This window comes from Euleptes europaea, chromosome 2, assembly GCF_029931775.1.
Source record: "Euleptes europaea isolate rEulEur1 chromosome 2, rEulEur1.hap1, whole genome shotgun sequence".
Classification (NCBI taxonomy): Eukaryota; Metazoa; Chordata; class Lepidosauria; order Squamata; family Sphaerodactylidae; genus Euleptes; species Euleptes europaea.
Genome location: NC_079313.1, coordinates 12128446 through 12271868, shown reverse-complemented (window position 1 = coordinate 12271868; position 143423 = coordinate 12128446). Strand labels below are relative to the sequence as shown.

Below are 143423 nucleotides of genomic sequence, written 5' to 3'. Positions count from 1 at the left end.
CCTGAAACACCTCCAGACAAAGACAACATTCAACAATAGCCATACAGATTAGTTTTTGGATTACACACATTAACAGATCACTTCAGGATACAATGGTTCCATATTAACATACCATACCCTCATTAGCACATTATCTTGATACTTACAGGACAATACTCATGGGATGTTCAGAAAGTCTCCAACTCCCGAAGGGGAAGTGGCCTACGATTAAAAGCTGCAGATAGGACTTCCGGCTTTTGAGGAAGTCGGTTGCAAGATTTTTCACTCCGTTGGAGATAAGTTTTAACGTTGTTTTAAACCTTTTAAACTTTTAAAATTGCTCTTTTAAACGGTTGTTTTATTTTGTGAGCTTTTATCATTTCCTAATTTTAAGTTGTTACTCTTCTGGATAAGAAGAAGGATTGAAATTGAAACGGCTGGCCGCTAAACAACCTACTCCCTGTACGATTGCTTGATTGTTTAATTGCCCGGTGTTTGGGTCTGCGAAGTTTGACTGTTTGCCAAGATAGAATTATAACATCTCTAACATTCCAAGCCGGACATTCTGTGATTTTAATGTCGAGTTGGTGCTGCATGAGTGAAGCAGGAGCTCTGGAATAGAAGAGTGCGAAAGGCAAAGGAAACTCAAAGGAGCTGAGTTATACGTTGGGATATGGGCCCTAAAAGAGCTTACCCTTTTGAAGAGGACTGTAAAACGCCTGTGTGTAAACAGTCAAGGTTGGAGGACTTTTTTGCCCCATTTCAGCATGCAAATAGATTTGAGTGCCTGGCTGTGGAAGAAAGTGTCTGCCTCTTGGAACAAACAATTAACTCTGATAATGGAGCAGCTACTCAAGATTTGTGTTCCCCATCTCCACAGCAGCAGGCTAGCAGAGCTGATGAAATGAGTCTGCTAGCAACTCAGTCCCAATTAATTGCGGAGTCTCTACACAATATTTATGAGAAACTTGATAAGATAATAGTCTTACTTTCTGAAAAGGAATCCAGCAATCCATTTAAAAATGAGCCGCAAGATTTCAAAGAGAAGCAGACGAAGACCAGAAGTATGGACAAAGGCAGAGTTTTGGAATTGAGACCTAACCAACAAATGTACTTGGAAGGCCTGGATAGAAAGTCAGAAGGCCCTGGGTCACTAATTTATGATTCTAAATGTGTTGTTGTTAATGTCTTCCCTTATCAAGGAAGACATATAAATTGGTCGACAAGGCGATGGGCCACAAATCATCTGGCATTTCTCCTCAAAACTAACCCATCTGCATTAGATCTTATTAAGGTAGAACGGATTTTTGGGTCCCTGCGACATGAACGTTTTCTTTTGTACTTTCGATCCAGCAGCATTCCATCCCAGGTGCTTGCTCACGGATATGAATTTATTAAATATGGGGTCAGGTTTCAGAGACATTTTAAAAATCCTACAATCCAACCTTTAGTAAAATTGAATCCCCAAGCACCATGTCAAAATTTGGGTAGAAATAAATTAAATAATAAAACAATTCAAAGAAAAGACAGTCCAGAGGGATCAGAAAATTTAATGCAAGTTGTCCATTTGCATTCTCCTAGTAAGGTAGTGAACTTGCAAACTCCTATAACTCCTGAAATTATACTCCCTGCTATATCTGAATCAAAGGAGGTATTGATAAACTTGGAAACTTCTGGAACAGTTGAGGACATGGAGTCTGCTCTTTTATCATCTTTTGGTGCTCTCCCTCCTAGCGAACAAGATGAGTTGATAAACCGACTTAAAGTCTTAGTGATTTCGCTCGATGATATTAGGAAGGGCAGTTTGGTACAAACAGATCCAAAAATAGAACACCCCCAAGTTCATGTATTCCCTCCTAAAGTTAGTGATGAACTCCCTCAAATAACAGATCCTCTGATCCAAACGACAAACCACATCCCCTTAGAACCAGTAGTTTTAATCAATAATAGAAATACTAAGTCCAATTCAGCTCCCTGTCAGGGAACTATGGGATCTGCCCCTCTATCAGACTGACTGTTTTCGCCACCACCTCCCTATATTAAAATTTTATCATGGAACATTACAGGTTGGTGTAACAGGTTGAGAGATCCTGGTGTCAGGACCTATTTGTTGGATTTTCATATTATTCTGGTACAAGAAACTTGGGCTAGGGATACTATTGATGTACCTGGGTATGTTGTTTATACTGTAGATGCCGTTTCTGGTCCAACCCGGGGTCGTCCCAAATCGGGGTTGGCTTGCTTGGTTTCTTCAATTTTAAATTGCACAAGTATAACTTTGATCCCTTCTTTTAATTCTGTAATTGTTTTATTGCTGAAGTTCCCAGGGTTCTCTTTTATAATTATTACAAGCTACTTCCCTCCACTAAACTCAAGAAATGACATTAGGATTCTTTGGGACAAATTGGGATCCCTTTTGGATAAGATTACTGTGCGATATCCCAGAATTCCATTATTGGTAGCAGGTGATTTTAACGCTCGTATTGGCACCAATGATGAAGCTGGGTTAGTTTGGCCCACGACGGAGCTGCCCCCCCCACATTTGTGTGAGAGATTCTCAAAAGATTCTAAGGTTAATTTTGCAGGAAAACAATTGTTTGAGTGCGCTGTGAATCAAGGTTTGGTAATTTTAAATGGGCACAGGCAGTTTGATCCCACAGGAGATTTTACTTGTGTAACGTTCAAAGGGGCCAGTGTGATTGATTACATGTTAGTATCAGAAGGTTTGCTACCGCGAATTCACGATTTTAAGATAGGAGAGTATTATGGAGGGGACCATCTTCCCTTACAATTAACTCTTTCATTGTCTCCTGATTGTTTTTTATTCCCCGGTTTATCAACAAACCTATTACAAGGACGAAAGGCCTTGAGGCCCGTTAGATGGTCACCTGAGTTAACTCCTATTGTAGTGAATATTATGCATTCAAATCAATGTCGGTCCGCCCTTACTGAATTTTTTAAACAGAGGGATACGGTGCAGATGATAGAATCGTTAACTAATATTTTAAACCTTTTTAAACCAATCTATTCAAAACCATCATCGTCCCGAGGATTCCAACGTAAAAATAGCTGGTTTGATGGTGAGTGTAGAGAAAGTATTAAAAAAATAAGATCTCTTCACCGCTTATATAAAAATACCAGCTCAAATATACATCTGTTAGATCTTATACGGCTAAAGAAGTCATTTAGGTCCCTGATAAAGTTTAAAAAACAGCTGGACATATATAAATGCTGGAAATTACTCATCTCAGCAATAAATAATAACGAAACCCAGACTTTTTGGAATCTAGTGAATAGAGGACTCTCTACGGTGGCTAGTATCCCTTCATGCATTACTCCTGGGATCTGGGAAAAATACTTTACTTCTAATTTTGTAACGGTCCCTGGTTTTGATTTGGATGAGGAACTGGTTGAACCCCCCCAAATGGATAGTTGGCCACAGGTCTCCCCTGAATGTGTGAGTGCCTTAATTAAACAATTTCGGTCAGGTAAAGCTCCAGGTCCTGATTTAATTCCGGTTGACCTTTTGAAAGTAAATCTGTCCTGGTGGAGCCATATTTTGGCCTCACTTTTCACGCAAATAAATAACACAGGAGATATTCCCGCAGCATGGAAACATGCAATAATTGTGCCACTTTATAAAAAAGGACCAAAAAACGATCCCAAAAACTATCGTCCTATTAGTTTGCTTTCATCAATAGGTAAAGTATATGCAGCCTTTTTGCAGTCAAAATTATCGAATTGGCTAGAAACTGAAGAAATAATACATCCGGAACAAGCTGGGTTTAAGAAAGGCACCTCTGTCTTGGAACATTGTCTTATATTATATCATCTTGCAGATAAGTATTCTTCATACTCAGGGGGCTCTTTGTATGTTGCCTTTATGGATTTAAGGGCAGCTTTTGACTCAGTGCCTAGAGGCCGACTGTGGGCTAAATTAAAAACCACAACCATAGATAAGAGATTACTTTGGCTGATTTTTAAGCTTTATGAGAACCCTACCGCTCAGGTCCGTTGTGGAGTTGAAGGCCAACTTACTAATAGTATTCACCTCTTAAAGGGGGTGAAACAAGGTTGCCTTTTGGCCCCCATGCTGTTTAATTTTTATTTTAATGATGTGATTCCGTTTATTCAAAAGACAGCTTATCATGCACCAATATTAGCTGGTCATGAGGTTCCCATTTTGCTCTATGCGGATGATACAGTCCTTTTGTCTAGATCTGAGGTGGGCCTTCGTAAGACTATTAATTGGTTTATTGATTATTGTAACCAGGAGGGTCTATCAGTTAACTATAGTAAATCAAAAGTAATGGTTTTCTCAAAGAAGATCAAAGTAAAACGAAATCCATGGAAAGTTGAGGGGGGTGAATTAGAGATGGTGTCCCAATTTAAATATTTGGGAGTTACTTTTAGTCAAAATTTGTCTTGGAAACCTCATCTTAGCTTGGCAAATAAAACTGCCAAAGTTAATTCGAATGCTTTGTTAAGATTCTTTTATTCCAGGGGAGGCCAATATGTTCCTATGGCTATTACAGCTTTCAATGCCAAAATAATCCCTCAGTTTCTATTTGGAGCTCCCATTTGGATTAATGAAATCACGGAGTCTGTTGACAATATACTTATACATTTTCTGCGGCGTTTGACAGGCTCTCCAAAGTGTGTGGCGGGAACGGCACTTAGAATGGAACTTGCACAGTGTTCTTTTGAATCTAGGGCCTGGATTGCTGCCTTCAAATTAAGGCTGAAGGTTCTCTACTCAACTCCTAACATCCAAGGGGGCCTGTTACATAGATTAAAGGAAGATAACTACAGAGGGACGTGGGGAAGACATATAGATAGTAAACTGGTACTGCTTGACCTTCCACCATTAGTTCTTAACAACTTAAACTTTTCTGAAGCACTTAAATTAGTAAGGTCAAGGGTGAGAAATCTTGAGTGTGTTAGCACTACATTCCGCGCTAGGCGCGTATGTTCTACCCTTGCACTGGGGATTCCCCCTCCTGAGTTCGTGCCCTCTTATGTGAGCTTGCTGACAATCCCAAGCCATAGACGTGCCTTTATGCTTGCCAGATTAAATGCTTACCCAACTGCAGAGATGTCAGGTCGTTTTGCGAAAACTCCATACTCAGATCGAGTTTGTGAATGTAAATCTGGAGATATTGGGACTTTACACCATCTCTTATTGTTTTGTCAGCACTGGTCAGCTCCTCGGTTGCGTTGGATCACCCCAATATTGTCTAAATACAAACTTCCCTTGGAGTCCTGGGTGATATCCCACATAATGGGAGATATTCATCCTGATATCACTAGTTCTGTTGCAAGATTTTTGGCGGAGGTGATGTCGCTCAAACGTCAAAATAAAACAAGCACGTAAACTACGAGTTGAATGCTGAAACAGATTTTGTGATTTCAATGAGACTGGTTCAGGGGGAATATATTGTTATGGTATTAGTGATGCTATGTTTAGTAATTGTTTCTACTGTGTTTTAACCTTAAGTATACGTTGGGTGTTGTAAATTGATTATGTGCTGTTGTATTATGTATTATTGTTATGGTTAAGCTCAAGACCTTTGGTCAAAGGAGCTAGTAAATAAATGGAATGGAAAACAGGACAATACTTTTGCAGGACAATACTCAGCTCAAACCCAACCCCTTTCTGACTATATATTACTCTTTCTACACCCTTGACACTGAGAGACACTGTCCTTCAGTGTTACTACTCTGAAGATGCCTGCCACAGTTGCTGGCGAAACGTCAGGAAAGAAAATTCCAAGACCACGGTTACACAGCCCGGATAACCTACAAGAACCAATGAACTCTGACCGTGAAAGCCTTCGACAAACCTTAGGGAGGTTTTTCTATCTTTCTTTTTTGACAGCTTGTGGCTTGATTCACTCACTGGGGTTATTTCAGCTCACAAGCCATGGCCCACACTGTGGCCTAGATAGTGTGGGGTTGATATGTGTGATATGACTGGTTGGATGGGGCGATTAAGTGTTGCAATATGTGTTTAACCAAACAGGTTTTCGAAGGTATGCGCTCGCCTGTGGCGAGTACGGATGGATTCCGGGTGACCAGGCAACGAAACGCTGGCAGGCTGCAAGAAGCTTCCCTTTTTGATGCTAGAATTTTTATTTCAGTGCATAAACACATATATATATATTTAAAAAGATAAAAGAAAACAAACAATATACACACACACATATACATGTACATAAGACTTCTGCTTTCAATTGCAAAGGACATATCTGTAATAACAAAATTATTGCTAGCACTCTAGATACCTTTTATACTTTATATCTTAATTATTGTCTTTATAGTTATCATAGATTATCTTCCTCTTATTATTATTCTTAAATTCTTATTCTTTTAATCAGGGGATTCTAGTTTTCGATGGATTTGTTTAGATTCTTTTTCCTAATTAACAGTTAGTTTTGCCATCTCTGCTAACTCTAGCTTCATCAGGCTGTGAGTTTTGCCGTCTCTGCGAATTCTAGCAGCTTCATCAGACTGCAAGAAGCTTCCAGTTTGTCTTAATTCCCGTTTGTCTCAAAGCCAGCATGGTGTAGTGGTTAAGAGGGGTGGTAAAGAGCGGTGGACTCTAATCTGGAGAACCGGGTTTGATTCCCCACTCCTCCACATGAGCGGCGGAGGTTAATCTGGTGAACCGGATTTGTTTCCCTACTCCTCCACATGAAGCCAGCTGGGTGACCTTGGGCTAGTCACAGCTCTCTTAGAGCTCTCTCAGCCCCACCTACCTCACAGGGTGTCTGTGGTGGGGAGGGGAAGGGAAGGTGATTGTGAGCCGGTTTGATTCTTCCTTAAGTGGGAGAGAAAGTCAGCATATAAAAACCAAGTCTTCTTCTTCTTCTTCAAGCTGCTAAAAAATGACAAAGTTATTCCAGCCAATGAGAAGATGCCTGTGGACTAGTAACTTGCCCAAATTCTGCGACTGAAGGCCTGCAACAAATTGTTCAAAGGTGGAGAAAGGGAACTGCCAACACAGAAGGGTCTCTCAAGAGACAAGTTAAGTATTGTTTTGGGTCCCCCCCCCCAGTCCAGCCACAAAACCTTCCAGATTATGGGAACCCGACCTTTTTTTCTCCTACCTTGAAATCTCCCAAATGTCTGGCTGTTGGCAGGCTCCGTCTTGCAATATCCTGGTTTGATCTTACATGTGTGAGGGAGGCGGCGACGCTGAGATTTGGGGCATGATGCAACGCTCTTTTTGCAGATTGCTGGGAAATCTCCAACTGCTTCCAACAGCGATGGCCCAATACCGATTGGGTTGGGATCACCCCAGCCTTCTACAGTTGCATCATCAGAGATGGAGTGATACGGGGATATGGCAACCGCTCCAAGTCACCTGGGGCAAGACTCCGTACCTTATGCAGCGTTTCTCCTGTCCCGGCATGCCCTCTGCCACTTGATGCCACAGCCTGGGTGAGATGAAAAAGAAGAGGAGAAGAAGAGTTGGTTTTTATATGCCGACTTTCTCTACCGCTTAAAGGAGAATCAAACCGGCTTATAATGACCTTCCCCTCCCCACATCAGATACCCTGTGAGGTAGGTGGGGCTGAGAGAGCTCTAACAGAGCTGTGACTAACCCAAGGCCACCCCGCTGGCTTCATGTGTAGGAGTGGGGAAACAAATCCAGTTATCTAGATTAGCCTCTGCCGCTCATGTGGAGGAGTAGGGAATCAAACCCATTTCTCCAGATCTGACTCTACCGCTCCAAATCACCGCTCTTAACCACTACACCATGCTGGCTCATCTCAAATGAAGCTTTGTCAAATGGCTCTGGGGACGTTTTGCAACCCCTGGGGTTGCAGATCCGGCATCAGAACATCAGTCTGGCCTAAAGCTGTCTGGGCAGTGGAGCAAGGACTGGTGTAGTGGTTAAGAGCGGTGGTGTAGTGGTTAAGAGCGCTGGTATAGTGGTTAAGAGCAGTGGTTTGGAGCAGTGGACTTTAATCTGGAGAACTGGGTTTGATTCTCCCACTCCTCCACATGAGCGACGGAGGTTAATCTGGTGAACTGGGTTGGTTTCCCCACTCCTCCACATCAAGCCAGCTGGGTGACCTTGGGCTAGTCACAGTTCTCTTAGAGCTGTCTCAGCCCCACCTACCTCACAGGGTGTCTGTTGTGGGGAGAGGAAGGGAAGGTGATTGTAAGCGGGTTTGATTCTCCCTTAAGTGGTAGAGGAAGTCGGCATATAAAAACCACCTTGTTCTTGTTCTTCTTTTCCCTACACCTGCTACCAGAGCACTTTTACCTGGAGCTTGGACCGGAGGGCTTCCACATGCAACAACACCTTTATTGGCATATCGCCTTCCACATTCCAAGCAGGGGCTCTGTCACCGGGCTACGGCCCCCCTGGCAAGGACAGAACATACACGATACTCTATGATGTACAGATAGGGTTGCCAACCTCCAGGTACTAGCTGGAGATCTCCTGCTATTACGACTGATCTCCAGGCAACAGAGATCAGGTCCCCTGGAGAAAATGGCCGCCTTGGCAATTGGACACTATGGCATTGAAGGCCTCCCCTCCCCTCCCCAAACCCCGCCCTCCTCAGGCCCTGCCCCCAAAACCTCCCATCAGTGGCGAAGAGGGATCTGGCAACCCTACCCTGCCCACTTTCTAAAAACACTTGGTGGGCACCAAGAAAGGTGTTGGTGGGAGTCATGACACCCACTAGCACCACGTTGGACTCTGATCTGGAGGACCGGGTTTGATTCCCTACTCCTCCACATGAGCGGCGGAGGCTAATCTGGAGAACTGGATTTGTTTACCCACTCCTACATATGAAGCCAGCTGGGTGACCTTGGGCTAGTCACAGTCTCTCAGCCCCACCTACCTCACAGGGTGTCTGTTGTGGGGAGGGGAACGTTATTGTAAGCCAGTTTGATTCCTCCTTTAGTGGTAGAGAAAGTCGGCATATAAAAACCAACTCTTCTCCTTCTCTTTCTCCTCCTCCTCTTCCTCTTCCTGTTCTTCTTCACGTTTCCCTGGGTCTGGTAGCACTCGGGGGGGGGGGGTCACTAAATGCAGGGTTCAGAGGATTTTGTGTAACCCTTTTTCAAGATATAGGGTGCATTTGATTGATGGCATTTGGGGTCCAGAAGGAATCCTCCGCCCCAAAAACCAGGGTTCGTGACTTAACTCACTGGTTCGAATCATCCCGAGCGAGTTGTTCTGTGCCCAGCATCGCATCAGTACAGCTTGCAGATTTTCTCAGAGCTCTAGAGCGGTTGTTCTTGGTGATTTGTCAAAAAAGAAAAAGAAGCAGCTTTTTTTGAAAACATTGAGGCAGATCATCAAGGCAAAACCAAGAAACAGAAAAAAACCGTTTTCGATTGCAGTTTTTTTTAACTATATCCAGGAGGAGGACAATTATGCCCATTTCACAGATAAGGCAAACTGAGGCCGAGAGTGAGAGATCTGCTGGACACTACGCACCAGTAATCACAGCCAAGGAGAAGGTTGAGCTCTAGACCTCCCAAGGCCAAGAAGAACAAGAAGAACAACAACAAAAAGGGGGAGGGAACTCTCAACCAAATAAGTAGAGAAAGCTTCAAAGGTTGAGCTACAAACTATAACAAAATAATGGTCTAGCAATGGTCATTTACACTGATTGTATATCAGCTGTGTATAAGTAGGGTTACCAGCTCCAGGTTGGGAAATACCTGGAGATTTTGAGGGCGGAGCATGTGAAGGGCGGTATTTAGAGAGGGGAGGGTCTTCAATGCCATAGAGTCCAATTGCCAAAGCTGCCATTTTCTCCAGGGGAACTGATCTCTATCGCCTGGAGATAGAGCTGTAATAGGGGGAGATCTCCAGCCGCCACCTGGAGGCTGTAATCAAAAAACGGCTTGCAAGTGCTTAATCAGGAATGTGGAATTCAAAATATAGCACAAGACAATTGTTTCTAAAATGAAGAAACCAAACAATAGCAACTCATGCTATTACAGATATATATTGGAAACATTCAATAACCACAATTCTGGAGCAAAGAAATGTATATCACAATTGGTCTAAGTAAGACCCCAGCTCTCAGCATAAGGCTTTACAATACAAAATATAAGCCAAAATGCTCAGTCCTTATTCAGTCCGTATTAATAATTTCATAATAATAATTTCATAAAGTGCATCAGTAAACCACGGAAACAGGATGTAGAGCAATGGAGATCCGGTATAATTCCATTTCGTGTAGACTTTTTCAAGCCTTCAATCTTTCCGTCCAATGTTCTGCAAAAAAGTACATAGTTCTATGTACATAGTATGCCATTCATTATAAAATGCTCATAAATAGAATAAATAATTAAAATATCATACCAATCAATGCATGGAGTGTACCTTTCCTATGTATCTGGACGGCAAAGTAGGACGTCTAATTCAGTAACAAAGTCACGTCATTAAAAAGGGTCTCAGAGCAAGCAACTCATTACCGTATTGACTCTATATGTAGCACCATGTCTTTTTTTAAAGTGCCACGTGTATTTGTAGTAAAAACTTACAGATAACTGGAAAGCAACCCTATGTATAAGCATTTTATAACTGATATTTTTATATGTAGCCTGCATTCCAGGCCCCGTTTTTTTTTAACGCTTTTACAGCGTACGCCTGGCAATAAACGTAATTATTTCGTTATGGTTTGTCGCTCATCTTTTGAAGCACAAAGCCAAGGCCATGAGATTTACCTCTTTTGTTTACGTGCTGATTGATTGGAGTCCAAAGTGCTTCCAATGGGGTAGGAAGGTATTTGGGGCATGGAGTTAAAGCGCTCATTACTGATGCTAATAAAGGCGCAGTAAGAGGGGCCACTTCAAAAGCTGGCGAGAGGCTTGTAAACAAGTCTCCTTGCTAAACGGAAGTAATTATCCATCCCTCAGCTCATACCCAAGCACACTTTTACCTGCCAACCTGGAGCACACAGAGGAGAACTTCCCTGTGGATCAGGCCAACCTCATCTAAGAATCAATATTATGTATAGCCTGTTCACGGGAGCCTCCTACCTCAGAGGCCTGGTTTCACATCTACTACCTGGCCTACTTAGGGTTGCCAGGTCCTTCTTTGCTACTGGCGGGAGGTTTTTGGGACGGACCCTGAGGAGGGCAGGGTTTGGGGAGGGGAGGGACTTCAATGCCATAGAGTGGCTCTTTTCTCCAGGTGAACTGATCTGTATTGGCTGGAGATCAGCTGTAATAGCAAGAGATCTCCAGCTACTACCTGGAGGTTGGCAACCCTAGGCCTACTTGATGGTAGGGACAGAGACCTTTGTCTTCTTCACCTGTAATACCAAACTCTGATGGGCAGCAGATTCAGGACAGAGGAAAGGAACTCAGTTATTTACACCAGAGTGGTGTGGTGGTTAAGAGCAGCGGACTCTAATCTGGTAATCCGGGTTTGATTCCCCAGTGCTCCACATGAGCGGTGGACTCTAATCTGGACAACTGGGTTTGATTCCTCACTCCTCCATATGAAGCCAGCTGGGTGACCTAGGGCCAGTCACAGTTCTCTCTGAACTCTCTCAGCCCCACCTACCTCACAGGATGTCTGTTGTGGGGAGGGGAAGGGAAGGTGATTGTAAGCCGGTTTGATTCTTCCTTAAGTGGTAGAGAAAGTCAGCATATAAAAACCAACTCTTCTTATGTGTGAGCAGTTCCTGAGATGAGCCTGGCTGGCCACAATTGGAAATAGGATGCTGGATACGGTAGGCCTTGATCTAATACAGCCGATCATTTCGTCTGGAGAAAGAACCCATCAATGGTTGTCAGTAGGGTTGCTAAACTCCCGGTAGGACCTGAACATCTCCCAAAATTACAGCTGAACTCTAGACTAGAGAAAACAGCTGCTTTGGAGCTTCCTCTCCTCCCCAAAACCTGGCCTGCCCAGCCTCAACCCCCAAGTCTCCAGGATCTTTCCAACCCAGAGTTGCCAACCCTAGCTGTGAGCCGCAATGGAACCTCCAGGTTCAGCAGCAACCTACCCCCTGAATACCAGACGCTGGAGAATAAATGGACAATTTCTGCTGACTGTTGGCAGGGACAGGAATTCAGAAGTATAGGCTTGGTCGGGGAGGGCTGTTTGCATCGCATGGTGAAACTGCTATGTCTGTAAATTAGTTTGCTGAATTTAATAAACAAAACATTCAGCTTTCTCCCTTGAAGGTAATTGTTAACTCCTGTGAAGAACAATGTCGAATCGTTACCCCAAGGGGCAGAATGAAATAGAGTTAGTCTGGGAATAGCAGCCCTGATGGCGGAGATAGTGAGTCAGAGGGTGTCGAAACGTGTGTAGAGGTGTTCCGAGGCCCGGCCTCCTGCCCCTGCCACCCCCACAAAATGAAGATTTATTCCGATGCTGCGAAGTTTCTGGCTTCCAGAAGTAGAGATGCCAGCTGCAGCCTCTTCCCTGGGAACCTCTGCTTGAATGAGATCAACGTTTAGCACCCGTCTGCCGGTCTACCAGGTGGTGGAACAGGTTGCAAAGGCAGAGAGAACTTCGCTCCCGCCACCCTTTGTACCTGTGCCGACAACCGGGCTTGGGGGAAGAACGAGCAGGTAAGGAAAGAAAGAAGCGGAGTGTTATCCGAAGTAGGCAGATCGACACTTTGGTTGGGGGAATTAGCTGGAGATAGAGAGAGGGGGTGACCGGGATCGATAACTTAGGAGTTTTTTAATTAAAGAACTTAAAATAGTAAAACAAGAAATATATTTCAACCAATGAACACACACACACTCAAAGCATACAAGAGCTGACTAAGAGAAAAAGAAAGAAGACAAGTTGGTTTTTATACTCCGCTTTTCTCTCCCGAAAGGGGTCTCAAAGTGGCTTACAATCACCTTCCCTTCCCCCCCCTCCACAACAGACACCTAGTGAGGTAGGTGAGGCTGAGAGAGTTAGGAGAGAACTGTGACTACCCCAAGGTCACCCAGCAGGCTGCATGTGGAGGAGTAGGGAATCTAATCTGGACCTCCAGATCAGAGTCAGCCGCTCATGTGGAGGAGCGGGGAATCAAACCCAGTTCTCCAGATCAGAGTCCGCCACTGTTAACCACTATACCATGCTGGCTCTTCCTGGGAGGAAGTTGGATAGGGTTTCAGGGATGGATGGTAGTTACCAGTCTTGAAAGGACGTCCAGGGAAAGCAGCACTGAAGAGGAAAACGACCAGCGTTTCCAGGAGGGAAGGAAAGAGCCCGCAAGCAAGTGAGGGTGCGTGCTAGGATCCAGAACACACACACTATGAATGGCCAAAGGACCAATATTTATACCCCCAAATGGGTCCTGAGGTGGTCTGAGGTAAGCTGGCAGGAAAGCTAGAGGCAAAGAATTGATTTCTTTTCCAGGGTTCCAACAAAAAGACAGGAGAGGCAGGCTGAGTCTTCAGGACAATAGAAAGTGCCTGGATTATTCTCTTCAATACTGATTGATTGCTGGGATGGTGAAGGTAGGGAAAGTATTGGTCTGCTCAGAGGGCTGATTAAATCACCTTAGGGTGACACAATGTGGATTCGCTAGGGGAGGGGCCGTGGCTCAGTGGTAGAGCATCTGCTTGGCATGCAGAAAGTCCCAGGTTCAATCTCCGGCATCTCCAGTTAAAGGGACTAGGCAAACAGGTGATGGGAAGGACCTCAGTCAGAGACCCTGGAGAGCCGCTGCTAGTCTGAGTAGACAATACTAACTTTGATGGACCAAGGGTCTGATTCAGTATAAGGCAGCTTCATGTGTTCAGCCAGGCACACCTTAGGGCCTGGGGAAAAGTTCAGTGGCCAATCGCCTTCCTGCCCAGGCTTGACACGCAGATGGACCCCAAAACCCTCAGAGAGACATCCATTTTGTGGGGAGCAGTGTCTTGCTCTTATGCCTGTCTTTGGTTGCTGTGCCTTCATGACACCCCTTAGCGCAGGGGTGGGGAACGTCAGGCCCCGGGGCTGTGTAAGGCACGCAAAATCATTTGGTCTGGCCCTTTGTGGGTCCTGGCAGATCTCTAGCTCAGAAGGTGATCCGCCCCCTCCCGCGGACAGGAATAGCCTCTATTCAAGGCAGATGTGAATTTGTTTTGCCGAGAAAAGGAACCTTTTTTTCCCAATTGCAGAAGAGTCATCAGCTATGGAGCTGCTAGGACCGCCCAAGAAACAGTGTTAACCCTTTGTGTTAACGCTTTGCCCGCACCGGGGGGGTCATCTGGGGCAGCTGCCTGCTTGGGGCTTGGTCAGCTAATTTTTAAGTTGATAATTTTGTATGGCCCACGAATGATGTTATAAATATTCAAATGGCCCTTGGTGGAAAAAAAGGTTCCTCACCCCTGCCTTAGCGGAAGGAGGGGTCCGACTGCTTACAGGAACACAGAGGCATTCCTGAAAAGCCTCACTCTGGATTGGGAACCTGTCAGGAAAGATGAAGACCTTCAACGAGGTTTCAATCGAGACGTTTTTCTTTCCCCCGACAGGTGTTTTGTTCAAGTAGCCACAGCTGCAGGGCTGAACATATAGGGGTTTGAGCGTTGAGTGGAAATGCCACAGAAGACAAGTTGGTTTTTATACTTCTGGGCATGGAGTAGGAGTCACTGGGTGTGTGTGGGGGAGGTAGTTACGTATTTCCTGCATTGTGCAGGGGGTTGGACTAGATGACCCCAGGGATCCCTTCCAACTCTATGATTCTATGAAATAACGTGTGAGGAGGGGATCCATTTTTTTATAATTGATGAAAACCAGTTCTGGGCTCACTTTGAAAATGAGGGGTGCCAGGATCAGATCCAAAGTGCAGTTTTGAGAAAAATGGGGGGGGCAGATGTTTCCTCTCTTTGATAGGCAAGGGCAGACCATTAGGGTAAGACCATTACTTACTCCACCTGTACCCATCTCCTGAATCAGTATTCAGGAGAATAGCCCAGGAAAATAGCCCACTCAATCCCTGAAGGACCTTTCCTCGCGATGGACTCATACAGAGACACAACAGTTAGTTCAACCAGCTCAGGCTTGCCTCGCCTGACTGGCTGTGGCCCTCCACAGTGTCAGGTGGGGAGAAATCCTATCTCTGCTGAGGACCCAAGAATGAACCTGGGATTTCGGGTTGCCCAGTTTTAAATTTGGCCCCAGTAAAATGACCCTGTGCCAGTATTTTGATCTAGCTCAACGAGCCAATCTTCATGCTTACGGTCATGTTCGGAAGTGATTCCCTGGCTGATTTGTGCAGAGCCGCTCAAGGGGCAGCAGCGGATGCTTCTTCCAGTCAGTTGGCAACCTTACTGGGACACTGGTTGCCATACAGGTTTTCCCCCTCTGAGTTAATTATAAGACACCCACATGGATTAAGAGATTAAAACAATCCAAGGGAGACGCTGTGATTATTCGAATTGTTTAATCTATTTGGGTGTCTTATTAGAGTGATGAAAAGGGAAAGAAAGGATTTGGGGGCAGGTGGGAGATATCGATAATTGATGGGGAGAATTTTTAGTGTGAATTCAGAACTGAAAAAAAAAGTGTTTTGCTTTTAGCCACGTATCCTTCTTTTACCTTTACACAGTGGTGGATTAATGAACAAGTAGATGCCATATGCTGCTTTGTTGAATCTGATGTATACCCGATCATTTGCAAGTGGATTTTGTCATCTCACGCAGTAAAATCCAGCCACAAAGTGCATTGAAAGTGGATCGAAAGTGCATTATTCGGCCCATGTGAAAGCACCCTAAGGAACAGAATAAGATCACCGAGCAGAAGCAACGTCACCTGGGTTCCCTTCTTCAACGATCCATTGCGGAGTCAAAGGTATGCTTTCCCAGGCCCCTATGCTGAGAGATGATTACTCTCACTTCTGTGACCATCACATTAGTTGTACGCATTTCTCAGTCCTAACCCATTCTTGCAAGCCCTCATAAGAACATAAGAAAGGCCCTGCTGGATCAGACTGAGGCCCATCAAGTCCAGCAGTCTGTTCACACTGTGGCCAACCAGGTGCCTCTAGGAAGCCACTAACAAGGCGAGTGCAGCAGCACCATCCTGCCTGTGTTCCACAGTACCTATTATTATAGGCATGTTCCTCTGAGACTAGAGAGAATGCACCATGACTAGTATTCATTTTGACTAGTAGCCATGGATAGCCCATCCTCCATAAGAAAAGCCATGCTGGATCAGACCAAGGCCCATAAAGTCCAGCAGTCTATTCACACAGTGGCCAAACAGGTGCCTCTAGGAAGCCCACAAGCAAGACAACTGCAGCAACATTGTCCTGTCTGTGTTCCATGGCACCTAATATAATGGGCATGCTCCTCTGACACTGGAGAGAATAGGTATGCATCGTGACTAGTATCCATTTTTACTAGTAGCCATGGATAGCCCTCTTCTCCATGAACATGTCCACTCCCTTCTTAAAGCCTTCCAAGTTGGCAGCCTGTCTGGAAACGTAGGCTGTTTTGAACAGGGGCAGGAGTTTATTCTTTCAACCAGGCAAACCACAGAGCAAATCTGGTCAGAGCTCATGGCTCTTGGTGACCCCTTGACCGGGTTGCTTTGGGTTGCCCATGAGGCCACAAATAGGATTGTGACCCAGGATTCCTTCTCCCCATGAGAAAAGGCATGTCCCCCTTCAAAGAGCATTAGGAGCAAAATCTGCACATCTACCAATGAAAAATTTACAAAGCAACCGAATTGGAGTCAAAGGTTGCATGCACACAGAGATTCTTTGCTCCGGTTTGGCGTCCCAATGGGAAGGGGTTATTTCTCAGGCGGGGAGGGGAGAATCGAGATGGTGCCATGCACTTTCCGGCTTTCCCCTGCTTGGCTGCAATCCATCCCTCACCTGATTTGATATGATCTTTTTGAAAAGATCACATTGCGTCTTTGCACGCCGTATGGGTGGGAAGGTGCACATTCCCCCCCCATCCAGCCCATATAAGCACATTGCGGATCATTATAGCTCAATAAGCATTACAGTGATCTATTGCCCTGATCTACTTGCTTGTGTGTGTGTGTGTGTGGGGGGGGGAAACAGCTGTGTAGATGCTCCGTTGCTGCTGAGGATGCCTCTGCATTTGCAGCAGTGAGAACCAGAGAATCCTGTGTAGAACCAGGGAATCCTCACTGTGTAGAGCCAGAGAATCCTCACTGTGTAGAAGCATTTAGGGAACAAGCTTAAATCAGTCTCCTCTGGGCCATTTATGCAGGGCTAATTTTGATGATCGCCCAAAGCTGTTTTTTTTTAAATGCAATCTTTAAAATGCCTATTCATGGTCTCGCTGCTAATTACCAAGCATAAATGGCCCAGAAGAACCGGTGGAAAGCGCCATCAAATCACAGGAGACCCCATAGGGGTTTCAAGGCAAGAGAGGCGCAGAGGTGGTTTGCCATTGCCTGCCTCTGTGTGGCAACCCTGGACTTCCTTGGTGGTCTCCCACCCACCCAAATACGAACCAGGGCCAAGCTTCTGAGATCTGAAGAGATCAAGTTAGCCTGGGCCATCCAGATCAGAGCCCACTCAGAATTAAGTCCAGTTTTATTCCATCGGGCTTACTGCCACGGAAGCGTTCTTAGGGTTGTACCCTTCAAAGCTTGACTTCCATCATTGATAAGAAACTGGTCTACCTCACTGATTTAATATGTGTGTCTGGGTTAAGTGCCGTCAAATCGCTTCTGACCGATGCCGGCCCTATGCATTGACCCTGGTGGTCCCTTCCAACTCTATGATTCTATGAATTAATGTCCTCCAAAACGTCCTATCATTAGCAGCCTTGCTCAGGTCTTGCAAACCTGGTTTCCTTGATTCCTTGACTGAGTCCATCCATCTCATGTTGGGTCTTCCTCTTTTCCTGCCACCTCCGACTTTTCCTGGCATCACTGTCTTTTCCAGCGTGGTGTAGTGGTTAAGAATGGTGGTTTGGAGCGGTGGACTCTGATCTGGAGAACCGGGTTTGAGTCCCCCACTCCTCCACATGAGCAGTGGAGGCTAATCTGGTGAACTGGGTTGGTTTCCCCACTCCTACACACAAAGCCAGCTGGGTGATCTTGGGCTAGTTACAATCTCTCAGCCCCACCTGCCTCACAGGGCGTCTGTTGTGGGGAGGGGAAGGGAAGGTGATTGTAAGCCAGTTTGATTCCTCCTTAAGTGGTGGAGAAAGTCGGCATATCAAAACCAATTCCTCCTCCTCCTTCTTCTTCTCCTCCTCCTCCTCCTTCTCCCTCCTTCTCCTTCTACCAAAGTACAATAACCTCAGTCATTTTCGCCTCTAAGGGAGAGTTCAGGCTTAATAGCATCGTCTTAATTTTTCTGAAATGGAAATGTAGCGGAGACTCAATTTGATGCAGCCAGTTCTTCCGTTAATTTGCACAGGAAGACGTCCCACTGACTTCTGTTGGCCTTACTTCCAAGAAGGCATGCATTATGATTGCAAAGTTGGTCACCATCTGTCACTTTCTGTGCAGCTGAGGGTCAGACCCTTTTCCATTCTGGAGGGCGTGGTTGTGTGAAATTGTGAAGCTGTGGCTGTGGGGCTGTGGCTCAGTGGTAGAGCATCTGCTTGGCATGCAGAAGGTCCCAGGTTCAATCCCCGGCATCTCCAGTTAAAGGGACTAGGCAAGTAGGTGATGTGAAAGACCCCTGCTTGAGGTCCTGGAGAGCCACTGCAGAACTGAGTAGACAATACTGACTTTGATGGACCAAGGATCTGATTCAGTAGAAGGCAGCTTCACGTGACACCCACCAGTAAATGCTCTAAAAAGGATGACGCCTTTTCGATCTTTCGCATTTGAAAAAAGAAACGGACCCTTTGAAAAGTCTGTTCTGTGTTACTGGAAGCCCTTGCGGTTGCCAAAAGAGCAGCCAATTACTCTGGAGCGATACCGAACTTTTGATCAGTTATCTTTGCTTGCTGTCAGCCAAGAGCAAGAAGCATATGGGCGTGGGCTGAATTTTGTGAAAGAGATGCAGGGGAGCCGGAAGGACAGGTTCCTTTTTCACCAATTTTCGGAGCAGGGGTCACCTGACTGGTTGGTTTTCTCTTCTCTTCTCCTCCCCCCCCCCCGGGAAAAGCGGTGTCAAGATGCCGAGCATATTTGCCTACCTCAGTGCTGAAGTCGACTGGTGCGAAGAGAATTTTGTGCACTCCGAGTACATCGCTGAATACTATAACACGGTAAGATTTGGGCAGGGGATGGGAAGATCCAGCCAACCTCCGTGACATGGGCTGAGTCACACCACAACACACAGTGGTAGAAATAAAGAAAAGCCTTACCAATAATTCCTGCCCCATGCCCTGAAAGAGGAGAAACAAATCATGCTAGCCTCTTGGGAATTCAAAGACGGGAGGCTGCCTGCTGCATCTCTGGATGATATACCGGTCTGACGCTGACTCCTTTTAATGGACTTGGCTGTGAGCCAGGAACATTAGGGAGCACCAGGTCCTCCTAACACCCCTGCTACAGAGACGCAGCAGAGTGATTTGCCTCAAATGATTTGGTCGTTGTGACTCAGCTTGAGTCTCCACTTTGCCCCTTTCAGTGATTCTCTGTGGTGGACCAGGCATATGCATACTCTGTGTGCACTGGGGGGGGGGGGTTTCCCCCCACTGGATCATTCAAACACTCAGAGAAAAAAATTACCTGTCCAAAGCAGCTGTGTCTGTTGTTTCTCTGCATGAGTCACTCCCTTAGCATTGTTCCTCCCAATGAGCTTCTGCAGTGGAAATGACTGGATTGCAGAAGCACTGTCTGCCCTCAGAAGGAGCCACCCATTGCATCTCTGCATGAGTCCATGTCCCCAGGTTTGTTCTTGCCAATGTCACCCTGATAATTTGTAACTTGTCTACACACTGAATGTAATCAGAACTGTGAGTCCCAACTGATGAAGAGATGCAACAGAATTACCTGCCCTCCAAGGAGGCTTCCTGGCGCATCTCTGCCCAATAGACTGCTCTAACCTTTCCTTCTCCCAATGTCCCTCTGCTATGGGTCAGCAATCTGCAGTGCCTAGGAACACAACACCACCAGGTCATTCAACAGTTCTTGATGCACGCACACACCCCAGCATTTCCTGCCCCCCAGAGGAGGTTGCCCATTGTCTCTTTGAAGAAATCACTGCTCAAATCAAATTTATTAATATGGTCAACTGACCAATCACATGCCAACACATCAAAATTTCCAGACTCAATAGTTTTGCACCACAGAATCACAGACAGCCCATATAAATAAAGGTGTAAGATCAATAAAAACGACCCCTGATTAAAATTATCACCTTAAAATTGATAAAATTGTAAAGTATTCTAACAATCATTCTCTAATAAAGTTCTGTGCATTTTAATAGCGACATCGCAGAACTTGGCAGTTCGGAGTGTAAGCTGAGGGTCTTCTCCTAATAGGAGCTTCTTTGCCAAAAGCTCAACTAACTTTTCAGGGAATTTACCAAGCAGGGGGGATCTAACTTCGTGGTAGAATGGGCAACATATCAGTGCGTGTTCGATGGTTTCAATGTCCCCTGTCCCACACGGACAAAACCTCTCTGATTTAGGGATCTTCTTATATTTCCCTCCTAAAACAGCTGATGGTAGGGCCTGGCATCTGGAAATCAATGCTCTTCCCATCAGATTTCTCTTGCAAAAACATGGGAATAGGTTTCTTTGAAAAGAGATAATTCTTGTTGCTACAGACTTGAACATAAAATTGTTTCAGTTGCCAGGTTAGCATGCACCTAGTTTGTGGGGTGGCTATCCCTGCTATTAAAAACAGGGTCGGGGTCTTGAGACACTACAACAGGCTCCCATTCCGATTAAGCCCTGACTGATGTTACACAACGAAGCTCTATACAAACTCAGAGGCAAGGTTATTCTTGCCTCTCATGTTATTGGGCTGATCCTGATATTAAGCTGAGTCAACCAAACCCCAGGATCTGGAGCCGAAGCTTTGGGAGTTCTCACTCCATTCTGGTTCTTTGGGGAGGCAAAGGCCCTCTGCACGTGCTCAGATGCACCGCCGTCTGTAATGATTACTCTCCTTGGCCCAGGATTGGGTTCCCGGCATTGTATAGGGTTTGTGAGACATCCGATTGTCAGGGTGTTACAGGTTCTATGCCCGAAGCAATCCATTCATGCAACAGGATCACCACAACTCACAATCAAATCAATCACAGTATGCCTGCAGGAATTAATACGCACATTCTTGTGATTGTCGTTTCGCTTCCCTGAATTTCACAGCACTGATAACACACATGAGCCATGTTCGTTGGAATACTGTGTACAATTCTGGTCACCACACCTCAAAAAGGATATTGCAGAGCTTGAGAAGGTGCAGAAAAGAGCAGGCGAAATGATCAGGGGGCTAGAGCAACTGCCCTATGAGGAGCAGTTAAAATGCTTAGGGCTATTTAGCTTGGAAAGAAGGTGGTTAAGGGGGGATATGATAGAGGTCTACAAAATTATGCATAGTGTGGAGAGAGTGGACAGGGAGAAGCTTTTCTCCCTCTCTCATAATAACAGAACGGGGGGATCATCTGCTGACGCTGGAGGGGGAGCGATTCAAAACAGACAAAAAAACCTATTTCTTCGCACAACAAGTAGTTCAATTGCTGAACTCCCTGCCCCAAGATGTGGTGATGGCTGCCAACTTGGAATGCGACAGAGATCAGTTCCCCTGGAGAAAATGGCCGCTTTGGCAATTGGACAATATGGCATTGAAGTCCCTCCCCTCTCCAAACCCCGCCCTCCTCAGTCTCCACCCCCAAAATCTCCAGGTATTTCCCAACCCAGAGCTGGCAACCCTACTTCCATCAGCTCTTTAATAGGGGACCCTGATTGCTCTCCCCGGGCAGGCTGCGGCCCCGTGTTACTGATAATGAGCGCCAACTTTTTCCTTCAGAAACTGTTGGTTTTAATCTGCAATTGCATTTTTCCTCTATTTATTGTTTGACAGTGTTTGACCAAAGCCTTCAGGAGGCCGGCGAAGGCGTGCACTGGCGCAAGGGCCCACAGCGCCAGCGTCCAGGTGGTGTACAGTGGCATTTGTGGCCCTAGCACCGGTGTATGTGGCAGGGTCTGGATGCCAGGAAAGGCCACAGCGGCGTCCCGGGAGGTGTTCCCAGGATATTACGGTGCCTGCCGGGGGGCGGAGCCGACATTAGGCAGCCTCCTGACTCATTACGGCTCGGGAACACCCCCTTTTTTTGGCCGAGATGCGCCACCTTTTAGGTGGCTTATCTCCCGTGCAACCCTATGAGGGTTGCATGCATTTTTTGCGCTGGGCGGAGGTTTTGGCAGTGCCAAAACTTCCTTAGGAGGCAGCGCTGGTGCCAAAACCTCCTTAGGAGGCAGCGCTGCTGCGTTGCCTCCTAAGGCCGGCGCAGGCATTCTGCTCAGGAATGCACAGTTCGGGTGTTTTACATGATGTCGCCCTGAGCCTGGCTTCGGCTGGGATAGAGGGCGGGATACAACTCCAAATAAATACATGCATATATACAAAAATGAAAAAATTGCCTATGTACCGTTCGCCACAGCTCTTTGAATTCATTTCCATCTCCTCCCCATTAATTGCTGTCTTAATGTAACACAACATTTGGTTTTTTTGTTTGTTGCCGTCAAGACACAGCTGACTTATGGTGACCCCGTGGGGTTTTTAAGGCAAGAGACATTCAGAAGTGGCGGGCCATTGCCGGCCTCTGTGTTGCAACTAGGCGGGAGGTTTTGGTGGTGGAGCCTGAGGAAGGCGAGGTTTGGGTAGGGCAGGGACCTCAATGTCATAGAGTCCAATTGTCAAAGCGGCCATTTTCTCCAGGTAAACTGATCGCTATGGGCTGGAGATCAGTTGTAACAGCAGGAGATCTCCAGCTAGAACCTGGAGGTCGGCAACCCTAGTTGCGACTGAGGGTTTCCTTGGTGGTCTCCCATCCAAATACTAACCCTGCTTAGCTTCTGAGAGCTGAGAAGATTGGGTTAACCTGGGCTATCCAGCTCAGGGTGAGATACAACATACTGTTCGTTTTTATCCACTACCAAATCTTTGGAATCAGACTCTCTAATATTTCACAGATACCACATAACCTTACCATGAGATTTTGTGAGCCGGTGTGGCGTAGTGTCAGATGGAAGACGACGAAGAAGAAGAGTTGGCTTTTATATGCCGACTTTCTCTACCACTTAAAGAAGAATCAATCACCTACCCTTCGTCTCCCCACAAGAAACACTCTGTGAGGTAGGTGGGGCTGAGAGAGCTCCAAGAGAGCTGAGACTAGCCCCAGGTCACCCAGATGGCTTCATGTGTAGGAGTTGGGAAACAAATCCAGTTCACCAGATTAGCCTCGCCACTCGTGTGGAGGAGTGGGGAATCAAACCTGGTTCTCCAGATCAGAGTCCACTGCTCCAAACCACCGCTCTTTAATGGTGTTTTTACGACAAAGAGGATACCCTTCGGAGGTTATTCCAACAGGCTAAACTACACACTGCATCTTTAGATAGGAAAGGCATCTTGGACAAGAAGGTTAGGGAGACCTCCAAGAAGCTATCCTTTGCTTTTCAGTACACTCTGGCAACATCATGCACATTATTAGAAAGTATTGGCATGTTGTACAGAGTGTTCAAGGTTGTGAAAACACACCTATCTTTGGATTGAAAAAAACTCTATCTATACGTGATAAGCTATGAAAAGCTGTGGCTGGTTTTAAGGCAAATGGGTGTGCCATTACATCTGATTGTTTTGATGCGCAACCTGTACTCTGGACAAGAGGCTACAGTTAGACCAGAATATGGAGAAACTCAATGGTTTCCAATTGGCAAAGGTGTCAGACAAGGATGTATTTTATCTCCCTATCTCTTCAATCTATATGCAGAACATATAATTAGGAAAGCTGGATTAGATTTAGATGAAGGTGGAGTGAAAATTGGAGGGAGGAACATTAATAATTTGAGATATGCCGATGATACTACATTATTGGCAGAAAATAGTGAAGATTCGAGACGACTACTGCTGAAAGTTAAAAGAGAAAGTGCCAAAGCAGGACTACAGCTGAACATCAAGAAGACAAAAGTAATGACTACAGGAGAATTACACAACTTTAAGGCTGACAATATTTAGAAATTGAAATTGTTCAAGACTTTCTGTTCCTTGGCTCCACCATCAACCAAAAGGGAGACTGCAGCCAAGAAATCAGAAGGAGATTTAGACTGGGAAGGGCAGCCATGAAGGAGCTAGAAAAGATTTTGAAGTGTAAGGATGTGTCACTGGCCACCAAGACTAGATTAATTCATGCCATCGTATTCCCTATTACTATGTATGGGTGTGAAAGCTGGACAGTAAAGAAAGCTGATAGGAAGAAAATGGATTCTTTTGAAATGTGGTGTTGGAGGAGAGTGTTACAGATACCGTGGACTGCCAAAAAAACAAATCAGTGGGTTATAGATCAAATCAAGCCTGAACTGACCCTAGAAGCTAAAATGACTAAACTGAGGCGATCGTATTTTGGTCACTTCATGAGACAAGAGTCATTGGAAAAGACAGTCATGCTAGGAAAAGTTGAGGGCAGCAGGAAAAGAGGAAGACTCATGAAGAGATGTATTGACTCAATAAAGGAAGCCACAGCCTTCAATTTGCAAGATCTGAGCAAGGCTGTCAAAGATAGGACATTTTGGAGGACTTTCATTCATAGGGTCGCCATGAGTCGGAAGCGACTTGATGGCACTTAACACACACATACATAAATTAGTAGACACAGATTTAAAGGGCCAGATGATGGATAGACTCCCCCGGGGACATTTTAAATGCAAAAATTGTTCAGCCTGTTCCCTTTAAGAACATAAGAACACAGTACTGCCTTTGTCTTGAGGTAAAAGAGTTTCAGAGAATAGACACATCGTTCAGGTTTCAGTTAAGGACATTCTCTAATTGCAACAGTAAGAGAATTATTTATTGTATTCAATGTCCCTGTGGTCTTTTGTATATCGGGTCCAGTATTAGACCCATGAGAACGAGGATATTGGAACATCGAGCATGTATATGCGCCAGGGTCATAGAAGCTCCACTTGTGGAGCATTTTTGGCGGGGTTTGGGGAAGGGAGGGATCTCAATGCCATAGAGTCCAATTGCCAAAGCGGCCATTTTCTCCAGCTGAACTGATCTCTATTAACTGGAGAACAGTCGTAACAGCAAGAGATCTCCAGCCACTACCTGGAGGCTGGCAACCCTATTTCTCCACTCCTCCACACGAAGCCTGCTGGGTGACCTTGGGCTAGTCACAGTTCTCTCTGAACTCTCTCAGCCCCACTTACATCATAAGGTGTCTGTTGTGCGGGGGGCGGGGGGAGGGAAGGCGATTGTAAGCCGGTTTGAGACTCCTTAAAGGTAGAAAAAAGCGAGGTATAAACACCAACTCTTCGGTCTTTTATACATGGCTGTTTAACTCGCTGTCACCCCTCCAACAACTTCAGGCCATGCTGTTTCCGAACGTCAGAGGTCGCCTCGCTCTCCCCCTGCCTTTCCCTATGTTTTGTCCGTGTTTTGAAATTTGAAATAAAACAGGTCTCTGAAAACGTGGCCAAAACGTGGGGAAACGCAGGGGGAGAGCGAGGCGACCTCTGACAGTTGGAAACGGCATGCATAGGGCTGCCAGGTCCCTCTCTGCAATCGGTGAGAGGTTTTTGGGCGGAGCCCGAGGAGAGCAGGGTGTGGGGAGGGACTTCAATGCCATAGAGTTCAATTGCCAAATCAGCCATTTTTCTCCAGGTGATCTGATCTCTATCGGCTGGAGATCAGTTGTATTAGCAGGAGATCTCCAGCTAATAATTGGAGGTTGAATAAATATACAGTTAGCCTGCTATATAGTTAGTTAGCAAAACCCAAAATAGCAGAAAACATTCACTAAGATAATAATTCAATTAGGCATATGTATTTCCAATAATATATTCATTAGTAATGCCCAAATCATGTGAATTCTTATCAATTCTAAATCATATCAGTTCGCATATATGCTGTTAAATCACAAGCATTTCTAATCAGTAAAGTCTTTTGCGAGTATCTCGCCAACTTGCGTCTGAAAGACGTTGGAACAGTCACAATAGTATTGGACTCGACTGTTCCAACGTCTTCAGAATTTAGAATGGATAAGAATTCACATGATTTGGGCATTACTAATGAATATATTATTGGAAATACATGTGCCTAATTGAATTATTATCTTAGTGAATGTTTTCTGCTATTTTGGGTTTTGCTAAATAAGTGGAGGTTGGCAACCATAGCGGGACTTCAATGCCATAGAGTCCAATGGCCAAAGTGGCCATTTTCTCCAGGTGAACTGACCTCTATCGGTTGGAGATCACAGCACAAGGATCTTCACTATGTGACTGAAGTAAAACTATGACAATCATTTTGTAGCTGGCTCCACCTCCTCTGACAGCCATTTTGTGGCGGCTGCACCCACTGGGTTGCCAACCTCCAGGTGGTGGCTGGAGATCTCCTGCTAGTACAACTGATCTCCAGCCGATAGAGATCAGTTCCCCTGGAGAAAATGCCAGCTTTGGCAATTAGGCTCTATGGCATTGAAGTCCCTCCCCTTCCCAGCCCCTGCCCTCCTCAGGCTCCGCCCCAAAAACCTCCAGGTATTTCCCAACCCGGAGCTGGCAACCTTATGCGCCCACAATGCTGTGTCAGAATCCCAGAAGTGCCCACAGGCTCCAAAAGATTGGGGACCACCGTTCTAATGGGTTCTTGGCTCCTCAAATTTCAGTTCCTAAAACGCTTTGGGGGACAGAAGCCAATACACTTAAACTGGTATAAAACTGATGGAGGTTTGTAGCCTGGGTATATTGTCTCTACACTCCTTGAAGACAATAAAGGGCTGCTCTCCTCATTTTATGGAGAAGAAATATTAGAATCTGTAAGACAAAATTATTTGAAATCTAGGAACCCAATGAAATCTAGTTTCCTAGATTTCAAATGTATATTTTTCCAGGGAGGGAGAATAACGACGCCATCATGGTGGGAGAAAAGGACACTTCTCCTGAGGTATTTATTTTTTGTAAAGGGTAGTTAAGCTCTGAGGTAGACTGCCTCTGAACGCAGAGGTTCTGTTTAGCTATCGCGGCTGAGAGCAGTCGATGCACCTCTCTTCCATGAATTTGTTTTATATCCTGCCCCCATAAAGCAATCTAGAGATAGAAAATGTCACAGGTTAATTGTGAACTAAAGGGGGATTTGTGAATCTTTTGCTCACCAGCATAATTGGATGACCCCAAATTCAAATTATGAAAGAGGGAGAGGGTAAGTTCTTTCTCTACACCAGGCATAATTTTATAAATTTCACTCCCACCCCCAAACCAAAAAGCCCCCTACGCCCCAATCTTTCCTCACGAGATTCTCTAACCCTGTAAATATTTATGTTGGAATTTTCAGCATCTTTTCCAACTTCTGGTCACCACACCTAAAAAAGGATATTGCAGAGCTTGAGAAGGTGCAGAAAAGAGCAACCAAAATGATCAGGGGACTAGAGCAACTGCCCCATGAGGAGCAGTTAAAACAACCGCTCGGAGAGAAGGCGGTTAAGGGGAGACATGATAGAGGTCTATAAAATTATGCATGGTATGGAGTGGACAAGGAGAAGCTTTCCTCCCTCTCTCATAATACTAGAACGCGGGGTCATCTGCTGAAGCTGCAGGGTGACAGATTCAAAACTGATAAAAGTAAGTATTTCTTCACACAACGCATAGTTGAATTGTGGAACTCCCTGCCCCAGGATGTGGTGATGGCTGCCAACTTGGAAGGCTTTCAGAGAGGAGTGGACATGTTCATAGAGGAGAAGGACATTCATGGCTGCTAGTCAAAATGGATACTAGTCATGATGCATACCTATTATCTCCAGGATCAGAGGAGCAGGCCTGCTATATTAGTGTTGTGGAACACAGGCAGGATAATGCTGCTGCAGTTGTCTTGCTTGTAGGCTTCCTAGAGGCACCTGGTTGACCACTGTGTGAACAGGCTGCTGGACTTGATGGAGATCTCCAGCTACCACCTGGAGGTTGACCACCCTACTGATCTTGTCAGATCTCAGAAGCTCAGCAGGGTCGGCCCTGATTAGTACTTGGATGGGAGACCACCAAGGAAGTCCAGGGTGGCTACGCAGAGGCAGGCCATGGGAAACCATCCCTGAACCAGCATGGTGGAGAGCCAGCATGGTGTAGTGGTTAAGAGCAGTGGTTTGGAGCGGTGGAGTCTGATCTGGAGAACGGAGTTTGATTCCTCACTCCTCCACATGAGCGGCGGATGCTAATCTGGAGAACTGGATTTGTTTCCCCACTCCTACACACAAAGCCAGCTAGGTGACCTTGGGCTAGTCACAGCTCTCTCAGCCCCACCTACCTCACAGGGTGTCTGTTGTGGGGAGTTGAGGGGAAGGCGACCGTAAGCCGGTTTGATTCAGCCTTAAGTGTTAGAGAAAGTTGGCACATAAAAACCAACTCTTCTTCTTCTGAACCATCTTGCCTTGAAAATCCCAAAGGGTTGCCATAAGCCATAAGCTGGCTGCGACTTGATAGCACTCGGGCAGGGCAGCCCTCTGCCAGTCTTGGCAGGTGTCTTGCCAGACATGCACCCCCACCCCCGGCCCCGACCCGCACGCCTCCAAGCTCTTCCTTTGGTGGCACTCGGTACAAAGCACCATCTCGGCATCTCTGGTGGCAGACAACCTTCGCTTCTTTGGCACCACTCCCAGTCCCTCTGGGCAGCCACCGCGTCTCGCTCTGGGCTTGCCTCACCCGTGGCTCAGCGCATCAAAGGGAAAATCGAGCTAGTCAGCAATTGGCAGTTGGCAGCCTAGGGCCGAGTCTTCCCGTCCTGGAGTCGCCCATCTCCTGGGTCTCGGGCAGCATCCTTTTATCACATCACCCGTGCGAGAAGAGCTAGAGTCCCAGGGTTGGCAACTCCGGGTGGGGAAATTCCTGGAGCTTTGGGGCTGATGGCATTGAAGTCCCTCCCCTCCCCAAACCCCGCCCTCCGCAGGCTCTGCCTCAAAAACCTCCTGCTGGTGGTGAAGAGGGACCTGGCAACAGTGATGTGTGCCCCCTTTGGGGCTTTTTTAAAGGTCAGATATGGGACACGCAACACTGGACTGGATTAACCTTTGGTTCAGGAGTGGGGAACGTCAGGCCCGGGGGTCGTTTAAGGCCCGCAAAATCATTTGGTCTGGCCCTTTGTGGGTCCTGGGAGATATCTAGCTCAGAAGGATCTAAGACTGGCGATCCGCCCCCTCCCGCGGACAGGAATAGCCTCTATTCAAGGAGGATGTGAGTTTGTTTTGCTGAGAAAAGGAACCTTTTTCCCCCCTTGCAGAAGAGTTGTTAGTTTGGAGTTGCTAGGACCGCCCAAGAAACTGTGTTAACCCTTTCCCACCTGGGCCGTGGAGAAACGTATTCCCTCTGTATTACAAGAGGGCTGGGGGCGGAAGCGGCAACAATGGAGGGATTAAAGGGGGCAGGGCTAGAATGCATGTGGGGGGTGTTTCTTAGCCAGTGTGTCCTCATTTCAGCACTGCAGGCGGCAGTAGCAGGAGCCGGCTGTAGAATCCGGCCCCGACCATGCAGAGCAGGAGCAACTCTGGCGTGTGGCTGGACAGCTACACCCGGTGGTGCAACAGACCATCCTGTGCCACCAGGTGGGCGAGTGCACCACCGGTTGGATGCCTGCCCGCTTGCCCATGCGGGGAGGGGCCATCTGGGGCAGCTGCCTGCTTGGGGCTTGGTCGGCTAATTTTTAAGTTGATAGTTTTGTATGGCCGGCAAATGATGTTATAAATACCCAAATGGCCCTCGGCGAAAAAAAGGTTCCCCACCTTTGCTTTGGTTGAACAACAATAACTTCAGCTCTTCTCTTGCCCTTTCTCCAGATCAGCAACCTCGTTTTCTTCATCGCGACGCCTTTCATGTTGTTGCTGAACATCGACTACATGAAGTATCGGCCCATCCCCGTCCGCTGCCTCACTGGCCTTGTGTTCCTCATTGGTAGGTTACAGGGAAATGGGAAATCTAGCCGGAATCGGTCTCGTTTCCTGCGCTGTAAAAGACTATCACCTCTGGGGAATCCCTGAGGCTGAGAACAGGGGTGAAAGATGAACCCTTAGGGCTACCTACACACTTTGACATTCGCAGCAAAAGACGGTAAGTGGGAGGGAGGACCGGGGTCTCGCTCCCCTAGCCAACCCACCCCCCAGACCTCAGTGATAAGAAGAGGGTCTTGGGGAGTGACGTCCCCACGGGCAGGGTTTCCAGGCCAAAACGTGGGGGCTTCTGGGCAGACCTAAACCCCTCGCACTTGTTTCGAATCTGCTCGATGCTTTGATTGTTCCTACAATGAAGGGCTCTCCAGGGAAGAACAGAATGTTTTATTTTTATACTATGTTATCAGATTTTAGGCGGCAAAATTTGGCTGGCTGGCATTAAAGGCCAGGAAATCTTGCTCTACACTGGTACAGGAAGGATTGGAAGCAGTTATTATTATGTATCTTCTTTTACTCGTTTTCATTTGTTTTAGTATTATTTTATCTTATATTTTAGTGGTGACAAATGATTATTGCTCATATGGAGTCTGACTGAGTTAAAATAGACCCGCTTGTGCATTTGCAGGGATTTCCTCCATTTATTTCCACATGACGCTTAGCTACGCCGGGCAGCTATTGGACGAGCTCTCCATTCTCTGGACGATGGGTCTGTGCTACGCTTGCTGGTTTCCCATGATCTACGTTCCAGCATTCATCAAGAACAGGTTAAGACAGGGGTGGGGAACTTCAGGCCCGGGGTCCGTTTAAGGCCTGCGAAATCATTTGGTCTGGCCTTTCATGGGTCCTGGCAGATCTCTAGCTCAGAAGGATCTAAGACTGGGGATCCGCCCCCTCCCATGGACAGGAATAGCCTCTATTCAAGGCGGATGTGAGTTTGTTTTGCTGAGAAAAGGAACCTTCCCCCCCCCTTGCAGAAGCGTTGTTAACTGTGGAGTTGCTAGGATGGCCCAAGAAACTGCGTTAACCCTTTTCCACCCAGATCGTGGAGAAACGTATTCCCTCTGTACTACAAGAGGGCTGGGGGCGGAAGTGGCGACAATGGAGGGGTTAAAGGGGCAGGGCCAAAATGTGTGTGTGTGTGGGGAGTTCTTAGCCAGTGTGTCCTCATTTCATCCCTGCAGGCGGAGGTAGCAGGAGCCGGCTGTAGAATCTGGCCCTGACCATGCGGAGCAGGAGCAACTCCGGCGTGTAGCTGGACGGCTATACCCGGCTGGTGCAACAAACCATCCTGTGCCACCAGGTGGGCGAGTGCACCACCGGTTGGATGCCTGCCCGCTTGCCCATGCGGGGAGGGGTCATCTGGGGCAGTTGCCTGCTTGGGGCTTGGTCGGCTAATTTTTAAGTTGATAGTTTTGTATGGCCCGCGAATGATGTTATAAATATCCAAATGGCCCTTGGCGGAAAACTTTTAAGTTAGCATAATGAAGATAACATTTCCATTTCTTTTGAAATTCTTCTATCATTTTCCCTTTCAGCATGCTGGTTAATTTGGCCATCACCACATATTCTGCCATTTTCTGTTGCCATTTCTCTGTTTCTGGAACATCTTCTTGTTTCCATACCATTGCTTAAACTATTCTTGCTGCAGTTGCCATATAACTAAATAGTTCTTTATGGTTCTTTTCCAGATTTTCTGGTTCTATTCCCAATAACATTATTTCAGGATTCAATGGAAATTTAAGTTTTAAAATGTTCTGCATTTCTTGGTGAACCTGTATCCAAAATTTCTTTACTTTTTTTGCAAGTCCACCATGAATGGAAGTAGGTCCCAGCCAGGGAGGGATTCCTGATGCAATGCTTTGCAAAGGAGCCTCAATTCCTGTTCACACAACTATGATTTTATTCCCACAGGGAACAGTTTACATGGATAGTGGGCATCGTGACGGTCATGAGCACATTAATGTCCTTCGTCAGACCGGAGCTCAACGCTTATGTTCTGAATACCGTCGCCTTACACATCTTGTATGTGATCATCCAGGAAGTCAGAAAGTAAGGACAGTACCAACCGAAGTATAAGTGTCCAGATCACACAAAGCAATGGCATCACTTTACTCTGCTCTGGTTAGCCCTCGCCTAGAGTACTGTGTTCAGTTTTGGGCACCACAATTTAAGAAGGATGTAGACATGCTGGAACGTGTCCAGAGGAGGACAACAAAGATGGTGAGGGGTCTGGAGACCAAGTCCTATGAGGAAAGGATGAAGGAGCTGGGTATGTTTAGCCCGAAAAGGAGAAGACTGAGAGGGGATACGATAACCATCTTTAAGTACTTGAACGGCTGTCATATAGAGGAGAGTGCCGAGTTGTTTTCTGTTGCCCCAGAAGGTCGGACCAGAACCAACAGGTTGAAATTAAATCAAAAGAGTTCCATCTAGACATTAAGGGGAATTTTCTAACAGAGAGGTTCCTCGGTGGAACAGGCATCCTCAGGAGGTGGCAAGCTCTCCTTCCCTGGAGGTTTTTAAGCAGAGGCTGGATGGCCAACTGACAGCAATGCTGATTCTATGACAGGCAAATCTCCACACCCCCAGTGACCCCTACTCCATGCCCAGAAGATGACCAAAATGCCCTCCCTGTCATCATCTGCCTAAGGTCACAGAATCAGCATTGCTGACAGTTGGCCATCTAGCCTCTGCTTAAAAACCTCCAGGGAAGGAGAGCTTACCACCTCCTGAGGAAGCCTGTTCCACCGAGGAACCTCTCTGTTAGAAAATTCTTCCTAATGTCTAGACGGAAACTCTTTTGATTTAATTTCAACCCGTTGGTTCTGGTCCAACCTTCTGGGGCAACAGAAAACAACTCGGCACCATCCTCTATAAGCTATATGACAGCCCTTCAAATACTTGAAGATGGTTATCATATCTCCTCCTCTTCAGGCTAAAAGCCCAACTAAAGGGCTGCAGGAGGGGAGGATATGGTGCTTAGCTCCGGTGGCACTTAGTATTACCCCCCTATCTGGACTGGCCTTGTGTGGAGCATCCTTCGCTCCGGTTAAAGCAGGGGTGTCGAACTCAATTGTTACGAGGGCTGGATATGACATAAATGTCGCTTGGTGGGGCTGGACCTTGCCTCATAAGCCCAGATCGAGAGTGGGGGGGGTGATGGCTTCCTGGGCTGGCTCGTGGGCCAGATAAGAGCTCTCAAGGGGTCGAATCCAACCCACGGTTTAACACCCCTGGGTTAATGGATCTGGTAAAAGGAGGAGCCCCGTGGCACAGAGTGGTAAGCCGCAGTACTGCAGTCCAAGCTCTGCCCACAACCTGAGTTCGATCCTGACGGAAGTCGGTTTTAGGCAGCCAGCTCCAGGTTGACTCAGCCTTCCATCCTTCCGAGGTCGGTCAAATTAGTACCCAGCTTGCTGGGGGTAAAGGGAAGACAACTGGGGAAGGCACTGGCAAACCACCCCATAAACAAAGTCTGCCTAGTAAACGTCGGGATGCGATGTCACCCCATGGGTCAGGAATGACCCGGTGCTTGCACAGGGGACTACCTTTACCTTTAAAAGGAGGAAGCAAGGAAAAAAGAGAAGGGGAATGAAACCCAACCTGAAAAACAGAAGCTGGGTACCCAAGGTTGGGTGGGATTAATAAAATAAACAGATAAAGAAAATATAACTTACTTAAGGCGCTATGTCAGGATAAAAATCCCTCCCAGAATCATCAACTTTTATTATGTTAACCTAACTTTGCTTTTTTTATTCAGAGCTGATATTGTATCGAAATAAAATGTGATTGATTGAGGATAAAGTTTATTTTAAACTATCGTTAAAACAGCACAATGGCATATCCTGGGTTGATATACTGTCAATAATTTTTACCCTGACACAGTGCCAGGAAGTCGATGAGTCATGGTTGGGAAGAGCATGACATCATGTGGATACACCCTCCCCAAAATGTGGGGACACCCAACTCTCCACATGGGGAATGGTCCCTCTGCGGAAGCGGCCCCAGAGAGCTGGCGGAATCCTCCGTTGCAGTCTTAGCTGTGCCATAATTGCATGGTGTCACGCGGCCGTGGCCCTGACCACGACCCACACAACTCTGCAAGCAAAGGCGGAGCGAGCTCCCCTTTTGGGAAGCCCTGAAGCCAAGGACTTCCCCAGGCTCACGTTGTTCTGGAGGCAGGAGTGGCGGATTCTCTGACTTGCCAGGGCCCACAGGGGGGCCGAAGGAGAATGAGAGTCCTGTACCGGGTTTTTTCTCTTGGCACCCCCAACAGCTGGCCAGTCACGCCATCCCCACAAGGCAGACCTTGGCTAAAAGAGGTGGTGGCTCAGACACCTCCCAGAGTCTGCCAATTGAATCAGAATCATCTGCTTGGCAATGAAATTTGAATCAGAGAGACGTAACGGAGCAGTAAGGATTCTCCTGCGTAAGCAAGATACATAGCAACAGACTTCTGATGAAGCTGTGATGTGAAACAAGGATATATCGCGAAACCTTGTAAAAATTGTTTGCTTTGTTTTGACAGAAGTGGTTTGAAAATTATAAGTTGGTATTTGGAATCATAAATCACCTTTTTTGGAAATTATATAAATTATTACATTCAGGTGCACAGTGGTATTTCTCTCTCTCTCTCTCTCTCTCTGAGACCCGTGGCGCAGAGTGGTAAGCTGCAGTACTGCAGTCCAAGCTCTGCTCACGACCTGAGTTCGATCCCGACGGAAGTCGGTTTCAGGTAGCCGGCTCAAGGTTGACTCAGCCTTCCATCCTTCCAAGATCGGTCAAATTAGTACCCAGCTTGTTTGGGGGTAAAGGGAAGACGACTGGGGAAGGCACTGGCAAACCACCCCGTTAAACAAAGTCTGCCTAGGAAACGTCAGGGTATGACTTCACCCCATGGGTCAGGAATGACCCGGTGCTTGCACAGGGGACCTTTACCTTTATATACATGTGTGTGTGTGTGTGTGTGTGTGTGTGTACTTTGGGTACCACTCCCCTATTGAATATTTTGTATCCCTGGGATGCAAGCTTTGGGTATAAGAACAGGGAGGTACTGCAGGTGGAAGCAGGACTTAGCCAAAATCCTGCAGTTTTGGTTCCATCCTCAATTATGGTTTGAACATTCCATGGGGGAGTTTAAAAAAAAAAAGACTGCCCTGTCTACTAATTTCAACGACACTGGCACAATTGAGCATACGGTTCCCACGAAGCCATGCCCATTTTATTGGGCTCCTCATGTAGCTCTGTGAATCGCATCCTTGCCTCCTGTTTGCATGGTCCAAAAATCCAGAGCTCTTCCCCTCCCGTTCGGTTCAATCTGAACTCTTGAAAACCTAGCGGTGTGGATTCAAGTCCTCGTTGCATAGCGCAATAAAAACATTTCTCAGACTTCAACTGTCTGAGAATGAAGGCGGGCTTCGTTTCAGTCCACTCGCCCTCAGCGGGAATGACCCATCCTCGGGAAAACACCCTTCTGTGTCTCTGCGTGAGGCCCCAATCTTACAGGAGAAGCGGCAGCTCGTGCAGAGACACAGCGAGCCTCTGACTGCAGGTCATTTCTGTGGCCTCTCTGCACTGAAATAGGTTGAAGCATCTGACAGCAACCCCACCACCACCACCATACAGAGATGGTGCCAGCCAGTGGCGGGGGGGGGGGTATTGGAAGAGGGCAACGCCAAAGCAGCCACCCACGCAGAGAGGAAGTGGGGATTTTTACATGGTAATTAGCAGGGTACTCCAGGCTGAATTGCCCCGCATATTTTTTTGAATTTTGCACGCTGAACCGTTGCTCCGGAAGTGACTACGAAGCCGGCACATACCGGCTTCGCATTACAAAAGAGCCCATTTAACGCGACCTTTGGTGTTTGCCTCGAAGAATCCTCCTCAAGGAACAATGCAAAATAACAGAGGCGTGTTAGCTATGCATATGCTAATGGCTATGCAAACAGGAACAAAGGAGCAGGCGAGTGGGGGAAGTGGTACTTCTTTTGCGTTGGGACTGTGAAAAGGCATTTTGAAAGTCGCATTTTTAAAAAGAGCTTTGAGAGAGCATCAAAATTGACCATGTAAAAATGGCCAGTGTGTTTGGTGGATTCTTTCAGCCTCGCATTCATTTTTGTATGCGGGCTCCGTCAGGAGGCCCCTTTTGGAAGGGCTGGGACCAGGGAAAGGATCCAACCATCTCAAATCTTGGATGTCTTTCACAGAAGCACCGATCCCCGCATGCAGCGGCTGGGAATCACTGTTGTGATCTGGTGGGTCGTTGCCATCAGCTGCTGGATAACGGACAAGTTCTTTTGCGAATTCTGCCGGAAGATCAACTTTTGTTACCTTCACAGCTTGTGGTAAGAGAGAGACGGAGAGTGTGCCAAAGCAACTTCGGGTCTCCCTGTCTGTCTAGCACAGTTTTATCCTGCCATTTCTGTAAGATGCATACAAGCACCTCCTTCTGTCTTCATGACAGCCCTACAAAGTAGGCTAGCCTACTTTGACTGGTCCAAGATGACCCAGCATTCTTCACAGCTGAGCAGGGATTTGAACCTGGGCCTCTGCGGTTGCAGTCTGACACTCTAACCACTTCACCACACAGTAGGGTTGCCAGGTCCCTCTTTGCCACCAGCAAGAGGTTTTTGGGGCAGAGCCTGAAAAGGGTGGGGTTTGGGGAGGGGAGGGACTTCAATGCCATAGAGTCCAATTGCCAAAGCAGCCATTTTTTCCAGGTGAACTGAACTCTATCGGCTGGAGATCAGTTGTAATAGCAGGAGATCTCCAGCTAGTACCTGAAGGTTGGCAACCCTACCACACAGGTTTTCCTGCACAAATGCCATTTTTCATTTAGTTTCATTTTCATGTATATTCTTCAAGAATTTTTTTCATCATGCCTATTTCTGTTGCTAGTTCCCCCCATTTCATCCATTTCTTTTCAGACATTTTATGCCATTTTTATGCCAAATCAGACATTTTTTTCCTGTTCATTTCACCATTTAATGTGGTTTTTTGGTCAGAAAAAATGATTTTTTGCACAGGGATTTCACCAGGGATGAGCTCAGGGGAGAGGGAAGAATTGGGTTAACGGAGGGATGGGAAGACGGGAAAACCCTGGATTTGCGAGGGTTGGCAGCGAGGTCATTTCTAATGGATGCAAAACTCATGCATAACTCCAAGGAACAACCGAGACAGACTGGGGGCGAATGTGAGTGAAATTACCCATGCATAAATGACCTTGGTTCCCCTCTCACTTCTGCAAACACCTCTTGGATCAGTTCAGAATGGGTTTGGCTAATACTGGAAATGAATATTTTGCTTTGTCAGGGGGAGAGCGTGATTGGCCACCATCTCAAACACCTCCCCCCCCATTTCCTTCCCTCCCCCAGGCATATTTTTATCAACATGGCTTTGATGTACTTATCTACCTTTATCATCTACCTCGACACCTTTTACGATTTGCCCGGCTCTGAGCCCAAACTCTCGTATTGGCCTAGCGAAAAATCGCCGATCTCGCTGCCGTACATCATCTTCAAGAAGTCACAGAAGTGGTGCTAGAGACTCCAGAGGGTTGTCGGCATCACGGTGGGGCTGTCCCCACTCAGTACCGAAGTATTTAATTGTGCAATTAACTATTTATGTATGTCAGTGATGGGGCCTTTTTTCAGGGGGGGGGGGCGGGAGGACACAGAGCAATTGACCTTTATACTCGTCTGTGGCATTGGCGAAAGAACGGTTCTGCGATGCAGCCCAATCCTCGGTATGCTTACTGAGCCCCACTGGGTTCACTGGGGCAAGTGTGCAGATGATTGTAGCTTTTCTTTATCTCAGGGTACGGTTATCGTATGAAACTCAAACCTTCTTGGAACAGGTATAACTAGTATGGTAGTTATAGTATGCTGCTGGGAGAATGCTGGGAGCTGTTGGCGATGCCATATTTTGGCAGGTGATGAGAAATCTTAGATTCGTCTGGATGATTCCCAGCACAATAGCCCCCAGAACTCTTGGCCTGGGAATTACGAAGGGCAAACAGGTCTGAACCTGGTTTAATGTTATAAGTATATGTATAAAAAGGTTCCATGCATGATTTTTTTTGGTAACCCTTGTGTTTAAATAAGGGCTGTGACTAAGCACTTAAGGTATCTTTGCTCCTTGTAAGCCCCAGCTGAGAAACCTGGGACCTCGTTTCTGTTTTAATGTTGCCTCCCACTCACACACTCTGGAAGTGCAAAATAAATATATTTAATAAAAACAGAAAAAAATGGTTCAACAGGAAACGGTTAAGGTGCTAAGATTTTGCTAAGAGTTTCATGCGGCTAAGACACCACTCCAAAGTCTCTTGTGATACTGGGTTGGACATCAGAAGTCTTACTTTCAGGGGGCGCTGTTGGCAGGATGGCCAGGAGCCACCATGGGCCCCTGGGCAAAGATTCCCCCTGGGGCCCCCATATGACCCTGATAAAAAAGGCCATGCTGGATCAGACCAAGGTCCATCAAGTCCAGCCGTCTGTTCACACAGTGGCCGACCAGGTGCCTCTAGGAAGCCCACAAGCAAGACGACTGCAGCAGCATAATCCTGCCTGTATTCCACAGCACCTAATATAATAGGCATGGTCTTCTGATCCTGGAGAGAATAGGTATGCAGGTATGATCCAAACCTAATATCATATCAAAACAAATCACTTGGCTTACGGTTACCCTGAATCTATAGTAATAAAAGAACCAGCCTGTCTGTCCATCTGTCCAGCAGGCATAACTCATCAGAGAATAAAGCTAGGAGACTCAAAATAGGCCACCAGCTTCAGGATGATTGTGGATTGTGGGCCAAAAATGAAAGGCGTGGGAATATCCTGACCCAGGTTATCTCGAGACAACCCTCCCATGCTATTTGCAATGGAAGCTAAGGGTCTCTCTCTGTGGCAGGCATAACTCATCACAAAATAATGCCATCTGTTTGAAAACTGGCCACCAACCTCAGAATGATGATGGAAGTTGCAGTGCCAAAAATGAAGGGGATTAGAACACCTGGAACCTGGTTATCTTCATGATAGGCAACACGTAATAAGAGAGCTTTCGAGCAATCTGTGTCTCACACTATCAGCTGGACCTAATTCACAGGGTCGTTGTGAGGATAAAACGGAGGACAGGAGAACATCGCAGCTTTGGGTCCCAACAGGGGAGATAGACTGGAACTCTTCATCAGTCCAGAAGCTGAACACATGAAGCTGCCTTATACCAAATCAGACCCTTGGTCCATCAAAGTAAGTATTGTCTACTCAGACCGGCAGCAGCTCTCCAGGGTCTCAGGCAAGGGTCTTTCACATCACCTACCTTCCTAGTCCCTTTAACTAGAGATGCCGGGGATTGAACCTGGGACCTTATGCATGCTGAGCAGATGTTCTACCAATGAGCTACAGCCCCTCCCCTAAAATAAGGATGTTGTATGTGTCTTGCATACTACAGGTGACATTAACACATGAAGCTGCCTTATACTGAATCAGACGCTCGGTCCATCGAAGTCAGTATTGTCTACTCAGACCAGCAGTGGCTCTCCAGGGTCACAGGCATAGGTCTTTCACATCACCTACTTGCCTGGCCCCTTATCTGGAGACGCCGGGGATTGAACCTGGGACCTTCTGCATGCCAAGTAGATGCTCTACCACTGAGCCACAGCCCCTCCCCTGAGAGTTGATTACTCTCACTGTTATCACTGTTCCCCCAGTTGTACGCATTTCTCAGGCATCACCCAATCTTGCAAGCCCTGAAGCCTGTCTGGAAACGTAGGCTGTTTAGAAAGGAGATTGTCAGGGGGTGGAAGTCTATTCTTTCAACCAAAAAACTCAGAGCAAATCTGGTCAGAGGTCTACAGCTCATGGCTCTTGGTGACCCCTTGACCAGGTTGCTTTGGGCTGCTCATGAGGCCACAAATAGGATTGAGACCCAGGATTGGTTGGTTTTTCTACCCCGATTTTCTCTACCTTTAAGGAATCTCTAACGGGCTTACAATCACTTCCCTTCCTCTCCCCACAAGAGACATCTTGTGAGGTAGGTGGGGCTGAGAGAGCTCTTAATAGAACTGTGACTAGCCCAAGATCACCCAGCAGGCTTCATGTGGAGGAGTGGGGAAACCAACCTGGTTCACCAGATTAGCATCCACAGCTCATGGGGAGGAGTGGCGAATCAAAACCGTTTCTCCAGATTAGAGTCCACCGCTCCTAACCACTGCTCTTAACCACTACACCACTCTGGCTCCCATGAGGCATATCAGAGGAAGAGAGGTCTGTTATTTCATTTAAGAATCCATCACACTAATATCCTACTTTTTTTTTATTATCACAAGGCATAAAGTTCCCAAAAAGGTCCCCAGATTCTGACCAGGCCAGACCTGCTTAGCTTCAAGCAAGCCTGCTGTCAACCAAGCACCTATCAGCCCACAATATCTCAACGGGGCCTCAAGGCACAGGAGCATCCTACCTGCTTAGACACAAAGAGAGGGCTTTTTTGCTTTCCTGCTTGTGGGATTCCAGAAGTATCTAATTGGCTAACGTAGGAAGCGGGATTCCAGACACCCTGGAGGAATCTTTGGTCTGATCCAATGGGGCTCGTGCCGTGGTCCGGCTTCCCATTTCCAAATCACCTCCCCCCACACCTGCATTTTACGCTCTCTCCAAGCTCACCTTCTTCACCCTGGCGCCTACACAGGCCTCAGAATCTTAATGCACAACTTGGAACTCCTTCCCCCGAGTAACCATCAAAACAGAACGTTCCCCCCCAGTCCTCCCGTGGCAACAACTCTGACTCTCAGATGCAGCCCTTCCCCCCACCCAAGCTGGCCAGATGGGAACAGGTGTCCATCAGCTCTGCAAGGGATTATGCATCAACCTAAGCTTTTTTACTCAGACCACGAGAATTACGCCCCCAGAGTGCTAGACCGACCGGACAGCCAGCCGAACCGGCCCTTTCCGGCTTTCGTCCTCCCTGACAATCTTGCGTCCATAGGTACGGGTTTTTCTTGCTCCATCGTGGCTTTTCCTACACCCCACGTCGTTTGCTAGTGGCGTGCATGGGGGTTGCCAGCTCTGGGTTGGGAATTACCTGGAGGTTTTTGGGACGGAGCCTGAGGAGGGTGGGGTTTGGAGAGGGGAGGGACTTCAAGGCCACAGAGTCCAATGGCCAAAGCAGCCATTTTCTCCGGGGGAACTGATCTCTGTCGCCTGGAGATCAGTTGTAATAGCGGGAGATCTCCAGCTACCACCTGGAGGTTGGCAACCCTAGATGACAATGAATGGTTTTATTTGCATTTAGCCATAGGCCATTACAAACATGTCAAGGATACCACAGATACATAATAAAAGGAATACTAGATTAATTAAATTCTGGATTAATAATAAATATACATAATAAAACTGCTAAATTGATGCATACAAAAACAACAACAACAAAATAATAACTAAGAATTGCGGTGGCGTCCCAACCGGTCAATGGGACCTAGCAATCATTAAAATCAATTTGAAGGATCAGCTTCCTGATAAGGATAAGGTCCCATATTGGACCTTATTTCCTTTGCCGCCAGAGCATACAGGGCAGTCCTATAAGAAACAAACCCATCGGTATCTTTTAACAAAAATACTAGTTTCTCAGCACTAGGACAAGTGTTTAGGCCAGAAACCAACCTGGCAAGAAATTTAGCCCTGGGTGCCACATATAGAGGGCATTCAGATAAGTAGTGGCAGAAGTCCTCCAGAGCAGATGTTCCACAGATGCAAAAACGTTGGTCTTTTGGAATTCGGCAGTAACACCCGGTCAATACAGCAGTTGGCATTGTTTGAAACCGTAGGGACGTAAAGGCTGCTCTAAGCTTTGGGTTTGGTATATTGGCTAAATAAGAAGCTGTAAGATGGCCAGTTTTGAAAAGTTTAAACCAAGGAGCAGTTCCTTATTTCAGAATCTGTGTTCTGTCCATCAGGGCATCTAATTTGTAGACCCAGTCTTTTAAGTCGGGAATAATCTGCTGATAGCCCTAAAAGGCCATCTGGAATTGAATACTGAGATAATATCTTAATTAAGAAGTTAAGGCGTGGTGGATCTTTCGTTAGCATGATAGTAAATGATTGACGGCTAAACGGTGTGCAGCCACATCAGATCTGCCCTGCATCTCACGTGCCCAACCTGTGTGTGTGGGGGAACCCCTAGGAATGTAGGTTTGCTGACCCTGTCCCACAGCGGAGTAGAATGTGTCCCATTGCAAATTCCTATGGTATCATAATCATACCTGCACTGCTTTCCTCCAAACTGGCAAGACAGATGTTGCAAGAAGGATTCTCTGACTGCCCCCCCCCCCATGCCTCCCCATTTTCTCTTCCGCTGCTGTCTCCATCCTGGCCTCTCACAACCCCAAAGAGGTTTTATAAATACAGGGGAAAGTATTTAGTTCACAAGGGGTTTTGCCACACAGTGGAACACAGCTACACCCACGTGTGCTGTGGGAAATGTAATGCTCCAAAGAATTTTTTTAAAGTGTGCTTCCACTACTTTTACTACAGTGTGGAATTCTATCCATACATCCTCAGGGCACACAGCAAACATTCCAGCATAACTATAGTCCTTTATGCATGGCTGTCTCACTCGCAGTCAGCCCTCCGATGACTTCGGGTCTTCGTTTTGATTATGCGTGCCTTTTCCGACCGTCAGAGGTCGCCTCGCTCTCCCCCTGCATTTTCCCGCATTTCCCCCATGTTTTCAGGGACCGGTTTTATCTCGAATTTGGAAATGCGGGCAAAAGGTGGGGAAATGCAGGGGGAGAGCGAGGCGACCTCTGACGGTCAGAAACAGCACGCATAATCAAAACAAAGACCCTAAGTCGTCAGAGGGCTGACAGCAAGGGAAACAGCCATTCATGAAAGGCCTATAATTCCACCTAGCTGCAGAGAATACACAACAACAACAACAAAAATGTGTATCAGTTTTGAGAAGCCGGAAGGAGCAGATAATGTAAAGCCATGTAATCTCTTGCAAAGATGACAATCTCTTGCAATGACACATGAAGGTACGATAAAACACACACACACATTTGAGAAGCAAGGAGGAAGGCATTACTAAGGTGCTTCAAAGAAGAAAATGCCCATCAGATTTAAGAAGTGGGAGAAACAGACCACCACAGATCATAACGTCATAATTTTATCTAGCAACTAACCTCTTGCAAAGCTCACCACAATCACAAACACACAAAAACGATGCATCTCAGATCGGAGATGCAGGAGGAGCGCCGAACATCCTAGAATAATTTGTTTCAGCTGTTGAGTTCTTGTGAAAGTTCACTTAAAAAGCACAAGATCAGGAAAAAAGGGACTTCTTTTCTTTCCAGAAGTGGGAAGGGACAGAGTCCCAAAGGAAAAGAAAATCAAAAGCCTAGCATGAAAGCATGAAGTTTCTTAGCCCTTCAGAAAGCAGTCAGCACTGTGGAAAAGGGAATCCTGCTAAGAAAAGCGAGGGACAATATGGGTTTAAAAGAAATAACAATGGAGAGAGTGTGAATTTTCTTGTGTTAATATTTCAGGGACATCCAATTTGTACCATCCCCCCAATCAAGAGAAAGATCTTTTTCCAGCGCCCCCGGCAGGTAACGCTTATGCGGTGCGTAGATATTCAAGACAGAGGATGGAATTTGTGGAGGGATGGAAGGGCAGTGACCCAAAATCCTGACTTGGGACAGGGCAGGGTCAGACCTGGCTCTAGAGTTACCAACCTCCAGATGGTGCCCTGAGATCTCCTACTATTACAACTGATCTCCAGGCGACAGAGGTCAGTTCACCTGGAGAAAATGGCCTCTTTGGAAGGTAGACTCTATGACATTAACCCCCATTGAAGTCCCTCCCCTCCCCAAACCCCACTCTCTTCAGAATCCACCTCCCAAACCTTCAGGTATTTCCCAACCCAGAGCTGGCAACCCTACCTGGCTCTGTTTTCTACAAATTTACATTTGAGTAAAGGATCCAGGCTCCAGGTGTTGGGCACTAAAACTGAAGTTAACTACCCAAATTCTACATGACAGGGGTGTCTGGAGAGGTGCCCCTATCCACTGTTATTATCTGTTACCACACTAATCCAAACCCCTATGGCATACAATGGCTGTTACCACACTAGTATTCCCAGCGATGTATTAAGAGTTTGAAAATGTTATAAAAATACTGTTCGCACTTTCTATGTATTCCCACCGATGTATTTAGAGTTTGAAAATGTTATAAAAAATACTGTTCGCACTTTGGCCCCTTTAGCTGTGAAGACGTCTTCTAACCATTTATAAGCCGTGGTATCCAAAAACCCTTTTAAAGCGATGTTTTTTACATTTTTAAACTCTTAATACATCGCTGGGAATACAAAGTGCGGTAACCCCCAATAACTGCCCAGAAACTTTAGCATTAAATGCTTTCACTGCTGCAGGAATTTATTGTCCCCCAGAGGAATAATAAAATCTTGAAATAGCCTTCCCAGTACTCATGGCTGTGTGCAGGGACGGCTCGGGCAGGGTCTCCAGCAGGAGGACGTTGTGTGCCGAGGAGGGGTTGGGGTCGGGTCCCTCGAGCGGCAGGCGGCTGAGTGCGTCCGCGTTGGCGATGCTCTTCCCAGGCCGATTCAGGAGCCGGAAGTCGTAGGCGTTGAGAAAAATCGACCAGTGGAGCATGCGAGGGGACAGGATCTGCGGCGTCTGGCGATCCGGCATGAACAGACCAAGGAGCGGCTTGTGGTCCATCACGATGGTGAATGGGTGGCCATAAACGTAGTCGTGGAACTTTTTTACGCCGGCAACGACGGCGAGTGCCTCCCGGTCGATCTGGGCATAGTTACGCTCCGCCTTGGAGAGAGTCCGAGAGTAGAAGGCGATCAGGTCCTCCTGACGGTCTGGCAGCAGGTGGTTGAGGACTGCTCCGATGCTGTAGGACGAGGCATCGCAGGTTAATACCACCGGCAGCCGCTCGTCAAAGTGCACGAGCAAGCTGGAAGACGACAGGAGGCCCTTGGTGGCCTCGAAAGCGCACTCCTGGGGCTGGCCCCACGATCACGGGGCAGCCTTGTCGAGGAGGTGGTGGAGAGGCTCTACAACTGACGCCTTGTTGGGGAGGAAGGCGTGGTAGAAGTTCAAGAGCCCAAGGAATGCCTGGAGCTCCTGCTTGCACTGGGGCGGGGGGGGGGGGGCGCTGTGGATGGCCTTGATCTTGGCGGGCGTTGGGTGGATGCAGTCAGCGTCAATCAAGTAGCCCAGAAACTCCACCTGAGGCAGCCCAGCTGGCACTTCTCATGCTTCACAGTGAGGCCAGCGTCCTGGAAACGGCCGAGGACTTGGTGAACGCGTCCCAGGAGTTTGTCCTCTGACCTGCCGGTGATCAGAACGTCATCGAAATAGGGGACGACACCTGGCAAGCCCTTGAGCAGGTCCTCCATGAGGTTCTGGAAGATGCCGGGCACTGTGCTGACCCCGAACTGCAGACGAGTCACTCGGAAGGTGCCCCGGTGCATGACAATTGTCTGGGCGTCCGCGGAGGCGGTGTCGACCAGCAGCTGCTGCTACGCCTGGGCCAGGTCGAGTTTTGTGAAGACTCGGCCCCCAGCAAGGGAGAGACCTGTTTTAGCTTTTTTGAAGGAAATGAATGCCAAGAGCCCCGTGGCACAGAGTGGCAAGCTGCAGTACTGCAGTCAAAAGCTCTGCTCACAACCTGAGTTCGATCCCAACGGGAGTCAGTTTCAGGTAGCCGGCTCAAGGTTGCCTCAGCCTTCCATCTTCCGAGGTCGGTAAAACGAGTACCCGACTTGCTGGGGGTAAAGTGTAGACGACTGGGCAATGGCAATGGCAAACCATCCAGTAACCATAGTGTGCTTTGTAAACGTCGGGATGTGATGTCACCCCATGGGTCAGGAATGACTCGGTGCTTGCACAGGGGACTACCTTTACCTTTATGGAATGAATAAACAAGAGAAACTGGAAACTTAAGCCGTTTATGCTTGGTATTTAGCAGCACATTCCAGGCTGAAGTGCCCTGCATATATTTTTTATTTCTTCACTCTGAACTGTCATTCCAGACATCACTGCAAAGCCAGTGCATACCTGCTTCGCATTTCTTAAGAGCCCCTTTAACATGACCTTTTGTATTTGCTCTGCCCCCGCATCAAAGCATTTACTGAAGGAAGCATGCAGAATCACAGCCCCGGCTTAGCTATGCAAACGACTATGACTAACGGCTATGCAAATGAAGGAACGAAGGAGCAGGCGAGTGGTGGGGTGTAATTTGTTTGACTTTTTCCTCTTGCATCGGGACCGTGAATAGTCATTTTAAAGGTCGGACTTAAAAAAAATCAGTATTGAGCGAGGAGCAGAATCGACCCTGCTGCTGCTGCTGCTACGCCTGGGCCAGGTCGAGTTTTGTGAAGACTCGGCCCCCAGCAAGGGAGGCCAGCAGGTGACTGACTATGGGCACTGGGTACGCGTGGCTCTGGAGCGCCTTGTTCGTGGTGCACTTGTAGTCCACGCAAATCTGGATGTCCCTGTTGGCTTTTAACGGAGTCACGATTGGCGTTTCCCATGTCACATTGGGGACGGGCTCTAGGACGCCTTGCGCCACGAGATGGTCCAGCTCTGCGTCGATCCGGTCCTTGAGAGCGAAGGGGACCCAGCGGGGCTTGAGGCGGATGGGGGTGGTGGCGGGGTTGATATGCAGGCGAACAGGTGGCCCCTTGTAGCAGCCCAGCGGGCCCCGCCAGACGTCCTCGGACTCGGACCAAACGGAGTCAAGGAGGGGCTGGCTGATGCGGTGCACGCCCGAGAGGTGGATCTCAAGTGCCGGGAACCACTTGAGGCCCAGGAGGCTGGCAAGGGCCCCATCATCCACGACGAGGCGGAGGCGGCTCAAGAACTGCTGTAACCGGACGTTCATGTAGGCAACACCCCGGACTGGCACCCGACGACGTTGGTAGTCGGAGATGACGATGCCCGTTGGCTGCAGCTCGGGGAGGGTTGCACGGCGCCCCAGGTCGCGGAAGGTGTCCATCGAGATAATGGAGAGGGCTGAGCCCGAGTCGACCTCCATGTCGCACGGGGCGCCCTCGATCCGGACGGCGATGGAGACTTTTTCCACGCTGAGGACCTTATGAAACTCGATGCTCCGGATGTTGTGGCGGCGGCGGCAGGGCAAAGAACGGTCCTCATCGGCCAATTCGTGGACGGGCCCGGCGGCGCCATCTTTCTTGCCAGGGCCAGGCGGACCCCCCTTCTTGGTGGAGCGGCAGGCCTTGGCGATGTGGCCCACCTGTCCGCAACCCCGGCACTCAGCGTCGTGGAACCGGAATGAGCGGCGGTCGTGTGGTTCACTGCAGTTGGCACCTGGACAGCCATCTTGTGGGCCTCGTCCTCGACGTCCCCATCGCTGGCGCTCTCGTAGTAGACGGGGGTCGGAGCCTGAGGGTGTGGCGCAGCGTCCCTGTCGCCCAAACGATCAGCCCTCGAGGATGACTCGCCGCCGTGGCTTCCTCGACAGCCGCGGTCAGGGAGATGTCTTTCTTGGCGATGAGTCTGCGGCGCACCTTCTCAAGTCGGTCCCGCAGCATGCCATCGAGGTCCGGGAAGGTGCAGAAACGTGCAGTCTGGCGGAGAGCCACAAGGTATGTGGCGACGAACTTGCCAGGTTCCTGATCCCGCAAGTGGAAGGCCAGGCGGCGGGCGAGCAGCGTGGACTGGGAGGCAAAGTGGTTCCCCAGCGCTGCCATAATGGTGTCGAATGGTGTCTCGCTCAGCTTAGCGGGGGCCAGCAAGGACTGCACGAGTTGGAAGGTCCGAGGGCCACAAACGCTGAAGAACAGGGAGCATTTCTTGCTGGGGTCTGTGACGTCGTTGGCGTCCAGGAAGAACGCGACGCGGTCGGCGTAGCTTTCCCACTCGCTGGGGTTGGCAGTGTTGAACGCTTCCATTGAGCCTTTGGTGGCCATCATGCGAAGTGTTGCGTCCCTTTGTGTGTCGGCGAGATTTCAGCAAAGGAGAGCCGGCCTGCCTACCAGGCACTGTGAGGTTGCGGAATATTGAAGGTGATTTCAGTGAGAGTGATCTCAGCAGGATAGCCAGACTGCCTACCAGCCTTCGTCACCACTGTTAAGTCCGCGTGGGGGGACACATGAGGTTGAGACGGAGTTCCAACAACAACGCGTTTATCTTGAACAGAACAGAACTAGGGAATACAGTGAACCGGCCCTACTTATATGCCCCCCCATGCCACCCGCACCCATTCCCCCCTGATCCGTGATGGGGGGAACAACCCCCAGGTTGCCAACGGCGCGTGCCGGCTTAGGGCCAATGGCGTGTGCCGGCTTAGGGCCAATGGCGCGTGCAGGTTTAGAAGCCTTCGTCGGGGACTCAAGCTCCTAGGTTTTCCCCTGCTTACAGGCCTAGCTATATACATACATAACAGGCTGTATGTTTGACACCCCTGCTATACTTGTTCCATAGACTGACCTGCTGCTGCCCACAGATTTCCTCATCCGTCTCTTTTTTACTAAAGAGAAGGACATTTGACTTAGAAATATTAATAGTTAGTAGGGTTGCCAAATCCCTCTTTGCCACCGGCGGGAGGTTTTTGGGGCAGAGCCTTAGGAGGGCAGGGTTTGTGGAGGGGAGGGACTTTAATGTAGGCTTGCCAGGTCCCTCCTGTCCTTTGGCGGGAGGTTCTTAGGGAGGAGATGAGGTGGGATCGCGCTCCGGAAGTGACGTAATCGTGTCGGCGCAGCCGCCCGCGATCCCACCTCACCTCCACCCTAAGAACCTCCTGCCGAAGGACAGGAGGGACCTGGCAAGCCTACATTAAAGTCCCTCCCCTCCACAAACCCTGCCCTCCTCAGGCTCTGCCCCAAAAACCTCCCGCCAGTGGCAAAGAGGGATTTGGCAACCCTACTAACTATTAATATTTCTAAGTCAAAGGTCGCTTTGGCAATTGGACTCTATGGCATTGAAGTAGGGTTGCCAAGTACCAGGTGGTGGCGAGCAAACCCCTGCCAATCCACCTGGCTGCCACCGACCAGCTGAGGGTGGTCGGGCAACGACCTTTGACTTATTCCGGTTTACAACCGGAAGTGCTGCACCAAGAGGCCTTTACCACTCAAACTGGGAGTTTGAGTGGTAAACGGCCCTTTGCATTGCAAGAGGCCTTTTCCACTCACTCCCAGCTAGTACCTGGAGGTTGTAAACCGTAAGTGATATACCACTGCGGGCAGGCACGTGTGCACGCGTTACCCGACCACCCTCAACTGGTCGGTGGCAGCCAGGTGGATTGGCAGGGGTTTGCCCACCACCACCTGGTACTTGGCAACCCTACTTCAATGCCATAGAGTCCAATTGCCAAAGCGATTTTGTCCAGGTGAACTTATTTTGTCCAGGTGAACTGATCTCTTTCTGCTGGAGATCAATTGTAACAGCAGGAGATCTCCTGCTAGTACCTGGAGGTTGGCCACCCTAATAGTTAGCCCCTGTTTGGAGCAATACTCTGAAAAAGAGGCTATAAATTTACATAGGCCGGGTCTTGAGAGAAGAGCTGTATCACCTGCATCAGCTGTATCACCTCACAAAAGACATGGCAATTTAGCGTAAGCTAAATAAGGCAGATGGAATGCATATCTGGAAATATAAAAACTTAGATCATTGATATACAAATTAAATAACACTTCTTTATTCAATACAGTAGCTCTGGCCACCAGATGGACCACCTCTTACTTGAGCTGTAGGCCAATCATATAATCGTTGGATCAAAAACAGGAGACCCTGGCCAATAGACTATATCTTCAGTTTATCCCGTAATCTCTGCCTAGGCGCTGAGTCAAAGGCAGCTCTAAGGTCCATAAACGCTACAGCCAACATGCCATCCTTTGAGCTGGTATATTTCTCTACAATAAACTGAAGAGTACGACAATGGTGAACTGTACTAACACCTCCACAAAATCCAGCTTGTTCTCGTCCCAACATAACTTCATTGAGAGCCAGCATGGTGTAGTGGTTAAAAACGATGGTTTGGAGCGGTGGACTCTGATATGGAGAACCGGGTTTGATTCCCCACCCCTCCACAGGAGTGGCGGACGCAAATCTAGTGAACTGGGTTGGTTTCCCCACTCCTACACACGAAGCCAGCTGGGTGATCTTGGGCTAGTCACAGTTCTATTAAGAGCTCTCTCAGCCCCACCTACCTCACAGGGTGTCTGTTGTGGGAGGGGAAGGGAAGGTGATTGTAAGCCAGTTTGATTCTGCCTTAAGTGGTAGAGGAAGTCGGCATATAAAAACCAACTCTTCTTCTCCTTCTCCTCCTCCTCCTCCCTCCCCCTGGCAACCATTAACAATTAATAACCGATTGCTGGCAATTAAAGAAGCTAGTGTTTTCCCTGCAGTGTGAATTCTAGTATCCCTAGATCTTCTTGGCTCAAGAGATAAATTACTTATTGACTGGTCTTGGAAGCTTTTTTATTTTTTAAAGCTCTTCATACATTACTCCCGTTTGAGAATTTCAATCACTAGCCAGCATCTGAGATACAGATCTCCAACTTTCTGAAAGTCATTATTCAATTTGCCCCAGTAGTATGCTAATGATGGCTTATGTGCAGCCAGAGGGATATACACATTAATCAAAACAAAAGAGAGAATTCAAAATACAAAAGAGAAGACATCACAAAGGGAAGTTCCCTTGGGGAGACTGTAACATTCACCAATAAACGAATAGAAGCCAAACAGGCAATCCCCACCAAGGGGAGACCTGTTTTAGCTTTTTTGAAGGCCTCTAGGGAATGAATGCCAAGAGCCCCGTGGCGCAGAGTGGCAAGCTGCAGTACTGCAGTCAAAACTCTGCTCACAACCTGAGTTCGATCCCAACGGGAGTCAGTTTCAGGTAGCCGGCTCAAGGTTGCCTCAGCCTTCCATCTTCCGAGGTCGGTAAAACGAGTACCCGACTTGCTGGGGGTAAAGTGTAGACGACTGGGCAATGGCAATGGCAAACCATCCAGTAACCATAGTGTGCTTTGTAAACGTCGGGATGTGATGTCACCCCATGGGTCAGGAATGACTCGGTGCTTGCACAGGGGACTACCTTTACCTTTATGGAATGAATAAACAAGAGAAACTGGAAACTTAAACCGTTTATGCTTGGTATTTAGCAGCACATTCCAGGCTGAAGTGCCCCGCATATATTTTTTATTTCTTCACTCTGAACTGTCATTCCAGACATCACTGCAAAGCCAGTGCATACCTGCTTCGCATTTCTTAAGAGCCCCTTTAACATGACCTTTTGTATTTGCTCTGCCCCCGCATCAAAGCATTTACTGAAGGAAGCATGCAGAATCACAGCCCCGGCTTAGCTATGCAAACGACTATGGCTAACGGCTATGCAAATGAAGGAACGAAGGAGCAGGCGAGTGGTGGGGTGTAATTTGTTTGACTTTTTCCTCTTGCATCGGGACCGTGAATAGTCATTTTAAAGGTCGGACTTAAAAAAAATCAGTATTGAGCGAGGAGCAGAATCGACCCTGCATAAATGGCCATAGACTTTACTGAGAGTCCAAGTCTCTTGTATAAACTATATCATAATTAGCCAGAGACTTCCTAATTCCTTGGAACCTTATTCTATTTCCCAATGTCACCATATTCCAGGATTATTATTATTATTGTGGCGTCAAGTCACAGCTGACTTATGGCGACCCTGTAGGGTTTTCAAGGCAAGAGGCGTTCAGAGGTGGTTTGCCATTGCCTGCCTCTGTGTCACAAAGCTGGTTTTCCTTGGAGGTCACCCATCCAAATGCTAACCAGGGTCGACCCTGCTTAGCTTCTGAGATCTGACAAGACCAGGCTAGCCTGGGGCTACCCAGGCCAGGATAGCTTTTTCAGGATAGGAGTCTCAACTTCCGCTTCCTGACACTTAGTCGGTCTCTCTTCTCCTTACATGTAGTAGTTGAATCAAAGTCCATCCCACAAACTTCAAAAGGGGATTGAAAAATTGTAGCCTGCTCCCTTAAATACTTATGTCCAAAGGGGGTTAAGCTACCCTTCCTGTGTTGGCAGTAGGAAAGAGTAGGAGTCCAGTATCTCCTCCTCCTTCTTCCTCCTCCTCAATGAGAGTGACATTCTTGGCTCATAGGAAGGATTATCCTTCATTCGCATGTTGTCAGTTTAGGAACTGGGCCAGCTTCCTGGTGTCTTTAGTCAAGAGTACCACTGGAATCACTGGCGGCTCCCTAGGAGACAAGGCTGTCAATGTATCTCTCAAGTGTTTCCTCCGGACTTAAAACTGGAGTGTGCAAGAGCCAAAATTAGCTTCCACCACCCCGCAAAGGAGCTTTGGCATTTCTGCACGAGCTGCTGATTTAAGTGTGCTTCCTCTTTGGAAGAAGGCAAGCTCAAAGCAGAGACTCCTACAGAGATGCAACAGCTTCGTCAGAGGACTGCATCAGGAATGACCTGATAGTCCTGCAGAGATACAACAGCCACTTTCCTCAGGAGATTTGTTTTGCTGCACCTCTGCTTCAGAAGTGATTGCTTCAGTCATTGTCCATGTGGAATTACCAGAAGCTGATTGGAGCAGGAACTCATGCAGAGAAGCAGCAGACAGCCTCTTTTGCGCTTGAGTAGTTTGACTTGCCGGCACCTGTTGTTGTCCACTTTCTTGTATCACGCACGCTCTCTGGAGAGAGGGCATGTTGGGGATTACCATTTATCATAAACACATGAAGCTGCCTTATACTGAATACTGGACCCTTGGTCCATCAAAGTCAGTACTGTCTACTCAGGCTGGCAGCAGCTCTCCAGGGTCTCAGGTAGAGGTCTTTCACCTAGTTGCCTGGTTCCTTTAACTGGAGATGCCAAGGATAGAACCTGGGACCTTTTGCATATCAAACAGATGCTCTACCACTGAGCCACAGCTGTCCCCCAAGGTGGCTTTATAAATCCCAAGAAGAGGCTTTGTTTTCACAAAGACAACTGCTGTCTGGAGTCCCATCTGTAATTTCATTTCCTCTCTCCCTCCTCAGGCTTCCACATGGCTCCATGCGGGTGTTTCTTCGACCCCAGGATCTACCGCATCGAGTGGGCAACAACTAATTTTGTCCAGCCCTCAGTTTACAAACTCTCCGGTGGGCCGAGCCCCCAAAATGCATACCTTTTGGACAGCCAGAAATACCTCAAGGGCCCCATTCAGCAGGTCCCGTACCCACCCTACCAACCCGTTGCAAACAACCCCCAGTTCGTGTTACCGTTCTTCAAACCAGAGGGGCCTGCCCCCAACTTGACAGAGCAGCTCGGCTTCGCCGGCAACCCTCTTCAGGGTGCCTCGTTCGTGGAGGGACCTCACCTTCTCAGCGAAGGCCTTACACAAAGCACAGACTGCCAACTCCAAGCTGTGGTCCCCGGGCCGAACTTCAAGGAGCCGCCTGTACAGACAGAGATCTCCGATCCACTGAAAGAACACCAGGTAGACCATTCGAGCATTGCCGAGTCAACCAACCATGACCTGGCCTTCCCAGATGCCAATAACTTCCCAGCAGAAGGAGAAGAATCCAGAGAAAAGGACACCAACCCACATTTTATGGAGAGCCCTGCCCTTACAGAGGTCCGTCCAGAATCCTGGGGCACCACTAGCACGCCCAGCGCAGAGATAATGACAGAATTAGAGACTTGCATGAATGCGGAGGATGTCATCACCAATGAAAATGACTTGTTAGGAGAGCAGGAGTCTTTCAACTTGCCGGAGAAAGTCCTGCTAGAAGACGCCATGAAACTGTTTGATTGCTCGTCGGATAATTCTGGTACTGAGGATGACCCTGAGCAGGGGACCCTTAGCTGGAACCGAGGAGATGGCTCCTATGACGGGCATTTCCCCTGCAAAGATACATCCGGTGACATCCGGTCTCTTAATCTGCCTGACGAGCTTCTCTCGTTTGATTACAGCGTCCCGGAGATCCTTGGCACAGTGACGAGCTTGGATTACTTCTACGATGTGAATGCCTTCAGTGAGGACCTGCCGTGGGAAAGCAAGGGGTCCCTGCAGGCTCACCAGAAACACGAATCCCACTTGGAAGTGGAGGAGAAAAGGATAGCCAAGAAGGGCAGGGCTGTGGCCAACAAACCACAGTTGGCATCTGCCCAGGGGAATAATGGCGGACCCTCGAAAACGGGGGTCTAATGGGCACCCGAGCAAACCGGACGTGGGCTTCATTACTCGATCAAGAATGGGGACTAGTTATTCATAATGTTCCCACCATTTGGAATATTAAAAAAAAAACTTGAGCTTTCTAGAAATCTAAAAGAGTGTGCCAGTATCTCAGCGAGCACTCCCCGTCAGAAACAGGTTCTCTCGCACAGCTTGTTCCCAAAGAGCCTGGTGTTCATGCCAAAGATCACTGCCCGGACCCCACCATATTGTGTCTTCATTTCCTTGCCCGTAGCCTCTCCTTTTCCCATTTGAAAAGCAAACTGAGGCACCTTCTTTTGGCTAGGAATATACTAGAACCACATGAGCATCCAGAAACCGACTCCCAATTCACTAGCGGCCACATTCATGTAGGGGGGTCAGAGCGTTAGACTAGGATCAGGAGTCAGACCCCAGGTTAGCCGTAAAAGCCACTTGGTTATCTCTGACCAGTCATTCATACCCTGAGCCTACCCTGCCTTATAGGGCTTTGCCTGAGGGCTTTGCCGTCCTGGGAGCCAGCATGGTGTAGTGGTTAAGAGAGGAGGTTTGGAGCGATGGACTCTGATCTGGAGAACCGGGTTCAATTCCCGCTCCTCTACATGAGCAGCGGTAGCTAATCTGGTGAACTGGATTTGTTTCCTCACTCCTCTACATGAAGCCTGCTGGGTGACCTTGGGCTAGTCACACTCTCAGCCCCACCTACCTCACAGGGTGTCTGTTGTGGGGAGGAGAAGGGAAGGTGATTGTAAGCCGGTTTGATTCTCCCTTAAGTGGTAGCGAAAGTCGGCATATAAAAACCAACTCTTCTTCTTCCTCCTCCTCCTCTTCCCTAGGCCAGCCAAACACATTTGAAGGTTAATGCCTGGCAACTCTTTGTTTTTTTACCGTCAAGTCACAGCTTACTTATGGTGACCGTGTAGGGTTTTCAAGGCAGGAGACGGTCAGAGGTGGTTCACCATTGCCTGCCTCTGTGTCATGACCCTGGTATTCCTTGGAGGTCTCTCATCCAAATAAAAGAAGAAGGAGGGTTGGTTTTTGTATGCCGACTTTCTCTACCACTTAAGGAAGAATCAAACCGGCTTACAATCACCTTCCCTTCCCCTCCCCACAACAGACACCCTGTGAGATAGATAGGGCTGAGAGAGTTCGGAGAGAACTGTGACTAGCCCAAGGTCACCCAGCTGGCTTCGTGTGTAGGAGTGGGGAATCAAACCCGGTTCTCCAGATCAGAGTCCACCACTCCAAACCACCACACTTAACCATTACACCAAGCTGGCTCTCCCAACCAGAGTCAAGGCTGAGAAATGTGTGACTGGCCCAGGGTCACCCAGCAAGTTTCCATGGCAGAGCGAGGATTCGAACCTGGGTTTCCCAGATCCTAGCCCAACACCTTAACCATGCCACACAGGCTTTCATCTGGAAACTCTTAGTGTGGATTAAATTCTAGAGCAGACCGCTCACCGCACCTTGAATCTTTCTCCATAGTAGGGAAATGCCAGCAGAGGGTGCTGTTGACATAACAATATTTAATGACAAATATTCCCGAACTGTGGATTTGGCCAAGGGAAGCCATTCTCTGGCTGCCACCACCCCCCCAAAAAAAAATTAGCAGCCTTAACTCCTTTTCCTGGAGAAACTAAGGTCTATAACAGTTTAAATAAATGTATTACTGGTTAGTTGAGCTCAGCCCCGACTTTCGGGTAGCCAACCTCCAGGTACTAGCTGGAGTTCTCCTGCTATTACAACTGATCTCCAGCTGATAGAGATCCGTTCCCCTGGAGAAAATGGCTGCTTTGGCAGTTGGACTCCATGGCGTTGAAGTCCCTCCCCTCCCCAAACCCCGCCCTCCTCAGGCTCCGCCCCAAAGACCTCCCGCCGGTGGCAAAGAAGGACCTGGCAACCCAACCCGACCTGGATAGCGCAGGCTAGCCTGATCACATCAGATCTCTGACACGAAGCAGGGTCAGCCCTGGCCAGTACTTGGAAGGGAGATCACAAAAGATTACCAGTGTCGTTATACAGAGGCCGGCCATGGCAAACCACCTCGGAATGTTTCTTGCTTTGAAAGCCCCATGATAGGTTGCCATAAGTCAACTCTGACTTGATGGGCGGGGGGTGAGTGAGCCGGCGTGGCATAGTGGTTAAGAGCAGCAGACTCTAATCTGCAGAACCAGGTTCAATTCCCCACTCCTCCACATGAAGCCAGCTGGGTGACCTTGGGCTAGTCCAGTGGTCGGTAAACTCATTAGTCAACAGAGCCAAATATCAACAGTACAACGATTGAGATTTCTTTTGAGAGCCAAATTTCTTAAACTTAAGCTATATAGGTAGGTACACTGTTTATTAACTTAATAAAGTTTAAAGTTTTAAGTCTTAATTAAACTATAGGTACACTGAATAAAACTTGATATCATACTTAATAATGATCTTATTTATTGATAAAAATTAAATTATAGGTAAGGTATCCATAAAATTAAATCATGACAATGACTGACAAACACTTAATGTGAACAATGGCCTTGCATCTCCCTGACCCCCACTGACCTCTCGGCGGCCGCCCTGGTGCATCCCGGCCACCTCGGCCTCCCGCGCTTGCCTCTCGGCCTCCTCCTCCTCGCAGCCGCCTGGGCTCTTTCCTTCCTTTCCTCCCCGGCTGGCCTGCCGTCCGCCCGCCCATCTGCCCCTCCTCAGCGCCTCGGCCTCCGAGGAGGAGGAGGAAGAAGAGGAGGAAGGCGGAGGGGTGTCCTCCCCCCTCCCCTCTCGCAGGCGTTCTCCAGCGGTGGAAGGGAAGGGCAGGCCACGAGGGCGACGCGCTGGAGCTTGCAGGTGAGGAAGGCGGGGGAGGGTGTATGTGTGCTGGATCGGGCCTCCCTCCTTCTCCCTGGTGCTCAGGCCAGCACGTTGCAAAGATCGCCCCCCCCCCAGGTGTGGCGGCGGCTCTGGGCTGGCAGAAAGGCGGAGAACTTTTGCGGGACTTCTGCCCCAGCCGGGGCAGGGAAGGGACGCCAGGCTCTCCTCTGCTGCGACGTGCAGCCCCGATCCTCCGCCGAAGGAAGCCAGCCCCGCACCCTCCGCGTCCGGGGAAGGTGGCTTCTCTCAGGTGGGCGGCCGCAATCCTGCAGCCCAGAGCTGCACTCAAGGGGCCAAAGAGCTGCATGTGGCTCTCGAGCCGCAGTTTGCCTACCCCTGGGCTAGTCAAAGTTCTCTCCAAACTCTCTCAGCCCCACCTACCTCTCATGGTGTCTGTTGTGGGGAGGGGAAGGGAAAGCGTTTGTAAGCTGCTTGGAGACTCCTTAAAGGTAGAGAAAAGTGGGGTATAAAAGCCAACTCTTCTTCTTCTTCATGACTGATTCCATGGAAATGTCTCTAAACCTTGTGCACGTTGGAAAATTAAAATTCAGTCTATCACGCTTCCCTTGATATCGAGGACTTTCAATTTGAGCTTGAGATTGAACTGCATTATTACTAGCTGTTCATCTGAATGGCTTCTATGCAGACCCACATTGGGACTGCGCAGGCGCAGGCCAGTCACAGATAAGATTTGTTAGCTTCTAGCAAATTCTAAAGAGAGTGCTCCCCCTCCCCTTGGGGCATGCAATCTCCCTGCCCCTCGGTCACATGTCCCAAGGAGGAGGGGGCACTCTTCCCTCCAGTTCTCTTTCTGCCGCCACAGAGAGAGAATGCGTTAGCTATGGAATCCAAGAAAATTCCATTATTCAAGAACTGCACCTCTTGTGGCTCTAAAATGGCAAAGAATGATACTCACTCTGAGTGTCTCCTTTGCTTGGGAGAGAGCCATATTCCCTCAACCTGTAAGAGCTGCTCTAAGTTCACTCAGAATACCATGAGGATGAGATCTACTCGTCTGCTGTCTCATATCTACAAGGAATCTCTTCGACCAAGAGGTCAATCGGCTGAACTGAGTACTTCTGCGGGTAAGACTCATTCAGATCAGGGTCCCCTGTCAAAGAAATCCAACAGGGGGGTCCCTCCAAAAAGCCTTTGTCGGTGATACTTAGCCCAGCAAAGTGCATTGCCCCGTCATCCCAAGATGGCCGCCTGGCGAAGTTCATTGCCCCGTCGTCCCAAGACGTGGCTGGGGTTCTTTGCGCCAAACTTCCCGCCCAAAATCACCTCGGCACCAGTCACCGTCGAGATCTCCCAAGTCTTCTCGACACCGATCACCATCGACCTCTCCTCGACTTCGATCCGCAGCGGCGAGACTCGCCGAAGTGGCTAATCAGCCCATTTCCTTAGAGGACTCTCCTCATCGCTCCCTGGCTACTGTGCCGGTGTGGCTGAGCAGTAGTCAGGATGACCCTGACGGGATTAAACAGCACCTCCTGCATCTGTATAAAGACGTCCCTCAGGTGCCTGAAAAGTCCCCACGGCCTGCTGAGTCAGCGCCTCGGGCAGATCTTGCAGCCCCTCAGCTCAGTACCGAGCAATCAGCTGTTCCGGTGGGCATTCAGCAGGACTCCCAACGTTCTGCAGACCAGATGCAGTTGGAGTCTCCTAAAGGCTCTTTGCATCTAGAGCCCGGCCAACGACCTCGACTTCGATCGCCCTCTCGCCGTCGATCACCAACTCCGTCTTCGTCCAGAGGCGATCGGCACAGCTCGACTTTGAGACAGCATGGTCTGGCTTGTCAGTGTAGGTCATCCTTGAGTGTAAGCACTTGTCCCGTAGTACTTCCTAAAGCAATCTCCACAGACAGGTAAACCAAGGAAAATTGAGTTTATTGGAAAACATACAGGTATCAGAGCTTGCAGAAGGCAAAAATGGGGGGGGGCAAGGATATACAGCAGAATATATGGAGGACTAGTGGTCAAACAGATCATAGCAGATAGTATCAATTGGCACGGCAACCCCGGCTACGGGGCCAGGCTCCCACGGGCATCAAAGGCTGGAAAGGAATGCAATCGTTAGATAAACAATCCTTGAGAGAGGCATCTGTGAGGAGACATAACAGCGAGGCCTGACATCGAGGCGACGCACACCTCAGAGCCGGTCGAGCAGTCGGAGCCGGTCAAGCCGTCGGAGTCATTCGAGCTGTCGGAGCCGGTTGGGCCGTCAGAGTCGAGACAGCCATCGGAGCCGGTCGGGCCGTCGGAGTCGAGACAGCCCCGGAGTCGAGACAGCCGCCGGAGCCGAGATAGCCGCTGGAGCCGGGATGGTCGTCGTCCTCTCCGTTCCAGCCCAGCGGGGCAGAGGTGCCACCATTCCTCTAGGAGCCGGTCTCCCTCTCGTCGGAGCCGAGAGGTTTCTCGATGCCGTGTATTCTGTGTATTCTGGCTCATCAATGGATCACTGCCATCGACGGACTCGCTCCCGCTCACCATTGCGGAGCCCCCGCCTACATCGGCACGCGCCGTCACGGTATCCTGATGCCAAAGTCACCAGTCAACTAAGGCAAGCACTATCTCCTTCTGTAACAAGGGACATTGATCCATCTGAATATGATGATTCCTACTTTCCTGATGAGGATGAGGAGTCCCGCGCTTCAGCCCTCTCGCCAGAGGACACTGTGGGAGACTCTAAACTGGGTTCCCCCACTGGGGACACTCGATTATACGCGGAGCAGCTAATCCGCATTGCTAAGGCCTTTAAGATTGAATGTAAACCTGAGGATGGGTCCAATTGATGATATAATGGATATTCTTCACAATCCAGATCTGGGCCCCGTAGCCTTCCCCATTATCAAAAGTATATTGGAAGTGCTTCATGTTAACTGGGCTAGACCCGCCTCAGTCTCCTCCTCCTCCAAAAAGGTGGAGAACATGTACAAAATACGTAAGGAAGGAGGGAATTCCTTTTCCAACACCCTTCCCTGAATTCAGTTATTGTAGAAGCCCTGCCAGGGAAATATAGGTCGGGTATACACTCCTCTCCAAAGGATAAGGAGGGTCGTAAACTTGACATCCTAGCCAGGAAAATGTATTCCTCCAGTGCGGTGAATATCCGCATCTCTAACTTCCTCGCCATCATGGTGAGATACCAATACTGCCTTTGGGATTGTATATCCCCATCAATCCTCATGATACCTGAGGATCAACGTCCCTCGGCAGTAGCCTTACAAACTGACGGTATGTCCTTAGCAAAGCAACAGTTGACGGCAGCACGCCATGTCGCTGACGCTACCAGCAAAGTAATTGCTTCCTCTATAGTCCTTCATAGACATGTGTGGCTACGTCAGTCTGCACTTCCTCATGATACTAAAGTGCGTATCGAAGACCTTCCATTTGAAGGGACTTCTCTATTTAGCAACCAGACAGACACGTTCCTGGGTTGTCTAAAAAAGAATAAGACCAATGCTAAGTCCCTGGGAATAGCCCCTCAGGCACCCGACTTCAAAAGACGGTACTTTGGCCGGCAATCGGCCCAAACACCCCGCCCATACCGCTTTCAAGGGCAATTTTCACGACCCTCTTTCCGCCCTTCTTTTCCCCGCCCCCAGAATGAGAGGAAATTTCAGGGCAGATCCAGAGCACGGAAAGGCCCTAGGGGGTCTCCAGGGCAGTTTTCAAAAAACAAACAGGCATGACTAGACATACCTGTTGATTTCCGGGATCGGTTATCGCAATTTTTTCATGCTTGGTTTTCCATTACCTCAGATACCTGGGTGTTAAAAATAATAAACATTGGCTATTTCATCGAGTTTATTAACCTGCCTCCATATAGACCTTTGGGTTGTTCTCGATCGCCAACTCCTACCCTACTGCTACAAGAAATTGATTGCCTCCTCTCCAAAGGGGCTATTTCAGAAGTTCCACTTTATGAGTGTAGAAGTGGGTTCTACTCCCGGTTTTTTCTCATAGATAAGAAGGGAGGTGGTAAACGCCCCATCTTTGACCTTCAAGACCTTAATAAGTATATTAAGACTAAGAAATTTCGAATGCTATCAGTCTCAGAGGTCCTTCCTCTCTTGAATAGACACATGTGGTTCGCGTTTCTAGACCTCCGTGATGACTACTTTCACATTGCCATTCATGAAGAGTGTCGCCAGTATTTGAGGTTTGAATGTGGGGGTAGATACTACCAATACAATGTGTTGCCCTTCGGATTGTCCACGACCCCCAGAACATTCACGAAGTGCCTTGCCGTGGTAATAGCTCATCTGGCACTCAAGGGATGTGTAATATTCCCTTATCTAGATGACTGGCTGCTGGTGGGTACCTCCCAATCCCAATTGGCTACTCAAGTTGACCTGATTCTCAAAGTCCTTAATACTTTAATTTCAACAAATCCAGATTGGATCCGGCGCACGTTCAGACCTTCATAGGGGCACGCTTGGACGCAGTCCAGGCTAAGGCATTCCTTCCGGTTGACAGGGGCCGTGCCATTCAGAAAATGGTGTCCAGGTTCACGAGAAAGCGCCTCCAAACAGCCTATCATGTCCAACAGCTGTTAGGCCTTATGGCCTCCACCACGGCTGTGGTGGAGTTTGCAAGACTCCGCATGCGCCCAATTCAAAACTGGTTTCTAAGGGCATTCAGAGTACATATGGACTCCCAATATAAGCAATTGTCTGTCCCCAGATACATCATTGCCTCCCTGCAGTGGTGGTTAGACGATGCCAATATCTTTTCGGGAGTTCCATTCCTTCGCCCTTCCCCCGACAAACACCTTTTCAGATGCCTCCCTCTCAGGGTGGGGGGCCCATTGTGATAATCTTATGTCAAGTGGTACATGGTCACATCCAGAATCCCGGTTGCATATAAATCTTTTAGAGCTTCGTGCCATCCGTCTCTCTCTGTTCTCGTTCACAGGGCACCTGGACGGACATCACATCCAGATCGCTATGGACAGCTCCACTGCCCAGTATTATGTAAACAAACAGGGCGGCACAGGGTCCGTTTCGCTCTCCAGGGAAGCCAGCGAGATCTGGGAATGGGCCATAGCTCACCGGGCTACCCTAGTAGCAATTCACATTGCAGGGGTGACCAATACTCTAGTGGACGCGCTGAGCCGTCTTCCCAACCAGAGACACGAGCTCACCTTATCTGACACTTGTCTCCATCGGATTTTCTGTCTATGGGGACATCCTCAAGTGGATCTTTTTGCGACCCACCTCAACACGGTTTGTCGCAAGTTTTGCTCATGGACGGGAGCCGGACCAGGCTCTCTGGGGGATGCCTTTCAGATGACTTGGGAAGGAGCTCTCTTTTATCTCTTTCCCCCATTCCCTCTCCTCCACAAGACCATAGCCAAACTGAGTGTAGACAACACAGATGCTATTGTGATTGCTCCATTCTGGCCCAGGAGGTCATGGTTCGCAGTGCTAATGTCGCTTGTGCAAGGGAATTAATCCTTCTCCTGAAGGATCCCTCTCACTCCCCTCCAGACCTACAACTGGCAGCTTGGAGGGTACATCCCAGGGTCAGTGGTCTGACAGAGTAGCCAAGGTTTTACTACATGCCTTGAAAGGGTCCACTAGACGTTCTTACGATGCGAAATGGGGTCGTTTTTCACTGTGGGCTGAGGCTAGAAATGTCTCACCAATTTCCTGCCCCCTGTCGGTTGTTTGAGTTTTTGCTGTCACTCAAGGATGGTAGTTTATCAAATTCTTCTATTAAAGTTTATTTAGCCGCAATTTCGGCTTTGCACCCTAATATTGACTCCTTCTCAGTTTTTTCCCATCCCCTTTCCAAAATTTTTTTGAAAGTTCTCACTAACTTGTACCCTCCGGTTACTCCTCCTGTCCCTCAGTGGAGCCTCTCCTTGGTTCTATCACAGCTCATGAAGCCTCCTTTTGAACCAATGGCTATGTGCCATCTGTCATTGCTGTCTTTTAAAGCTGCCTTTTTGGTGACAATCATGTCAGCAAGAAGTGTGAGTGACCTATCAGCACTATCTCAATCACCCCCATACACTAAGTTTCATTCAGATAGAGTAGTACTCAGACCACAGATTTCCTTTTTGCCCAAGATAGTCTCAGCCTTCCACCTTGCCCAGGACATTGTCCTCCCTGTTTTCTTCCCCCATCCCTCCTCGGAGGCGGAAAGAGCTTTGCAGTCCCTAGATGTTAGAAGAGCCCTTCTCTTTTACATCAAAAGTTTTTGCAAAGATGACAACCTGTTTGTTTGCTTTGGAGGACATAGGGTAGGTCATCGTGCCTCCCCTCAAACTCTTTCAAGGTGGATCACCTCTACCATCAAACTATCTTATGAACTTGCTCGTCAAGAATGTCCTCCCATGATTAAAGCACATTCTACTAGGGCATATGCGGCTTCCACAGCCTTCTCCTCGAAGATAGATCTCCGGGACATCTGCAGAGCTGCCACCTGGTCCATTCCCTCGATGTTCATGAAACACTACGCTGTGGATGTGGATTCAGCGAGAGAGGCAGCTGTGGGACATGCTGTGCTGCACTCCTTATTCGGTGATTGTCCCACACCCACCGTCCTGGTAAGCGAGGTCTCTACTCTCCCAATGTGTTACTGCATAGAAGTTCCATCAGATGAACAACAGTTACAGGTAAGTGAAACCCTTCCCCCCCCCCCCCGTAAGTATCCTGGCCTCTATTCATCCTCATTATGTGCATGTTAGAATTAATCCCACCACCTCCACCATCTGGTATGGGGTATCAGCAGTTAGGTTAGAGCTGAGCGGAACTGGCTGACGGGTCTTTGTTCCACAGTGGTGTTAGGGTTGCCAGCTCCGGGTTGGGAAATACCTGGAGATGTTGGAGGTGGCGCCTGAGGAGGGCGGGGTTTGGGGAGGGACTACAATGCTATACAGTCCACTTCCCAAGGAGGCCATTTTGGAAAGTGAACTGATTTCTGTCGCCTGGAGATAAGGTTGCCAGGTTGCTTAGATTGGTAGGCAATTGCCCGCCAACCCAGTGCCCGGCTTGGAAGCGGGGATAGCATGCGCATGTGGCCGCACCGACACGATCACACCACTTCCAGTTTACACCTGGAAGCACCACATTGCAATGGGCCTTTTACCACTCAGACTCCCAGGTTGAGTGGTAAAAGGCCTGTTGCGATACGGCACTTCCAGGTGTAAACCGGAAGTAATGTGATTACAGCCATGCTGCCAAGCGCACACAATCCCTGCCTCATCTCTGCCCCAAAAGCCTCCCAATGGAGCTGATGGAGGACCTGGCAACCCTACCTGGAGATCAGTTGTAATAGCGGGAGATCTCCAGTCACCACCTAGAGATTGGCAGCCCTAAGCACTGTACAGTGACCTACAGTCTTCCTGGCTTTAACCAAATTAGTTTGAAAGCGCTTCCCTGGCACCACACCTGAAAATCCGCCTGTTGTGGTTGGCCCTTCACTGGAAACATTTATTTCCCTCTCCCCGAACCAACACAAGTGCCTACCTTGGGTCAATGAGGGTCATGGTAGCTGTTGGTAGTGGAATATGCCATCAGGTCAAAGCCAACTTGTGGCGATCCCGTGGGGTTTTCAAGGCAAGAGACGTTCAGAGGGGGTTCGCCATCGCCTGCCTCTAGGGTTGCCAAACTCCAGGTAATAGCAGAAGATCCCCTGCTATTACAACCGATCTCCAGGTGACAGAGATCAGTTCCCCTGGAGAAAATGGCCGCTTTGGCAATTGTACTCTATGGCGTTGAAGTCCCTCCCCTCCCCAAACCCCTCCCTCCTCAGGCTCCACCCCAAAAACCTCCCACCGAGAGTGAAGAGGGACCTGGCAACCCCACCTGCTTCTGCACAGAAACCCTGGACTTCCTTGGTGGTGTCCCATCCAAGTACTAACCAGGGCCGACCCTGCTTAGCTTCCGGGATCAGGCTAGCCTCTAACTGGGAAACACTGAACAAGCTGGACTTGTACCCTTGGGGGGCTGTTTGTAACAGGGATAGTCAACATTCTTTGGCCTACACTAGTGTCCTCCAAGGGGAGGACATGACCCAGAATCCTTTGCACCACTGCGGAGCAGTGGGTGGGGGGTGCCGTTCTCGGGATCACCAGGAGCCCAATCCGTTGCTGGCGACATGGACTAGTGGGGGAATACAGCAGAGTGCATCTGGATTCAACCTGCCAAGTTGCTGAGGCTTCAGACCCGGGGGAGGAGCCTGGTAGATCCAGGGGTGGGGCTTAATGAAAGACCACCAAGCAGTGCCTTGGGGGACAAGGGGAGGGGCTGTGGCTCCGAGGTAGAGCGTCTGCTTGGCAGGCAGAAGGTCCCAGGTTCAACCCCCGGCATCTCCAGTTAAAGGGACTAGGCAAGTAGGTGACGGGAAAGACTCCTGCCTGAGACCCTGGAGAGTTGCTACCCGTCTAAGTAGACAATACTGACTTTGACGGACCCAGGGTCTGATTCAGTATAAGGCAGCTTCATGTGTTCATGTGACACAAAATGGCTTCCAGCCGGCGAGGGGATGGAGCCTAGTTGCTCACGGGAGAAGCTTCATCTCCAGTGTGTTGTAGCAGTAAGGAGTGTCAGGATCTGGGAGAAGCAAACCTGTCCAGCTGTACAAAGGTGCAGTCTCTACTGCTGCGCATTTTGGGCCTCGTAGAGCCCTATAATTGAATTAATTAATGTCAGCCTTCCTTATCTCTTTCACGCTAAGCTGTTGCTGAAGTCCAAAGCAGATGCGACCTTGGGCCAGCCACAGGCTGGTAGCTTACCTTACTTCACAGGGTTGTTGTGAGTAGACTGAAAGGTGATATGATAACCATCTTCAAATACTTGAAGGGCTGTCGTAGAGAGGAGGGTGCCAAGTTGTTTTCTGCTGCCCCAGAAGGTTGGACCAGAACCAACGGGTTGAAATTAAATCAAAAGTTTTCATCTAAACATCAGGAAGCATTTTCTAACAGTTAGAGCGGTTCCTCAGTGGAACAGGCTCCCTTGGGATGTGGTGAGCTCTCCTCCTCTGGAGGTTTTTAAGCAGAGGCTAGATGGCCATCTGTCAGCAATGCTGATTCTATGACCTTAGGCAGTTCATGAGAGGCAGTTCATGAGAGGGAGGGCACCTTGGCCATCTTCTGGGCATGGAATAGGGGTCACTGGGGGTGTAGGGCGGAGGTAGTTGTGAATTTCCTGCATTGTGCAGGGGGTTGGACTAGATGACCCTGGTGGCCCCTTCTAACTCTATGATTGTATGATGGTAAAATGGAGGTAAGGAGAACAATGTAAACTGCTTTAGGGGAGAGAAGTGGAATATAATGAAATAAATGTGTGTAGCAGGTCATCACCACTGGGGCGTGCAGCCACCTGTGAGTTTCCTGTGAGAGCTCAGTTCTGAAGTGCTGCGGAAGCCCACTTTGGATGGGAACCGAGGCATAGGGGGGAGAGAGGCGGAGGAGCTTCAGCCTCCCTCCTGCATTATTTCCCCAGTCCAAAAAGAGGGGATATTCACCCCATTGTGGGTCTGCAAGTGCACACAACCCTTCCATATGCAACACCTCCCACAGGGCAAACACCTCCCCTGAGGGTGGCTTAGTAGTACAGCCTCTGCTTGACACGCAGCAGGTCCCAGGTTCAATCGCCGGCATCTCCAGGTAAAGCGATCAGAGGGCAGGCGATGTGAAAGAATTCGGTCTGAGCCACTGGAGAGCTGTCGCTGGTCACAGGGGACAAGACTGACCTAGAATCATAGAGTTGGAAGGGGCCAAACAGGCCACCTAGTCCAACCCCCTGCTCAACGCAGGATCAGCCTAGAGCATCCCTGACAAGTGCTTGTCCAGCCTCTGCTTAAAGACTGCCAGTGAGGGGAAGCTCGCCACCTCCCTAGGAAGCTGGTTCCACTGTCGAACAACTCTTACTGTAAAAAACTTTTTTGCTCATATCCAGCCGGTACCTTTCCACCCACAAATTAAACCCATTCTTGTGAGTCATGTCCACTGCTGCCAGCAGGAACAGCTCCCTGCCCTCCTCTAAGTGGCAGCCCTTCAAATACTTCAAGAGAGCAATCCTGTCCCCCCTCAACCTCCTCTTCTCCCGACTGAACATTCCCAACTCCCTCCGCCTTTCCTCGTAGGGCTTGGTCTCCAGGCCCGATCATCCTCGTCGCTCTCCTCTGCACCCGCACCATTCTGTCCACATCCTTTTGAAGCGAGGCCTCCGGAACGGCACACAATACTCCTGGCGTGGCCTGACCAATGCAGTGTACAGCAGAACTATGACATCTTGCGATTTGGATGTTATGCCTCTGTTCCCGCACCCCCAGATCGCATTAGCTTTTTGTGTCGCTGTGTCACACTGGCTGCTCATGTTTTATTTACGGTCCCACCCATACCCCAAGATCTTGTTCACACACACTGCTGCCCAGAAGTGTATTCCCCATCGGGTACGCATGTCGCTCATTTCTGTTACCCAATGGACCAATGGTCTGATGAAGGCTGGTTCATGTGAAATGGTACAGGGGGAATCTGAAAGCCCCTATTCCCCACACCGTGGTCCCTCCCATGCAAATTGGGCAGAGCTTCAGCTAGAGCTTCCACAGGGAACTCACAGCTACCGTCTTCCTGCAAGCCCCTGTGGGGGGGGGGTGTCGTATGTTAACTATAATATCCAGTTCGGCCCTCAGAAACCTGAGGGAAACAGGATTGTATTCTCATGGTCCCAGGACCTCTTTCCTCCCACTTGTGCCCTGCATCCTTCTTTGTCCCTCAAGCTGAGAACCAGATACCCATCCTGGTTGCCCTGCTATGGCAGACTGCAGACGCTCTTCTACACAGGGGGTCAGAGGTCAGCCTTGTTCTCCCTGCACATTTCGCCCGCGCTTTCCAGATGCTGGCTAAAACAGCATCTGGAAAACGCGCGGGGAGAGCGAGGCGACCTCTGACGGTCGGGAAAGGGCATGCCTAATCAAAAGGAAGCCCCGAAGCAGTCGGCAGGGGTGACCGCGGGGAAACGTCCCTGCATAAAAGGCCAGAGGGGCTGATTTCAGCTATCTTGAGGACTAGTTGCATTAAAAAGCTCCCAGGCATGCAGATGAGGTGTGAGCTACTGCCTCCACCATTTATCCCCATTTTGGCCGTAATTTTAACTTTCACTCCAGAGCAAGTGGACAGACGGGTGTGGGGGCTGGAACCCAACATAATAATATATGGAAGGCCATGCTGGATCAGACCAAGGCCCACCAAATCCAGCAGTCTGTTCACACAGTGAACAACCAGGTGCCTCTAGGACAGTGATGGCGAACCTTTTAGAGACCGAGTGCCCAAACTGCAACCCAAAACCCACTTATTCATCGTAAAGTGCCAGCACGGCAATTTAACCTGAATACTGAGGTTTTAGTTTAGAAAAAACAACTCATACGTTAACATCTTATGCTCACAGGCATAAAATGATCCAAACAAAGTAAGGAAAGCAATCCCAAGTGCTTTCATTGATTTAAAATTATTTGGCAGAGAATTCCACACTTTAAGGATTTCATTTTCAGAACTAACTGTACTATCCTTTGTCATCCATAAAATTAAATCATGGCAATGACTGACAAACACCATTTTCCCCATCTGCATTCTCAAAACTCTGCAGGGGGGCTTATTGTTGAGTTGTGCATCTGAGTGGCAAGTCCAAGGCAAAACCTCCCATTCACAAATAGACAAAAAAAAAACCCCATGCAGTTTTGAGAATCTGGATGGGGTAAATGTGCATCTGAGTGGCAAGTCCAAGGCAAAACCTCTCTTTCACAAATAGACAACAAACCCCCCCCCCCATGCAGTTTTGAGACTCTGGATGGGGTAAATGTGCATCTCAGTGGCAAGTCCAAGGCAAAACCTCTCTTTCACAAATAGACAACAAAACCCACCCACCCCATGCAGTTTTGAGAATCTGGATGGGGTAAATGTGCATCTCAGTGGCAAGCGAAAGAGCCGCCCGCCGCAAGCCTCCTGCAAGCCTCCCGCCGCCCCGCTCCGCCTCAGCAGCAGTGCCGCCGCCCCACCCAGGCGCCGCTCTGGACCCGCCGCCGCCACCGGCCGCTCATGCTCGGCCCCGAGGGCTGCCCTGCCGGCCGCACCGCTATGCCCGCCGAGTCGCCCCGCCCCTCGACAAAGTTGGCTGCGGCGCGGCGGAAACGTGTGCCGAGGCCGCGAGGAGGGGCGGAGGAGGGGGACAGGCAGCCAAGGGGGCGGAGGAGGGGGCGGGGGCGACTCGGTGGGCGTAGCGGTGCGGCCGGCAGGGCAGCCCTTGGGGCCGAGCATGAGTGGGCGGCGGCAGTTCTGGAGCGGCGCCTGGGTGGGGCGGCAGCGCTGCTGCTGCTGCTAAGGCGGAGCAACAGAGGCAGATGGCGTCGAGGCCGCAAGGAGGGGCGGGGGACGGGCGGGGGGCCCGGCGGCTCCACGCGTGCCCATAGAAAGGGCTCGGCGTGCCGCTTGTGGCACGCGTGCCATAGGTTCGCCAACACGGCTCTAGGAAACCCACAAACAGGATGACTGCAGCATTATCCTGCCTGTGTTCCTCAGCACCTCATATAACAGGCATGCTCCTCTGATCCTGGAGAGAATAGGTACGCATCATGACTAGTATCCATTTTGACTAGCAGTCATGAATGTCCCTCTCCTCCATGAACATGTCCACTCCCCTCTAAAAGCCTTCCCAGTTGGTAGCCATCACCACATCCTGGGGCAGGGAGTTCCACAATTCAACTATGCGTTGTGTGAAGAAATACTTCCTTTTATCTGTTTTGAATCTCTCACCCTGCAGCTTCAGTAGATGACCCCGCGTTCTGGTATTATGAGAGTGGGAGAAAAGCTTCTCCCTGTTCACCCTCTCCATACCATGCATAATGTTCTAGATCTCTATCATGTCTCCCCTTAACTGCCTTGTTTTTAAGCTAAACAACCTTAAGCGTTTTAACCGCTCCTCATAGGGCAGTTGCTCTAGTCCCCTGATCATTTTGGTTGCTCTTTTCTGAACCTTCTCAAGCTCTGCAATATCAAACTGATTTGATTCCCCACTCTTCCACATGAGCAGTGGATTCTAATCTGGAGAACCGGGTTGGTTTCCCCACTCCTCGACACGAAGCCAGCTGGGTGACCTTGGGGTAGTCACAGTTCTCTTTGAATTCTCCCAGGTGTCTGTTGTGAGGAGGGAAGGAGACTGTAAGCAGGTTTGATTCTCCTTAAAAGGTAGAAAAAATCGGCATATAAAAAACAACTCCTTCTTCTTTTTTCTAAAGGTGACTAAAGGGAATTTCTGTGTGTGTGTGTAAAGTGCCTTCAAGTCGCAGCTGACTTATGGCGACCCCTTTTTGGGGTTTTCATGGCAAGAGACTAACAGAGGTGGTTTGCCAGTGCCTTCCTCTGCCCAACAACCCTGGTCTTCCTTGGTGGTCTCCCATCCAAATACTAACCAGAGCTAACCCTGCTTAGCTTCTGAGATCTGATGAGATCAGGCTAGCCTGGGCCATCCAGGTCAGGGTAAAGGGAATTTCTAGCCCTCAGGAAATTCCTTTGGTACTTCCCCTAATTGCAGGAGACATCAAACCTCACAACGTTTTTGGTGTGACAGTCCCGGGGTCTTTCACATCCATGTCATCTTGGTATATAAAAAGGTACACACACAAACTAAGGAGCCCCATGGCGCAGAGTGGTAAATTGCAGTACTTTGGTCAAAAGCTCTGCTCACAACCTGAGTTCGATTCCCATGGAAGTCGGTTTCAGGTAGTGGGCTCAAGGTTGACTCAGCCTTCCATCCTTCGGAGGTCGCAAAAATGAGTACCCAGCTTGCTGGGGGTAAACTGTAGACGACTGGGGAAGGCAGTGGCAAACCACCCTGTAAACATAGTCGACCTAGTAGACGTCGGGATGTGACGTCGCCCCATGGGTCAGGAATGACCCGGTGCTTGCACAGGGGACTACCTTCACCTTTACCTACACACACAAACATAAGCACAACCCAGGCAAAACAGAGGAAAATCTAAGGAGGGGAAAAACACACCGCACGTCTCCCACAGTGTAAATTTATTTGGCAAGTTGGGGGTGGGGGTGGGGGGAATGGACACCCCATCTCTGCCCCCGTGAGGCGCAATCAAGAGGAATGAGCTCTGCAAGGACTCAAGCGGGTCTGTATCACAGTGGTGTTTGTGGGGGGGGGGAACTTAAAGGGTTTTCAGTCGCGGCCACCACTCCCTACCCACCCCAACCCCTCGCAGTCCTCGAACAGTCCCGCAATCCATTGAATCAGTTAAGGCCGAGAGAGAGAGAGAGTGCAAGAGCGAGCGAGCCGCATCGCCTGCGAGGAAGGGGCCGAAGGGGTCATCAGAGTAGTAGACGAGCGGGCCTTCTCCTCTGCTGACGACGGACGCCAGTTCGCATGGCAGGCCCTCGTCCCCACCTCTGCAAAGACAAGTAAACATTAAGACAAAACTAAGAGGCACTAAAAATCGTGGAGGAATCGGAAATCCAGGCACCGGAATCCTGGAAAGCTTTGGAATTGTCGTGGGGTCGGAGCAAACCGCAAGTTCCCCTCGAGGCTTCCCGCCCCCCCAATTCTAGATCTCCTGCAACGAGGGGCCAGGATCACTGCGTTCACGTTTGACGAGTGGCTCGCCGGGGGTCCGGGGATCGCCTTCCGCCTCGCTGCCGAGGTCACTGATGTCATCTGCGGGAGGGAAGAATCAGAATCATAGAGTTGGAAGGGACCACCAGGGTCATCTAGTCCAACCCCCTGCACAATGGAGGGAATTCACCACTACCTCCCCCCCACACCCTCAGTGACCCCTACTCCATGCCCAGAAGATGGCCAAGATGCTCTCCCTCTCATCATCTGCCTAAGGTCATAGAATCAGCATTGCTGACAGATGGCCATCTAGCCTCTGCTTGAAAACCTCCAGGGAAGGACAGCTTACCACCTCTGGAAGAAGGAGAGGCAGAGGCTCAAAAGTTCTGGAAATTCATTGTCAATTAATAGTTGGCAGGATTTTTCCCCTGGACCAGAAGAAAAAGGGAAATGGAGATTAGTAAATACCTTTATCCAGGAGCGCTGGGGACATGGAGGCAAAGTCGCTGAACTGAAAGAGGAAAGAAAGAGAATTTGGCGTTCCAAAGGGAATGTTCTAAGCCTCATGTCTGAAGAAAAAGGGGAACAAAGAAACTCAACCTAAAAGTCAGGGAGAAACTAAAGGGGGTTGAGCTGAACAATTACCTACTATAACAACCAATAAATCTATTTTTATTATTTTTTGTGCACAATTGTATTTAAAAACGCAGGGCCTAAAATACAGGCTTCCTTAAAAGCACAAACATAATTATAAATATTACTAACACATAACAGTTGGTAGTTAGTACATAAAATGACCAAAATCTGCCTTTTGGAAGGAGAAAAAAGAGGGGTGAAAAATCCAATTAGTATTACCTTAATAAATAATATAACCATTTTTAAAAAAATATATACTGAAATTACATGTTTACCTTTTATTCTGTGTGGCTTTATGTTAAATTAGTTAGTCCATGTGCCTTAAAACACGGCTCCCGGCTCACACCTGGGTCAAAATATATACAGCCAAAATCCCCTTCTCACCTCTCCCATCACCGCGATGGGCGTCTCGCCTGTGACTTGGGCCACCCGGTGCTCCACCAGGTAAAACATGTATTCGTCGTAGAGCAGACGGATCAGGTGGAAGGAGCCAAAACTGGCCGCGCTGCGTAAAGTGAGGTCTCGGATCACCATGGAGCTGCAGAGGGAAGGGGAGAGACACAAAGCCATTTCACACCAGGCACGACCGGTTCGCGTAGACTGCAGCTGCAAACACTGAGCGACGGGCGGGTTGGGCATGTTTGGAGAGGAAGAGGGCCCATCAGCGACTAACGGCAAGAGCTAAAGGGTGCTTCCCCCAATGCATGGGCAGTGATGGAAAATGATGTCAAGGTGCAGCTGACTTAGGCGACCCCGTTAGGCAGGGGTGTCAAACATATGGCCCACGGGCCGAATCCAGCCTCTCGAGAGCTGTTATCCGGCCAGCCGAGGCAGCCCCCCCCCCCAGTCCGGGCTGGCGAGTCTGCAGTGGGCTCACCAGCTGAGGCAGCCATCCCCCAGGTCCCAAGATGTCAATGATCAAAGAGTGTTAAGTAAAATAAGAGTGTCATTGTTTTAAGCAAGTTTGTATTTTAAATTTTAAAAAAATAAAGTAAAAAAAAAGAATATTATTAATTGGCTTTGCCTGCGTCTTCTATAAAGTTTGTATCTACAGTACCTGGCATTACATTTTATGGTAAATGTGGCCAAGCCCGACCAAGTGACATTCATGTCATATCCGGCCCTCGTAACAATTGAGTTCGACACCCCTACTGTAGGGTTTTCAAGGCAAGAGACGTTCAGGGGTGGTTTGCCATCGCCTGCCTCTGCATAGCGACCCTGGACTTCCTCGGTGGTCTCCCATCCAACTGCGAACCCGGGCCGACCCTGCTTAACTTCTGAGATCTAATGAGACCAGGGTGGCCTGACCCATCCAGGTTGCTGAAGGGGAACATGCAGTTGTTAGAGGGCAGTAGCCTTAATGCTGAGCTTACGGCCTTCTCGGAGACATCTTGCTGCCCACTACTAAAAACAGGATGGTTTTTATATGAACCCCAGTAGAATCATAGAGTTGGAAGGGACCATCAGGGTGATCTAGTCCAACCCTCTGCACAATGCAGGAAATTCACAACTACCTCCCCCCCACACACACACCCAGTGACCCCTACTCCATGCCCAGAAGATGGCCAAGATGCCCTCCCTCGCATCATCTGCCTAAGGTCATAGAATCAGTATTGCTGACAGATGGCCATCTAACCTCTTCTTAAAAACCTCCTGGGAAGGAGAGCTTACTATCTCCCGAGGAAGCCTGTTTCACTGAGGAACCACTCTAACTGTTAGGAAATTCTTCCTAATGTCTAGACGGAAACTCTTTTGATTTAATTTCAAGCCGTTGGTTCTGGTCCGACCTTCTTGGGCAACAGAAAACAACTCGGCACCCTCCTCTCTATGACAGCTCTTCAAGTACTTGAAGATGGTTATCATATCCCCTCTCAGTAGATTTCTTTAAAAAGAAAACACAACAAATTTCTGGCCCTTTATGCTTGGCTGTTTCCCTCGCGGTCACCCCTCTGACGACTTTGGGTCTTCGCGCTGATTGTGCATGGCATTTCCGACCATCAGAGGTTGCCTCGCTCTCCCCCTGCCTTTCCCTACTTTTGCCCGAGTTTTCAGGGATCTGTTTTATCTTGAATTGGAAAATGCGGCCAAAACGCGGGGAAACGCAGGGGGAGAGCGAGGCGACCTCTGACGGCCGGAAACAGCACGCATAATCAAAACAAACACCCGAAGTCGTCGGAGGAGTTGACCCTAAGGGAAACAACCAGGCATAAAAGGCTTTCATAAAACAAAAATCAGGGTTTCCCAAAATGTACTACATTCCAAGTTGTTTTATTCTATGAGGAGGCTATGAGAAACAGCTAATATAGAAACAACAAATAATTCTACATGGTAATATGTCACCAGGAGCAATATATATATCTATATAAATATCTATCTATCTATCTATCTATCTATCTATCTATCTATCTATATATATCTTGCTTGAAATACATATGGTATTACGGAGTATGGCTGTTTTTCCAGGGAAACCCAAAAGCCTTTGATGAGAAGGCCTTTGGCCTTCAATTTTTTTACGTTTTCACTGAAAAAAGGTTATACCTTCCCACTTTAGTTCCTTCACTATACCTGAGGTGCCTTAGAAAATAAAGACAAAGCACAACGTTTAATGTCATCAGGAGAGTCGTTCATCTCATGCACATATAGTTCAAACTGCAATTTTACAATTGTAGAAAATTTACACTAGCAGGGACTCCGGTACCAAGGCCTGCAACAAACCAAGGTGCCAACTTTGCTCTTATATAGATCCTAGCAGCACCATCACTGGGCCCAGTATCGTCAGCCAGACTATCTCAGGTTCATACTCCTGTTCATCTTCTAACCTAATTTGTGCCATCATATGCCAGCAATGCCCTACCGCCCACAGACCAGTCCCTGTGACAAAGATTAAATGGCCATAAGTCTGACATTAGAAACAACATTCAGAAAACAGTGGAGGAACATTTTAACCTTCCAGGAAATCCAGTTGCTGATTTAAGAGTAAAGGTAAAGGTCCCCTGTGCAAGTACCGGGTCATTTCTGACCCATGGGGTGACGTCACATCCAGACGTTTCCAAGGCAGACTTTGTTTGCGGGGTGGTTTGCCAGTGCCTTCCCCTGTCATCTTCCCTTTACCCCCAGCAAGCTGGGTACTCATTTCACCGACCTCGGAAAGGATGGAAGGCTGAGTCAACCTTGAGCCGGCTACCTGAAACCAACTTCCATTGGGATCGAACTCAGGTCATGAGCAGAGCTTTTGACTGCAGTACTGCAGCTTAACACTCTGCGCCACGGGGCTCCTGATTTAAGAGTAGCAGTTCTCAAAGGGAGATTAGAAAGAGAGACTACTGAATTACAACTAATAGTGAAAGTCAAGACAATGCATTCTCCTGGACTGAATAGAGATCTGGGATTCCTGCCTCATTTCTCCACACCTACTACCCCTCTGCATTTCACACCTAATCTAATCACGACAGCTAATGTCATTTACTTGCTTTTGACTTTTACACTGCTGAATTACAATTAATAATGAAGCTCAAGACAATACATTCTCCTGGATGAAATAGAGATCTGGGATTCCTGTCTCATTACCAATGCTAATTTCTCCACGCCTACTAACCCTCTGCATATCACGCCTAATCCATTCACACCTGCTAATATCATTTACTTGCTTTTGACATTTACATTGCCATTGTGTGTCTAATTCACTCTTCTCTAAAGGATAGATGGGCTCACATTCTAACCTTATCTGAAGAAGTGAGCGGTGACTGATAAAACCTCATACCCTGCCAGAAATTGTGTTAGTCTTTAACCTGTTACTGGACTCTTCCTCTTTTCTACTGCAATTTTACAGAGCATCTTTTAAATCATTCCAGAGTTAGGAGGGGCTATGGCTCAGTGGTAGAGCATCTGCTTGGCATGCAGAAGGACTCAGGTTCAATCTCCGGCATCTCAAGGGACTAGGCAAGTAGGTGATATGAAATGCCTCTGAGACCCTGGAGAGTTGCTGCCGGTCTGAGTAGACAATACTGACTTTGATGGACCAAGGTCCGATTCAGTATAAGGCAGCTTCATGTGTATAGGTCAAGGGAGCACTGAGTTCAAATCCCTACTCAGCCAGGAAACCTGGGTGACTAGGGGGCCAGACACTTCCTATCAACCAAGATTGTTGTGAGGCTCAAACACAGGGGAATGACATTTGCGTCCCCCGTAGCGCCAGGGAGAACCGAATGATTGGAGGGAGGCTTACCTGTAAAAGGACCACTTTAGCAAAAACTGCCGGGCGGCCTTCGGAAAGCCCGGCCCCCCTTCGTGCGGCTTCAGCACCTGGGTGACAACGCTGTCGAGCCAGCTGGCCCACTGGTCCAAGGAGCTCTGCTGCTGGAGCGTCATCTTGAAATCCTGCTCCAGCTTCTGGACCAGGCCCTCTTCGCACTGGCATACCCACGAGGCTTGCTCCTGAGTGGGGTAGAGGAACAGAGAGAGATGCACCCTCCCAATTCACAGAACCATAGGGCCACACAGGCCACCTAGTCCAACCTCCTGCTTAATGCAGGATCAGAAGAAGAAGAAAGAAGAGTTGGTGTTTTATATGCTGACTTTCTCTACCACTTAAGGGAGACTCAAACTGGCTCACAATCACCTTCCCTTCCCCTCCCCACAACACACACCCTGTGGGGTAGGTGAGGCTGAGAGAGCTCTAACAGAGCTGTGACTTGCCCAAGGTCACCCAGGTGGCTTCGTGTGTAGGGGTTGGGAAACAAATCCAGTTATCAGATTAGCGTCCTCCGCTCATGTGGAGGAGTGGGAGAATCAAACCCGGTTCTCCAGATCAGACTCCACCGCTCCAAGCTACCGCTGTTAACCACTACACCCTGCTGGCTAAAGCAGGGGTGTCAAACTCAATTGTTACGAGGACCAGATGTGACATAAATGTCGCTCGGTGGGGCCGGTTCTTGCCTCGCCAGCCTAGGCTGAGAGTGGGGAGGCAGCTGCCTTGGCTGGCTCACGGGCCGGATAAGTGATCTCATCGGGCTGGATCTGGCCCTCAGGCCTTATGTTTGACACCCCTGGCCTAGAGCATCCCTGACAAGTGTTTGTCCAGCTCCTGCTTGAAGACTGCCAGTGAGGGGGGAGCTCACCAGCTCCCTAGGGAGCTGATTCTACTGCTGAACCACTCTTACTGTAAAACATTTTTTCCTAATATCCAGTCGTTACCTTTCCACCCACAATTTAAACCCATTATTGCGAGTTTTATCCTCTGCTGCCAACAGAAACAGCTCCCTGCCCTCCTCTAAGTGACAACCCTTCAAATACTTAGAGGGCAATCATGTCCCCACCCTCAACCTCCTCTCCTCCAGACTAAACATTCCCAGCTCCCTCGGCCTTTCCTCACAGGGCTCAGTCTCCAGGCCCCTGATCATCCTCGTCTCTCTCCTCTGCCTCCTCTCCATTCTGTCCACATCCTTTTTGAAGTGAGGCCTCCATAACAGCACACAATACTCCAGCTGTGGCTGACCAGTGCACTGTACAGCAGAACTAGGATATCAAGTTTCTAAGCTGTTCTGTCGCCCGGGTCGATGGCACGTAAAGGTATTTATTCAACACCTATGTGTAACAGTGACCTTTCCACCCAGAACGCGCACGGGAAAAGCTGGAAGACCTTGGTGAGGAAGGGATTGGCATGCTATTGGAAACAACTGGCATCGCCTGGCAAAATTGAATGCTTCTTAAAGATGCAGGAATTGTTATCGATAGCCCAACTAACAGCAATTCAAAATTCTAAGAACGTTTCAGCTGGCAAAAACTGGAAACAACTGGTTACATTTTTTAAAAAAAATCCTTAAACTTATGGAAATGAATGACTCAGAAAGGAATAGCTATAACTGTGCAAATTCTCTTCCTTTGTTTTTAATTTATGAACCGGCTATGTTGTTTGCACTATATACTGGTTCTGATTCTGCACTGTTGCATTTTGATAAACTTCCCTATTCACACACACAAAAAGCCCTGCTGGCAGAGACCGGGGGGGTCCATTAATCCAGCCTCTGGTTTCCCTTGACGGCATAAGGTAACCTCCACGTTCAGAGACAGTCTACCTCTGAACAACAGTTGACGGGGGAAGAAAACGGAAGACGTTCTGCCCTGGTTGAGAGTTTCCCGGGGAGGCAAATGGTTGGCCACTGTGAGAAATAGGATGCTGGATTAGATGGTGCTTGGTCTGTTCCAGCGGGGTTGACAACCTCCTGACGACACCCCAGTTCATATTCAGCCCAATTCCCTTGCCTAGGGCAGTAGCAGTTCAGGAGAGCCCCCGTGTGCACAGAAAGGGCACCGGAAAATTCAGAGGGGTGTGGGGGCTCAAAGACAGAGTTAGAAGAAGAGTTGGTTTTTATATGCCGATTTTCTGTAAGAAAATAATGCATGTGACATGCTTTGAATATATTTATTTGTTTGTGCCGTCAAGTCATAGCTGACTTATGGCGACCCCTGGTGAGGTTTTCAAGGCAAGAGACTAACAGAGGTGGTTTGCCAGTGCCTTCCTCTGCACAGCAACCCTGGTATTCCTTGGTGGTCTCCCATCCAAATACTGGCCAGGGACGACCCTGCTTAGCTTCTGAGATCTGACGAGATCAGGCTAGCATGGGGCTACCTAGGTCAGGGCTTTGATACACACACACAAACACAAGTACACACGTGCACTAAATAATGTTATTAGAACGGCATAAAGCACTGGTGATAGTAACATTTTAACAGTTTCAGGGGGGAAAACTGCTTCTCCCAGAACAAAAAGACGCCCAAAGGGCTGAGTGTTTGGGGGGTGGGGGGCTGAGAATGACCGCCCCGTCCCCAAGGCGATAAGCGAGGCGCTACCTGCACGTTTGCAAAGTCCACCCGGTTGAGGTCACTGAGCATCTGGCTGATCTGGGAGGTGTTCTGGAGGACGGCCCGTGCTGCCTGAGCCAGGTGGTTCAGAGAGGTGTACCGCCGCAGGGTCTGAGCAAAGGCGCACACCACGCCCACCTGGAGGAAGAATCACAAGCAAACGTGGGTGGGTGCCGAGGGGGCAAAGCCGCGCGGTGACTGATCTCTTGTGGGGTTGGGACAAGGCCCGCACTGAGGCCGGAGGCCTGCCCATTACCGCATATTCAGCTAATTTGCTTTCCCAGTCTTCCCGGCATGGATCCTCTTCTGCTTTCACACGAACACATGAAGTTGCCTTATACTGAATCATACCATTAAAGTCAGTATTGTTGACTCAGACTGGCAGTGGCTCTCCAGGGTCTCAGGTAGAGGTCTTCCACATCACCTACTTGCCTGGTTCCTTTAACTGGAGATGCCAGGGATTGAACCTGGGACCTTCTGCATGCCAAGCAAATGCTCTACCACTGAGCCACAGCCCTCCTCAATTTGTTGCAAATGTAACTCTGGCCGCCGTTATCATGTATCTAAACAACTCTTCCAAGATGTTTGGAATATTTTTGGCAGAATGCTCAATAGGATGCTCTTGGCTTCCATACCAAATTTAATTTTTAAAATATTCTGTATTTCAACATGTATTTCTTTCCAGTTTTTTTTTTTTTTTTTTTGGTCTTTTTGCATGTCCACCACATGTGATAAAGGGTGCCGTTCACCACATATGATAAAGGGTGCTGTCCACCTCTTTACATTTTCAATGTTTTCCATTATAGTACTTGTCCATCTTCTCAATATCATTTGGGGTAATATGCCACTGATAAAACATCTTATACCAATTTTCCCTTAATGTTTGACTAGCTGTACATTTTATATCTTTCGTCCATAAGGTTCCCCGTTGTTGGAGAGAGATCTCTTCCTCAAAATTTTGCATCCATCTAACCATCTAACTATACAAGTTTTAACTTGTTCTGCTTCTGTGTCAAATTGAAGTAATAGCTTATAAACTCATCCAAATAAATGTTCTTTTTACTGCATTACCACCTTTTCGAATTCTGTCAGCTCTCTTATTACGCCTCTTGCTGTGTGAATGTCCCTATTTTAACCTTGACTAGTTGAAAGTACAGTAGCTAATAAGGGGGGGGGGAAAGAGTGAATTAAAATTTTAAAATGGGGGAGGAAATTTTGTAACTGACGTTTTATTTTATATGTTGTATTTGATCCAATATTTGGATTTAATAATAATTTGGTTTTATAATAATGGTTAATTTGAAAACGATGTTGTATAAGTACAATATAGAAAATGTTTGATTTATTATAAGATGGACATTAGGACTAGTGAGAACTATTAGTATTTTGTGTGTGTGTGTGTTAAGTGCTGTCAAGTCGCTTCCGACTCATGGCGACCCTATGAATGAAAGTCCTCCAAAATGTCCTATCTTTGACAGCCTTGCTCAGGTCTTGCAAATTGAGGGCTTTATTGAGTCAATCCATCTCTTGTTGGGTCTTCCTCTTTTCCTGCTGCCCTCAACTTTTCCTAGCATGACTGTCTTTTCCAGTGACGCGTGTCGTCTCATGACGACAAGTATCAATATTTTTTACTGATATATAATGTTGGGTTACTTTGTGTTGCACAGAAAATACCTGTTTGCTAGCTTTTATTTATTTTTTTAAACTATTAGGTGATTTAATGATTGTTAAGCTTTCAGATTTAAAGATAGGACCTTACTAATCTAATTTTCCTTTCTGTATTCGTATTTCTTTATTTTTTGTTTTTTATATATATATATATACACACACACACCTAATAAAATTTTTTTTAAAGAAAACACTGTAGCCATTGTACCTTTTTGCCTTCATCCATCTTTTGCCAAGAATTGATTTTTCCTTGACAGTTTATCATATCTCCATATGTTATAAAATCATTATTTTTTCTCCCATTCTTATCATAGTATGCTTCTATGGGGGCCATTAATGGGGATATTGGAGGAGTAGCTCTTCTTCAGGTAGATTCCCCAGTTCTCAGTGGTCCATCTCTAATTACACGGTTTCCATTTTGTATTGTATTTTTGGACTGGTTTTTTTTTAGTCCACAGATAATTACGTAAGCCTTCGTCCAAATCTGCTGTTTCTAATTTTATTACTCTTTGATCGGGGTTTTTAATCCTAATCAGGTTGCAAATCAGGCCAGCTGCTTGATAATATAATTTAATTCTAGAAGAAGAAGAGTTGGTTTTCATATGTTGACTTTTTTATACATAGACTTAAGTCTACTACTTAAGGAAGAATCAAACCAGCGTACAATCACCTTCCCTTCCACTCCCCACAACAGACACCCTGTGAGGTAGGTGGGCTGAGAGAGCTGTGACTAGCCCAAGGTCACCCAGATGGCTTCATGTGGAGGGGTGGGGAAACCAATCTGGTTCACCGGATTAGTCTCTGCTGCTCATGTGGAGGAGTGGGGGAATCAAACCTGGTTCTCCAAATCAGAGTCCACTGCTCCAAACCACTGCTCTTAACCACTACACCACGCTGGCTCTCTTAGATACTGCTAGTCCTTTTAGGAATGGTATTTGAGGGACAGCCCCCCACCCTGACCAGGATGGGATGAATTGGAAAGGACTGTGGGTAGTAATCTCCCCTCTCATGGATACCTTTGATCCAATCATGCCTACCTGAGTTGGACAGACTATTCATGGTGGGGGGGCTGTTGCTTACCTTTGTCTGAATAATCTGCTGGGGGAACTCGCTCATGGCATTGATGAGCCAGCCTTCCAAACTCTTGGCAAAATTACGGATCGCTTGCGTCAGGGTGCCTGGAAGAAACAGAAGGGCGCCAGGAACAGGTTACAGGGCAAGACCGGCAACGGGCGTACCCTTCCCAATCTGCTCCGTTTTAAAAAATCACTAACGTTTTGTGGCTTTCTGTCAAATCATTTCAGTTGGCAAATTTAAGTCCAGGAGAGTCAAGGATGCAAGCCTATGCACCTTTACTGGGGAGTAAATCCTCATTGAGCTCGAACTCGCTGCCGAGTAGGCACGGTTAGGGCTCACTCTACGCTAGTCATGATGCATCCCTATTCTCTCTAGGATCAGAGGAGCATGCCTATTATATTAGGTGCTGTGGAACACAAGCAGGACAATGCTGCTGCAGTTGTCTAGTTTGCTGGCTTCCTGGAGGCACCTGGTTGGCCACAGTGTGAACAGACTGCTGGACTTGATCTGATCCAGCAAGGCTTTTCTCCCTGCCCCAGGATGTGGTGATGGCTGCCAACTTGGAAGGCTTTAAGAGGGGAGTGGACATGTTCATGGAGCAGAGGGCAATCCATGGCTACTAGTCAAAATGGATACCAGTCATGATGCATACCTATTCTCTCCAGGATCAGATGAGCATGCCTATTATGATAGGTGCTGTGGAACACAGGAAGGACAGTGCAGCTGCAGTTGTCTTGTTGGTGGGCTTCCTAGGGGCACCTGTTTGGCCCCTGTGTAAACAGAGTGCTGGACTTGATGGACCTTGGTCTGATCCAGCATAGCCTTTCTTATGTTATGTTCTTATGTGGTGATGGCTGCCAGCTTGGAAGGCTTTAAGAGGGGAGTGGACATGTTCACGGAGAGGGCTATCCATGGCTACTAGTCATGATGCATACCTATTCTCTCCAGGATCAGAGGAGCAGGCCTATTATGTTAGGTGCTGTGGAACGCAGGCAGGGTGCTGCTGCTGCTGCAGTCATCTTGTTTGTGGGCTTCCTAGAAGCACCTGGTTGGCCACTGTGTGAACAGACTGCTGGACTTGATGGACCTCGGTCTGATCCAGCATGGCCTTTCTTATGTTCTTATGTACACCCTTGGCGTATGACCCGGGGGGGTGGGGAGAAGGAAAGACATGGGGGGGAGCAAAGTCACTGATGTCGAATGCTCAGGACTAGGAGCTTGATATAGAACGCCAAAAGGAGCCTGTGCAGACATTGCCATGGGTACCGAACGGTTCTGCCCCGACCACCCCTCGGTACTCACTGGGCACGGGCCGCAGAACATCCGGTATGAGGATTTCCACCAGTGTCTGGTACAGGATATGGTCACAGCTTCGCATCCATTTCATGATCGGGTCATATTTGCACATGGTGATCAGCTTGTGCCTTGGGACGACGGCCTCGCAGGGCTCTTCGCTGTACGTGAGGGGGAGGGAGGACGGGAAAGTCAGCAGCACCCTCCGTCTCCCGTGCAGACACCCCACCCAGAATGAAGCGCGGCAGGGAGGGGAGTTCCGGCAGCCCAGTCTGGGTATTCCAGGGAGTCTATCAGCTGCCGATACCCCAGTTCCGACATGCTACTCTAGAGAGCTAGCAGAGATACGTTCCTGGCTGCCACCACACCAATACACAAGCCCACCTCTCTTATCTCCTGCCAGCAGAACAACCAGGCGGCTTATCAGCTAAGCGTGGACAGGCTGACCAGCACAAACCTTAAACACACTCTCTCAACCTCCTACCTCACAGGGCTGTTGAGGTGATACGACGGACAACTATGCTCCTCAACTTCTCGGAGGGAGGAGAGGATCCAAAATGCAGCGGGCTTTCTGGAGGGCTCGGTGAAAGTCCAGCTGGCTTGGTAGACCATCCCCGCCCCAGTCGTCATTTGAACTCGCCACATATCATCCCCAAAAGGAGTCACCTCAATTAAGAGCCGGTGTGGTGCACCAGTTACAGTGCTGGACTCTTTTCTCTTTCAGCCTGACCACCTCACAAGGTTGTTATGAGGAGGAAACGGGGAATGTAGAACGATGTAGACTGCCCCGAGATTCTCGGAGAAAGGGCGGGACAGCAAAGTACTCTACAGAAAATGTATTACGATTAGCTGAACAGAAGTCAGTCTTTAAGGTAATACTAATTGGATTTTTCACCCCTCTTTTGTCTCCTTCCAAAAGGTTTTTATATGAAGAAGAGTTGGTTTTTATACGCTGACTTTCTCTACCACTTAAGGGGGACTCAAACTGGCTTACAATCCACCTTCCCCTCCCCACAAAAGACACCCTGTGAGGTAGGTGAGGCTGAGCGAGTGGGACTAGCCCAAGGTCACCCAGCTGGCTTCATGTGTAGGAGTGGGGGAACAAATCCACCAGATTAGCCTCCGCCGCTCATGTGGAAGAGCTGGGAATCAAATCCGGTTCTCCAGATCTGAGTCCACTGCTCCAAGCCACCGCTCTTAACCACTACACCACGCTGGTGTATATCTTTTTTACCTTGTACAACATCTGTGTGTATGTCAGGATGTGTAATGTAAAATTGTGTGCATATGACCGAGGAAGGCCTGTAAAAGGCTGAAAAGTGTCTGGTCAGATTTTGGTCATTTAATGTACTAACATCAACTGTTACATGTCGGTAATATTTGTAACTATCTTTGTGCTTTTTAAGAAGCCTGTATTTTAGGCCCTGTGTTTTAAAATACATTTGTGCGCGATATATATAAAAAATAGATTTATTGGTTGTTATATTAGATTGTGTTTAGCTCAACCCCTTTCGTTTCCCTCGACTTTGAGGATGAGTTTCTTTGTTCCCCTTTTCCTTCAGTTGTCTCTCTCTCTTTCAGCCAGTCTACCCCACAAGGTTGTTATGAGGAGGAAACAGGGAATGTAGAATACGAAGGGTGCCCCGAGATTCTCGGAGAAAGGGTGGGACAGCAACGGTCTTGCCAGAAAATGTACTAAGATTAGCGGAAGGACAGAAGTCAGTCTTTCCAGGTGTATGGTTCTTCATTCGTTTATATTTTGGTTCCAAGAGAGATAGCCTGCTAAAGACAGGATTGCTTTACCTAGAAGGGATGGAGGAGGAGGCATCACCGGTGGGGGGCTTACAGTTCCAGAAAGATTGCCAAAGCTTCTCGATATAGTGGAACTGGAGGTTTGTGACCACGTCAACGCTGGCCTGAGGAGACAGAGGCGGCCCGTGAGGCCCTCCGAGATGGCAAGCCGTCATGGCTCCCTCCCAAAGAACGATGGGAATGGCTGCTGGGGAGGGAACGCCCCCCTACCCCGGATTCTCCCAGAGATGCTACCAACTGGCGCCGCCAGGCAGCCTCCCCCAAACAGGACCAACCAGTTAATCACCTCGCAATGGCGCCGATAAAGCAGTTGAAGGGCCTTGACGTCGTTCATGGCGATCCCCTCCTGCAGGAGAGCATTTTCCAAGTCCAGGGGTGGGAATTCCGGAAGGATGCGGGTAACATCTGGGGTTGGGGGGGAGAGAGGAGAAGAAGAAGAAGGAGGAGGAGGAGGGTTGGTTTTTATATGCTGACTTTCTCTACCATTTAAGGAAGAATCAAACTGACTTACAATCACCTTCCCCTCCCCTCCCCACAACTGACCCATGGGGTGATGTCACATCCTGACGTTTACTAGGCATACTATGTTTACCTTTGCCATTGCCTTCCCCAGTTATCTACACTTTACCCCCAGCAAGCTGGGTACCCATTTTACCGACCTCGGAAGGATGGAAGGCTGAGTCAACCTTGAGCCAGCTACCTGAAACCGACTTCCGTCGGGATCGAACTCAGGTCGTGAGCAGAGCTTGGACTTCAGTACTACAGCTCACCACACTGCGCCACGGGCTCTTCGTGTAAGTAATACCTGGGATTAAAACTCCCTATGGAGCCCTATAGCGCAGAGTGGTAAACTGCAGCACTGCAGTCCAAGCTCTGCTCACGACCTGAGTTCGATCCCGACGGAAGTCGGTTTCAGGTAGCCGGCTGAAGGTTGACTCAGCCTTCCATCCTTCCGAGGTCGGTAAAATGAGTACCCAGCTTGCTGGGGTTAGAGGGAAGATGACTGGGGAAGGCACTGGCAAACCATCCTGCAAACAAAGTCTGCCTAGTAAACGTTGGGATGTGGCATCACCCCATGGGTCAGGAATGACCTGGTGCTTGCACAGGGGACCTTTACCTTTTAAAACTCCCAAAGGACAAGGATGCTTCTTCTGAAATGGATCGTGACACTTAAGATGGGGGTGGGGGAGAATCACCTTTTTGAATATGTGCACAATAAAACTCCCACAATAACTTGCCAGCAGAAAATTAGTACAGCAAGGAACAGGCTGAGTTAGTTTTTCACTTGCCGGGAAGTTTTTTTTTTTTTTTTTTTAATCATGGAAAAGCATTTAAAAATAGCACTTCCCCCAAACACAGCCTGAACAGCTAAAGTGTATTCTATGACCTCTTCCATGTATAGACTAGACTTTAGCAACCTCTCTTTGTAGCCTCAAAATAACGGGGGAAGCCGGTGTGGTGTATAGTTGGAGAGTCAGATTTGTATTTTTGGAGATCTGCATACAAATCCCCTCTCAGCCATAAAGCTCAGCTTGGACCGGTCACCTGTCTGCCTAGCCTGACTTGCAGGGTCGTTGCGAGGACAAAATAGCAGGAGAGAACCATGTGTGGCTTTCTGGGTTCCTCGGAGAAAGGGTGGGATGAACAGATAACCAGCAAGGAATAAAATGAATGGAAGACATTTCCCCCCCCCCATCAAAAAAGCATAGAGTCAGACTTGTTCGTATTAAAAAGGTAAACTCCTTGCATGTAGAAGACCAGTATGCCATGAAGGAAGTTAGGCCCAGACCTGTTTCCCTGATAGCCTAGATTTCTATGTGCAAGGACATTATTTTTGTGCTCAGCATGTCTAAAAGTGTCCAGTGCAGGTTGATGTATTTAGAAGAAGAAGAGTTGGTTTTTAAAAGCCGGCTTTCTCTACCATTTAAGGAAGCATCAAACCGGCTTACAATCACCTTCCCATCCCCTCCCCACAACAGACACCCTGTGAGGTAGGTGGGGCTGAGAGAGCTCTAAGAGCTGTGACTAGCCCAAGGTCACCCAGCTGGCTTTGTGTGCAGGAGTGGGGAAACCAACCCGGTTCCCCAGATTAGAATCTGCCACTCATGTGGAGGACTGGAGAATCAAACTCCAGATTAGAGCCCCGTGGTGCAGAGTGGTAAGCTGCAGTACTGCAGTCCAAAGCTCTGCTCACGACCTGAGTTCGATCCCGACGGAAGTTGGTTTCAGGTAGCCGGCTCAAGGTTGACTCAGCCTTCCATCCTTTCGAGGTTGGTGAAATGAGTACCCAGCTTGCTGGGGGTAAAGGGAAGATGACTGGGGAAGGCACTGGCAAACCACCCCGTAAACAAAGTCTGCCTAGTAAACGTAGGGATGTAACGCCACCCCATGGGTCAGGAATGACCTGGTGCTAGAAGCCGATCAATAAATAAAATCTTCCCTCTGCTGCGACAATGGATGGGTGGATAGCCATTGCTGGCTCAGCAAACAGGTCACCGTCTTAATATGTAAGTGCACATATGATCAGAGATCATGTTCTATATATTAAACGAGCAGCATGGATCAGCAGCTCTCCCCTCACCAATGAACTGCTGGTGATGCTGGCTCTGAGAGGCGACCGACTGCTCCGGGGTGGCGTGCAGGCCGCTGTTGGAGCCCCCCTCGGCCACGCCGTCCAACTTCTGAGCCGGTCTGTACCTGGAGGGCGGGAGAAAAACCGTGGGGGCCAAAACAAGACTCAGAGAAACTCTTAGCTGCTCGGAACACGAACCAAACTTCGCAATCTACAAACAAGACAATCAGATGTTAAACACCCAAACCCTGCTCTGGAAAGGAAGGGGATGCGGTGGAGCTTTCCCCGCTTCCCGAGGCCACGAGTTCCAGAGGATAAAGGCCACCACACACCATATCACCCCTGCCGGGTAAAGATCAGGCAATATGCCCTTCAGAAGCAAAGGGTGAATGACATAGAACATCAGGCAGATCTCGGGAGATCACCGCTTTTCCCTATCACCTGAAAAATCTAGGTACATAGTCTCCTGCGTACCATATCTTTCCCAATTAGAACTTATCAATCATAGGAAAGCTTTCACCCTCGCTAGGTGCCAGGTCTTACAATCGGTGGTATTGGAGGGAAGATATAAGAAGGTCCCTAAAGCAGAAAGGCTTTGCCCTTGTGGGTCAGGGGATATAGACACTTCAGAACAGGTCTTGATCCACTGTTCGTTCTATTGAGAAGTCCGCACAAGGGTTCTTTCCCCTGTGCTTAACACTTTCCCTGACCAGCCAGATGAGTTTCTGGCTAAAAAGCTCTTAACTGATGAAAAACCACAGTTTACACTCTTGACTGCTAAATTCTGCGCTGCAGCTATTAAAATAAGTCGTACCCTGACAAGATAAGAGCAGCAGAAATACTTTATCGCTCAAAATATTAAGGGGGTCACACCAAGTTATATGACATTTATATAAATTTTATTCATACATGTAATATGTAATTTTTAGGCTTAGATTATTTGTAGTAGCTGTTGTTGGGGTTACTTATTATTTGTTGTGACTGTTGTTGCTTTTTCTGCTGGTCAGTGACCATATTAATAAATTATTAATTTATTACCAAAGCGAAGGCACAGCCAAGTGAGGCCTGTTGATCCGATCTCAGGGGACGTGCTGGATCTTAAGGAGAGAGGCTGAGTTTTTAACCCCTCTCACCACCCCGCACCCCTGATACATACACAGTCTTTCTGGTTGACGGTCCACCACTCTTATCTCTGCATCGGCCCCCGCCCAAAGTGTCTGCCCATACGTCTGAACCGTCCTTGGTATCTGAACTGTGGCCACACGTTTCCGAAACCTCCATGAGGACTAGCGACCTGCCCACACGGTTTCAAGTGCCAGAGCATGTACCTCTGTTTTTGGTGTACGGGCTGCTGCCTCATGGCCATGTACTGCGTGTCTTCCTGCAAGCGGTTCAGGGGGGAGTCCGGCTTGAGGCGGATGCCGTAGTAATGATACTTGGAGTTACCCCTGGTGATTAAAAATAGATACATATTTATAAAGAAGAAGAAGAGCTGGTTTTTATACGCCAACTTTCTCTACCACTTAAGGGAGACTCAAACCGACTTACGATCACCTTCCCTTCGCCTCCCCGCAACAGACACCCTGTGAGGGTAGGTGGGGCTGAGAGAGCTCTAAGAGAGCTGTGACTTCCCCAAGGTTACCAAGCTGGCTTCACGTGGAGGAGTGGGGGAAACCAACCCAGTTCACCAGATTAGCGTTTGCCGCTCATGTGGAGGAGAGGGGGAATCAAACCCGGTTCTCCAGATCAGAGTCCACCATTCCAAATCACCGCTCTTAACCACTACACCAATGCATCTGAGAGGCCACTTCAATGCCAAGCAGAATATGTCCCCCTCCCGCCCTGTTATCTCACGACCAGCTAACCTTGTGCCGAGCCGGCGGGTCCGCAGCCCCATGAAGACGGAGCGGATCAGCTTCCCGAAGGAGGCGGCGTTGACTGGGTCAAGCTTATGTTCCTGGCAATGGCGCAGGTAGTGGTTGTAGAGAGAGCTCCTTGGAAGGCTTACCCCTTCGGCCGTCTCGTAGTTATCCAGCAGCCACTGAAGCTACGCAGGAGGAGGAGAATTGGGGCGGGGGGGGAGAGAATTTCATGTGAACCCGGGACACTCTTTATCAGACATACACAGGCAGAAGCTGCCGGACATGGGGTCAGACTGGTAGCCACTGTACACAATCTTCTTCTTCTAAGAATGTCATTCTTTTATCTGTGCCCAAGGTTACCCAGCTGGCTTCATGCGTAGGAGCGGGGAAACCAGTCCGGTTCACCAGATTAACCTCCACCACTCATGTGGAAGAGTGGGGAATCAAACCCGGCTCTCCAGATTAGACTCCGCCGCTCCAAACCACCGCTCTTAACCACTATGCCATGTTGGCTCAAAACAGAAGAGTATTGCGGTCGATGTTTGCTCGGCAAAACAGCCCCGGCTTTGCATGCAGTCAATCCCAAATCGAAGGGTTTCAGGTTTTGGGAGAATCCCCTGCTGGAGACCTTGGTGAGCTACAGCCAATGGCCTGACTATAGGTCGCCACTTCGTTTCATGAGCAACCATCTGCGGCCGCACCCTCTTCCTCTTAACTGGAGGGCCCAAAGGCTTGGCCTACAGAAAGCCCCAGGTCCGATCCCCAGCCAAAAGGGATCCATAGCAGGTGCTGGAGAAAGCCTCTCTCTCTGTCAGAGAGTTGCAGTCAACCTGAGCAGGAAATTCCAGGCCAAATGGACCATGGGTCTGAATTTGCCAAATACAGATCACAAGTGAGAAAGTGATTCTCTGATCTACATTTGGCCAATTCAGACCCATTTAAAACTTCGTCCCCATCTTTAGAGGCGCACATTTCGACTACTTCCTGTTTTTTCCTACTGTTCCACCATGAAGAGCTTTTCTCCCTCTCTCATAATACTAGAACTCGGGGTCATCAGTTGAAGCTGGAGGTGAGAGATTTAAAACAGATCAAAGGAAGTATTTCTTCACAGAACGCATGGTTAAATTGTGGAACTCCCTGCCGCAGGATGCGGTGAGGGCTGCCAACTTGGAAGGCTTTAAGAGGGGGGTGGGCAAGTTTATGGAGGAGAGGGCTACTAGTCAAAAAGGATACTAGTCATGCTGCATAGCTATTCTCTACAGGATCAGAAGAGCATGCCTATTGTATTAGGTGCTGTGGAACACAGGCAGGATAAATGCTGCTGTAGTCGTCTTGTTTGTGGGCTTCTTAGATGCACCTAGTAGGCCACTGTGTGAACAGACTGCTGGACTTGAGGGCTAGGGGAGACTATATGATCATGAAAGGCAGCTCTATTTCCCTCATTCCCTGAGAATTTGTTCCCCTGGCACTCTAGGCATCAATTCATCTTACGGATCTTGTGCTAATTACCTTTACAATTTAGCTTTACCCACCCAAAGAAGAGCTTTTATGATGGCAAGATTAAATGCCTTTCCATTGGCAGTGACTTCTGGCAGATTTCATCATGTTCCCCATAATGCCCAACTATGCGCCTGTGATGCTGGAATTCCCGACTCGGTGGAACATATCCTATTGGACCGCCCTCTCCATAGCAGACCCCGTCATCTAATGCTTAGCCATCTGCCAGACCCTTGGTGCACAAGATCAAAAAGGAATCTGGCTCGTCTCCTTTTAGTGGACCAAGACAGAAACCTCATGGCTTTAGTAGCTTCCTTCCTAGCTTCAGCCCTGACCGAGAGAAGCATCAAACTCACCCGGTTTAAGAGAACTTAAATAAAATTTTAATCGATAACTATTATTTTTAGTGAACAACGAAAGATTTTAACCTATTTAACCCATTTTCGCTGATGTTTTGGCGTGTTATATCATATTATGATGCCAATAAAGGTATTGTATTGCATTATATTGACTTGATGGGCCCTGCTCTGATCCAGCATGGCCCTTCTTGCATTCTTATGACTAGGAGCATGTCGTTAATGTATAAAGAAGCTCTGGTTGAGAAGGAAAGGCGCTACCAAAAGTCAGACAGATTTAGAAGAGGGATTTCAAAAGTTACTAAAGACGGAGCAAAGCCTGCGTGCGAGGAACACTTTCCCAATGCAAGGGAGCTGGGGGGTGGGTGTCAGTGCACCAGCGACTCACATCAGCAGTGCAAAGCCAGACCGCGCAGCGTGCAAGTGAGCTCATGCGCCATGCTCGAGCGACTCAGGGATCGCAACCTGGGGCTCATTTAAAAGGGGAGTCCCAGCCAGTTAAATAGTCCATCGGGAGACAATCGCAATTCTTTCCGAGCCCCTCTAGGCACCTGCTTGTGTTACTGCTGCGACGTCTGGCGGGGGAGGGGGGACACTGCTGTGTCTCCTCTGCACTGTGACTCAGTGTCACCACCTCCAAGAGCCAGGCTGCTGTAAATGCAAGAGCTAACAGCTCCTCACAGGTCAGGGGACTGCAGAGAGGCCAACTACAACAGCTGCCTCTGGGCTTGTACGCAGTTAATTGCTTGGGCAGACGCTGAGCTCTTAGACTAGCTGGGCTCCATGACTGGCTGGTTCAACTGGGCTCCCTGGCTGGCTGGCTAAACTGGGATTCCTGCCTGGCTGGTTAAACTGGGTTTCCTGACTGGGTAGCTAAGCTGCCTAAGCTCTCAGACAGGTTGGCTGACTGTTTGCTTCCTAGATTGTTGCCAGACCACCAGCTCTGAGACCCCCATACACACGTACTACTGGACGACAGCAGCAGCTGGTCTGATAGCTGATGGCCCTGCCCACGGACCACACAAGATATTACTGCGTCTAAGGCAGAAATCCCCACCCAGCCAGAGATTAACAAGGGGTTCTGTACCCTGAAGTTCTCTGGTACAATGTTGCCTAGAAGGAACATGCCCTTCCGTAGGGCTTGCACAAGAGGGCTTCGGGTCCACAGAACCTCCTGCCACAATAAAACTGGTGGCGCTAAATGGCTCATGTCTTGATTTTGCTACCAGAGACGTGGCTTTGACGGGAAGAGGGAGAGGAACTTACATGGCTGTTCAGCAAGCTGCTTTTGTGTGACGTTATGCCTTCGTTTTTTTGGAGGTTTTCAATCGCCATTTCAAGCTAAAAGGGCAGGAGGCCGAAGAGAGAGAGAGAGGAAAAAAAAAAGAGAAGGGAAATCAGATACTCCACCACAGCCAAGGGCTCTTTGCCGGTGTCATTCGCTAGCGCTCAGATCCAGCGCTTTCCCTGCCAACGTGGCAGAGACAGCCTTGGAAGCCACAGAGGAAAGCAAACGTTATCCAGGAGAAGGTGGGAGGGGGAAAGGCATGCAAAATTCACCAAAGAGTGCCAGGACAGGGGAGGGAAAGAGAGCCAGAAATCAACTGCATCAGGTTACGCTTTGCGCCCTCAAAAGAAATGACCCAATTGCTATCCCTATGGTGATGGCTGCCAACTTGGGGAAGGCTTTCAGAGGGGACATGTTTATGGAGGAGAGGGCTATCCGTGGCTCCTAGTCAAAATGGATCCTAGTCATGATGCATACCTATTCTCTCCAGTACTAGAGGAGCATGCCGAATATATCAGGTGCTGTGGAACGCAGGCAGAATAATGCTGCTGCAGTCGTCTTGTTTGTGGGCTTCTTAGAGGCGCCTGGTTGGCCACTGTGTGAACAGACTGTGGACTTGATGGGCCTTGGTCTGATCTAGCCTGGCCTTTCTTATGTTCTTATGGAGGACGGGGCAATCAATGGCTACTAGTCAAAATGGATACTGGTCATGATGCATCCCTATTCTCTCCAGGATCAGAGGAGCAGGCCTATTATATGAGGTGCTGTGGGACACAGGCAGGAGAATGCTGCTGCAGTCGTCTTGCTTGTGGGCTTCCTAGAGGCACCTGGTTGACCACTGTGTGAACTGACTGCTGGACTTGATGGGCCCCAGTCTGATCCATCATGGCCTTTCTTATGTTCTTATGTGGTGATGGCTGCCACCTTGGACGGCTTTAAGAGGGGAGTGGACATGTTCATGGAGGAGAGGGCTATCCATGGCTCCTAGTCAAAATGGATACTAGTCATGATGCATCCCTATTCTCTCCAGGATCAGAGGAGCAGGCCTATTATATTATGTGCTTTGGAACACAGGCAGGACAATGCTGCTGCAGTTGTCTAGTTTGTGGGTTTCCTGGAGGCACCTGGTTGGCCACTGTGTGAACAGACTGCTGGACTTGATGGGCCTTGGTCTGATCCAGCATGACCTTTCTTACGTTCTTATGTTCCTTCACTTGTAATACTATACCCAGTGACAGACTGTCGGTTCGGGACAGACACAGTGATCTCCTCCTTCACATAACGAATAGCTAAGCTTACAGAACTCTTTTCCACAGGATGCGGCCATGGGCTTAGATGGCATTAAAAGGGGACTGGAGAAATTCGTGGAGGAGGAGAGCTCTATCGGTGGCTGCGAGCCTTGAACCTCCCAAACAGTGGAAACGCCACGTTCAGAGGCAGTGTACCTCTGAACACCAGTCACCGGGCAGCAACAGCGGCAGTGTTTGATCAGCCCCTGTGGGAAACAGTATGTTGTGCCAGCTTAGCTTGGGCCCAAACCAGCAGATGCTCTTTCGATATCCTTTCTATTCTTGCAGGGTGAGGGTGGGCGCTGTACCCATCGGCCTGGAAATTATCCAACACTATCCATCGCCCAGCATAACAGGCTTCACAGATACAGTCGACAAACGGTCAGATGGTATTGAGGGAGGGAGAGGAATGTAAGAAGAAAGCGTCCTTCAAAAAAAGAGCCCCCTCAAGAGGCCAACTGGCTTTGTTGTTCCAAAAGGCCTATAAAATTGCAATATAATTAAACAAAATTAAAATACACTTGCCAAATCATTGGTAAGTAGGGTTGTCAAGCTCCGGGTTGGAAAATACCTGGAGATTTGGGGGGCGGAGCCTGAGGAGGATGGGGTTTTGGGGAGGGGAGGGACTTCAATGCCATAGTAGTCCAATGGCCGAAGCGGCCATTTTCTCCAGGGGAACTGATCTCTATCGGCTGGATCCCAGAACGACAAGAGCTTTGGCCGCCCCAAGGAGCAGCGCCCCCTGCAGGCCTGTAGCGTACCGTTGCTGGAGAGGAGCGCGAGGCATGCGAGAGGGTGTGCCGGGCGTTCTCCATCCCGCCGTGGATGAGATAGGCTCCCGAGCCGGAGACGATCTGGCTTCCCCCGATGTCCATCGAGATGCCCACCATGCCGTGGGAAGGGATGCCTGTGGGTGAGGACGCCGCCGTGCTCACCTGGGAGCTGCCCCCCTGAGACTCGAAGTAGGACGAGGCACTGCTCGGGGCGTAGATCTGAGCTTCGGTGCTGTAGGAGTAGGCGGTGCGTCTGCCAAAGGAAGCCAGACCAGGAAAGGGAGGAGAGTTATTTACAGTCAGTGATACATGAGAGGCGGCGATACTCACAAAGGGCTACTGCCGTGCTCGCAAATAACATGCTCAAAAAATCACAAAGGGATACTGCCGTGCTCACAAATAACATGTTCAAAAAAATTGCAAAGGGCTACAGCCATGCTCATAAATAAGATGCTCAAAAAAATCGCAAAGGGATACTGCTGTACTCACAAATAACATGCTCAAAAAATCGCAAAGGGCTGCTGCCATGTTCGTAAATATGCTCCAAAAATCACAAAGGGAAGAAGAGTTGGTTTTTATATGCCAACTTTCTCTCCCTTTTAAGGAGAATCAAACCGGCTTATAATATTTTTCCCTTCCTCTCCCCACAATAGGCACCTTGTGAGGTAGGTGAGGCTGAGAGAGTTCAGAGAGAGCTGTGACTAGCCCAAGGTCAACCAGCTAGCTTCATGCACAGGAGTGGGGAAACAAACCGGTTCTCCAGACTGATAGTCCACCGCTCCTAACCACTACACCACACTGGGATACTGCCATTCTCGCAAATAACATGCTCGAAAAATCGCAAAGGGATACTTCCGTACTCGTAAATAGCATGCTCGAAAAATCGAATGATAACTTGTCTCGCAATACCTGCTTTCTCTCAAGTCAAGCACCCAACATTTTCATCTTGATCTGGCCACAATATTAATGAAGAGCCAGTGTGGTGTAGTGGTTAAAAGTAGTGGTTTGGAGCGATGGACTCTAATCTGGAGAACCAGCAGTTCAGCCTAAATATGTACTGTGGGGGTACTTGAAGAGCTGTCTATATGACACCCTCCTCTATATGGGTGCTAAGTTGTTTTCTGTTGCCCCAGAAGGTCAGACCAAAACCAACGGGTTGAAATTAAATCAGAAGTTTCCGTCTAGACATTAGGAAGAATTTTCTAACAGAGTGGTTCCTCAGTGGAACAGGCTTCCTTGGGAGGTGGCTTCCTTGGAGGTTTTTAAGCAGATGCTAGATGGCCATCTGTCAGCCATGCTGATTATGTGACCCTCGGCAGATGAGGAGAGGGAGGGCACCTTGGCCATCTTCTGGGCATGGAGTAGGGGTCACTGGAGGTGTGGGGGGAGAGGTAGTTGTGAATTTCCTGCACTGTGCAGAGGGTTGGACTAGATGACCCTGGTGGTCCCTTCCAACTCTATGATTCTAAACAAGTATTACCAAGGGGGACTCACATGGTTCCATTGGTGTAGATGGTCTCTCCTCCTTCCACATACTGAACCTGAGCAGGGTAGACGTGTTGTACAGTTTGCACCTGAAAACAGAATCAATAACCCAGATTTGCAAAGATAAATGTAAGGGGGGGGGAGAGAAGAAGATCTAATTGCAAAATATGAATTATCTTCTGCACCTCCTACCCTCCCCCCACCAAAAAAGAATGTTTCCAATTCAGCCCAACTTTATTTGGTGATTCAAACCTGGGAATCAAATCCATCGATAATCAAATATTAAAAACCCCAGGATTTAACGTTGACCAAAGCAGCCTAAAAATATGGACTAAGGCTCGGTAAAATAACAGGAGGATTCAAGCTCCCGGAACAGATTTGGGGAGCCAACCTGAGGGACCGCTAGCTGGAATGGAAAGCCGGATGAATGCGGAACAACAGTCCTAGTCAAATGAGTGGGGCGCAACAGATTCAAGGTTGTGTCGGGAGAGAAAATGTCTGAAAAGCGTGTTCACCAGAGGAGAGGGTGTGCATGGCAGACATGAATTTAACTGCCCCCTTTTCCCGAATGAAATGATTTTTGGAGAGGAAGAGGGCCCATCCTCAAGCCGATTCTTTTAACTCACTGGCAACATTTTGACTTCTGATCGACAAGGGCAATTTTTAAATCTTTAATTCCATCGTTCAGCATGGCGTAGTGGTTAAGAGCAGTGGACTCTAATCTGGTGAAGGGGGTTGGTTTCCCTGCTCCTTCACATGAAGCCCGCTGGGTGACCATGGGCTAGTCACGGTTATCTCCGAACTCTCTCAGCCCCACCTGTCTGTTGTGGGGAAGGGAAGGGGATTGTAAGCCGCTTTGAGACTCTTTAAAGGTAGAGATAAGTGGGGTGTATAAAAACCAACTCTTAACCAGTGTGGTGTAGTGGTTAAGAGAGGTGGTTTGGAGCGGTGGAGTCTGATCTGGAGAACCGGCTTTGATTCCCCGCTCCTCCACATGAGTGGCGGAGGCTAATCTGGACAACTGGATTTGTTTCCCCATTCCTACACACAAAGCCAGCAGGGTGACCTTGGGCTAGTCACAGCTCTCTCAGCCCCACCCTACCTCACAGGGTGTCTGTTGTGGCGAGGGGAAGGGAAGGTGATTGTAAGCCAGTCTGAGTCTTCCTTAAGTGGTGGAGAAAGTTGGCATATAAAAACCAGCTCTTCTTCTTCTACAAGAAATATATGAACCCGTGAAGCCCCCTCTTGGCCGTCACTGGCCCCGTGAGCTCAGTGCTGCCTCCTTCAACAGGCTCTCCGAGGCAGAGAAAGGCCTATCTTGGGTGGCTTTGTACGTGGGGATTCTACTTGAGAACTTCTGCATACAAGGCATATGCTCTGCTACTGACGCACAGGAACCTAAGACATGGCTCCTTGGTACATCTCTCCTGTTGCATACAAACCCCATGAGGGGGGCAGCGCCAGCTGTTTTGGTGGTTTCCACCCCAAAAAAGATTCTGCAACAGGCTTCCTCAGGAGGTGGTGAGCTCTCCTTCCCTGGAGGTTTTTAAGGAGAGGCTAGATGGCCATCTGTCAGCAATGCTGATTCTGTGACCTTAGGCAGATCGTGAGAGGGAGGGCACCTTGGCCATCGTCTGGGCATGGCGTAGGGGTCACTGGGGAGCGGTAGCTTGGAATTTCCTGCATTGTGCAGGGGGTTGGACTAGATGACCCTGGTGGTCCCTTCCAACTCTATGATTCTATGATTCTAACAGGAAAGCTCAACCTACTGAGAGACACAGGGCACGGAGCTCAACGGTGAGTTAAAAAAATAATAATCACAGCTTTCGAGAAGAATCAATTGGGTGGGCCTACAGGGAATTGCGATGGGATAAACAACTGAGAATCCCCTCTGGCCCTGAACAGGCCAAATAATCAATCCTTCTTGCATTCTATTTAACTTACTTTCAACCACCCTCAATGTTCTGCACCTCCCAAAGTTCAGTCTGCTTTGGGGTTTCCACCCCTTTTGGTTCATATGCTGTCAGATCATTCTGCATATCTAGAGAGTTGTGAACACACGCAAGAACACATAAGCACACGAAGCTGCCTTACACTGAATCAGACCCTTGGTCCATCCTCCCCTTGGAGAGGGGCCGTGGCTCAGTGATAGAGCCTCTGAATGGCATGCAGGAGGTCCCAGGTTCAATCCCTGGCATCTCCAGTTAAAGGGACCGGGCAAGCAGGTGATGTGAAAAACCTCAGGCTGAGTCCCTTCAGAGCCCCTGCCGGTCTGAGTTGGCAATACTGATTTTGATGGGCCAAGGGTCTGATTCAGTATAAGGCAGCTTCATGTGTGCAAGGCAGTATTGTCTACTCAGACTGGCAGCGGCTCTCCAGAGTGTCAGGTAGAGGTCTTTCACATCACCTACTTGCCTGGTTCCTTTAACTGGAGATACTGGGGATTGAACTTGGGACCTTCTGTGGATCAAGCAGATGCTCTACCACTGAGCCACAGTCCCTCCCATGAAGTTGCCTTAAACCGATTGAGACCTGTGGTCTATCACGGTCCCTCTTGTCTAATCTGACTGGAAGCGGCTTTCCAGAATCTCGGCAAGAGCTCTTCTGCATCACCTGCGGCCGGATCCTTTTAAGTGGAGATGCCGGGGATTGAACCTGGGACCTTCTGCAGGCCAAGTGGATGCTCTACCACCGAGCCATCCAAGCACACAGCAACCTGGAACGTGCCGGTTGGGGTGGCCTGCTTTTTCTGTTTTTGCAACTGGTACAAGCCACCTGCTTCCTGTCAGGCCTAGCCCACAGGATATAAGGATCGATGGAAAAAAACATTGGTGCGTCATTTTCATGTGCTCAAAGCCTAGCTTGTGCTCAAATAAAGATTGCTCTCTTTAAGTATTTGAAAGGCTGTCACTTAGAGGAGGGCAGGGAGCTGTTCCTGTTGGCAGCAGAGGAGAGGAGTCGCAATAATGGGTTTAAATTGCAGATGGAAAGGTACCGGCTGGATATTAGGGGAAAATTTTTTTACATTAAGAGTTGTTCGACAGTGGAATCAGCTATCTAGGGAGGTGGTGAGCTCCCCTTCACTGGTGGTCTTTAAGCACTTGTCAGGGATGCTCGAGGCTGATCCTGCATTAAGCAGTGGGGTTGGACTAGAGGGCCTGTCAAGCCCCTTCCAACTCTATGATTCTCTGCTGAGTCCCCGCTGATCACGGGAAGCCTCACGTCTGTGCCGTGTGGCACTTACCTGCTGAGGGACCTGCTGGACTCTGGGAACCGAGAGCTGCTGCATCTGGGCCCCTTTGGGAGCAGGGCCCGTCGCCTGGACCAGAACCCTCTGAAGAAGAAGAAAAGGAAAAGAAAAGCTGTCACCCTTTGGAGATTTTCCAAGCTACAAAACCACCATCCCTGCTAACGCTCCAAGGTGATGCCTTGGACACATTTCTTGAACACATGAAGCTGCTTTACGCTGAATCAGACCTTTGGTCCATCACAGTCAGTATTGTCTACTCAGACCGGCAGCGGCTCTCCAGGGTCTCAGGCTGAGGTCTTTCACATCACCTACTTGCCCGGTCCCTTTAACTCACTGGTTCCCAACCAGGGGTCCGTGGACCCCCAGGGGTCCGCGAGAACTAAATTAAGGTCCGCAAAACAAAGTTATAAACCCATAATAAATTAATATTTTCAATTAAAAGTTATCTATTATAAAAATATATATTCAAATATTATTCTCAGTTTAATGTTTAACTAACAGTTATGATTAAAGTTTATTTTCAAATTCTCAGAATTTTTATTTTGAACCTTGGGGTCCCTGCACCGAACAAAAAAGTCCTAGTTGTCCCTGGTCAAAAAAAGGTTGGGAACCACTGCTTTAACTGGAGGTGCCGGGGATCAAACCTGGGACCTTCTGCAGGCCAGGCAGATGCTCTAGCGCTGAGCCACAGCTCCTGTATCTCACATGGAAACTGCACCCGTCATACTTTGACAGATAGCCCTCCTTGAGAACAGTAATCAAGAAACGCATTTAACGCCCTACGAAGAGCAGCTTTTGGCCTAGATAATAGCACTGTGTCATCTGCATACAGCAGAACTGGGATTTCGTGACCAGCCAATTTAGGTGCATGAAGTGATAATTTTTGGAGGTAGGGTATCATGTCGTTGACATAAAGGTTAAAAAGCAGCAGAGCTACGAGACAGCCTTGCTTAACGCTTTTTAGCAGGGGAGAAATTGCACCCACTGTAAATTAAATACCAACAAAGCAAACTACTACAACACAGAGGGTCAGTGGTCCCCTGCAGCCTAAAGGAAGAGGCATTTTCAGTTGAACACATACACATGAACACACAAAGCCGCCTTATACTGAATCAGACCCTTGGTCCATCAAAGTCAGTCTTGTCTACTCAGACCAGCAGCAGCTCTCCAGGGTCTCAGGATGAGGTCTTTCACATCAGCCTAGTCCCTAACTGGAGATGCCGGGGATTGAACCTGGGACCTTCTGTATGCCAAGCAGAGGCTCTACCACTGAGCCACAGCCCTCCTCAATTTGTGTGTGTGTGTGTATCATCAAGTCACAGTTAACTTAAGGCAACCCCATAGGGTTTTCAAGACAAGAGACGTTTGGAGGTGGCTTGCCACTGCCTGACCAAGTTACAACCCTGGTATTTTTATTTTTCATTTACTGCCATGTGTGTGTGTTGACTGTAAGAACCTGTTTTAGCGTTTTTAAACTGTATACATTGTACAGCTATAATAATTTTTTTAAGGGATTTCTCCCCCCCCACAAATACCTGCTGCGACGCGGGAACCGGCTGGACCACTGGGGCTTGGACGGCGGCGGACGTCCGCAGGGCCACGGGAGTCGTGGATTCGGAGACGCCCTCTGGACTCTGCATACTGGTCTCTAGGAGAGAGAGGTCAGAGATGATGGAGGGTGTGGGTGGTTGGGGGGTCACGACAAGGACATGGGTATTTATTAAGCGCAGAGGTGAATTCCAGCATCCCCAAATGGAAGCAGCCTGCTTCAGGGGACCACGGAACATGCTCAAAGCACAGAATGGATTTGTGTCGCGTTTGGACGGAGTCTTGCATTTGGCCACATGCATCTAGCTTGCAAACAGCTGCACGCTGATTCTGGGACCGGGGTTTTTCTGGGAACAGAAAACCCAGAATTGACGGTTCAGCTTTGGGAGTCTTTAAACACACGTTCAGTCTTCCATAAAGAGGCCTGTTCAGCCATTGCGGGCAAGTTTTAATTCGCTATAATTCACGCAACAAATTATAATTCACAGATTAGCATGCCACGTGCTGGATTTTGCACCCTTGTGTAACAAAAAAATAGAACTCCAGTTGGACAACAGTCGTTACAAACCAAAACAGAGCAACCCAGGCTAAACAATTCAATTCACACGCCTGTATTTCAAGTGCTACACAGAAGCAAAAGCTAAGGCTTTCATTCCTAAATTACACATCAAAGTATCCAATACATGTAACAATGTTACAAAAAACACATATTGATAATAAATATCCCCTGTGTATAATACATCTAATAATGAAGGGGTACAAAATTCGAGAGTACAACTTTGAAAAATAATTGAATCTTTGCACTTGAATAATTGTGAATACAATAAGATAAACATAGAATCATAGAGTTGGAAGGTACCACCAGGGTAATCTAGTCCAACCCCCTGCACAATGCAGGAAATTCACACTACCTCCCCAACACACACCCAGTGCCCAGATGATGGCCAAGATGCCCTCCCTATGGCCTAAGGTCATAGAATCAGCACTGCTGACAGATGGCCATCTAGCCGCTGCTTAAAAACCTCCAGGGAAGGAGAGCCCACCACCTCCCGAGGAAGCGTGTTCTAACTGTTAGAAAATTCTTCCTAATGTCTAGATGGAAACTCTTCTGATTTCATTTTAACCCACTGGTTCTGGTCCGACCTTCTGGGGCAACAGAAAACAACTCGGCACCCTCCTCTATATGACAACCCTTCAAGAACTTGAAGATGGTTATCATATCCCCTCTCAGTCTTCTCCTTTTCAGGCTAAACATATCCAGGTAAGTAATCATCAATATGTAAGTCCATATAATATTTCTTCAATATCCATGTCCATGTTACCTGTTTATCTTATTGTATTCACAATTATTCAAGTGCAAAGATTCAATTAATATTCAGAGTTGTACGCTCGAATTTTGTACCCCTTCATTATTATATGTATTACACACACGGGATATGTATGATCAATATGTGTTTTTTGTAACATTGTTACATGTATTGGATTTTGCACCCTGGATTTCCAGAACCTACAAACCCACAGGTAATTGTAATTGGGAACACTGTCAACCATATTACCTCTAAAAATAAACAGAAATTTCCAAAGGCCGATTCAGGAATCTCTCCCCCAACACTCTAGCTCTGCTTGCAAGCCAGTTTAAAACCTGCGTGCGCACACAACTATCACAAACAATTTCATCCTACCCTTTCTCCAAGGAGCTCAGGGTGGGGTACATGAATCTCACTTCTCCATTTAATTCTCACAGCCACCCTGCGAGGTAGACTGAACCAGTCATACACACTCATCCTAGATCACGGGTGTCAAACATAAGGCCCGGGGGCCAGATCCGGCCCCTTGAGAGCTCTTATCCGGCCCACGAACCAGCCGAGGCAGCCACCCCCCTACTCTTGAACTGGGCTGGCGAGGCACAGCCTGGCCCAACCAAGTGACGCTTATGTCATATCGGGCCCTCGTAATGATTGAGTTCAACACCCCTGGCCTAGATGAACACATGAAGCTGCCTTATACTGAATCAGACCTTTGGTCCATCACAGTCAGTATTGTCTACTCAGACCGGCAGTGGCTCTCCAGGGTCTCAGGCAGGGGTCTTTCACATCACCTACTTGCCTAGTCCCTTTAACAGGTGGTGCAGGGGATTGAACCTGGGACCTTCTGCATGCCAAGCAGATGCTCAACCACTGAGCCACAGCCCCTCCCCAAGATCCTAGCCCAACGCTCTTAAGCCAAACCAGCTCTTAACATGTTTTTTTTTAAGGGTCACAACCTGCCCTGCACATTCTCCTATCAAATCGAGCTTGAGAAAGGAACATAAGAACATAAGAAAAGCCATGCTGGATCAGACCCAGGCCCATCAAGTCCAGTAGTCTGTTCACCCAGTGCCCAACCAGGTGCCTCTAGGAAGCCCACAAGCAAGACGACTGCAGCAGCACCATCCTGCCTGTGTTCCACTGCACCTAATATATTCGGCATGCTCCTTTGATCCTGGAGAGAATAGGGATGCATCATGACTAGTATCCATTTTAACTAGTAGCCAAGGATAGCCCTCTCCTCCATGAGCATGTCCACTCCTCTCTTAAAGCCTTCCATGTTGGCAACCATCACCACATCCTGGGGCAGGGAGTTCCACAATTTAACGATGTGCGGTGTGAGGAAATCCTTCCTTTTATCTGTTTTGAATCTCTCACCCTCCAGCTTCAGCAGATGACCCCACGTTCTAGTATTATGAGAGAGGGGAGAAAAGCTTCTCCCTTTCCAATCTCTCCATACCATGCATAATTTTATAGACCTTTATCATGTCTACCCTTAACCGCCTTGTTACCGAGGAACTTGACCAAGGCCGCACGGCCAGTCATTGGCAGAGGCCGGATCTCAAACACCCAAGTCTGAGTCATCCTGGCTTTCTCTAGAAAGCAAAGCTGCGTGGTGTTAAGTTAGAATACCAGCCAATTATTATTATTTTTAAATAAGCTTTTTCCGATCCTTTAGGGTTATTACAGAGCAAACTCCAAAGTGGTCAAATACTTCCAGCCTTTGTAATGTGGGGAATGCTGGAGGTGGGGGGGCACAGATACATGCCGCCTCTTGCGTCAGCAAAAAAAAAAAAAAAAAAAGCAAACTCGGACTTGCCAGCGAACAAGGCAGGCGCTGGGGACAGATGGCGGCCCTGGAAACCGTCTCTGTTTACCCCGAGCTGGCTCGGTATCCAGGCAAAGAGCAAGCAACAGGAAAACGGAACTATTAAAAAAATTAAATAAAACAGAGAGACAGAGAGAGCGGGAGCAACAACTTCTGGCTTCTATTTCTGGTCTTGCCACGTTCGGTGACCTAGGGGGAGTGGCAGAATCCTCCGCTTCCCAGTTCAGTTCTCTCAATCAAGGAAAGAAGAGATAATCGGTGTGGGGGGGAGGAGGTCACGACTGTGACCCACCTTAGATTGGGGAGATCAGGACGGTGCTGGGTGTGTGTGTGTCACGCTGGTGATCCTGCCATTACCGGTATTCTCTCTTCTTCTTTATTTTCCTTAAGGTTTCCTTTTTAAAATAAAGACAGGTGACTGAAATCAAAAGGGTTACCCCACCATGGATCTGTCACTTGGAGGAGGGTGGGGAGCTGTTCCTGCTGGCAGCAGAGGACAGGACTCGCAATAAGGCGTTTAAATTGCGGGCGAAAAGGTACCTGCTGGATATTAGGAAAACATTTTTTACAGTAAGAGTTGTTCGACAGTGGAATCGGCTGCCTAGGGAGGTGGTGAGCTCCCCCTCGCCGGCAGTCTTTAAGCAGAGGCTGGACAAACAGTTGTCAGGGATGCTCTAGGCTGATCCTGCATTGAGCAGGGGGTTGGACTAGGTGGCCTTTAGGGTCCCTTCCAACTCTATGATTGTATTCTATGATTTTCTTTTCTTTCTTGTTTGGCTTGCTTTCCTTTTTTTTAAAGAAAGAGGGTGAAAACATACAAGGAAAGGGGATCGCTGGAACTTTTGATCTGAAACAGCTGCGTCAAAAAGAGTGATTTCAGTAGGTCCCCTGGGGTGGCCAATCTTCTTCCTCCCATCCTCCCATCTTGTTTGCATCTGGGTATCCCAAGCCTTATAATTCTCAAGCAGAAGAAAGGTGTGAAGCATAGAGGAGTAAAAAAAAAATTAGTCCCACATTGCAACGATACCCTCCCCATTCCCCAGAGAAATCAGGCAAGGTACAGGAGCAAGAGATCAACATACAAACCAAGATTTCTGCAGCTGGAATCGGGCCTTTGACCGACCTTGCAGGACCGCTAAGTCACAAAACTGCTATGGTCGCATAGAATCATAGAGTTGGAAGGGTCCACCAGGGTCATCTAATCCAACCCCCTACACAATGCAGGAAATTCACTACTACCTTCCCCCTACACCCTAGTGACCCCTACTCCATGCCCAGAAGATGGCAAAAAACAACAACAACCCTCCAGGATCCCTCACCAATCTGGCCTGGAGGAAAATTGCTTCCCGGCCCCAAGGTGGTGATCGGTATTACCCTGGGTATGCAAAAAAGGGCCACAAGAGCCGAACACTGCCGCAGCCCTTCCCACCCTCCCTTTCATGATCAGCACGCAAAAGGGAGGGGCCGTGGCTCAGTGGCAAAAAGGTTAATATTTGGCACGTGCCTGGTTCGCTTGGACAGGATGCTCCACCGAAGGGGTAATTGTTCCTGATATTACCAAGATGATAACGATAATTTAGTTGCCGCTGAGTTGCTCCAGATGGGACACCCACTGGCTCCGATCCCCACTCAAAGGGGAATCTGCACCCACCTTCTCATTCATTCTGTTCGTATAGGGGAACATCCCGACAGGCATCCAGAAAATTATTTTGATCAGGGGACTGGAGCAACTGCCTTACGAGGCCATACAGTCCAATTGCCAAAGTGGCCATTTTCTCCAGGTGAACTGATCTCTATCTGCTGGAGATCGGTTGTAATAGCAGGAGATAGTCAGCTAGTACCTGGAGGTTGGCAACCCTATCCCCCACCTCCCGACATCTTTTGAAGTTTTATTTGGGAGAATTTCGGGAGGGGGGGTGTCAAAGGATCTTCCCAACTGTATCCCGATGCAGTCATTTTATTGTTTTATTTAGAAGACAATGCCATTTTCTCACTGTTTGGTACAGCGGCCTGGCTGCTGATTTTGTATCATTACATTTGGTGCTAAACAAGCTGCCCTTTCAGACTTCACTCCAATCATTTGAATGCCACCTCTCTGCAATTAGCTCCCAAGGCAGAGAGGCTTGCAGGAGCTATTTGCTTGGCTAAACACAAGGTATTCGAAATACACAAGGAACTACTGTAATCCTAATAGTAAGATACCCTTCAATACTCCAGAGCTGTGAGGAGGAGGAAGAGATAGGGTTGCCAGGTCCCTCTTTTCCACTGGTGGGAGAGCCTGAGGAGGCGGGGTTTGGGGAGGGGAGGGACTTCAAAGCCATAGAGTCTAATTGCCAAAGCAGCCATTTTCTCCAGGGGAACTGATGTCTATCGGCTGGAGATCAGTTGTAATAGCAGGAGATCTCTAGCTAGTACCTGGAGATTGGCAACCCTAGGAGGAGGAGAAGAAGAATAGGTTTTTATATGCCGACTTTCTCTACCACTTAAGGACGAATCAAACCGGCTTACAATCACTTTCCCTTCCCCCTCCCCACAACAGATACCCTGTGAGGCAGGTGGGGCCGAGAGAGTTCTGAGAGAACTGTGTCTAGCCCAAGGTCACCCAGCAGGCTTCATGTGGAGGAGTGTGGAAACCAACTCGGCTCACCAGATCAGAGTCCGTCGCTCACGTGGAGGAGCGGGGGAATCAAACCCGGCTCTCCAGATCAGAGTCCACCACTCCAAACCACGACTCTTTACCACTACACCACACTGGCTTAACCACTACACCAGGAGGGTCATCCATATGCTCATACCGAGGGTCACTTTACAACCCCCCTGCAATGATACATTTTTTTATTTTATAATATAATAATAATTAATACAGAAAAAGCAAGCCAGAAAAAACATGGATACAAAAAATACTAAATACAGAAAATAGAAAAACAGCCAAGTAAGATAAATAACACTAAGATTATTACTACCCATAAAGTTGGCCTCACATGCTTAAACCGATATTTAACAACCACCTTCTTTAGCGTCATTGATAAAACCAAATTACTACCCCCTGGTTTCTTAATAAACTATAACCATAATACAAATGTGTTATTAGTTTATATCTATTTGTGAGGGTCTCTGTCTTTGTGTCTCTGCTTTCCATCACCTGCGGTGTTATCAGTGAACTCGTAAAAGCAGTTCACACCTTCTGGTCTCAGGCGCCAGGCCTGATGGCCCATGTATCTTCCCCCCCGCTGTTCTTCCTGCCAGTACTCCCTCAGGCCGGTGCGGCCTTGGAAGTGTGATAGCCGCACCAGACTTCCTGGGATCCGTCTGATGTTTTGTATTATGCCAAGCTTGTAACTTCCCATAACAATAAGTGTGAACCCCAGTGCCCCAGTGCCCTGGAGTCAATATATTCTGTAAACCCGTATAGCCCCTCACTTGCAACTTTCTACCTGTGCCTGTCTCATCTCCTGAAGGCTTCAATAAATCTATTGTTTCTGTATCAACGTCTGAGCAACTGATTTGGAGAAGCAAACTCAGAGAGGGGGATCTCTCACATTAAGTTGCAAGTCCCTTGCCTCTCGGACTGCAGCTGTACCGCTTTGGACAGAATGTCAGCCGACGAGGACACCACCCCTAACCCCGATGCCCCCAAGGAACCGGACGAGCCGGAGAAGCCGGACCCGAAGGAGGAGGGAGCCAAGCCAAAGAAACCGAAGGGCCGCGCTCCCGACCAAGATCGGGACGATCGTCCCCGGGGGCTTACTTATTGGCTGGACTCTCCCAAGGGCTGGTCGCTCTCGCGGACTGCGGCGAAGGATCGCCGGTTGGCCTTCCCCAGCACGGGACTCGAAGGGGACCCGGCCCGCAAAGAGGCCCTCATGGAGGAAGAACGAAAGCAGTGGCAGGAAGACCGCCGGGCTATGCAGGAGCAGATGGAGATCATGCAACGCGTAATGGGTGAGATGGCCACGACCCTAGATGCGCTGAAGTTGCAACCTCCAGCCGGTGCTCCCCCAGACGGGGCGCCGGTAGTTCCGCCCGCAACCCCTGCCCCCCCGGCCCGTCGGGACCTGAAAGTCACGTATGACGGGTCGGGAGACCAGTTGACCTTTTTTATGGTCCAAGTAGACATTTTTATGCGGGAACAAGGCCGAACCTTCGTTTCTGAGGAGTCCCGGGTGCAGTACGTGGCTTCCTTACTGCAAGGGGAGGCGGCTGCCTGGATGGTGTTGCAGTATGAACTCCGCTCGCCGGTGCTGCGAACCCTGGACGAGTTCATGGTAGCACTCCGAAACCGTTTTGAGGACCCGACTCTGGGTGAGCGGGCTAAAGCCTCCCTGATGCAACTGCGCCAAGGGACTAAGTCGGTGGCGCAGTATGCAAGTGAGTTCCAGTCACTGGCTAGCCGAATTCTGGACTGGAGTGAAGCTACCTTGGTACAATGTTTCAGGGAGGGTCTCAACCCAGACCTCCAACATTGGGCCTTCATGCAAGGGAACCCCCCGGATGTGGAAGGTTGGGTTCGCCATGCTGCTGACATCGAGAATCGCAAACAACTCCTGAACTTGTCCAAGCAACGGCTTGGGCGAGACCCCAGGCCCCGAAGTGACCGTGGCCGGGAACTCCGGCAAGGGAGTGGCGGGGGTCTCTCGGCCGCGGAACGCCGCAAGCGGTTCGAGGCCGGCGTCTGCCTGATCTGCGGGGGAAAGGGTCACTTTGCATCGCAATGCCCCTCTCGCTCAGGCCGTCCGACCCCCCCCCGCCAAACCCAGGCCGAGCCGACGAAACCGGCCGCCGACAGCCAGCCTCGCCGCAGAAGTGGACCACTGAGCCGGCACTCCGGCGCACCCTCCGCTCTCCACGCGCGCCCCCAGGATGGGGCATCCGACTCTACGGTCCCATCGGGGTCCCGGATTACAAATACCGTCTTTGATTCGGACGGCTCCCCGGAAGCCACCACCCCGTCCCCCTCTTCCAGCGAGGAGGAAGAGTGGGAACAGCCGGCAAAAAACGCCGTCGGTCTGCTGTAGAGGGGGCTCCGCAGCAGACCGTCCCTATCGTTGTGCAAGGAGCTCCACCGATGGTAAGCGCCCAAGAGGACAATGTATTTGTGCGTGTTCATCTGTCCCTACCCAAAGGGGGTCCCCCGTTAGAGGTCCCCGCGTTGGTCGACTCGGGGTGTGCCCGCACCATGATAAATGAGGAAACTGCCAAGAAGTTGGGTGTCCGGCGCAAGCGGCTTCCGGGACCCCTCCGTTTTTCCCAAATGGACGGGAGTGACTTTAAACGGGGCCCTGTGACCCACAGAACTGCAGCCGTGATTATGTCCGTGGGGGAACATTGGGAACGGTTGTATTTCACCATCGCCCCTATTGTAACCCCTGTGGTGTTGGGGATGAACTGGTTAAGGGGACACAATCCCTCCATTGATTGGGTTAAACGGGTGCTTTCCTTCCCCGAAAACCCCTGTGGGTTGCATGACAAGGAACGGGTACTCAGAACTCCAGCCGCCGCACTGGTAGGGTCCCCCGCCCCAGTCTCTCCTCAATTACCCTCTGAGTACTCGCAGTTTACTGATGTTTTCGATGTTAGAGAGTGCGACGAACTGCCTCCCCACAGAGAAACGGACTGTGCCATCGAGATTGTAGGGGAAGGCAAACTGTCTAAGGGAAAGGTTTACCCCATGAGCCCTAGTGAAAAGACTGTGTTGCGAGACTATCTGGATGTCAATCTGGCGAGGGGTTTCATACGCCCCTCCAAGGCTCCTTATTCAGCCCCAGCTTTCTTTGTAAAGAAAAAGACGGGAGATTTAAGACTGTGTATTGACTTTCGCAGACTGAACGCAGTCACCCAGTCTAATGCCTACCCCCTCCCTCTTATTCCTGACCTTCTAGCACAATTAAAGGAAGGCCGAATCTTCACCAAACTGGACTTGGTAGAAGCCTACCACCGCATTCGCATCAAAGAAGGAGACGAACCCAAAACGGCCTTTTCCAGTTGTTTTGGGATGTTTGAGTACCTGGTCATGCCGTTCGGACTTTCGGGGGCTCCGAGTGTCTTTATGCAATTAATTAATGAAGTTTTGCATGATTTACTGTTTCGGGGGGTGGTGGTATTTCTCGATGACATTCTTATTTACTCTGAGACCATGGAAGAACATGTGCGCCTAGTGCGAGAAGTGCTCCAGCGGCTGCGGGAGCACAAACTGTATGCTAAGGTGTCCAAGTGTGAATTCCACCAACCTTCTATTACATTTCTGGGGTATGTGATTTCCCACCAAGGGTTGGAAATGGACCCCGCCAAGGTCCAGGCGGTGCGGGACTGGGAAACCCCCACTACCCGCCGCCAACTTCAACAGTTTTTGGGGTTTGCCAACTTTTACCGGAATTTCATTCCCAACTTTGCCCAAGTTGCGCTTCCCCTCACTGCCCTGTTGCGTACCAAGGACAGGGGGGCTAGCGCCGCACTCCCCTCCGCCCGTCTGCAATGGTCTCCCCAGTGCCAGCAAGCTTTTGAACGTTTAAAGCTACTTTTTTCATCCGAACCCGTTTTGGCTCACCCGGATTGCACCAAGCCCTTCGTGGTGCAGGTGGATGCCTCGGATGTAGCCATGGGCGGGGCCCTATTGCAGAGGGATGAGGGGGGACGGTTGAGGCCATGCGCCTACTTCTCCAAGAAGTTTTCCCAGTCCGAAATCAACTGGGCCATTTGGGAGAAGGAGGCAGCAGCGGTCAAACATGCCCTTACCATATGGAGACACTTCTTGGAGGGGGCCGAGCTGCCGTTCGAAGTGTGCACAGATCACAAGAATCTTGAGGCTCTCAAGGGAGCTAGAAAACTCAATGCCAAACAAATTCGGTGGGCCCAATTTTTTGCAAAATTCCGGTTCACCCTCAAACATGTCCCTGGCAAAGAAAATGCCCTAGCTGATGCTTTGTCACGACTTCCCCAGTATCGCAACGATTTCGATCGCCCCGTCGACTCCCTGTTCACTCCCGAACAGCGAGGGGAAGTCCCTGGCTTGGCCGTCACCACCCGATCCCAAGCCCGCCAACCGGAGACCCCCCCTACGCTCAAAGGTATCCCGGAAGCATTCCAACAGCGACTCCGGGACGCCTCCTTACAGGAGGAGGAGCACCATCTCCTCCCCGCTGGCTTGGAACGAACCAACACTTGGTGGGTGCAAGGGGGGAAACTATATGTCCCATCTTCCCTTCGCAAAGAAGTATTGGGACTTGTACATGGGGCCAGGCTAGCGGGTCATTTTGGTTTCATAAAAACGCTTCACCTGGTTCGAAGGCAATTCTGGTGGCCCGGTATGAGATCTGATGTAGAGTTGTATGTGCGCAGCTGCCCCACCTGCGCCACAGCCAAGAAACGGATGGGAAAACCCCCGGGGCTTCTCAAACCGCTTGAGAACCCCTCCCGTCCCTGGGAAGTCATCGCCATGGATTTTATCACCGACCTACCTCCAAGTCGGGGGAAAACGGTTCTCTGGGTTATCACAGACCTCTTTTCCAAACAGGTTCATTTCGTTCCATGTGCAGGTCTTCCTTCAGCCCAGGGCTTAGCTAAACTGTTCATCACGCACGTCCTCAGGCTACACTCGATCCCGAGGAAGGTCCTCTCCGACCGGGGGGTCCAGTTTGTTGCCAAATTCTGGCGGGCTTTCCTAAAGTTAATGGGAGTGGAGGAACAGGGCCTTTCTTCCGCCTATCACCCCCAAACGGATGGTCAAACGGAACGAGTAAATGCGGTAGTAGAATGTTATTTGCGTTGCTATGTAAATTTCCACCAGGACGACTGGGTCGACCTGCTGCCATTTGCCGAATATGCGTACAACAATGCGCCTCATTCCTCTACCGGCTTTAGTCCCTTCCAAGTTATATACGGGACGGATTTTGGCCCTTTCGGTTCTGCCCCCGTCTCGCCAGAGCTCCAGTCTACCCCTGATCTTCAGGAGTGGATTCAGGTGGTTAAATCCACCTGGCCATGGTTGCTCAAAAATCTGGAAAGGGCAAAAAGCAAGTACAAGGAACAAGCAGACAAACACCGGTCTCCGGGGTGGGAACTCAAGGTGGGGGAGCAAGTCTATCTGTCCACCAAAAACCTCCGCTCTCTTCGCCCCTGCAAAAAACTGAGCGACCGTTATGTAGGACCTTTCCCCATTACCAGAGTAATCAACGAGGTTACCGTGGAACTGAGTCTCCCTAAGACTCTCAAGGGAGTTCATCCAGTCTTCCATATAAGCCTCCTCAAACCTTATGTAGCAGCTCCCCAGTTCCACCCCCCTCCCGCTCATGAGATTCCTACCGTAGTAGGAGGGGATACCCATTTGGAAATATCCAAGGTTTTAGATTCCAAATGGAAGAAAGGGAAACTGTTTTACTTTGTTCGCTGGAAAAACCTTGGCTCCGCTCATGACGAATGGGTGGCCGCACCCCACATGGCAGCCCCTCGCTTGGTCCGAGAATTCCACCTCGCTTATCCCGATAAGCCTCGTCCTCTCGGAGGGGGGCCTTAAGGGGGGCAGAATGTGAGGGTCTCTGTCTTTGTGTCTCTGCTTTCCATCACCTGCGGTGTTATCAGTGAACTCGTAAAAGCAGTTCACACCTTCTGGTCTCAGGCGCCAGGCCTGATGGCCCATGTATCTTCCCCCCCGCTGTTCTTCCTGCCAGTACTCCCTCAGGCCGGTGCGGCCTTGGAAGTGTGATAGCCGCACCAGACTTCCTGGGATCCGTCTGATGTTTTGTATTATGCCAAGCTTGTAACTTCCCATAACAATAAGTGTGAACCCCAGTGCCCCAGTGCCCTGGAGTCAATATATTCTGTAAACCCGTATAGCCCCTCACTTGCAACTTTCTACCTGTGCCTGTCTCATCTCCTGAAGGCTTCAATAAATCTATTGTTTCTGTATCAACGTCTGAGCAACTGATTTGGAGAAGCAAACTCAGAGAGGGGGATCTCTCACACTATTATATAATCCTGAACTGCCTCTTATTTAATATCTATCTGTTATACAGAACAGACAATCTTCCTTAATCTAAAATTTTATCTCAGATTTTATCTTTCAGGTCGCATCTTTCCCCACAGACATTTTGAGGGGAAACATGATACATCTGTCGAAGGCCTTTTGTTGCGCTTGATGCTCTGTCCATTTTCCCTTTTCTCTGCCAGTGTGGTGGCCATGCTGGTGTCGGTACTTTGACTTGAAGATACACTTCAAAAACGATCCAGCTGCCCTACCCTTTGTTGCCAACACATGCTTCACAATCTGCTAGTGTGAAACGGGAGATGGTGCATACCGCACAGTGCCCCAGCATCTGTGCATGCGCCTCAAATGTGGCTCACAGCATCTCAGCACTGATGTGGGGCGCATGCGTCTCACAGGGCTGCGGCATTTAGGCGTCAGACCTGCGCCCCAGCCTCTATGAGCTGCACATGCGCCTCACTTGCACTCCACCATTCACGGGCTACACCAACCCCCAGCATTTATGCACTGCACATGGTGCTCTACCGTCCCATTATCCACAGGCACACCAGGGACAAAAACTCATCCATTCTCCACTCAGCAATTTAATCTGTAGGGATCCCAGAGCAAGAGCTGAGCCCTCAAGGAGGTTGATGTAAGAAACACACAAACAATTTAACAATATTTTAAGAAGCAATCCTCAAAAAGCAATTTTCAAGGGACTGGGTCACAGGAAATAGCCAGAGCATAGAGAAAGACTCTGGTCTTATGTGACAGCCTTTTGCGCCCCTACTCAGACAACTTAATAGAAGGAGAAGAGTTGGTTTTTATTTGCCGATTTTCTCTACCTTTTAAGGAGAACCAAACCGGCTTACAATCTCCCTCCCTTTGTCTCCCCATAACAGACACCTTGTGAGGTAGGTGGGAGCTGAGAGAGCTCTAAGAGAGCTGTGACTAGCCCAAGGTCACCCAGCTGGCCTCATGTGTAAGGAGTGGGGAAACTAACCTGGATCTCCAGATTAGAGTCCGCTGCTTATGCAGAGGAGTGGGGAATCAAACCCGGTTCTTCAGAGTAGAGTCAACCGCTCTTAACCACTACCCCACACTGGCTCTCTCACAAGAGCCACACAGGATCCAAATTAAAATTGGAGGTCAGGAAACCTGGAAAGTCCTTCGTGAAGAGTCCCACAGCGAAAACTGCAACTTCGGAACATGGCGGGCTATGGATGTCACTAAGCAGGAACAGAGCATCACTCCGAAATATTTTGGGGTTACGAGAGATGGCGGGGTTAATTTCCAACCAACCTCACATTCAGTCTGACCTGGACTTGTGAACTGGGGGAAATTTCATATGAGTCAACCTTGTTCCCCCCCCCCTCGAAAACACATCCATGTTCCAACTTTGCGTCTTCCTTGCGCCAGTCAGATGCACCGTTCTTTGTACGCTGTCATCTGCCCGTGTGGAACTGCGCCCCTCCGCCTTACTCGCGCACCGATAAATCTGCACGATCGGTGAGTTGCCCAACTCGAGGAGAAAGACCGCACGGTGCGCTTATCCAGCGTCAAAGAGCCTGCAAAAGCAGCCCCCAAAGCGCGGGCACCAACGGAGACAAATACCAGCGCAAACTTTCCTGTGTGGTGGTAAACCAGCCGCAAGCAAGGGAGAAGCACTGAAAAATCCTCCCTGCAATTTCATTTGCAATGTGTTAAAACAAATGGGGGGGGGGGACAGAGGGAGAACATGGCTGAAAAATCTCTGCTCTTTCCTCGACAGAGAGAAACTAATGTTCAAAAGCAACATTTTCTTCTTTTCCTATTTGTTTTTGAAGACGATTGCACGTGGGGTGGGGGGAGGCGTCATTTGGTTATGTTTCTCCAGAACACACAGGAACGGTCGGCTACTTTTCCCGTTACTATAGAGAAGAATTTTTTTAAATTATTATTATTATTTTCTGCAGCCGTCCTGGAAGGACTGACAAACAACCCTGACATATTTTAGTGTGTTTTCCGAGCCAGCTAATGGGAGAAAGGAGGAGGGCGGATGGCCGGGGAGATGGCATTGTTTGGTTTGGGAAGCATTCTACCCGTCGCCCGGCAACCGGCTCCTGGAAACGGGAGTGGACCGCGTCGCCGTAGCAACCGTTGTTACTCGACAAACAATGCGGACCAGTGCAAACAGAGCCCAGGCCCGGGTTATTAATTGAACATCTGCATGTGTTTCTCTGACCCTACACCCTCCCGTTTCTCCCCACCACCACCACCCCCCATTTGGAAGGAAGATGTGTCCATTCAGGACGATTATCTCCTTGCTCCGGATGCAACCAGCTGCTCTGAATCGATACTATTGTTTGATCTTGGATACAAAAGTTTTTTTGGGGGGTGGGAAACAGTGTTTCTTTTCCCCACCTGATAATCCGTGTGTGTGAAGGGGAAAGATAGTAGACTTCTGGCAAGTGATCGTTTTTTCCGCGCCCCCCCCCCCCGCTGATTTCTTAAAAACTTCCCATTTATTGGGAACGTCGTAAAATGCCCCCCCAGCCTCATTTTTACACCCCCCCCTTGTCTGAATGGCGCTTCCTTCAACCCTTTTGGAAGCCAGCCCTGGAACGGGCAAAATGCGTGCCCCCCTGAACATGTGCAGAGTGGCTTTCTCCCTCTAAACAAAGCCACGCATTGTCGGGGTCAAAGAGGCAGAGGCAGACAGCTAGCATCACTTCCTTGCATGCCCCCCCCTTTCAAAATTGTGTCACGCTCCGTGAGAGCGCCGTTACGACTCCGTCAGTCCGTAGACCCATTAGGAACAATAACACCGCAGATGAAGGATGCTCCCCAACCTTCCCCCCTTCAGAGAGTCTGGGCGCATTTTCCTTTATGCAACCCAGCGGATTTGGAGGCACATGAGCACACTGCGTCATGCTAAGCACATCACGTTCAGACGTAAGAACATAAGAAAAGCCATGCTGGATCAGACCAAGGCCCATCAAGTCCACAGTCTGTTCACACAGTGGCCAACCAGGCGCCTCTAGAAGCCCACAAACAAGACAGCTGTAGCAGCATTTATCCTGCCTGTGTCCCACAGCACCTAATATAATTGGCCTGCTCCTCTGATCCTGGAGAGAATAGGTATGCATCATGACTAGTACCCATTTTGACTTATTAGCCATGGATAGCCCACCCCTCCATGAACATGTCCACTCCCCTCTGAAAGCCTTCCAAGTTGGCAGCCAGCACCACATCCTGGGGCAGGGAGTTCCACAATTTCACTATGTGTTGTGTGAAGAAATACTTCCTTTTATCAGTTTTGAATCTCTCACCCTCCAGCTTCAGCAGATGACCCCGCGTTCTGGTATTATGAGACCTGGGCCCCAATCCCTGCATGACCTCCAAAGCTCGCTGGGTGCTATGCTGGTCAGCCTCAGGGAGCCACTGGGAGGAATGAAGGAGGTGGGAAAACTTAAATGAAGCTTCCAGGTTAGGGTTGCCAGCCATGGGTTGTGAAATTCCTGGACATTTTGGGGGGTGGAACCTGGGGAGGGCTGGGTTTGGGGAGGGGAAGGACCTCAGCCCTGTATAATGCCATCTAGTCCATTCCTTCAAAGCTGCTATTTCCTCCAAGGGAAATGATCTCCATAGCCTGGAGATAGGTTGTAATTCCAGGAGATCGCCAGGCCCCACCTGGAAGCTGGCAACCCGAGGTTCACGTCTGATCAGAGGAAGGTGCTTTGACGCCCCACCCTGTTTAGGTGATTCGTGGTATCTGGACCTCTGACCGCAGAGCTCTTTTTATGCGCCTAAGAACCACGATGGGCTTAGGAACTCTGAAAAGAGGGGCCGATACATGCTCACAAGGACTGGGGGGCCCCGTCCAGCTATGGCAGATATTCTTGCCGGGTTTTGACCCACAGTTGTATTACTTATAAACCCAGTTCTTGCATACAATACGCGTGTCAGGCTGACTTTTGGATTCTCCGTTTGCCTCCAGCTTCAAGGTTGCTTATCAGAACAGCCTCCAGCTGGCATAGCTTCTCAGGGCCTGGGAGCTTTGTGGGAGGCCTGGTAGTCTGAACGGTGTTATCATGATATGACTGTATTGTCTGAGTTTCTCCATATAACCAAGTGTACACCCTTCCCCCTTCGTTCCTGCCTTTTGATTTCTAAGCTCTGTATACCTGTTACCAATAAACCAACTCTTTTGTGACTACCTGTCTCTTGATGTGGCTATTGGACTTTCAGTGGAAACAAGTGATTACATTAAGGCAGGAACCCTTCCCTCTTTTAATCTGCCCGGCTAGAGTCCCGGAGGGTTCGTTTGGCGCTCAGATTGGAGCTGGGACGGTGCTCCGAGCTGCTTGCCCATGGCTGGAGCCCCGTGCGGTTCGCCCGGGTCCCGGGTGGGAGCAGGATCGCTCCTCGGGTGATGGGTTCCTGCCCAGAACCCTGGAAGGGCCCCATCCTTGGTTCCTTCCGTTGGGGACAGCGGATGACGACCCCGACCTGATTCAGGACGTCTTAGCCGAAATACATCGGACGGAAGCAGAACTCAACCACCTGACTGAACTTGTTCAGGCTCAGTGGCGCTCTCTAGCCGCGATGGTCCCTTGGACGTCCGAGGTCGCGGATTCCTGTGCCGGCCATGACCTCCACACGTTGGACTGGTTGGTGGAGGACGCTCATTTGGCGGCGGAGGATTTACAACTGTTGACTAGTTTGTTGGCGGGACTAACCTCGGGAGACTCGCAGTTGGAACGGGCGGGGGCCCCGATCGGTCCTGCCTCATCGCGAGACATGGCGGCCCCAGCTGCGCCGGACCCCCAAGTTTGCCAAACGGAGGCGAAAGCAGTGGCAACGCAGGTGGCTGCGCTCTTTCAGGGAGCGACTTCAGCTACAGTTTCGGTGGCCGAAATCACAAAGCGACTGACCCCCGACTTTGGTACTGGTGCGGCAGCCCTGGCAGTTCAGATTCAGCCACTGCTGGATCTTACTGATCCCTCTGAACTCCTTTTGGTATTAGAGCTGGAAGCTCTACCATTGGTTACTGCGGCCCTCACCGCCAAACTCGACACCGATCGGATCTTGGCCAAACGCAAGAGGGCCGAGGATCAGGCTCGAGAGGCGGAGGCTGTAGCAGCCAAGGCGAGGGCCACCCAGGAGGAGGAACAACGTTTGGCCGCCGAACGTGCGAGGGCCGGCACATGTCCTCGGGATACCATGGGATTTGGATTTCCCTCGTTCTCCCTGACTTTCGTCCCGTCTTGTAGCGTACAACACACCCGTAGATTTGCAGGAAACTTACCCAATGTATCAGATGATTTCAACGAGGAAGACTTGTATGGCGGGGAATCACTCTGGGCTACCAACCTCCGAGTCAGCCAGTCCCGCTGCACTGGCGGAGCCGGACACGATATATTTCTGTTATGTAAAATCGGGAGTTTATGGACCAGGTGGCCTGCTTACAAGACCAGATGACCCAGTTACTCCACGACAACGATCAATTACAGCTGGCCCAAACCGCACCCGTTGTCCTGGCTCCAGGTATGCCACCACAGCCTCCACAACCGCCGCCACAGCAGCCGCCACAGCAGCCAGCGGCTCCTCCTGGCGGAGGGCCCAGTGCACCAGGAGCCCCTGCCCTGCCGTTGCTACCGGGTGCGCCGGGAGTACCAGGGGCACCGCTTCCTGGACATCCACCTGCACCCCCAATCCCATGGAGGCAACCCAAGCTGAAGGTTTCTTATGACGGTTCGGTTGAGACTCTGCCTCGGTTTCTACACCATGTGGATAGTTACATGAGGGAGCAAAGGCAATTCTTCCGAGGACAGCCGCGTCCGTTTCATTGCCTCCCTACTTACGGAAAAAGTGGCTATCTGGATGATTCTCCAGTTTGATACGCGGGCCCGCTCCATTCGCTCCCTCAACAATTTTATGTTTGCCTTATGAAGGCGTTTCGAGGATCCCTTTATGGGGGAACGAGCCAAAGCAGAACTTTTGCAACTCAGGCAAGGCTCCTCCCTGGTCCGGGAATTCGCGGACGAATTCCAACGACTTGCTAGTAAAATAGTGGACTGGCCTGAAGCTACCCTTATCCAGTATTTCCGTGAAGCCTTGCATCCGGACATTCTGAACTGGTCATACATGCGAGGTGACCCCGATACCCTGGAGGATTGGATTTTACTGGCGGAGGAGGTGGAGAGCCGCCGCCGATTTGTTTCCCTGGTCCGGCATAGGACCAAAGAGAAGAGCAGCCAAAACCCTCCCCCCAAAACTTCGCTTCCCTGCCCGCAGAGACCAAGTCAGGATCGTGAGTCTCGATTCCAGACTCAACTGGCTCAAGGGGCACAGCCCCTCCATAGACTGGAAGGCTGATACTATTACATTCACCGACCCGGTCTGTGAACAGCATCGCCACGAACTCGTGGTGGTCCTTCCACCCGCCTCAGCCTTAGCCTCTGATGCCCTCCCTTCAGCCCAGTTACCCGATGAATACCGGGATTTTGCTGATGCTTTCGATGTGAAAGAATGCGATGCATTACCCCCCCCCCCATCGCAGAACAGACTGTGCTATTGAAGTGGTAGGAGACTGCAAACTGTCTAAAAGTAAGATCTACCCTATGAGCGTTTCGGAACGTGCCGTACTGCGGGACTTTTTGGATAAAAATCTTGCTCGAGGGTTTATTCGGCCATCAACTGCTCCCAACTCAGCCCCCACTTTCTTTGTCCGTAAGAAGACGGGTGACTTACGCTTGTGCATTGACGTTCAAAAACTCAACGCAGTTACTCAAACCAGCGCCTACTCCATCCCTTTAATCTCGGATATCTTGGGACAATTAAAGGAGGGGCGCATTTTCACCAAACTGGACTTGGTTGAAGCTTATTACCGAGTCCGAATTCGTGACGGGGACGAACCCCTCACAGCCTTTTCCAGCTGCTTTGGAATGTATGAGTTTCTAGTGATGCCTTTTGGATTAAAGGGGGCTCCGGGGGTCTTCATGCAACTCATTAACGAGGTCCTCCATGATTTGTTATATCGGGGCGTGGTGGTTTATCTTGATGATATTCTTATTTACTCCAATTCCATGGACGAGCATGTTGCTCTTGTCAAAGAAGTGTTGCAGCGTCTTAGAGACAATCAACTCTATGCTAAGGTCTCTAAATGTGAATTTCACCGAGAACAATTAACATTCCTAGGCTACATCATTTCACACCATGGGCTCACCATGGATCCTACTAAGATACAATCCATAATCGATTGGGCTCCTCCTTCCACCCGCAAACAAGTGCAACAGTTTCTCGGGTTTGCCAATTTTTACCGAGGTTTCATTCCCAACTTTGTTCAAGTGGCACTGCCACTCACGGATCTCCTTAAAACCAAGGGTAAGGGGGTCTCTGCCACATTGCCCAACACTAAGATTCAGTGGACGGCTCAATGTCAAACTGCCTTTGACAACCTTAAACAGTTATTCACTTCAGAACCGGTGTTAAAGCACCCTGATCCTGACCACATGTTTGTAGTGCAGGTGGATGCATCAGACGTGGCCATGGGAGGTGCCCTTTTGCAGCAAGGTCCAGACGGTCTTCTCCACCCCTGCCCCTATTTTTCTAAGAAATTTGCGCACTCCCAACTGAACTGGCCAATTTGGGGAAAGGAAGCTGCCGCCATCCACCATGCCCTCACTACGTGGAGGCAGTTTCTGGAGGGTTCCAGGGTCCCCTTTGAGGTCTGGACAGATCACAAAAACTTGGAAGCCCTTACAGGGGCCCACAAATTGTCCGCGAAACAGCAGCGTTGGGCTGACTTCTTTGCTCAATTTTGTTTTGTGCTTAAGCATGTGCCTGGAAAGTTGAACGTACTAGCAGACGCTCTTTCCAGACTGCCCCAGTATCCGGTGAAAGTCGACCGCCCAACAGTCTCCTTATTCACCCCAGCACAAAGGGGTGCCTTACCTACCTTGGCGGTGCAAACCCTGTCTCAAACTCTGCTTCAGTCCCAATCCCGACCAGCGGACATTACCGCCCCTGGGGGGGGGGCGTCTATACAACCGATCAGCCCGGCCCCCTCACCAGTCCCAATTGCGCCTCCTGTGCCAAGAACCCCGAATCAACCAGTTGTACAATCCGCCCCACCGACGCTGCCATCTAGTCCTGCTCCACCCTCCTCCACAGCCGGAGTGGACCTGCCCGGTTCCTTCCTGGACTCTCTTCGTACCCAATGCCTGGCTGAACGCACAGCTCAGACACTTCCCCCTTCCCTCCTGGAACGGGGTGGTTGCTGGTACAAAGACTCTAAACTGTATGTGCCTAAAGGGCTGCGGAAGGAAGTCCTGCAATTAGCCTATGGAGCCAAAACTGCAGGACACTTCGGATTTCTGAAAACGCTCCACTTATTGCGTAGGCAGTTTTGGTGGGCAGGCATGCGTGCCGACGTGGACTCTTTCATCCGCAGTTGCCCGATTTGTGCCACGGTCAAACGTTCTCAAGGGAAACCCCCCAGACTCTTGCAACCCTTAGAAATCCCCTCCAGACCCTGGGAAGTTATTGTCATGGATTTTATGACTGACCTCCCTCTTAGTGAGGGTAAAACTGTTTTATGGGTTGTTACAGATCTTTTCTCCAAACAGGTGCACCTCATCCCGTGCGAAGGTATTCCCTCCGCCCCAAAGCTGGCCCGCCTCTTTGTGTCACATGTCTTCCGTCTACATTCCTTCCCGCGAAAGATAGTGAGCGACAGGGGGGGCACCTATGTGGCCAAATTTTGGAAAGCTTTCCTTAAATTGGTGGGGGTGGAGCAAGGTCTCTCTAGTGCATTCCATCCCCAGACTGATGGGCAAACTGAGCGTGTCAATGCTGTGTTAGAATGTTACCTTCGTTGTTATGTCAATTTCCATCAGGATGATTGGGTTGAGTTGTTGCCTTTTGCTGAATATACTTACAATAATGCTGTACATCAGTCTACTGGTTTCAGTCCTTTCTATGCTGTATATGGTCAGGAGTATATGGTTAGTCCTATTGGGCAAATCGATGTTTCTGGGGTGGAGGGGGGTGAGGATGTGGCATCTGGCGAAAACTCAGCAGAATATAGGATAGTTATCGAATGTACAGTCCATATATAGTCCGTGAAAGAATCTCCCAAAGCAAAGTGTAACTTGGACGCTCAGAACAACGATGGTTGCTTCCAATTCAAGATGACCTCCATATACAGTGGAAAACATCCACACACCACAAGTCCACTGCCCAGACGGTGATCTAGAAACAACTGCCATCTCATTCAGCCTTTAGGAAAGACTTAAAGATGGGTAGGATAAATTTCACGTTCCCATTAGTATACGATAAGAAATAATTCATCGTTGTGTACACAGCACACTGAGGAAGGCCCCACAAATCGGCAATTGTTTCTAAATCACCGCCTGCGCAGTGGACTTGGGGTGTGTGGATATTTATCATTGTATCTGGAGGTCGTCTTGAATTGGAAGCAACCATCGCTGCTTTGAATATCCAAGCTACACTTTGCTTTGGAAGATTCTTTCACGGACTATATATGGACTGTACATTCGATAACTATCCTATATTCTGCTGAGTTTTCGCTCTTTACCAAATGTGTATTGTATGCACGAACTGGGTTTATGTAGTGTAAGTAATAGAATTGTGCAGAGTGGCAAGCTGCAGTACTGTAGTCCAAACTCTGTTCACGACCAGAGTTCGATCCTGACGGGAGTCGGTTCCAGGTAGCCGGCTCGAGGTCAACTCAGCCTTCCATCCTAACGAGGTCGGTCAAATGAGGACCCAGCTTGCTGGGGGTAAAGGGAAGATGGCCGGGGAAGGCGCTGGCAAACCGCCCCGTAAAACAAAGTCTGCCTAGTAAACGTCGGGATGTGACATCACCCCATGGGTCAGAAATGACCCGGTGCTTGCACAGGGGACCTTTACCTTACCTAATATAATTGTGGTGAGTTTATCATATGCTTGGCACCCTGCACTTTTTTTTCTTATTTAGAGCTTTGAGTAGTACAGAGGTACTGTGGCCTTTTGTTTTGGGTTTTGATCTGCGGCAGTCCTGGGTTCGAGTCTCCGCTCAACCGGAGAGCGCTCCAGGCTGCCTCGGGGGAAAAACAGCTCGGCCCAACCCATGGCAGAGGCTTCTCGGAAGGCTAAGAACAAGAGAAGTAGTCTGGGGGGGGGGAGCAGGGACGTAATCAGACCCTCCTTTCCCCGCTGCAGCTTTGGCACCGGGGAGGTAGAAGACTCAACTCGCCCACTCGTGCCTCCCCGCCAAAAATGCTGAGTGTGAGCATGTGTTGCCTGGATAGCAGAGACAACACGGGCCCAGTCTTTAAATTAAACACAGTGACACAGTCTCTCCCTTCACCCCCACCCCCGTTTCCACTCCCTGCCAACGGAGAACACAGCTGTAAAGCCAGGCTGGCTTGAAAGGGCAGCCGTTGATCTGGTTCTTCCTCCGGAGGAGGGGGCGGGGAGTTCCGGCACTGTCCCGAGTAAAATAAAGGGGGAACGAGCCCCTTTTTCCATGCTGGATCGGCAGCGCTTCTCAGAGGGGCTTCACATGTGACGAGTCGCAAAAGCAGTCTGGCTTTTCCCACTACGCAAAAGGGGGCACGTAAAGCCGTGGCGCGTCTGCTCCGCCGGGTGGGAAAAGGTGCGCATGCAAATCTTTGCACGAAAAGAAAAAGGAGAAGAGTTGGTTCTAACGAGACGTGCTCCCAAGAAAACGTGCATAGGATTGCAGCCACAGCCAATTAACCCAATGAGATTTAATGAGGAGGAGGAGGAGGAGAAGAAGGAGAAGAGTTGGTTTTTATATGCCGACTTTCTCTACCACTTAAGGGAGACTCAAACTGGCTTACAATCACCTTCCCTTCCCCTCCCCACAAGAGACACCCTGTGAGGTAGGTGGGACTGAGAGAATGTGACTTGCTCAAGGTCACCCTGCTGGCTTTGTGTGTAGGAGTGGGGAAAACAAATCCAGATTAGCTTCCATCGCTCATGTGGAGGAGTGGGGAATCGAACCCGGTTCTCCAGATCAGCATCCTACCGTTCTAAACCACTACACCTCGCTGGCTCTACATGCACAATTTACGTGCATGCAAAACGACAATGCTCCAAGCCAGTTTTTAACCTGGGGCTCCCCTGATTCCATAAGTAAGCCATAAACCAAACAAACAAACAAAAAGATTCAGAGATGGGCCATATTCTGACACATTCCGCCCAGGCCATGCCCTGGGATTCTAGGCCACAATAAAGCGCACACTTCCCCTTTCCCCTCATACTTGAGCTTCTCGATTATGTACGCTCTCAGTGGACACGCGTGCACGGGGTGCGAAAGGTTTTCCAGACACGGAAGCAACACCCATGTTCGGTGCACGACCGTTGCTCCACGAGTTATTAAAATATCTGAGCAAGTGTAAAGTATTTGCCCGTAACAATACTGGGGGGGGGGGAGCACACGGAAGCTCCAGGGTCAAAGGGCAGCAAAGTGAGACGGTGAGCAGTAAACTTTTGGGTCATGGGTGGAGAACTCAGAGACAAAGATTGCCAGTGTGAACATAAGACGGTGACCTCCCGGGTGAAGTCTCTGCAGGAGGAAATTATATCCACTGTTTCAGAACCTTCAAAAAATTGAGGGGGGGTGGGGTGGGGGGGGTGAGAGAGACAGACAGTCAATGAAAGCAGTGGTTAGCCCAATCCCCCGTTCGTTGACCGGGACACAAGTTCTAACAGGACACAAAGATCTATTCAAATATGCTGTAACCGCTGCTAGAACACTTTAAGCGAGGAAACGGAAACAACCACTTCTTCCAGAAGAATGGAAGGAAAAACTGATGGAGTGTGCTATTATGGCAAAAATGACCCTTATGATCAATATAAGTAATGATTTGAAATACGAGCAGTTCAATGAAAAATGGAAATTATTTTATAAATATGTTGAAGTTCAAAACTAACAATAACAAAATAACAAAGTGGACACTAACAAATGTTAACGATATTTAGTTTAAATTTAATCTTAGAGAATAACCCTGATCTTTGAGATTAGAAAAGGGTTTAGAACTGCAGGGCAATATAGTCTGTTTGACTTATCTTTGCATTTAATCTCTTTTATAACAGTATGTTGGACACTTTTTTTCTTTTCCCCTGTCCCTTTTTCCCTTTTGTACCCTTCCTTTATATAACAATAAAAATTTATTATCATAAAAAGAATGTTAAAAAAAATTCTAACGAGACGTGCTCCCAAGAAAACGTGCATAGGATTGCAGCCACAGCCAATTAACCCAATGAGATTTAATGAGGAGGAGGAGGAGGAGAAGAAGGAGAAGAGTTGGTTTTTATATGCCGACTTTCTCTACCACTTAAGGGAGACTCAAACTGGCTTACAATCACCTTCCCTTCCCCTCCCCACAAGAGACACCCTGTGAGGTAGGTGGGACTGAGAGAATGTGACTTGCTCAAGGTCACCCAGCTGGCTTCGTGTGTAGGAGTGGGGAAACAAATCCAGTTCACCAGATTAGTCTCCGCGGCTCATGTGGAGGAGTGGGGAATCAAACCCAGTTCTCAAGATCAGACTCCACTGCTCCAGCTCTTAACCACTACACCACGTTGGTGTGGTGCTGATTAGTTAAATGGAGGCAGCGGCCTTAAAACCGATCAAATGGTTTCTTCATCCATAGGTTAACTGACCGGAGCTTGCTGTCTAACCCGCCAGTAATTTCATGAGCCCAGCTTGGAACCCGAACACGCAAAGGGTCCCGCAGAGGGGAAGCCAGGGATCCAACGCTGAGAATGAGAGAAAGAAGGCCAGGCGGCGGTCACAGGTTCTGCCAGCCCTGCTCAGGTCAGCTCAGGGTACGCCGCAGCCCATTCTCATGTTAATTCTTGGCCTTCCCGCTGCCCAGAAATGCAATTAAATGTTGCATAGCTACCACAGATACACCTTGGAAGGAATGTTCAGATGGCCCTTGCGACGCAAGCAAGATTTCCAGGCTCGCAATCTGGAGGGACCCAAAGACGTGCTTTGCTCCAGAGAGGTTATCGAGGAGCGGGGCAGCAGACCTGTGCTTAAAGATTCCTGTGTGAAGATGCCCCCCCCCCTGCATACTAAAAGCATCCTTAACTTGGTGCACAAGGGCTTCATCCAGCTGCAATTTCCACGTAACACACGGATCTTTCCCGGTGTATGGATTGCTTCTCGTTTATCTTTTAAGTTTTTACACCGCTACCTTCCCGCACCAAATTTCCAAGGTGCCTTCGAAACGGACTGATCCGAAAACAGCCCTTTCAGCCGGCATGCTGGCAGATCCGTGCTGCCTGCTTTCAATGTTTCTTCTCACCTAAAAGAATAAAATCCGGTGTACATTGTGTCGCAGGTGGAGAATGAAAGCCTGGCGTTGCTAGTTTGCTGTTTGTAGTTGCTCTTCTTGAACAGCTGATACAGGTATTCTGGTGAGACAGTAACACCTTTGCTTTTTGATGGTGCAATGTACACAAAACTATTAAAAATACTGTTTAAAATTACATTCAGGCTATGTTTGTAAAAAGTACATAAAACAAATGAATTTGGGTCCCATCCCCAAGATATCTCATAATGTATATGCAAAAATATTCCAGTATACGGAAAAATCCGGAATACAGACCACTTCTGGTCCCAACCAGTCCAGATAAGGGATACTCAACCTATAAATACAAGAATGGTAAAAAGGTAGTCCGCTGTGCAAGCACAGGGTCATTCCTGACCCATGGGGTGACGTCACATCCCGACGTTTCCTAGGCAGACTTTGTTTACGGGGTGGTTTGCCAGTGCCTTCCCCGGTCATCTGCTCTTTACCCCCAGCAAGCCGGGTGCTTATTTTACCGACCTCGGAAGGATGGAAGGGTGAGTCAACCCTGAGCCGGCTACCTGAAACCGACTTCCGTAGGGATCGAGCTCAGGTCGTGAGCAGAGCTTTGGACTGCAGTACTGCAGCTTATCGCTCTTAAATACAAACGCATCCTAATAAAGCCTAACTTAAAAACTACAATTAAAAACTCACAGGAAAAGGGCCTCAGCTAGAGTTGCCACCCTCCAGGAGGGGCCTAGAGTTCTATTGGGATTACAACTGATCTCCAGACTACACAGATCCATTTCCCTGGAGGAAATGGCAGCCCTGGAGGACAGATTCTATGGCATCACTTCCCTTCAGTGCCCCTCTCCTCGAACTCTGTGCTCCTCTAAACCTCCAGGAATTTCCCAAGCCAAAGTTGGCAACAGTATCCGTTGCCTAACCCTAACCCTTAACCAGATCACTTGACATGTAGTTGAGGGCAGGAGGCGACCCAACATGGATTGAGGCTGCTGCATTACGTAAGGGGAATATAACTCTTTGACCACGAGAAGCCTGCTGAGTGACCTTGGGTTTCTCTCCGAACTCTCTCAGCCCCATTGACCTCACAAGCCGGGTTGCCAACCTCCAGGTGGTGGCTGGAGATCTCCCGCTATTAGAACTGGTCTCCAGGCGTCAGAGATCAGGTTCCCCCGGAGAAAATGGCCGCTGTGGCGATTGGACTTTATGGCATTGAACTCCATCCCCTTTTAAACCCTGCCCTCCTCAGGCTCCGCCCCCAAAATCTCCAGGTATTTCCCAACCTCAAGCTGGCAACCCTACTCACAAGGTGCCTGTTGTGGAGGAGAGGAAGTGAAGGTGACTGAAAGCTGCTTTGAGACTCCTTAAGGTAGAAAAAAGGGGGGGTTAAAAAACAATTCTTCTTCTATGCTGCTTCCCTGATCAAAACTGACCCCCCCCCCAACTTTTAGTTTTCATTGGGTAAAATGAAGCAGCAGTTCACTAGGTTAAAAGCCTGGGGGGGGGGCAGTTTTGATATGGGAAACGGCATGGCGACAAACTCCATTCCCTAGTGACTCAACCCTGAACCATATGGGGGGGGGGGGGGGGCGGAACCTCAGACAGAAGCCAACAGATGTATTTTCATCCATCTATGCCTCCCAAACTCAGCATCGGTTTTAATCATAAAATGTGTTTTTCCTTATAACGGCACCAAAAAAAGCCTCTTTTTTTCATAAAAGCATCAGCACATGTTTATTCCTACCCTTCCTCGAAACTCAGGGTGGTGGACATGCTTCTCCCTTCCCTATTTTATCCTCACAACAACCTTGCAAGGTAATAAGCGAGGGCAGAGAAGAGGCGACTGGCCCAAGGTCACCAGGCAAGCAGATCTCAGCTTGATCTGATCAAGCCTCCGGTACACCAGCATCCATTTTTGAGAAGCATCAGACTTTCCCTGTTGCTGCTTCCCCGAGCAGCTTGCGTTCAGAGGTAGACTGCCTTTGAACATGGAAGACCCACTTAGCCACTGAAGCCTTCTTCCTCCATGAACTGGCTCGATCCCTCTTTTATGGCAGCAGTCCTGGATTGCAGGAAGGAGGACTTCCCTCGGCCTACTCCCAGTCCCTTTCAGCGGGTGATCCTGAGTTCCAGTATGAAGGGAGAGCGAGAAAAAGTTTGCTCATCACTTTCTCTGCGCCCCTCCCCATGGTTCATTTTACAAACCTCTAACACGTCCCCTCCTGAGTCATCTCCCCCCCCATCCAAAAAAAGCCTCCAATACTTCTGCCTCACAGGAAACCACAGAACACCTCCCTGCCAACAGCTTCACTTGCAGAAAAACCGTCACTGGAAGCAAAAAAAAAAAAAAAATAACAACCAGGACCCGTGAAAACATTTCCACCCTTTCTAAGAAGCTTCAGAGTTTTCGCTGGCTCTTGTTCGACTGGAATGATTCAACTGCATTGGGAGAATCAGGAAGCCGAAAGGGCCGGCTGGTTCTCTCTTTCTGGACCTCCACGTTTTGCACAGCTGATTTTTAAAATTTATTGTAAAGCAGCTTGCGTCCATTTCTCTTTTTTTTAGAAAAGTACAGCACATGAACACATGAAGCCGCCTTATACTGAATCAGACCCTCAGTCCATCAAAGTCAGTATTGTCTACTCAGGCCGGCAGCGACTCTCCAGGGTCTCAGGCGGAGGTCTTTCACGTCACCTACTTGCTTGGTCCCTTTAACTGGAGATGTCGGGGATTGAACCTGGCACCTTCTGCCTGCCAAGCAGAGGGTCTACCACTGAGCCACAGCCCCTCCCAATGCAGGTTGGTGGTAGCCCCTCCCCGAGACACATGAATCAATCTTTCATGCTTATGATCGAGACAGTATCAAAGCAGCCACAAAAGAAAGAGAGATCCCGACGGCTAGCCGTCTTAGTCTGTCCGTAACAATAGAAAAGAGCAAGAGTCCAGTAGCACCTGAAAGACTAACAAAATTTCTGGTAGGGTATGAGCTTTCGTGAGTCACAGTGGATATCTGAAGAAGTGAGCTGTGACTCACAAAAGCTCTTACCCTGCCAGAAATTTTGTTAGTCTTTAAGGTGCCGCTGGACTTTTGCTCTTTTCTACTACAAAAGAGAGAAAGACAGAGAGAACGCGCCCCTTGCCTGATCACCTACGACGAGCGACAAGGAACTCCAGGCGATCAGGGAGGGAAACAAATCCCAAAGATCAGCCCTTTCATGTTGGCCTGGCACACTAGTCAACTCCCATGGGTTGGCACGTTGCCCCAATTGATCAGTTAACGGGAAAAAAGCACGAGCTCTACAGGGAAGTAAATTCAAGGCATACGGGGACAGCAGAAACGAGAGAGCAAAGGTCATAGGCACAGATAGGAAAGCCAGAGAGCTTTCCTCTAGAGATCTCCCTCCGGGAAGTGGAAAGGGTCCTCAGGAGCAGTGGGTGGGGCACATAATTTTCCACGAATGCTATATTTTTCAGTGGAAAAGTTCCACCCCAAGTATGCAACTTTAGTCTCTTTATCTGGAGTTGTCAGGGCTGCCGTGCTGTCAATCAGTCACATTAGAACGGCGAAAACGTGGGGCGTGAAGCAGTAAATTCAAATGTATTAATACGGTCGACTGACCAATCACTTGCCAACACATCAAAATTTCCAGACTCAATAGTTTTGCACTGAAGAATCACAGACTACCCGTACAAATAAAGGTGTAAGATCAATAAAAAACAACCCCTGGTTAAAATTATCACCTTAAAATTGATAAAATTGCAAAATATTCTAGCAATCATTCTCTAATAAAGTTCTCTCCAGGAAGCAGTACTTGCAAATGGTCCGGGCTTGTACCAGCCTTCTTTTGCTAGCATTACTTAAATTTGGTAAACATTTAAAGTATCTATTTAAAATCTGGCTTTGATTTTTTAAAAACCTTTTCCCGAGTAATGATATGTTCCTTGTCTTATGTTTATTATGTTATCTCTAAAGGAGAACTTGGCATGAGTCCTATGTTACTTGTTGTAATCTCGGTTCTTTTAGTAGTTTGTTTTATGTTTTGTTTTTGTTGACATCATGTACTAAGAAAAATGGACAATAAAATCTGAGGTTGAAATTTCTCCCATTTCAAACTTTCTTGGAATGCCAACGTCGCGGCTCAGAAGTTATCCAGGCCAATGAAAGCTTGGGGTAGCGCTGTGGCTCAGTGGTACAGAATCTGTTTGGCATGCAGAAGGTCCCAGGTTCAATCCCTGGCATCTCCAGTTAAAGGGACTAGGCAGGGCCATCTTAACGCACTTGCCCGGGGCCCCCACGATCATAGGGGCCCTATGCTAATCTGTGTATGTTAAGTGACTTGCCATAAATAAATACTACTACACAGTAGTCTAGACTATACTAAACTATAAAATAATATTTGCTGTAATGTTATTGTGTTACAAATGGACATTGTGATTTGTCTGATTTAGTATCCCTGGGTTAGTATTGCAGTCACCTTTGCCACCATGCCACCTCACTTGCATGTAGGCCTATGTGTATGGATCTCGTGCTGTATAACGTAATTTAGCGTATATGTTACGTCACTTAAACTCAGTTGACATTGCTAACATTAGACCTACTGTAGTACTATTAATAGCAATGACATGATTATTGGATATATTTATACATTGTATATCAACCCAGGCATAGGGCTATGCATAGATTATTAGTGATTGAACCGGAGATTCAATCACAACATTGAACACTTGTACGGTAATCATGTAGTGGTCATTTAAGGTTATGAATTTATGATGCAGTACTAATAACCAGGTATTGCTAGTTTGTGAATATATGAATGGATAAGCTCTTTAATTGTGCAAGTTGAGAAAATTGTTAAATGTAGTCTGGTAGACCTATACGTAGATGAGGCTAGATCAGTGCCAGACACCCTAGCTATGCCAGTAAGCTAGATCTAGGTCTTGTCCAGCAGTTTTGTGAATCAGCACACAGTAGAGAGTTTGTATTAAGAATAAAGACTGTTAGTACAATTAAAGGAATGACACATTCATTATGGAAGCAGAATGTTTAAATATTTAGGTCTTGTTGCAAGCACACTTATATAATATAACCCTACATCGGATTGGGGCGAGGCTAAATACTAAATATTTAAGATATATATGTCCAGGTGAATAACCCTTTCAGCAGAAATGAAACGTAATGTTTTGAGTGGAGCACAGAAGAGGAAGAGAGACCAGACTTTGTTGAAACTCCAGGTAATAGCAGAAGCTCCCCTGCTATTACTACTGATCTCTAGCTGATAGAGATCAGTTCATCTGGAGAAAATGGCCCTTTGGCAATTGGACTCTATGGCATTGAAGTCCCATCCCTCCCCAAACCTCGCCCTCCTCAGGCTCCACCCCAAAAACCTCCTGCCAGTGGCAAAGAGGAACCTGGCAACCCAAGGTAGGAGAGTGACTGGCCTAGGGTCACCCAGTGAGCCTTGCAGCAGGGATCAGAACACGGTTATCCTGGACCTGAGTTCAGCGAGCTAACCACTACGCTACGCTGTCTCTCACACAGAGATGTACAAATGCTCTTCTCTACAAGGGCAGTGTTCAGAAAACATTGCAGAAGTTCAAAAGCAAAGGTGGCAAACAAGTCTACTTAAATTAGGCCTGACTTAAACTGGTTTAAATTAGGCCTGATTTAAACTATCTTAAATTAGCCCTAACTGAAACTAGTTTAAATTTCATTTTGTGCTTTTATGATGTTTTACGGTATTTATAATTGTTGTATGTATTACTGTGAGCCCCGTGGCGCAGAGTGGTAAGCTGCAGTACTGCAGTCCAAGCTCTGCTCATGCCCTGAGTTTGATCCCAACGGGAGTCAGTTTCAGGTAGCCGGCTCAAGGTTGACTCACCCTTCCATCCTTCCGAGGTCGGTAAAATGAGTACCCAGCTTGCTGGGGGTAAAGAGAAGATCTGGGGAAGGCACTGGCAAACCACCCTGTAAACAAAGTCTGCCTAGTAAACGTCGGGATGTGTCATCACCCCATGGGTCAGAAATGACCTGGTGCTTGCACAGGGGACCTTTACCTGAGCTACACCCCCTTGGCTGAAGTGACAGAACGCTCGTTCTGACACCAAGAAAATTCCTCACATATGGAGAAGAAGATGAAAGAGAAGGGTTCTAGCCTCACCTTCTCCCTAAAACATTTGTTTTCTACATTTCTGTTTTTTTAACAGAGGAATGTTCTCCAAGAAAAGGTGAGACCATGTGTGTGTGATTTGTTTTTACCATAAAGTACCCAATTTTAGGAGCCTCACATGAAGTGAGTCAGCCTAGATGGAGAGTGACTGCCATTGTGAAAACCAAGCCTAAGTCGGCTACTTGAGAGACAGCGTGTTGTAGTGGTTAGGAGCGTGGTACAGTGGTTAGAAGCGGTGGACTCTAATCCGGCGAACCAGGTTCGAGTCCCCACTCCTACTCATGAGCAGCGGACTCCGGTCTGGTGAACCAGGTTCAATTCCCCACTCCTATGCATGAAGCCTGCTGCACGACCTTGGGCTAGTCACAGTTCTCTCTGAACTCTCTCAGCCCCACCTACCTCACAACGTTGTTGTGGGGAGAGGAAGGGAAGGCGATTGTAAGCTGGTTTGAGTCTTCTTAAAAGGTAGGGAAAAAATGGGAGTATAAAAATCAACTCCCCTTCTTCTACTCTGAACTGGGTTATAGTTTTAAAGATTTTATTTGTATGCTTTTAATGCTGACGTTATATACGTGATCTATTGTATGTTTTCTGCTGGAAGCTGTCCTGAGCCTGGCAGTGCCGGAAAGGGAGGGGTATACATTTAATAAATAAATATAAATAAACTGCCGAGTCTCTGCCACTGGGGATCTGACTCTTCCGATGCGTTTTTTCCACCTGTTAATCTACGGAGGGTTGGATTCTCTGGATCTGTTCTACTAGCAGAGGTCCATCCTCCAATGCGAGGAACTTTCCTCTAACTTAAGAGTCTCTCGTATTGGGGCAAGGTTCCTTTCGCCAGAAGAAAACCACTGCTTCTGGCAGAAGGGATCTGCAGGATCCAACTTACCACGTGCCCTGGGGCAGGTTCATGGGTTTCAGTGGGGCTTACATGCAAGGAGACCCGTTGTCATTTCTTTGGGAGATGGGGCACAACAGGAGCAAAGAGACTGTGTGGGGTAGCGGGAAGGCCCCCAATCTGCATCTCGACTCTGCTGCGAGTTGAAACCGTACTGCCTTACTTACGCCACTGGCCCCGAGTTGATCAGGGAGAATATGGGGAGAATAATATCATTGCCCTTACCTGGATGGCCCAGGCTAGCCCGGTCTCATGAGACCTGAGAAGCTAATCAGGGTCGGCCCTGGTTAGTACTTGGACAGGAAACCACCAGGGAAGTCCAGAGTTGCTACACAGAGGCAGGCCCTGGCAAACCACCTCTGGCCTTGAAATCTCTATGGATCGCAGTAATACGACTTGACGGCACTTTCCCCTCCAATATTGTGTCAACTGTCACCGTTCCATGGCTCCCACCCTTGAGGTCCCCCACTGCAAGATCTTAGATCCAAGCGACGCAGAACCTCGGACAGTTTTGCGAAGGGTCACTGTCCCGTTTCAGAAAAAAAGGGACAAAGATCTGCTCTGAGCTCAGCATTGGTCTCAAGTTCTTTAAGGCTTATCGCAGTCCAGCCGCCTCGCTTAAAAGCTCATGGGAAGAATTCAGGGCAGCAAAAAAAGCTCCCTTGGATGGACGGACGGCCCGAACTGAGGGACGAAAAAGGAGGGCAAACGAGCGAGCGCCCCGGGACCAAAGCGAAGGAAGCCGCGGTTTCACGTATCTGAAACCTAATCCTGAGCCAGGCCCAAGCAAACCAGGTTCTGCTCCCCAGCAGCTAACTTCAAGCCTTGGCATGCCGACCAGACGGAATCCTGCTCCAGGAATGCTCGCCAGATTTCGACAGCGCTGGCATGCAGTCCTCAACAGGGGGGTTGGAAGGTTTTAAATAGATCTCCGCAACCCTCAGCAAGAACACTGTGGAAAGTTTACGAGGGACAAGGAACCTCCCGGATCTGCAACCCCGCCTACCCTATTACATTATTCAGAATGTCAGCCAATGGCACAACAAGACATTTAATCCCCCCCCCCAACTCCGGAGGGGAGGAAGTGAGATTCGAGCACCTTTTTCTTCCCTCCAGTCCTGCGAATTGGGAATTGCAAACTTAAATGCAGAGATATTGTTCTGAATACCCCCCCCCCAAAAAATACATAGGTCCAATGCTCCATTGCAGAGGGCAAAGTTTAGATACTCAGAAACTGATCTGTACAAAGGAACTCACCTTCGCTTAATTTTTTATTATTCAGTTTGCTGCTACAGTCGGGGTTTTTTTTTTTTAAATGGGCTTTAAAAAAAATACCACTGAAATGCCATTGCAAGAGAAGTTTTAAGCACAGAAAAAGCAACGAGAACTTCCAGTCCCCGCGTCCAGGGGACAGAAACCGGATTCCCCAAATTGTTTCATATTTACGATGACAGTGCTGACAGAAAATAAAATCCTAAATATTTGAACTTCTTGCCCAGGAATCTGAAACATCTACTCAGGCTTGTGGGCCTTAAACCTAGCCCTGGTGTCAAGGATTGGAAAGAGAGATGTCCTCTCCTTGACACCCCAGATTGAGAAGAACAATGATCAGTTTCTCAATAAGATTGCCACAGAAATCGATCACCACAAAAATGACCTGATTCTTGAGCTATTGGCCTGAAGGAGAAAAATAAATTAGAAAAAAACCAGAATTTCTTTTTTATTCCACTCAGCTTTACCCTTCTTGATTTCAAATGATAGCGCAAATTCAGGAATCTGATTTGCAAAAACAAAACAAAAACACTGAAAATGAGCTAGACAGCAGAGGAAAATGTGATTTTTGTCCATCTGCCTTGCATTAAAAAAACACTGATAAAACAAGCATATTATTTAACACAATTCATTGAACACACAGGTTCAGTTTGTCCCAAATACCAGCCCCTCCCCCCACACACATTTCAGTATACAATCCATCCCACAGCATCTTGCCAGATAGCTCATGGCAAGCAAGCCAAACCACGCCAAGGATTCGCTCAAAAACAAACGGCAGATTTTGCCAATCAGGTTTACCAAACATGAAAAAGATTGCAGGCAACTTCAACAGACCCCCCCCCCCCATCAGAGTAAATGGCGAGGTAGATATGGGAGTAAGGGAGGGAAAGTCTGATGAGCTAAGATCCCTGGAAGGAAAAGACAGGAGCAACGATTGTGCAGCCAGGGTGCCAGGCGCTGTACAAGAAACCCCAAGTCACCACAGAGGCCAGGGGAAAAAATGTGGGCAAGTCCTTAGCAACAAAGGGGGGGGGGAATTGTAGAGCTTGTTGCTTAGCGCCCTGAATGAAGGCAAAGGGGAAGTTTTGTGCTCACATGTTGAATCCGGCTGCTCCCAGCTGCGCTTTTGGCAGCCCGTACCTGCTGGGAGGATTTCTGCATCTCCCCACGCTTTGCCCTCGTGCCAAGAAGGTTGGCATCTGAAGGCAGACCCAGGTGGGTTTAGAGAGGGCCCTGCTGGCTGTGGATTTCGGGTTCTGTCTGCCACACATACCTGTTCCCTTTGCCTTAATCTGGCTCTGCCCTGGCCAAGCCAGTATCCTTTCCCCCAGCTCACCACACCGAGCTCTTCCCTTCCTCCTACCGGTCTGGAGTCACTCCGGTTCTCCCACTCTTCTTCACTCTCCAAATGCACACTTTTGATCCTTCAATGGGCACAACCTATTACATGCGTTCTTCTCCTTCCCCCTCCAGGCCAAAGCACTCCGGGTCTGCCTTTTCCCTCCCACGGTCAAATATGACATTCTCTCCATCCTGAAACTGGAGTCACTTTGGGGCCTGTTCTTGGGGGGGGGGACTCCCCCCCCCGAGATCCAGAGTCGCTTTAGATCAGCCTTCTGCACACTTTGGTCATTTATGCATGGGAAATTTTGCCTTGGGTTTGCCCCTCTCCAGATGCATATTTTTCCCATCCGAATTCTCAAAACTCTGCACGGGGGCTTATTTTTGAGTTCTGAGGATCCGGATGGGAGAAATGTGCATGTAGAGAGGGGCAAATCCAAGGCAAAGCCTCCCGTGCATAAATGGCCTTTACCCCATTGGAAACTCTTTCTTCCACCCCCATGGAAAGACCCCCATGTTCCACCCCTGTTCTCCCATTATCAGGGGCCACCCGAGATTACCCACTCCACAGCTCCTCCGTCCTGTCTACACACTTATCCCGAAGTTTCAACAGCTCGCCTCTTTCGCCGCCCGCCCCTTCCAAAGCCCGGCTTCCCCTTCACCCGTCCCTCCTATCCGGAGTCGCTCCAGTTCACCTCCACCTGTAATCCATAACCACTCCTGGCTGCCCCCTCCAGAAGTCATCCTTTGCTGACCCAAGCCCCCTCTGCTCCCGATTCCAGGCTCTACGCCCCCACTGCCCGACCCAAGGGGCCTGGCCTCCCTCCCTTCGATCCGGAGTCGATGCAGTTCCTTAGGAATACAATCCGGAGCGGCTCCGGATCGTCCCTTCCGAAGTTGCTCTTCTCTCCCCCGCCCCTCCGCCCGTTTCAAACTCTCCCCCCCCCTCTTCTCGCTTCCTCCGGTAGCGACTCTGGATTCTCCGCCGAGCCCCAATCCGGAGTGGATCCGGATTCACCCGCGGCGCCGACCCCGGAGTCACTCCGCTTCCTCCCCTCCCCCCTCCCCTCGGCCCACCATCCGCCCGTCCCCCGGCCGGCCTCACCTGCCCTCCTCCCCGCCGGGCTGGCCGGGCTACGCTGGGCTCGGTCGGCCGGGGCTGCGTGCGGCTCCGGTTGGCAAGTAACAGTCTCCAGGGCTACGGTCACTATGGCGCCTCCTCGCGCGGGGTTTCGAGGCAACTGTTGCTAGCCTCGCCGCTGACGTCACCGGCGGGGCCCCTCCCCCCGGCCGCGGCCGCCACGCCCCCGCGCAGGGGGTGGGGGCGGGGGCGGGGGGGAGGAAAGGAAAAGAGCGTTCGCGTCGCGCTAATTGGGCGGGAGCAGGGAGCCAACGAGGGGCGGCCACGTCAGGGAGGGCGGGGCCGAAGTTGGCGCGCGTTTTGGCGCGCGAGGCGGGTGCGGGGAGAAGCGGGGCCTCTGAGCATGGACAGAGATCCTTTCCGGCACGGAGCAGAAATTACTTTAAATTGCTAAACGACCCCTGGGGAGCGGGAGGAGGAAATGCCTCTCCTCTCACCCGGGTCTGTGGGTTTCCCCTCCACTTTCTGATAGGGTTGCCAACCTCCAGGTGGTGGCTGGAGATCTCCCGCTATTGCAACTGATCTCCAGGCGACAGAGATCAGTTCCTTTGGAGAAAGTGACCGCTTTGGCAATTGGACTCCATGGCATTGAAGTCCCTCCCCTTCCTCAGGCTCCACCCCCAAAATCTTCAGGTATTTCCCAACCTGGAGTTGGCAACCCTATCCTCTGAGCATGTACAGAGGGCATCCACCGCCAGGTGCTTCAAAACATGTGCAAACTGCCTCTCATGGATCAGGGAACCAAGGGAAGGGCATAGAGGTCAGGCGTGAGATTAATTCATTGAAACCTGATGGAAAGATACCACACAATTTCAAAAAAATTTTTTGGGATGTGTTAAGAAATAGGGCTTGTGTAAAGGCCTAGGGGGTAGGTGGGGAGAGAGGGAGTCATATGGAGCCTGTTTAGATGAAAATCAGTTTGGGGGGGGGGTTGCTACCAAAGGGAGATTTTGTGAGGCTGAGCTGAAGAAGCATTCTCAACTGGTGTTATGGTAGTGGCATGGAATCTCCATGGTCCAGGGCACTCTACATCTAAAAGTCAGCAGGGGTATCTGGTGGTTTAATAGGAAAGGAAGAGGTTGCAAAACTAACAGGAAGAAGAGCATTTGGAGGGATGCTGTGAAGGGAATTTAGCCAGTGGGTGGAATTCTGTTGGGGTCAGTACAAGGTGGGGAAGGAAAAGACTTTTTTTACACATACATGCAAATATTTCCTACATTTTGTGCAGACCCAATTTCTTCTAGCAAAATGCTAACATGGCCAACAAGAAATTTGGTAAAATAACTGAAAGCTCCCCCCCCCCAAAAAAACCCTCAATGTCAAGGGTGCCTGCCGTGTATCTGCATGAGTTCCTGCTCTGATCTTGTATTCGCCTCTGCCAGGAGAAAGAGATTCGGCCAGCCGCCAGGAGAAAGAGATTCTGATTTAATTTGCACAGAGTGCAGGATCAGCCTGCTCTCCAAGGAGACCACCTAGATCTCTGGATTTACTTACTGCTCCGACTTTCTTTCCGGTCAGATTCTGCTTGGGGTACCACCCACAGATACATGATTGGAGCCTCCGGTCACCCCTGCTGAAGCATTGCCACTAAAGCACCTGCCTTCTGAAGAGGTTGCCTGTTGCGTCTCTGCATCATTCACAGCTTCAACTCTTCATTCAGAAGGCACACTCTAAGATCATACAGAAAAGAAAGTAAACTTTGCGGGGTATCAAGGGTGACGTCTATCTCAGATTTTAAGTCAGGAGAGCAGTAAGGAACGTGGGTGATATTTCACCCTACCCATACTGCACAAGTAGTCATGTTGTACCCAGCATGCGTGCCCGGTATAGGACCGCAGGAGGCACACACTTTGTGCAGAGCTGCAGTATGGGGAAAGAGGACTTGGCGGCACTTCCTGCCCTTTGGATTAGCTCACAATCATAAGGAGGGAAGCATTAACACAGATCGCCCTTCACTACAAAGTTGAGCTGCAAATAAATTCTACCCTCTACCGTCAGGAAAGGGGAAAAGCAGGCAACCCAGGCGGGCTTCTCAGATCTAAGGGACAAGCATTTGCTCTCGGCCGTAATTCTAGAGTGTTTTGGTTGATGCTTCTCTGGAACAAGGTGGCCATGTTAGGAGAAAACATAATTCTGAACATTCCTCCCCAGCCAAAAAAAATCTAAATAGAGCCTACCTTGACATTGGCAGCGTATCTGGGGAGAGGCTTCGGCCTGTGTTCCCTGTTTGTGCAGACACCTGTTCAGCCCAGGAGAAAGAGCGTCTCATCCTGCCAGGCTTTGCTTGAGAGGGATTTTAGCTATTGTGAAAGAGTTCCAATTGCAAGCGTTCTGCTCACTATAACCTCTTTGGGGCAAGCGCCTGAATTTTGGCAATTGTTCGCTGCTAAAGTACGCACAAGTTGTTATGACAGTTTGCACCCGGTAGCATCTTAAGGGCCAACAAAACTTTCCAGGGTATCAGCTTTTGTGAGTTAAAGCTTTCTTCATCAGATACAAATGATTTATTATGTTGGCATCTATGTAACCTGGATCCCTGTTTATCTTTTGGACACCTGGTTTCCCCAAACGCACCTGTTTGCACTCAGACAGCTGCTGTTTTGTGTTGGAAATTGCGCCAGCAGTCGATCTGATCTTCATTTTGTGCCATCAGCGGGGGTAATTTGCATGAAAACAAGCTCTTCAGAGGGGTAATTTGCATCCGTGCCTTATTTCCCCGCCTTCTCCCCCCTCCTGTTCTGCTTTTCAGGTGTGTTCTGGGGAAACCAGGTAAGGGGAAGACTTCTGAAACAAACCACGTTCCTTTAAGAAGATGATTAATAATGGAAAACGGGCTTCTTCAGCTCTAGGATCTGTGCAAATTGAATGCACAGGATGCCAGCAAGGCTTACTTTTGGGGTAAGCCAATACACATGAAGCTGCCTTATACTGAATCTGACCCTTGGTCCATCAAAGTCAGTATAGTCTACTCAGACCGCCAGTGGCTCTCCAGGGTCTCAGGTAGAGGTCTATTCACATCACCTACTTGCCTAGACCCTTTAACTGGAGATGCTGAGGATTGAACCTGGGACCTTCTGCATGCAGGTCTACCACCAAGCAGATGCTCTACCACTGAGCCACAGCCCCTATTCAAGCTACACTAGACTTCCAAAGTCTATGCAGTGCCCTGGCATTCTATGGCAGGGTAAAGATGTGCAGATGGTTAAATATTTATAACCCCAACATCCCAGTAAGACCTCCCCCCCTTAGGAACCTATGACCAGCTACTGGCACCCTAGTCTGTGTGCCCATATTGAGAGTTTGTCTCCAGTGTTGGCACAGAACCCGCAGAACTCCCTGCCACATGACCATTCAGGGCCATTCCCCTTTGGACTTCTATGAACATTCACAAATAATTTTGTTCTGGAGGACGTCTGGCGTGTTTATTTCACAACAAGCTCTGATTCCCTTCTCTGCTTTAAAAGATTGAAAAGGCATCAAATTAAGTTCAGTGGCACTACCTTCGGCATTTCATGTTTAGTATGTACATAAGTGCCATCAACATAAGAACATAAGAAAAACCATGCTGGATCAGACCAGGGTCCATCAAGTCCAGCAGTCTGTTCACAACTAGGTGCCTCTAGGAAGCCCACAAACAAGACAACTGGAGCAGCATTATCCTGCCTGTGTTCCACGGCACCTAATATAATAGGCATGCTCCTCTGACACTGGAGAGAATAGGTATGGCCCATGGCTAGAATCCATTTTTACTAATAGCCATGGACAGCCCTCTCCTCCATGAACATGTCTACTCCCCTCTTAAAGCTTTCCAAGTTGGCAGCAATCACCACATCTGGGGCAGGAAGTTTCACATTTTAACTGCGTTGTGTGAAGAAATACTTCCTTTTATCAGTTCTGAATCTCTCCCCCTCCAGCTTCAGCAGATGACTCCACGTTCTAGTATTATAAGAGAGGGAGAAAAGCTCCCTGTCCACTCTCTCCATACCATGCATAATTTTACAGACCTCTATCATGTCTCCTCTTAACTGCCTTCTCTCCAAGCTAAACAGCCCTTTTCCCAAGCTAAACATCCCTGAGCGTTCCGACCGCTCCTCATAGGGCAGTTGCTCTTTTCTGCACCTTCTCAAGCTTTGCAATATCCTTTTTTAGGCGTGGTGACCAGAACTGTACACAGTATTCCAAGTGTGGTCTCACCATAGATTTGTACAAGGGCAGTATGATAGCAGCAGTTTTATTCTCTAAAAGGTAATGGTCCCCTGTGCAAGCACTGGGTCATTCCTGACCCATGGGGTGACGTCACACCCCGACATTTACTAGGCAGACTTCGTTTACGGGGTGGTTTGCCAGTGCCTTCCCCAGTCATCTTCCCTTAACCCCCAGCAAGCCGGGTACTCATTTTACCGACCTCAGAAGGATGGAAGGCTGAGTCAACCTCGAGTCAGCTACCTGAAACCTACTTCTGTCGGGATCGAACTCAGGTCGTGAGCAGAGCTTGGACTGCAGTACTGCAGCTTACCACTATTTGCCTTTTTCACAGCAGCCGCACACTGGGTTGACATCAAGTCGCAACCGACATGGCAAAGCCAGCCAAGGGGCTTCCAAGGCGTGTGAGAAGTGGAGGCCGTTTGCCATTGCCTTCCTCTGGAGAGTCTTCCTTGGCGGTCCCCCATCCAGGCACCAGCCCTACTTAGCTTCCAAGATCTAATGAGGACAGGCTATACCATTCCACATCCTTTTACTATTATAAGCCTTTTAAAAATGCAACGGAGTCCCAGTACCTCTGAACATCCATTGCCGGTATTTGGGAGGAGAGGAAAAGGAAGCACAAACCCAGTCAGCTGTTTAGACGTTTATTAACAATTCTTGTTCCAACCCAGGAGGGAGGGTAGACACACACATTCATTTTGCAGCACTACTTCCAGAGATAACTTTTTATACACATCCTACTAGGAGCTTGGGCCCCATCTTCCAATGCCCCCTTTTCCTGCCTCAGCTACTTCTGCCCCCCAAGTTAGTCTCCCAATACCTATACTTGTTACACTTTTACAACCATACTGCATCCACATACATCAAGTTCCTAGTCCTCAGTTACTTGCCCCCCCCAAAGCCTTCTTTCTAGACATTGCAATTTCCCACTCCCCAGCTCTACTGTTCTCTCTGCATGACCCCCACCCAGCCCCAGAATGCAGGTGGGTTCATCATCCACTCATACAATAGCAGATCGAAGTGGTTTTGGATCTGCATGACGACGGGCGCCGGAGGGAGAACCTAGCGGCTCTCCAAAGACTCAGCAGGAGGTAGGACTTGCCATTGTGATTCCTGAGCCCATATTTGGTGGCTCCCACTGAAGTCTGAGTGGGGGACTAGCTTCGTGGAAGGATGGGAGGGGGGAATTATCCTACACAAAATCCCACCAGCCTCATGCGGCCAGGCCATGGACGGCATGAAAAAGTGCATGGTTCAGTGCGATTTTGTTCAGTTAAAGACACAGACCCAACTGATCCGTCCCTTGCAGTGAAGCATGCCTAGTGGGTCCCGAGGAGGACACCTGGCGTCCAGCCAGCTTTTAAGCACCCCGCCCAAGATTAGATTCCTGTGGGGCTTTGAATGCACCTGGTGGCTCCCCCCAGCTTCAGTGACACACTATGCCTGTGCAAAATCTCAATGGAAGGTGATTTGCACTTCCGTCAGTGTCCGGTTTAAAACAGCCTGATGCTTAAAGCAGCAGGGAGTTCCCACAACCTGTTCCCATTGTCCTGCTAACATCAGCACTGGTGCTAGCCGACCCACCTCCCAACCTGGTCCCCCATGCTCGAACTTCCCATATCTCCAGAGGCAGCCGACCAAAAGGTTGAGCCTAAAAGTGCGTTTCCTCAAAGAGGGATTAACTCACACCCTGCAAGAATACGTTCATACCTGCTTTGAGGTGCACGCAAAGATTTATTTCTTTAAGCCAGGTGCCTCTACCCCAACCGTAAGCCGCAACACCCTTTTGGGGCTCATGCAAGAGATTTCCTCCCATCCAAAACGCGCTTCAACGTGTGCTGTAACTATAATTGTTTTATGGCTTTTAAGAGTCCAAACCAAGCTAAGACAAAGATACAGTATTGCACACACAGTATAAAGCTAGTCATTTCCTTGTCCGGGCATATCAGCCGGAGTCCTATGGACATGCTTAACCGTCATGTCCTCTTTTCCGAGAACCCCCACAATTTTTTCAAACACGCGCAGAGGAACAGATAGGTGATTCTCAAGTAATCATAAGGAGAGAACCAAGTTCTCTTTACATTCATTTGGGGAGGGGGGCACAGACTTTGGAGAAAGGGACTCAAGCGTGTTGCCGTGGAGCAGCTGGAATAAAGTTGT

The 143423-nt window shown here is 48.9% G+C and overlaps 3 protein-coding genes across 3 annotated transcripts; 2 read left to right on the top strand and 1 right to left on the bottom strand.

Moving 5' to 3' along the window:
- Positions 1–19020: 19020 nt before the first annotated feature.
- ACER1 (alkaline ceramidase 1) lies at positions 19021–37481 on the top strand. The gene is made up of 6 exons (XM_056867584.1): positions 19021–19113; positions 29829–29943; positions 30565–30703; positions 31851–31988; positions 36146–36283; positions 37313–37481. The coding sequence occupies exons 1-6, from the start codon at positions 19021–19023 to the stop codon at positions 37479–37481; spliced, it is 792 nt and encodes a 263-aa protein (XP_056723562.1).
- Positions 37482–40795: 3314 nt separating this feature from the next.
- PRR22 (proline rich 22) lies at positions 40796–54109 on the top strand. Its single transcript, XM_056844011.1, has 3 exons — positions 40796–40922; positions 43480–43542; positions 52959–54109. The coding sequence occupies exons 1-3, from the start codon at positions 40796–40798 to the stop codon at positions 54107–54109; spliced, it is 1341 nt and encodes a 446-aa protein (XP_056699989.1).
- Positions 54110–71529: 17420 nt separating this feature from the next.
- Positions 71530–137043, bottom strand: RFX2 (regulatory factor X2). The gene is made up of 18 exons (XM_056867589.1): positions 137022–137043; positions 100792–100904; positions 99251–99340; positions 96016–96095; positions 94510–94774; positions 92438–92512; positions 89322–89503; positions 88785–88904; positions 87466–87581; positions 85171–85289; positions 84876–84988; positions 83082–83233; positions 81783–81880; positions 79023–79172; positions 76399–76607; positions 72558–72711; positions 72006–72048; positions 71530–71639 (listed from the first exon to the last, which is right to left on the bottom strand). Exons 2-18 carry the CDS (start codon positions 100894–100896, stop codon positions 71530–71532), a joined length of 2181 nt encoding a protein of 726 aa, XP_056723567.1. The 5' UTR covers positions 100897–100904; positions 137022–137043.
- Between the last annotated feature and the right edge of the window lie 6380 nt (positions 137044–143423).

Coding starts and splice junctions, on each gene's coding strand:
- PRR22 (XM_056844011.1), top strand. CDS start 40,796: ATGCATCAACCTAAGCTTTTTTACTCAGACCACGAGAATTACGCCCCC. Junction 40,923..43,479: donor TGACAATCTTGCGTCCATAG/GTACGGGTTTTT, acceptor TTAATATTTCAG/GGACATCCAATTTGTACCAT. Junction 43,543..52,958: donor TTTTCCAGCGCCCCCGGCAG/GTAACGCTTATG, acceptor CTCCCTCCTCAG/GCTTCCACATGGCTCCATGC.
- ACER1 (XM_056867584.1), top strand. CDS start 19,021: ATGCCGAGCATATTTGCCTACCTCAGTGCTGAAGTCGACTGGTGCGAA. Junction 29,944..30,564: donor TGGCCTTGTGTTCCTCATTG/GTAGGTTACAGG, acceptor GTGCATTTGCAG/GGATTTCCTCCATTTATTTC. Junction 36,284..37,312: donor TGTTACCTTCACAGCTTGTG/GTAAGAGAGAGA, acceptor TCCCTCCCCCAG/GCATATTTTTATCAACATGG.
- RFX2 (XM_056867589.1), bottom strand. CDS start 100,896: ATGCAGAGTCCAGAGGGCGTCTCCGAATCCACGACTCCCGTGGCCCTG. Junction 94,775..96,015: donor ATCTACACCAATGGAACCAT/GTGAGTCCCCCT, acceptor TTCCTTTGGCAG/ACGCACCGCCTACTCCTACA. Junction 84,989..85,170: donor TTTATCGGCGCCATTGCGAG/GTGATTAACTGG, acceptor CTGTCTCCTCAG/GCCAGCGTTGACGTGGTCAC.